Source organism: Nilaparvata lugens, chromosome 13 (genome assembly GCF_014356525.2).
Source record: "Nilaparvata lugens isolate BPH chromosome 13, ASM1435652v1, whole genome shotgun sequence".
Lineage (NCBI taxonomy): Eukaryota > Metazoa > Arthropoda > Insecta > Hemiptera > Delphacidae > Nilaparvata > Nilaparvata lugens.
In genome coordinates, this window is record NC_052516.1 from 22,320,581 (window position 1) to 22,464,759 (window position 144,179).

General features: G+C 33.5%; 4 protein-coding genes across 5 annotated transcripts; 2 read left to right on the plus strand and 2 right to left on the minus strand.

The window, feature by feature from the left end:
• Positions 1–5,538: 5,538 nt before the first annotated feature.
• Positions 5,539–77,222, minus strand: LOC111051976 (probable multidrug resistance-associated protein lethal(2)03659). Its single transcript, XM_039440090.1, has 29 exons — positions 77,060–77,222; positions 69,234–69,275; positions 57,876–57,984; positions 56,658–56,768; positions 52,749–52,883; positions 49,577–49,823; positions 47,973–48,195; positions 46,965–47,121; positions 45,813–45,951; positions 43,659–43,769; positions 42,353–42,679; positions 40,604–40,893; positions 39,875–39,972; positions 38,750–38,835; positions 37,346–37,483; positions 35,842–36,047; positions 32,786–32,987; positions 31,211–31,349; positions 30,389–30,468; positions 29,115–29,265; positions 27,989–28,095; positions 27,012–27,135; positions 22,790–22,960; positions 21,523–21,650; positions 15,632–15,877; positions 14,019–14,191; positions 11,683–11,812; positions 10,768–10,878; positions 5,539–9,924 (listed from the first exon to the last, which is right to left on the minus strand). The coding sequence occupies exons 3-29, from the start codon at positions 57,956–57,958 to the stop codon at positions 9,847–9,849; spliced, it is 4,191 nt and encodes a 1,396-aa protein (XP_039296024.1). The 5' UTR covers positions 57,959–57,984; positions 69,234–69,275; positions 77,060–77,222; the 3' UTR covers positions 5,539–9,846.
• An 11,333-nt stretch (positions 77,223–88,555) lies between these two features.
• Positions 88,556–95,796, minus strand: LOC111051980 (60S ribosomal protein L35a). 2 transcript variants are annotated; one of them, XM_022338573.2, is made up of 4 exons: positions 95,529–95,796; positions 94,011–94,365; positions 90,244–90,402; positions 88,556–88,634 (listed from the first exon to the last, which is right to left on the minus strand). In XM_022338573.2, exons 2-4 carry the CDS (start codon positions 94,356–94,358, stop codon positions 88,611–88,613), a joined length of 531 nt encoding a protein of 176 aa, XP_022194265.2. In that variant the 5' UTR covers positions 94,359–94,365; positions 95,529–95,796; the 3' UTR covers positions 88,556–88,610. The 2 variants fall into 2 exon arrangements, with proteins under 2 accessions (XP_022194265.2, XP_039296025.1); XM_039440091.1 differs by having other exon boundaries at positions 95,297–95,540.
• Positions 95,797–95,840: 44 nt separating this feature from the next.
• Positions 95,841–111,309, plus strand: LOC111051981 (SPRY domain-containing protein 7). The gene is made up of 5 exons (XM_022338574.2): positions 95,841–96,022; positions 96,189–96,305; positions 105,618–105,778; positions 107,604–107,706; positions 108,872–111,309. Exons 1-5 carry the CDS (start codon positions 95,908–95,910, stop codon positions 108,967–108,969), a joined length of 594 nt encoding a protein of 197 aa, XP_022194266.1. The 5' UTR covers positions 95,841–95,907; the 3' UTR covers positions 108,970–111,309.
• Positions 111,310–121,882: 10,573 nt separating this feature from the next.
• On the plus strand, positions 121,883–138,848 carry LOC111051982. The gene is made up of 3 exons (XM_022338575.2): positions 121,883–122,215; positions 133,329–133,551; positions 136,908–138,848. The coding sequence occupies exons 1-3, from the start codon at positions 122,018–122,020 to the stop codon at positions 137,207–137,209; spliced, it is 723 nt and encodes a 240-aa protein (XP_022194267.2). The 5' UTR covers positions 121,883–122,017; the 3' UTR covers positions 137,210–138,848.
• The last annotated feature ends 5,331 nt before the right edge of the window (positions 138,849–144,179 follow it).

Sequence of the window (144,179 nt, forward strand, 5' to 3'; positions counted from 1 at the left end):
GAGCCTTATAATGGCTTCTAGTGGAACAAATCTCAAGAGCAAGGTATCAAATAATAAATGTGCTCGTTATGCATTTTCAGAATATGATGTTTTTAAAAAATGTGCTCATGCCCATTACATTGAAATTGGACGAGTTTCTCAAGTCATATCGCAGGGGGAGTGGTGTTGAACATTCCAAGCCTTTTATCATGGCTTCTAGTGGAAAAAATCTTAAGAACAAGGTATCAAATGAATGTGTTCCTTATGCATTTTTAGAATATGCAGTTTTTAAAAAATGTGCTCATCTCCATTACATTGAAATTGGACTAGACGAGCACATTGGAAATGAGCATATTTTTTAAAAACTGCATATTCTTGAAAGGCATAACGAGCACATCAATTTGATATCTTGATCTCAAGATTTTATTAACTAGTAGCCATGATATAAGGCTTGGAATATTCATCACCACTCCCTCCGCGCGTTAACTTGAGAATCTCGTCTAATTTCAATGTAATGGAGATGAGCACATTTTTTAAAACTGCATATTCTTGAAAGGCATAACGTGCACATTCATTTGATACCTTGATCTCGAGATTTTATTTACTAGTAGCCATGATATAAGGCTTGGAATGTTCACCACCACTCCCACAGCGCTATAACTTGAGAAACTCGACCAATTTCAGTGTAATGGATATGAGCACATTTTTTAAAAACTGCATATTCTTGAGAGAAATAACGTTCACATTTATTTGATACCTTGATCTCAAGATTTTATTAACTAGAAGCCATTATATAAGGCTTGAAAGTTCACCACCACTCCCCCCGCGCTATAATTTGAGAAACTGGTCCAATTTCATTGTAATGGAGATAAGCACATTTTTTATAATCTGCATATTCTTGAGAGGAATAACGAGCACATCCATTTGATACCTTGATCTCAAGATTTTATTATCATGAAGCCATGATATAAAGCTCAAAATGTTTACCACCACTCCCCCAGTGCTGTGAGAAAACTGGTCTTGAGAAAACTTGAGAAAACTTGAGATACTCGTCCAATTTCAATGTAATGGAGATGAGCACATTTTTTAAAAAACTGTATATACTTGTAAGGCATAACGATCACAATTATATGATACCTTGATCTCAAGACTTTATTAACTAGAAGCCATGATAATATAAGGCTTGGAAAGTTCACCACCACTCCCCCCGCTCTGTGACTTGAGAAACTCGTCCAATTTCAATGTAATGTATATGAGCACATTTTTTAAAAATTGCATATTCTTGAAAAGCATAACGAGGACATTTATATGATACCTTGATCTCAAGATTTTATTAACTAGAAGCCATGATATAAGGCTTGGAAAGTTCACCACCACTCCCCCCGCTCTATGACTTGAGAAACTCGTCCAATTTCAATGTAATGGAGATGAGCACATCTTTTAAAAAATGCATATTCTGAAAATTTGTTTCTGAAAGTGCTTATTCTAAAAACACATTTTTAGCTCATTTTTTCTATACCACTCTCAAATTATTTGCTTCAGTGGGTGGGGCTGGCGTGAATCTGGCCCCACACACTAAATGTGTTTTTTTAGGACAAGGGAATGAGCACATTTTTTCAAAGTGAGTATTCTGGGAGCACATTTCTAGCACATTTACTTGGTACCATTCTCAAATCATTCCCTTGAGTGGGTGGGGCTGGCGTGAAGCTGGCCCCACCCACTAAATGGTATTTTTCAAGGACAAGGGAATGAGCACATTTTTTTCAAAGTGGATATTCTAAGAGCACATTTTCAGCACATTTTTCTGGTATCATTTTGGAAGAATTCGGTTGAGTGCTTTTTTTAATGTGCTTTTTTTAGGACAATGAAATGAGCACATTTTTTTCTAAAAACATATCCTAAGAACACATTTTTTCTGTGCCACTTTCAAAAAAATTGCTTGTGTGGGTGGGGCTGAGCGTGAAGCTGGCCACACCCACTAAATGTGCTTTTTCTAGAACAATGGTAAGAGCACATTTTTTTGAAAGTGTATATTCTTAGAGCATATTTTCAGCACATTTGTTTGGTCCTATTAACAAAAAATGTGCTCAACTGGGTGGGGCCAGCTTCACGGAGCTTTAAAGTAGTAGTGAATTAATACCTAGTAAAATTGAGAAGCAGAATTGCATACATGATTCAACAACTCTCTGCAGTGTCTGGCCACCGTACATCATAAATCATCAGAGGTCAAGTGGTTTATTCATATTTCTCTATTCCTTAATTCTTTCCTTTACCTTTTACCACCCAAACCTAAAGCTAAAAATCACTCTGACTTACAGCATAGATCATCAGCCGGGGTAAGTTTCAATAATAGAGTTTTTCATTGCATCATGAATGGGTTCATTAGTACTTTTCTGTCAGAATATATTGAATATTAAATCGATTAAAATCACAGTCCACTTAATCAGAAATTTGTATAACTACTCATTATTAATTACTTCTGCTGACTAGTGCCTATTATATCAAAATTATTATCCTTTTGAAGACTTTCTTGATTTACAATAAATTTCAGTACCATTATTTTTACCAGCATTCGACTTGATTATTTTACAATCCTTGAATTGTCTTGCTATAGTTGTGATCTTACAGCTAATATTCAATTGCCCATGCGCTCAACTACTGATCGCATGAGCTGGTCCTCCATCTGCCATTGGAATGATTACGGTATGTGGTGCTGTTTAACTAATGTTAATCATCCACTGCTCTTATCTTGAAACACACCATCCGATATTGAATTCGATTTGATTTAGGCTAATTCAGTGCTAATTAATTGTTTGTAACTATTGTTTGCTCTATCTAATAATAGATAACTTCTGCCTAGATGCCTCTAACTATCCGCAGTAGCGGTCGAATAAAAAGGAGATTTGAATTTGGCGCGCAGAGATATTTTGATTTGTTAGGTTGGCTAGGCCACGCCTCAGTACACGTGAGCCGGCAACTTCAGAGAAGGTCACGTGCATTTAAATGTGTTACTTTTGCGGCTCCCCCGTCACTGCACACTGCTATAACGCACACCGACTCCACACCACCTCACTATGCATCAAACAATAATGTTTACGTACAAGGAAAGTGGAGGAGAAGAGAAGGGGTAGAAGGGAGAGGAAGATGAAAAAAATGCGAAGTAAGAGGAGGAGGGGGAGGACGAGGAGGAGGATGTGAAAGAGAATGAGAAGTAAATGGAGGATGAGTAGGGTGAGTAAATGGATGAGGAGGAAGAAAAAGAAGAGAAGGAGGAGGAGGGAAAAGAGAATGAGGAGTAAATGTAGGATGAGTAGGGGAAGGAAGAGTAAGTGGATGTGGAGGAGGGAAAAGTGAATGAGGATTAAATGGTGGATGAGTAAGGTAAGTGGATGAGGAGGAAGAGGGGGAGGAAAATGAGAATGATGAGTAAATGGAGGAGGATGAGAAGAGAATGAAGGATGAGGAGGGGAAAGAGAATGAGGAGCAGGAGGACGAAAAGAAAGAGAATGAGGATTGAATAGAGGAGGAGGTAGCGAATAAAGAGGAGAGAAATGAGAAGAGAGGAAATGAGGATTAAATGGAGAAGATGAAGGAGGAGCTTGTTTGTTAATGAACATGTTTGCTTCAACAGTGTCTAAAAAGAGGCTCTGGTCCTGGATATATTTAAACCATATTAGATAAAAAAATAAAATAAAACTTATATTATAAGAACAACAGTTTGTATTGTCTTTGCTAACTGGTGCGTTTCGCTAGTCTGTACATCTAATTTCAGATTATACAGTTCTTGAAACCTCCTAATTAAAATGATTAATTTTTAGTACTTTAAGTACTAAGAATGATCAGTGAGACACAAAATAATAAATAAGACTCAATAAAAAATAATCTGGTGTGGCGCACTCACACAACTTTCCTTGCCGTTATGGAAATTGATTACCTGACGCTAGTGTTCACGCGCATCTCAAGTCTACTATTCAAAGATCTGAGCCAGCTGGTGACAGGACAATAACGCTGGAGACACACGAGGTCTGCTATCTCTTCATAGTGAATGATTTAATAGAATCAACAGTTTGCAATTGAATAATCACATATTCTCAAATTTCAAGCTAATTTTCAATTTTAGGTGAAAATGTTACTGGACATTAATTGTAGAGATTTTCATGCTCAATCTTTTCCACTTGAAATTTTTCGTTTACATTATACCTGATATCTGATCATTGGAAATCTAAAATCAAAATTTGCATAGATGGGGCGGAGGTCCCGAATTTTTTTACAGATATGGCACTTGTGGAAGTTGATATAGCTTATCAATGACTATTTTAGTTATAAATTTGATCAAAATCGTTGGAGCCATTTTCGAGGAAATCGCAAAAAAAACCTGTTTTAAACAACATTTTCGCCATTCTAGCAGCCATCTTGAATTGCATTTGATCGAAGTTCGTGTCGGATCCTTATAGCATAAGGACCTTATGTTCCAAATTTCAAGTCATTCCGTTAATTGGGAAATGAGATATCGTGTACACAGACGCACATACAATCATACAGACCAATACCCAAAAAACAACTTTTTTAGACTCAGGGGACCTTGAAACGTATAGAAATTGGGGTACCTTAATTATTTTCGGAAAGCAATAGTTTCCTTACCTATGGTAATTGGGCAAGGAAAGTAAAAAATCAACGAAAATAGTTTTTATTACTTAAAAGGGTTGGTACTTGATAGCTTTTAATTTTAATAGTTTTAATTTTATTAGCCCTATAAAGCAAATTGAGTATCTATATTAGTAAAAAAACAATAACCCAATTACTGAAACATCAATGATTATAACCCACAACTACTGAAACCTACCCAGATTGAATTGTATCATTATCAATAAATTAGAAAGTTTAATAATTGCATAGGTACTGACGATAAAATAGGTAACAAATTTAATTTTCTCCATAATTTACTTCAGCATTGTATAACATGCATGATCTGCGTATGAAGGGTAATTTTTTATTCAATAGCAGATAAATATGGTGAAATAAAATATGCCTGAATACAGTAATCTGGAACCAATACTATAATAATGAAACCAATTATCTATTGCTTAATATTGCACCAAAAACGTTCAATGATTTACCAGATACTTGTGCTGATTTTTTTTAATATGCGCTTACTGAAAAGAAATTTCGAATTTTGGTTGAATAATTACTCTTAAGGAGCATAATGAAATTCATTACTAATGTATTGTATTGCTGTAAGCCATTTTGTTCAAATTTTTTGTATGTAAGTTCAGGTTGTCTATACATTATAACACTTTTGAGATTTTGAGACCTGAGCCAACAATTAATTAGTTAATATCATGATGATATTAACTGTTAAGTAAATTCTTGTAAAAATAACGCCCACTGATATTTATATTATTGAATTTATCTGTTCTTGTAGATGGTACCTTGTCAAGCAGCCTCTTTGAGGTTTCGCTCAAGGTAGCTTATTTATTCAATAAACGTTTTTTCTATTCTATTATTCATGAGAAATGAGGCAAATACATTTAAAAATGTAATGAGTCGAACGAGCGAAAATTTTAACAATAAATTTTTATTTGAAAACCATTTTATCAATTTTGAACATTTAAATTACTTTGAACACATTTTTGAAGCATATCTTTGTCTGGTACAGTTGACATCATACTTCTAAAAAGATATCAAGTTTTTTCTGTATAAATAAATATATTGTACACACTGAGAAAAATAATTTTTATCAGAAAAATCAAATGGAAAGGAGTTTAGCTGATTCACAAGGAGCAATGAGAAAAATGAATAATTAGTTCAAGAGAATGTCTTCTAATTTTAAAACACGATAACTAGTTATTTAAATGTTTTTCAAAATACAGAGACTGTATTTGAAATGATTTTGTTAGAAGAATTCCCCAAAAATTTTTTGGAACAATGAATATTGAAATCTTACTGTGAAATTATTGCGTGTTACATTTTATTTTGATTCTTTTAATCAGACTCTTTCAGAACAGAACCTCTTTTAAAAGCCTCTCTTTTGAACCTCTTTACTTGAACCTCTTTTACAATTGATGATAATACAAAATTTTGAAAATATAATTTAATTGGTGTTGAAGAACACGGAAACGGTAATTAATGATCTGGTGAAACTTGCCTTCTAAAGGATGTTTAAGTCTACTTAACATTGAAAATAAAAACACTAGTGGAATACACCAACTGAATTTAAAACAAATTCTGAATGAAAAAGGCCAACGTTCCTACTGGAATAGAAATTAAGTACCACAATAAATTTCAAATTGATCGTGTAAAAACTAGAACTAACACTAGAAAGAATCACTTGTGACAATAGAAGAGCTTCAAGTTACAGAGTAACTACTACAAAAATAAAAAAGTAAGATTCCATCAATAAGTTACTGGAAAAATATATATTGGATGTAACTTACGTACAAAACTGGATTGAAAATCACTGTAAATGATAATTTTGTATCTTGCACAATTTTACTTCTTTTCGCATCTTGTAAAATGTTTTCTTCCATAATGAAAGTATCACGCTTTCCTAAGACAATTTCTTGAATAAAATTATTTACAATACGGTATTTCGCTTTCCAAAGACATTCTCTTGAATCAAATTATTTACAATAATAAAAAAAAAAACATTTTTTGAGGAGAGCTAGAACAAAATTTGCATCTTTTTCTTATTATCACAAATAGTTTAAGAATATAATAAATGTTATGTGATGTTGAATGAATGATAGATTTTGACACATAAAATACAAATTTCGATAAGGTACAATATTTTAGATAAAAATTGGTATTACAATTACGAACATACAAATACAGTAGCTTAATAATAAACAAATAACTCATTCAATTACACTTGAACGATCTGTACCAATTTATCAATAATTATTTTCAATAACAATATTATTACAATAGATCTACATCAACTGCATTATCTATAACACGCGAGGCACATTAATCATTTGAAAAGGCATGGTTTATACATAAGGCACATATTTATAGTTTAATAGATTTAACACCAACATCTTCCTCTAATACTAAGGTATCTTCTCATAACAGACATTCGCATCATCAAGTAGCCTGCTAAGTTATTTCTTAACAATCTAGCACTTCGTTTTATATCGTAAACAGCACCAGATATATAATAGATATTAAATGTAAGACAAAAAACAAATAAAAATCGAGTATTTTAAAACAGCACCGGGACAATATTAAAAAAAAACGATTTTGGATGAAACATGAACGTTATTGAACATACAATATTGTTGGAGAATTGGATATGAAGCTTATTTGAGAACTTGCAACATTCTGCAAACTTGTCATGATAGATTCAAAAAAATTATTTCAATAGATTTGAAATTATGTTTTTTAGTAAACACAAAAGGGTATGAATTTATTTTCGAAATCAGATTGAGGTGAATTCAAATTCTTTGAAAGAATTCACATTAGGAAATCACATAATAGCTTAAGTTGGATTCAGATTTGATAATCTTGTACAGTATTTTCAACTAAAAATAATTTGTTGTTTTATCAGAGAAAAAAGTAACTTACTCAACATGGATACATAAAGTACTGGCCAGATTTTCATAATTCAATCTCATAAAAGTATTTTGGATTATAAAGGTATTAAGTACTGTGAAATTGGATTTTGCCAGTAAATTAAGTAGTTAAATTATCCAGACCACGTTATTAAGTAACATCAGACTTCGAACCTGTAGCTAATAATTAAGTACGGTACTGAAAATTTCAGAACAATTATGAAAAAAATATTGAACACGAAATTACTGTATTTATCAACATCATGACATAATAATGCATATAATCTCTATATTTACAAAAATATTCAATTAACACTCACTATTTCATATGTTCCTGCGTTACAGTTCCAAACTGAATTAATATTACATTTAAATTAAACAAACGAAATTCTGGAAGATTTTTATAAATTATTTGATGTTGATTATAAAGGAGGATTTCGATCAACAGAGAATATGAAGCATACTTACGAGATATTTGATCAAGATTTTTTCAAACAATGTAATAATACATTAGCATGAATCAAAAACACTATTATAATTGGGTATAACAAAGGAATACAACAACGTAATAATGAAAGGTATAGAAATTTAAGAATAAATCTACACTTCCTAGAACAGATAAAAATTAAGTAAGAGTTGTACTGTTGGATAAATAATATATATATATATATATATATATATATATATATAATATATAGATTACAATATTGGCTTGTGTAAGTTACTGAGAATTAAGATCAGATTACTAACAATAATGAAACACAGTAAACGCCAATTGAAGATGTCTAATAATATCACACCTAAAATCTTCAATTATAAATCATTAATAATTTAATTATAAATTATTTATAGTTCATCAATAATTTTGAAACAGTACTGTATATCGCAAGAATTCTGTTCTATCAATTTCAACTATGCATGAGTCATGATTAAACTTGCTTACAATATAAAATATCATTAAACTTCTTTTAAATATTGAATTCATTTCACAACATATATTTTCTACATAATTTTACTACCGAAAATGACAAAAAATACAAATTGTTTCTCTTTGAACATTATAAAGCTGAGATTATCTAAGAAATGTCTACTATCGAAGAACACAAAAGATCTACAAATTATACTACGAGAAGAATTAAACCAAACTTACAATTAAATGAGAGCAATAAATTTAGTTTTCAAGGGTATTATCATTTGGTCTAGTGAGTTCAAGATTTAATATATCTTGTGAAAATACAAAAATATTGAATAAAACAATATTGGTAGTGATAATTTTCTGAAAAAATATATTTCAATTCAACAGTGCAACAAAATCGTTGAATTTTATAATGTCAATTTCATTTATCTATTTCCTTTATTCGTCTATACAAAACACATATTTGTGTACATATAGTTTTAAATTTCATTAAGAAACAGAATAGACTAAGGCAATCACAGTATGAACTGTATTTAGTTGAAGACTGCATACAGATCTAATATGGGGTCATTTTGAAGCCAGGGAACTGTTCCTTCAACATCTGGACAATCTATATATATAAATGCAGAAGCACTCATAGGCCAACAAAAAAATTAGAAACATTTGAAGATAGTCAATAACTGTTTTGGCCAACCTATAGGATAATACATGAAAACCCTGTTCTAACACTAGATCTAGATCTATTGCATGAATGCAATTTAAATCGAATAATAAATAGTGGCATAAGGTAGCCACTTTTTAGGTACCTAGTAACTCAAAGTAATATAAAATATAAAGGAAAATTTAGCCATCGCCATTCAATTCGAACTCTAAGCAAATTTCGTTCATCTTTGAGAATACATTCAAAATACACTTATAGTCTAAACTATAAAATCAAGTTTATTAAAGTTTTTTTTACATAAGAAATAAACAATTTCTTCATTTTTTCTAGGATATAATTCATAAAATGAGAATCGACTAAAGAAACTAAACACTTATTGAAAAAATAAGGAGGAACATAAAAGATAAGCGTTTACTAATAATCATGAATTAGCAAAATTATTGGTAATATAGTGAGATTCATTCCAAACTGTCACCATCTCAAATAATAGAATCAATGTTTTCTATTCAGACAGTTTGTAGTGAACCTTACTGTATCCCTATAGTTTATAAGAACCGAACCAAGAGATCTAACTAACTCTTCTTAAACAATATTCTTTAGTTTCCTTATCACATTGTACAAATACAATCACAAAACATCACGTGTTTTTATTTTTGTATTTTTCAAGTTTTGGTACATTTTCTAGTGAAAATAGGGGTTGTTTATTTAATTATCAGTAATACGAGAAAAACTCGTACAAATTAAAGATCTGTTACACTGCTGGCTCGTCTGTTATAGATATCGTCTTCGTCATCCTCATCTATGTATTTTTTGTAACACTGAAATACAAAAAGAAAATAAATTGAAATTACATTTATCAATAATTTGAACACAATTCATAAGAATGATTGGGAGAGGAACTATTTATTTTTCACAAAAAAGCTAATTTATACAAAGAAAGATATAATAATGTGTTATTTTTTGAAATTAGGTACCAACTCTCGAATATACCCAACACGTCTTATCTCACAAAATGCATTATATTGTAAGAGAAAAAATAAATGAAATATATATGTGAAAATTTATAAATAATATGTGAATCAAACTTGGAAATTGGGATCATGACCTGATTGCTTGTTTCTATTGTTGGTCAATACATTTAATGTAAATTTAATTGAATGATTGTAAAATTCAAGTAATATAACATTTGTTTTGTACTTCACACTTCCTACAGTAGTGAATTGCAGTAGTAAAATTGAAACAAGAAAAATAAGTTTCATATTGGATTTATTCAAGTAGCTTATTTAATAAATTCTAGCCTATTCACTAATTCTGGTTGGTCGCTATGGCTTCGTATAAAATGGACGATAAGGACAAGCATATCTGACTGGCAATTTGAAGGTACTGGGTTCGATTCCCGGGCTGGCAAATAATTTTAGGAAAGTGGCTCTCATCGAATTTTCATCTAGCTGTCATCCCTGTTCTCAATATTTGTCTTCGGGTGATTTAATTTGGATTTTCCTTTAATATGAATTATTTACTAATCCATAAAACTAACTTAATTTAGTTTGTCCACCAATCAACCAATCAACTCTTCAAGTAACTTACTATAGCTAACCAACTAACTAATTAACTGAGTTTAAGATTTTATTAACTAATACTAAGTCTAAGAGATTACTCACGTCAGCAGCAATTTTGTGCAGAGCTTCGGCAGTTGATTTTCCAGTCTGTTCAACCATTTTGAAGAAAATTCCGTCAGAATTTTTCAAAAGAAGGTAAGGATGATTGTACTCCTGGAAAAGGAACAATTACATCAAATGAAGCATTACTAACATAATATAAAGTGTTACAGCGATTAAAAATTGATTGGAAGATACAGATAGATATTTTGAAGATACATTTTTTTAAATACTGTACGTCCAAACTGAACTGCAATTCATAATTGAATTCATAACCATTCATCAGATGAATAATTAGACTGATGAATGACACTGTGTAGTACATGCTGATATTGTCGAACTTTTATATAATTGTAACAATATTTCTTCTTAATTATATATGTAACAAACGACACTGATGTAAAACATTGGTAGATAAAATACCAAGGCAATCCTTGTGTTATTTTTTCTTCCAAATTTAGGCCCTGACACAGTTCAAAAAGTAGGTTGTGCTTCATTCACTTGTCCAATTTTCTATGTAAACACATATAAATTCATTTTTTGTTAAATTTAGGTGGTTCAGAACCCACCTAACTCAGTAGGTTCTCTCATCTCTCATCATCATAATCAATTTATTGCCCATACACTGAATAAAGATTTTTTCAATTCAATTCAGCACAAACCTACAAGATCATGTGGGCATCATCCTCAGCAAACATTCTTTTTATTGAGCCTTTTACGATTTTATTTGATCTAAATTGCAGCACTCACAACTGATTAAACTAAATTGCAGTGAAAACAAATAAACTGATCAACTGATGAAGGAATGCTTGAATAAAATTGATGGATATACTTACATAGATAAGATATACTCACAACCTAATATACTACAGATATACTTACATACAAGATATACTTACAACATAGATATATACTCACAACAAGAGATCCAGCACTCATAACTAGAACCATATCGGAGTCCATAATAGTGTTAAGTCGGTGAGCGATGGTCAGAACTGTGCAATTCGTAAATTTCCTTCTAATTGTCTTTTGAATAAGAGCGTCCGTTCTGAAAATATAACAAAAAAACTTTGAAAAACATCATTTAAAATATAATTAGCTTGATAGATGCATTTCACCATAGAGAAGAGACAGCGTAAGTATCAGTTGTCTCTAATTTCACTTTGGAAAAACCATTCATCTTGGGTGAAATACAAATAAATTATGAGCTTTAAGGATGATTCCCACAAATCAGTGTTAGCACAAAGTAGAAGGAATATTCCTTCTTCTTAGTATTATCTTCCTTTTCTCTGTGGTGTTAGTGAACGTGACCAGTACAGCGAGAATATTATTCCTACAAGTTCTAATGGGAATATTCATATTAGCTCGGCCGGGCTGAGTATGAATAGTCCCATTAGAACTCATGAGAATTATATTTCACTGTACCAGACAAGTTCACTATTACTGATAAGTGGAGATCCAGCTCATACTCACATTTGCGTGACTCAAATCGCGAAGCGACTCGAAACACGAGCGCTCCAGGTGAGCGTTTTGCAACTACACTGACAAAATACCTAATTCGAAAATAAAAAATGATTGAATAATTCTGAATATTGTCATTTCAACACTCAACACCTAACTTTTCCCTAACCCTAACCTCTTGTAATAATACATGTAATGTATTAGTGCCGGTTGCACAACAGCCGGTTAAGTTGTAATCGTGATTAGTTCCACGAGAACCAATCGGAGAAGCCGTCTTTTCAGAAAAGCCTTCTCTGATTGGTTCTCGTGAAATTAATCACGATTAAAATTTAACCGGCTTTTATGCAAACGGGCTTCAGACTTTGAGCGTAAGAAGTCACTCAAATAGCAAACCAATATTTACAATGTTATTTTGTAATTAAATGGAGAGAAATTAGAATAATTTTGAATGAAAAAACAACTTAATATATGATTATTAATGAAATATGGATGGTACAAATAATCATGAATACTACAAATGAGAAATCATTCCTGCTTTTGTAGTAATTGTACTACTGTTGTAATATGATAGCAGTTCGATGGATTGCTGGACCAACTACCGTTTTCTTTCACTTTCTGCACAGTTTAAGCATACGCTTGGAGTCACAAAAGATGGAGCTATATCTGTAATACCTGTTTCAGTTTGAGTTTGGTTGGAAATTAATATGCAACTACTATTTTATATTATCCTCCACTAAAAATTGTAGTGTACAAAGCCTAGTCTTCTTTGTTCTCCAAATAAATAATCGATATATTATAATAGATTAATTAAATTGATTTATAAATAAGCAAAAAAATTGTAGTGTACAAAGCCTAGTCTTCTTTGTTCTCCAAATAAATAATCGATATATTATAATAGATTAATTAAATTGATTTATAAATAAGCAAATTAATACTGAAACACTAGAATATTGTATAATAATATCAGGAATTTATTGAAAAGTTACATACATGTTTCAACACCTGTGTGACTCACACCGAAGATGACAACAAATAAAAATAAAAATTGAATATAAATAAAAATATAAAACTGACTACCCTCTTTTAAATTACAGTAGAGCTCCAATTATCCGAACTCTGACTATCCGAATCGTCGATTATTCGAATCACTTTCAGAAAAAAAATTTTCCAAAAAAGTCTAAGTGCGCTATTATTCTTCCCCCGCGAAGCCGGTGTTTGCGCGTTCGCTCACTATTGTCCTTCTCTCGGCGAAGTCAGTGTAGGCACAAGACGTTGCTGCCCGAAAACGGATGAAGGCCGCAAAACATCTTACATTGACGGAGATGTTTAAAAACAATTATTTTTATTTCTAAACTTGTACATAAGTACATTTTATTTATATTTAAAACATGTAAAAAATACAATGTTTCTTTCATGTAATTCAATAAAAAAATAGTGCAATATCAAAACGTTTTTTTTTCTCTCTAATGGCAACTTAAAAAAAAACTCCGATTATCCGAATGGGTCCCGGTCCTCATTAATTCGGATAATTGGAGTTCTACTGTATTTAGTCACGTATAATGGCACTGACAATGGCATTATATAGCCGAAACATGTCGTGACTAAATAATTTTAAAAAGGGTAGGCTACTCAGTGTTGAAACATTTATGTAATTTTTCAATAAATTCCTGATATTATCAGACAATAAACTAGTGTTTCATAATCGATAAATTTCACAAAAACAGTATCAAAACAAATAAATAAATAATTGAATAAATTATAAATAATTTTCGAGAAAAATTAGAATAGCTTACTGTGGGTCAACGTTGGCAGTAGCTTCATCCATGATTAGTATCTTGTTGTTGCCAACTATGGCTCTGGCCAGGCATACCAACTGTCTCTGTCCGACACTGAAATTAGTTCCACCTTCCGACATTTTCGCGTGCAATCCACCAGCCAATTCGGACACTGCATCCTTCAAGTCAACCTGCAATCAAAACAAAATACTAAATTAAATCAATTTATTTCCCAGAATGTTATATACAAAATGAGAGTTACATTTACAAATATATATACATATATTATATATAAGGGAATCACGTTGACACGGCTGCAGCTCTGTCTTTAAGAGGTAAGTATATAGGGATACTATTTTTTTAAAATACGATAAACCAATAAAAACAACTGCAAAATATCTGTCTAGATAGTATGTGGAGCTGTGGAATGATACTGCAATAGTTTCAAGTAAAAACGAAAAGTGATTATTTAATTAATTTATTTATTCAGCGTATGATAGATGCACAGCACATATAAAACTCATAGTTTTAAATGCCTTCATACACACTGTATATTTCTAATTTGTTAGAGATGTTGGTCAGGAGAACATGAGTGTGTCTGACCGCCATTTTTGCTAGTCCATTTAGCGCTGAGCAATGATCACCATTTGGAGGTGAACTAAATTGGAAAAAAGTTAGTAAATATATAAAAGATCTTAGCTGGAAATTCACTTAGTGAATCTTACTTTTCCAAGCGTGAATTCCAGAATGATTCTCAATATTATTGATTTCTGATTCTGTTTTCAACTGCTCATTGCATTTCTTTTCTCAATGTTTGTCGTTGAAAATGAGAAAAATGGTATTCTCTTTCAAATAAATTCTATCATTTATTAATTTATACTATTACTTAAAATAAGATTCAATTTTCACATTTCAACACAATGACAATGAACCATTGAACAATTTCCTTCATCATCTTTTCCTATCATCCTGTTTTTATCCTTTTCCACCTTCACCTTCTTCTTGCACCTTCTGTTTCTCCTTCTTATTCTTCTCCTGTCTTCTTTTCTTTCTATTTCTTGTTCTCCTTTTTTTCTTGATGTTCTTCTTTTTTCCCTGTTATCCTATTTTTCACCTTCTACTTCTTGCTCTTTTCTTCTTTCACCTTCTCCTGCCATCTTGTTTTTTTTCTCCATTTACAAGGCCTCCAACTTCTCCTGACTATTTATTTTTCTTCTAGCCCTTTTTCTTCATCATCTCCTGTCTTCTTCTATCTATCCGTTTCGCATGTTTGTCACCATACATTTCTTTTATATAATATGTAGGTTCTTCTATGAGTACATGTGTTTTGAATAATTCTATGTTTCTGAATGCATTTTATGACAATTGTTCATATGGTATTCGCATTACTGTTTATGTCAAATAAAAACAAACTGAAAGTTTAATATCAAAGCACTTTTTCAACATATATTTTTATTTTCACAATATGTTTCAATTTTTGTATGTGAATAAAAGTAGCCCTAACAAGAAAGTGATCACTGAAGATGGCCTATCAACCAAAAATGAATATGATTATAACAATATTACACATATTATCAACTTAGATTTTTTAGTTACTCAACTCTTAGATAAAAATCAACTTCGTCACTGACCTCTTCGAGAGCATTCCACAGCACACTGTCAGGATACTCGCCGAATGGATCCAGATTCTTGCGCATGGTGCCCGAGAACAGGACCGGCTCCTGCGGGATGATGGATATTTTCGAACGCACCTCGTGCAGACCGAGCTGAGCCGTGCTGACGTCATCAATGAGGATGTCGCCGCTGGTTGGAGTCAGTCGGAACAGTGCCGCAATTAGCGACGACTTGCCAGCGCCGGTACGACCTACTATTCCCACCTGGCAAATTGAAAAAGACACAAGTTTTGAATTCCTTCAGAAAAATGTAAGTTTTTTAACATTTTTTTGCTTTTCATATTACTTCTTTGAATGCCACGATATGATATTTATCAATATAGATAAAATAAGATAAATATTATATGCTTATATTATTACTTACTACCTAGTTAAAGAGTGACAAGAAGATGAATACAAAATTAAGGCTAAAGTAATCATTATAATAGTTTACAGATAGAAGTTCATGAGAAATTGCATTTATTCAAATGCTAATGAGTTAATAATTATTATTAAACAAAAATCCAAATTAAATGCTGTAAATCACCCCGGAGACTTCTGCTACTGCAAATATTGACAACAGGGTTGGAAATTCAATGAAAGATACTATCCAAAAATTATTTGCCAGCCCGGGAATCGAACCCGGTACCTCCTAATTTTTGGATAGTAGCTTTCATCGAATTTCCAGCCGTGTTGTCAATATTTGCAGTTCGTTTAATATTAATGATTAATTCTAAGTAGTCTTTCTGTGTTGTTGTGAAGTTGATGTAAAAATTTCTAACATTATGAATAATGATACTTCTAATTTAAATAATAACATTATGAAAGATATCCATATTGATAAGAACTTCTTGATATTAGATGTGGAATATAATCATTTAGCTTCACACAACTTCCAGAACGGTACCATAGGCTTAAGCCTAAAACAATATTCCAAACCCGTTTTTACAAAACAACAAAACCGTTTTTACAATAATTTGCAAAAACTTCGGGTTTTCCGAAAAATCTTTGTTTTGCTTAAATAACGTTTTGCATAACTATTTCAACTATACGATCTTAATTAGATCCAGTTTCAAAATAAAACAAATAAAGTATACGAGAAAAAAATACAAAATTCAATTTTTAACTTTTTTATAAACATTGAATTGGTAACTGAAGATTTCAAATTACAATAATTGAATTTGCCCGAAAATTCAATTCTTTCTCAATTATTTCTTCTCAACAATATTTCATCACTTCTTGGTCCACACTAAACATCTACAATATAACACAAATCGAGCATATATAAATATTTCGATAACAATTTTCAACTCTTCCACCTAAATTAAACCAGAGTCATGCATATAAATATTTCGGAAACGCTTTGTAATTCTTCCACCTATCACCTCCACAATCATTTGCACCTTTCTTCGACATATCCGAGAAATTTATCGATTTCGACTCATTGACATTCACTAAAATCACAGGCGAAACAATATTTATTTGCAGAGAGGGCTCAGAAGTATCATTGGATTCTTTTTCAGACTCTTCCATTGTTTCACACATTTTTCCAACGTTTTCTTGAATATTTTGATGATTTTTAGATCTCCCAGAAACTTGTAAGCGACGAGATTTTGGAGGAAATAATTGCGATATTGAACGATGTATCCCACCTAATCCTTCCTTATCAAACAAATAGTAATACTTTGAAGCATTCTGAATTGGTATCTCTAAATTTTTCCTCAAAATAACTTCTACACCGTTGTCAATGTTATATTTAATCAGGTCACTATTATTTTTGAAACTTTTGTTGTTTTCAAATATCTCACTGTTATTTCTAGAGTTTTCATAATTATTTTCAATCCTTTCAATGTTATCTCCGATATTTTTTAAATTTCCTCTATCACTTTCAAAGTTGTTATCAAACTTATCACTGTTATTTTTGTAAGTGTTGCTGTTATTTTCAATTATTTTATCACCGTTATTTTTCTTACTTTCACTTTTATTTTCAACCCATTCTCTGTTATTATTTTCACCACCCAATTTCCCAGCAATAAAAGTTTGGTTAGGAGTACTTTTTTCAAAACCTTGACCACTAACTTCCTTAAAGCTCAAAAAGTTGCGAAATATATTTTTGGATTTTGATGGGTTTCCAAAAGAGTAAGTTGTGCCTAGTGATAAAAATGTCAAGAACACTAGTAAAACTTGTACAAAGAAATACAAAGTAGTATTCATTGCTCAAAAATAAAATTATTTTAAATTTGACATTACATTTTGTTTACTTTCATACAGTTTATTGAGAGGTTACTGAATAAACTTACGAGGCTACCAACATCAAAACTTAATTTTCATCATAATGAATAATATAGTTCTAAGTATATATAAAAAATATCAAACAATTCACTGCCAATCAATTTTAAGATTATCTTTAAAATGAATACTATACAGCTGTTTGAATTGGTGCGTATTTTTCTTTCAAAGATTTATGCTTACATGAGCCTCAGGATTTGTGTACATAATTGAGAGGATAATACATAATTAATATCGGGGCACCGAGCTTCGCTACGGAGTATATAAGCATAGAAGCATAGTTTATATTTATTTATTGATAAACAGAATATAAGTCTTTAGAATGATTGAGGAAGGACTAACAACAGGCACAGCCTAAAACTGTTTCTTTCCCGAATTTTTATTTATAAACTACTAGTAGTTCTGTGAACAGTAGACCTCGCGCTCAGTGAGTTACATTGACCTGTTGTTGTTTTTTCAAAAATTAGTAAATAATTTTATTAATTTAAATGTCTAGAAAAATCCTAAATAACCATAGAGCTTTCTGTCCTATCGTACCGGAATGTGAGTGTAAGCGCTGTTATCAGGACTGGCTGCAACACTGTCTACAACGTTGATGGAAAGATACATTTTCAAGATGTTCGATGTTTTTGAACGGGTAGTATTAAATTCCACTAGACAGCTGATTTATGATGAATAATTCTATAGTCTGATTTTTACTCTAATATTGGCGTATGAAGGCGGCTCCTTTTCCTTTTATATTATCCTTGAAATGCAAAATTTCAAAAAACCTTGTTTATACGTCGACGCGCAATTTAAAAAGGAACATACCTGTCAAATTTCATGAAAATCTATTACCGCGATTCGCCGTAATTGCACAACATAAAAACATTTAAACATTAAGAAAAATGCCAAACCGTCGACTTGAATCTTAGACCTCACTTTGCTCGGTCAAAAAATAGTCCAACCAAAAAGTAGGTTATGTTCCATGCACTTAAATTCAGGTCCAATTTTTAGTCCAAACATAAAAATGAAAACCGAAAGTTTGAATTTAGATTGTTTACAAACCAAATTGAATAACAAAATAACACTCACTAAACACTTAAAACTGTAAAATAATGATTAACTTTGAAATGTTATATATACTTTAATTTAGAATGATTTACTACGTTTGCTACAATATTTGTTAATATAAATGAAAAAAAATGGATCTTGAATAAAATAGTTGACCGAAGCGAAGCTGAGGTCTTAGTTTCGACTCGATCGGCTTTTGTCTGTTAGTTTGTTTGTTTGTACCGCAGTTACAGTCGCAGTTATTGTCCGATTTGGATGAAATTTGGTATGCAAGTTCTTTGAAATAAGGCGCAGAAACGTATGTGTAACGATTTTTGGTAAGACCTCCGGTTTTTTTGTAATATTTAAAAAACCGTAGTTTAACCTCAAAAGTTACTTTTTCGTATCTTTGAAGATACAGCAATTCATGTTCCTACTTTTTCGCATCCGCTGTAACCAGGGTATGGTGTCCAAGGCGGTTAGAGCGTAATTAATCACACTGTGGGACCCAGGTTCAAATCTCGTTCCGACCAGTTTTTTTGCAGAAGATACTAATTGTTTTATCTTATTCTAATAATATATCATTATAAAATTATCATTATGACTATATAGAATAATTAAATTGAATCATCTTATTATTATTAAATTGATTTATCAAATTGATTGGATAAATTATTTGAAAAAAATCTTTAATATCAATACATAAATAACTATTATTATCTATATTACAGATAACTCAACTATTTTATTTGTGGACAATATTTAACATTTCTTCAATCTCCAACTTCTTTTATTCATAACTATCAGTTATTATTTTAGTTATTTTTTAACTGAATTTTCAGTTTATCAGGTACAATAATTATTGTATTGTATGCATTTTTTTGTGCATTTTTGTGTCGCTCTACAGTGTCAAGTCTTTTGTTTTCCTTTTGGTATGAGATCGGAAACCGATTTGTGAGCATTCTGCATAGGCTTAACAAGCCATAACATTGAATCCACTTTTCATGATAAACATCATTAGCAGCCTCCTGTCATTGTCACCAACAAACCCATCTTATTTAGAATCATTTTCCATCTCACCATCGTCTGTGAGACGATTCATCATCTAAATTGCCTACTGCATATTCAATTTTTCCGTCAGTTGACCGATTTCTTATAATTAATTATTAGAAAAGTTGTAATATATGTTTGTTTATATTGAGAATATGGATACGATATAAAGGTACCTCCTTGATAAGTCCGGTGTCCCTGCAAACAGTGTCTCTAGCACTTTCAATGGGGAAAATAATAGATGACATGGCTAAATCTTCACAATATACTGTACTTACTGGCCCTTCTCATTAGATTGAAAGTTGTATTCATGAGCAAGATCTACTGTTCGCAGAACTACTATTATCGTTGGTCATGTCAACAAATTAGATATTTTGATCACGTCGATTAGAATTTTTAGATAATATTTCTCGTGAGATAAGCTGATAAGATAATTGATTGCAATAGTTCAACAGCAGAACATAATTCTATCTCTCTCCCACACAGGCTCTTGTATCTTCCGTTATCAACAGACGACGAAATTATCATGTGTTTTTCCAAGGATGAATAATTATTATCCTTTCCATGTCCTTCAGCGAGTTTTTCCAGGAATGAGACCTGGTGCAATCCAAAATGTTCCAAATTTCGTGAACATCGTTAGAGCCGTTTTCGAGGTCCGTTGGTCCATAAATATATAACCAAATAGCCATATCCTGGAAATTAATATGCAGAAAACTAAAGTGATGGTTATGTCCAGGAGGCCAGTGAATGATGGAACACAGATACAGTTATCAGGTAGAACCTTTGAGAAAGTGAAATCATTCAAGTATTTGGGCACCCTAATAACGGAAGAGAATAATGTAGCAGAAGAAGTGGATGCTAGGATAATGTCCGGAAATAGGGTGTATTTCGCCCTGCAGAATATCCTGAAGTCCAAAAATGTGTCAAAAAAAGGCAAAATAAAAATTTACACAACAGTTTTAAGACCAATAGTGACATATGGGGCCGAAGCTTGGACATTGACTACACGAGAAGAAGGTCTGCTTCAGAGATGGGAAAGAAAGATTTTAAGAAGAATTTTTGGAGCAATCAAGGAAAATGAAATATGGAGGATGAGAACAAACGAGGAACTAGGAAGATTGTTCGAAGAGACCAGTATTTTATCTGTTGTGAAAAGTATGAGGCTGAGATGGGCTGGTCATGTGTGCAGAATGCCGGAAGGGAGGGTGCCAAGAATGGTGCTGGAAGGCAAACCCGGAGGAAGAAGATTACAAGGAAGACCAAGAAAGCGGTGGGTTGACGATGTGGAAGAGGATTTGCGAAGACTGGGTGTAAGAAGATGGAGAAGAACAGCAGAATGTCGAGAGGGGTGGAAGGATGTGGTTGTGAAGGCTAAGGCTCTACATGGGCTGTAGTGCCAATAATAATAATAATAAATAGCCATATAAATGACCAAACATATAAATATATACAGAAATTGCTCGCTTAATATAATAGGATACTAGATATTTTATACTTGCCTTATCTCCAGCTTTGATGACAAAGTTGAGGTTTTTGAGCACCGGTGGCTCTTCATCCACATAACTCAGATAAACTTTCGAAAACTCGATTTTTCCTTCGCTTGGCCACGTTGGAGGTGGCTTCTTTTCTGTTAACAAAAATTGATAGCTTCAGTCAAACTATGAACTAAACAATGAACACTTGATAAAAACTTGTTAAATCTTTCATAATTCTTTTGGATTAGGTTGGAGACAACTATGAATCAAACTGGAGTTAACTATGAAATATTGAAATTTATTCATAACACTGACACTTTACAAACAAAATGAATGAACTATTCTTAAAACAAATCATTACAATAATTTTGAACAAAATAATTAACTAAAATACATTATAAAATATTAGCTTCTAACTCAAGTTATATAAATGAAAATAATTCAAAAACATTATCTAACGTCAGAGTTATGATTAAGGTAGGCTATTTCATTAGTTTAAGGTTGTGCAAAGGCTGAAAAAAAACTTTTTACTGGTGACATTTTAAAAAGTTTTTCGATTTTTATACTATCAAGCTATCAAAAATAAATAAGTTTTCTCAGGAAAAAAATTTTCTCTGATCATTACTTTTTGAGACATGAGCGCATACAATTTAAATTTTTGGGACAGGTAATTTCAAATTTGGTAAAACATAAATCCATGAAATTTTGAGGATAAATTATTCATGGTAATGTTGATTGAATTAAATAAACATTTTCTGGAAATATACATATTCGAGAAAGTTATTCAATTTACCAAAAATAACAATTAGTTGATTATTATTATCAGACGAAGATCCAAATTAAATGCTGTAATTCACCCCGAAGACTTTTGCTACTGCAAATATTGACAACAGTAAACTTTTAGTTGAGTTATTTTTGGTCATTTTTGGTAAATTGAATAACTTTCTCAAAAATTGATATTCTCAGAAAATTTTTGTTTTATTTGATCAACAACACAATGGAAATTCTATCCTAAAAATTTCATGGATTTATTTCTTACCGAATTTGAAATGACCTGTCCCGAAAATTTTAACTTTATGCGCTCATATCTCAAAAATTAATGATCGGAGAAAAAAAATTCTTGAGAAAACTTTTCCATTTTGATAGCTTGATTGTATACAAATCGAAAAACTTTAAAAAATGTCACTAGAAAAAAGTTTTTTCAGCCTTTGCACAGTCTTTATAAACTGTGAAATAAACCATGAAAATATGCTGGAAGTGGACATTTTTTTTCGAAAATCAATCAACAAACCTGGAGGAGACTCGAGAGGAGGCTCGCTGTCCAGGTTGGTATACTCGAGCACTCTCTCGACAGAAGTCATCTGGTTTTCCAATTCGGCCGATTGTCGCATTCCCCATTGGAACATTCCAGTTAGGGCCACTGATTGTGTAATAGCCAGACCCACGTTTCCACCAAAAGTCTCTGAAAAAACGAAACGATTTCAATATAAATAACCTCATTAAAAACCTAATTCTGATGGATAGTCCAGTAGGGGGATTCCAAAATATGTTGTTGTATATTGAATGAAATAATCGATCTATTAATATCTTTCTGACAGTTCTGTCACAATAAATAAAAATTGAAGCACTTTGGATGAGAAGACAATAAAGCAATATGAAATATACACAATTTTCAATAATCAGTACATCTTAGATGAACAAACCTAACGAACTTCATGTTCACATAATGGAAACCTACGCTTTCATTTACGCTGATTTTTACTAAGCAGCAAACCAATAATTACTGTTGGAGATAAGTTAAATGGAACTCAAAAGCGCTCTAATGACTTCATGTTGGTAAAAAAGTGAAAGATCAAATGTGCATACAGTTTTACAAAGTGAGTTTGCAAATTATAAAGAAATTCTTAACATAAACAAAAATAGACCTACTTCTTAAATCTCCATAAGAAGGGTTTTCAGAGTTTAATACATCTTCAAGAAAGTTGAAGATTTTGCTTCGAAGATGAAACAAGAAACATGGAGTATTAATTTTGAGTTGCTTATTATAATCGTATACTACTCGTGACATGAGAAATCCATGATTGCAATACAAATCTATAGATGTAAATTGATTAGAGATTGCATTTATTCAAATGCTAATCGATAAATAATTATAGTTTTTGATGAAATCCTTGAAAGTGGAATGCAACCTATATCTTTTGGAAATGTTACTGTTTACAAAATTTGGAAGAGGAGATCCTCTCTCTCTCTCACTCTCTCTCTCTCTCTCTCTCTCTCTCTCCTCTCTCTCTCTCTCTCTCTCTCTCTGTGTATGACAAACATGCACCCTATGTGACAAGGAGGATTAATAGAAAACGACGAGTACCGTGGATGACTGAAGACATACTTAAGATGATGGGACGTAGAGACAAAGCAAATAGAAAATTTAAAAAGACATTTGACTAGGACAGTTTGATAGAGTATAGGAGCCTTAGAAATAGGGTTAAACAGGAATTACGGAACTCAAAGATTAGGTACTTGAATTCGTTTATGACAAACAATAGACAAGACTCTAAATCACTTTGGCAAGGAATAAAAGAATTCGGGCTTGGCAAACAGAAATCGAATCCACAAATTGACTTACCATTGAATAATATAAATGACCATTTCGTTTCACACTCTAACCAACGCGACGAAGTTGTCATTGCTAATCATATAGATGATCTTGAAGAGCAGGTTACAAACTTAGATTTACCAATCACTGATCAATTTCATTTCCATCCAATCTCAGAAGAAGACACTTTCAGAGCAATTCAACGTATTCATAGTAATGCTACGGGTGTAGACAAAATTCCTATTAAATTTATCAAGAAGATGTTATTTGCTGTTTTACCAACCATTACATACATTTTCAACAAGTCACTTGAAGAAGGCATTTTCCCTGAAAACTGGAAGTTTGCTCTGGTTCGCCCTCTAAATAAAGTTCCATCACCCAATAAAGTTGAGGATTTTAGACCAATCAGTATTTTACCTGCATTGTCCAAAGTGCTAGAAAGACTCATTCATGCTCAAGTTGTAAAATTTCTAGACAACAATAGTTAGCTTCATAACTTTCAATCAGGCTTTAGAAAATTCCATTCAACTGAGACAGCTCTGCTTCGTGTCACTGATGATATAAGGTTAGCTATGGACCAAAGAAAATGCACCATCCTCACCCTATTTGATTTTTCCAAAGCATTCGATACTGTTGATCATACAGTCCTTCTGAATAAGTTGGCTATTCTTGGTTTCAGTCACAACTCGTTAGTTTGGTTTGAATCCTATCTATTAGGTAGGAAACAATGTGTATCTGTCGGTGACAAAAAGTCAACTTGGAAAAACGTTATGCATGGAGTACCACAAGGTTCAATTTTAGGCCCTCTCCTCTTCACTTTGTATGCTAATGACCTTTCTTCCATTATCAAATTCTCCAGTTTCCATACTTATGCAGACGACCTTCAAATCTATTTAAGTTGTCCCATAACAAAAATTAATGAAACAGTTGGAATAATGAATCAGGATATCAATTCGATAGTGGAATGGACAAAGAAAAATGGCCTTAAGCTTAATCCCATCAAAACACAACCCATTATAATTGGATATTCTCGTCTTATAAACAATATTGACCTTGAATCGATTCACAAAATTAGTGTAGACGGTAATGACATTCCTTACTGTAGCTCAGTTGAAAATTTAGGCATTATTATGAATAATACTCTTGACTGGTCAGAACAAGTGAACAAAACTTGTAAAAAGGTATTCTCTGCCATGCATGCATTGAAGAAAATGCACGATATCCTCCCTAGAAACATTAAATTATTATTGGTTCAATCTCTCATCTTCCCACATTTAATGTATTGTAATTCTGTTCTTAATGATATGCAAGTCACTCTGAATGATAAACTACAGCGTTGCCAAAATTATTGTCTACGTTTCGTCTACTCTCTCCAACGCCATGATCATATCACCCCAGCCCACATTGCTAGTTCAACATTGAAGCTTCCCGATCAGAGGCTTTTTCGAATAGTCAAGCTTGTTAGAGATATCTTGAAATACGGTAATCCGAACTATTTTAAAGATGATTTCAAATTTGTCTCTGAAGGTAGGAGGATAGATGCTTCACATACTAGAACCGGAGAAAGTACTTTAAGGATACCCAATCATCGAACTACTATTTTCACAAAATCCTTCTTAGTCAGTGCCTGTCGTGCATGGAACACACTTCCTGTTTCTATCAGGTCTATCGAGAGCCGAGCGAGCTTCAACCTGACTTTAAAAAAACATATTTTGGAACAAATGACTGAAACTGTCCGGCCCTAGAACGATCACATGACAACCATCCCTCACCCATTCCACCAATATAAACCTTTAAACCATGTTATAGAACGAATTATATATATATATATATATATATATATATATATATATATTATATAAACTCATGTTATTTCAATATTATCCACTGCATACTGCTGTATATTACTGAAATTTGATAACCCTGATCTACTTTCAGCCTACTTCATTTTATTAATCAATTATTTGATCTTATCTACCTATATAATTATTTTACTTTATCAATTTTCTGTTTTTTTTTCTCTTCAATATTCATATTGATTAAAACTTTTACAATATTTCCATTAATAAATAAATCCTTAGTTTAAATAACGAAATTAACGTTTTGGTAGAGAGTTAGTGGGGAGGATATTTTTAATATTCTTCCCAAAGAATGGACATTGATATGTCCAAAGCTCCGCCAATTTATGTAGATGCATAACAATATGATTATTATCTATAGTTATTATATTACAAATTGCTTTTTATTATATACAGTTCAATAGTTATTTTCTTAGTCTATATTATGCAAATTCATCTATAACTTTGCTGTATTGTAAGCTATTGTATATAAGTGTATAAGCCAGTATATATTGTAATCTACATAAATAAAGTACTCAATCAATCAATCAATCTCTCTCTCAGTCATTGATAAATGATTTGTAATTGTTGTAATTGTATTATTAAGTGAATTATCAAGTATTATTAAGTAATTGTATTATTAAATGAATTATTGAACGAAAATCCAAAGTTGAATGCAGTAAACCACCCCGAAGACGTCTACTACTGCAAACATTGAAAACAGGGAAAATAGCAGCTATCTAACAGCTAGATGGAAATTCGATGAGAGCTACTATCCAAAAACTATTTGCCAGCCTGGGAATCGAACCCGGTACCTCCTAAATACAATTTCTATCTGTAGACTGGCTGGCCGCTGTGGCCTAGTATAAAAATGAGAGCTGCTATTCAAATGATTGTAGTCATTATTTTCAAAGTGAATGAAAGTTATTTTTATTATTATCCAGCACCAACACAATAGTTATAAAGTTATAAAATGTAATTCAAAACAAATCAAAATAGACAACTATTATAATATTATTCGACACCACTAAAACAATAATAATTATCAAGTTATAAAATTGAAAATGACATATCAAACTTACCAGTTCCCAGTAGGAGAAAGCTCAAAGTCACCAAACTAATGTAGATAACACAGAAAAGGTCCAAACAGAATCCAAAGGCGCGACTTGTTGCTACGAACATGTACCAAGCTGACGAATGCAAATCCTGAAACATTTCAAAATAATTACTGAAACCATAAAATAATTTATTCGAAACAGTGAAATTGTTGTGAAAGTTATTCTGAGTAAGACATGATGTTCTAAGAATTAATAACAATTATAACTAATTAAATAAAATATTTAATTACAATATTCAATTAAATGTTTTATTTAATTATGTAAATTTATAAACTAATAAAACAATATAATAAAATCTTAAAGCAACCTTTATTTTTAAATACTTTAAGTTGTTAAACTATTTTAAAGTTGAACTACTTGTAGTTTAACTACAATTTTAAGTTGTTAACTATTTTAAAGTTTTTTTAAAATAAAGGGTGCTTCAAGATTTTTTTATATTGTTTTATCAATTTGAAGTGTTTTTATTATAAACTAATTATAACAATGTGAAACATTGTGTTTTTTCATTTTATTTATTGATACATATTGAATTCTAGAATATTGATGAAATAGTAATTATCAAATTAGTATAAAAATTGAATGATTAATTTTATTCACTGAACAGCTAATTTGAAATTGTTTCAAAAAGGAGAAGAATATGTAGGTAAATTTAGTAGACCCGAAAAAAAATAAAAATAGTGTTTTAATTGTCAATTCGTTTTATTTGAAGAACAATTATTAAGAAGGTGGAAAATTTTAAAAATTATCTACATAATATTTAATTTTGCGATGGATCAGAGATAACTACTTGAAATAGAATCAGAAAATTTATAGAACTATCATTAAATTGAAAAAAAGAAATTAATTGAATAATTAAAAATTGAATTGTTAGAATTGAAGAAATGAAATGAATTGAATAATAAAATCTAGAACTCATACATTCTATTGCTGCAATCACTTACCTGATGATTATCGAACTCCTCTCTTAGTTTATCCTGAGCATTGAACGCTCTTATAGTAGACAGTCCTTGCAGGGAAGCAGTCAAATGCGAAAATACAGGACTACGAGCTGAAAAATATTACAAATTCCATAAAATAATATCTTAATAGAGAAGGCAGAAAATATCAAGCAAATAAAATGGAAAGTGGTAACTGAGACGTCAAAATAAGAACAGAATGAATTTCGATATTTTCAAATTTACTCTTAGTCTCAATTTTACTCTTTAGTGAGATACAAATTAGATTGTTAGCATTTCTTGTAAATAGCTTCAATGCTTCTTCCCATTCAACCAATAGGAGGTACCTAGCTGAATATTGAATGCATCATTTAGTAGGTAGAGTAGGTTAGTAGGGAATAGAGAATGTTACACCTCCTCTAGTAAAAGAGTTGCCATATTTGAATGGTTAAATTTCTGCAAACTCTTATTAGCTCTATATCTGTGTACTTCTGATTTTTTATTTAATATCTTATGCCTGTATTTTCCTGGTTACTTTTGGTTTGAAGGAAGTCAATAACTTAGTTATTAATGAACCTACAAACATTTTAAATTAGACTAAATTCATGAACAAGTTTGAACGTATAGTTTTCTAGTTTGAAAATTTCCCATAAAACCAAATAATTTCAAGTTTTCAGTCATAATTGAGAGAGAAATTTAAATATTATTCGGTTTTCAATCCATCTGATTTAGTAATTTTTTTGATTATTCATTTTCCAAATAAAAATCATATCAAATTAACAAAGTGAAGGAACATAGCCTACTTTTTGAAACTATTTCTTATCAAAATTTGGGGAAGGAACTGTTTTAGGCTGATGAGCCTGTTGTATCTTTCCCAATCATTTATATGATTTGTGCATGATTAATGAATAAATAATCAACTTTTGTTCAATTTAATGTTACTTTCAAATTTAATTTTAAATGAGCTTGTATACCAACCACTATCAGATGGGTTCAAAATCTCTGTGAATGTATTTTATGTATTTCAATAAATAAATTTGAATATGAATAAACGAATGAATAAATGAATGGATGAATTGATAAATGAATAAATAAATCATTTAAATTAATGAATGAATGAATATATGCTTACTGACTCCCTCAAGCCTCTTGATACTACGGGACGTTGCCAGATAGAAACGTCTTAAATAGTAGAATATGATGGCAATCACAAACGTGGGTATCAACAGCAAATAGTTGACAAGCGCCACCACTGTTATAATACCCACTATCGTCAAGCCAATCTGAAATAGACAAAAGAGTCAATACATCACTGGAAATATGGAAGTTCAAAACGTCTAGCGTCAAAACTATTGGAAATAGACAACACATTGAAACTTCGGTTTAACACAACCCGTTATACCGAGTTGTGCAGAGGAAACACATGTTTTTCGAACAGCCAGTACTCGTCAACGGGAGAGGGTATTGCCCTGGAACGAATGTAGGCAGACGACCCATACTATGCCATTTCAGTTGCTATGAGCGTTGGAACGTACAACATCGTGTGTTCACTGTTGAGCAGTTTTTTTTAGAAACAATGAATCTGTAGTCACAGTGCAACGCTTTTTCGTCAATATTTTAGAGTTGGGCGTCGAGGTGCAATGCCCGATCGAAATACTGTACTCCGATGGGTTGCAGCGTTTAGGAGTACTAGTTCTGTGATGAAAAAGAAACCACCTGGTCTTTCCCGTTCAGTTCGTACTCCTGAAAATGTAGACCGAGTCAGTGTCGTCGAGTCGATCGTCTAGGACTAGTAACAACTGCCGTTCTGACTCGGTCTACACTTTCCGGGGAACGGAGAAGACAAGTTGGTTTCTTTTTCATCACAGAACTAGTACTCCTAATCGCTGCAACCCATCGGAGTACAGTATTTAGATCGGACATTGCACCTCGACCCTCAACACTAAAATATTGACGAAAAAGCGTTGCCCTGTTTCAGATTCATTGTTTCTAAAAAAAACAGCTTAACAGCGAACACACGATGTTGTACGTTCCAACGCTCATAGCAACTGAAATGGCATAGTATGGGTCGTCTGCCAACATTCGTTCCAGGGCAATACCCTCTCCCGTTGACGAGTACTGGCTGTTCGAAAAACATGCGTTTACTCTGCACAACTCTGTAGTACATTTTTTCTGCAAAATTCAAACATTTTCAAACCAATATAAAGTAGATAACATATTGGAAGATTAATTCATAGTCAATCACTGCAGATATGATTATTGAAATTAACTATTGAAATCCAACAATTCCAGTACATAAGTATTGGAATGAAAATTGGAATCATTGACTTTTGAGTTTTAAGTAGACTTTGAAGTAGATTTTTTAAATGTTATTGTAATGAAAAATGCTTTAATGTTATAACATACCTGGAGACAATCAATCATAGCACCTGGTAACATGTCATCAATCGAGCCCATATCTTTTGAGAATCTGTTCAGAATACGTCCTGAAATTTAACAACAAATTTCATTTCAATCAGATAAATTTCCAAGAGATAATTACAAGAAAGGCTAGTTTTATAACTTGGGAATAATCTAAGTTTCAGTTTTTGCTCATTTTAAAGACACACTAATTTGGGTTTAAGAATAAGTATCTATCTATATACTATAAGGGTGCTTGCATAGTGAAGAGTTAGAGGTCGAGGTCGAGATAGAGGTACCGCAATGTAACACTAATACATGTTGTGTTACGGGGCGTCCTCATGGTGTGGAGGTCGAGGAAAAGGTTTACGGCGCGACTTGCCACGATCTCCCTCACTATGCGAGCACTCTAATACTTTCGGAAAGAATACCTATATTATTGCTTTTGGAGGGCATGATTTTTCTGAATGATTGACTCAAGAAAAATTATTTACAACCCATAAAAATCTCTCAAACTACAGGTACCGTATCTATAAATACTGATCCCTTCAGCAGTAAAACGTAAACTTGTATACTACACAATTTATACATACATACTACACTACTTACTACAATTTTTTGAGGATTAACAGGTACCCGTGCTCCGCAAGGGTTTTATTAAAATCTTGACAAACTGGACCTACTGAGATCTTGGAGAATTGAAAATAGGCCCTAACCATCCTCGGTAAATTAGGAATTTAATTTAATAATTCGTGAATTTCCTATCCCCTCCATGTATAAGCCCATTCTTCCCTTCATAATACTATATAGATGAGTAGATATACATACCTGATGAATTAGTATTGAAGAATTTCATAGTAGCGCGAGTTACCGAGTTGAACATGTTGTCATGCAAAGTCATGGAAGCTCTTACGCACATGCGCACAAACGTGAACGAACGGATCAGAGTCACCAAAACAACACCTGCCTGTAATTGACAAAAAAAGCACAAACAATAATTCTAATATCTTCGAAAATAAACTATAGTGATATTCACGTTACAAATTCAGCTCCTGATTAGCATTGGTTTATTATCCTTTTCTGTCATTAGAGAACAGGTTTCACCTAAATTATATGAATCGTATATCAATTAATTAATGAATAAAGCAGATAGCTCTATCCTTTTCTACTAGTAGCTACGCACCGTTGTCATATTCTTTGTTGACTATGAAGAAATATAATGAACCATCAAAATATTTAATCTGTTTCCAATATGAAAATTTATCATCAAATCATGAGAAAATACACTTTCATGTTGAATAAAATTTAATAGATCCTTGTTAACAAGAATCAACAATAAATAATTATATCAAGCATACCGAATAATTTGAATCACAACCATCTACTATAGAAGTGGTGGTCACAGAAAATTAGCAACTGTGGAATCATATCATTTCCACTGTCTTTTCAACGTGAATCTCACTATAGATCTAAAACTGTCTTATAAATACAAATAAGAACTGACAGTTAAAACTTACTCAGGAGCTCAAGATTAATGCAATATCGAGATGTGAAATACTTGATCTTTTCTGAGCATTACTATTCGGTTTGTTGGTGTTGCACTGCTTACATACAGAGGGAAACAGGTAATAACAATGCAACAGAAACTGGAGCGAATCCAGGCCCGCCGCAAAGTAGACCCACGCTAATCCACGAGAAGCAATCCACGCCGTGGGATGTTTTGTAAACCATTGCTCCAGAAATCTGTGTAATGACAATAATACATGCAATGAATAATCCACTTGTCAGCTGATTGATTATGAATAATTCTATAGCACTGGTTTATAAAACATCCTACGGCATGGGTTGCTGTTCGTTGATTAGCGTGGTCTACTTTGCGGCGGGCCTATGCACTACCTCCGTAAACAAAGCCATAGTGCATGACAGGTGGTTGATGGTAACGTCAACTCAGGTAGGGCTCCTACACCAATAAAAATACTAGCTGTTATAGATCAGCTGAAATCAACAAATTTTTATTGGTGTAGGAGCCCTACCTGTGCTGACGTCACCAGAATGCACTATGGCCTTGTTTACGGAGGTAGTGGCCTATGTCCCATGTCTCCGTGGTTGAAGGCCAAGGCAGAAGCAAAAGCAGACCTAGGTACTAAGAAAAATCAAACGTTTGCATGCAGACATTTGCAGACAGACATCTCACACGTCTGTGTGCGTTGCAACACCTGGGAAGGGATTTTTTCTTTGACTTGTGCAAGTCTCATTTTTTTCAAGCCTTATATTTTCATTATTCACTTGCAGCTTTAAAGCCATTTTCAAGTAAACAAAATAAAAGGTACTTTGATTTCAAATTTTGATGTGAATATAAGTAGCCCTGAAAAAGAGAGTGAACATAAACAAAAATCTACTCACGATAAAAAACGTGAAGATATACATGCAGGTCCGCTGAGTCAAGTCGAACCATGGAGTGGTCCTCAGTAGGTAATCTCCATCAGCATAAATGTACGTCCCGTTATTCGATTTGGTCACTTCTGATGTTGAATTTGTTGTCAGATTCAAATGAATATCGACGCCCTGCTGCTCACGAAGTAGTTTCTGTTCTTCAAGATTGACCCTGCAAATAAAACCAAAACAGTGAATGATTTTTTTTAAATTGTTTATTTGTAAATCAGTTCTTCAATATTTAAATTAAATAAGTTCGTCAATTGATTTTTATAAATTGAAGTGGAGTTTACATAAGTAAAGTTTCCTTGAATTCAAGGAAACTTGGAACTACAATTGAAACTTGAATGCACTAAACCAATGTAAACCCTTCTTTAAGATTTCTTGAATTCAAGTTTTGCCGATTCAAAACTTGAATCTTCAAGTTTTCTCGACTCATGTAATGTTGAACATATTTGACTTTTGCATTCAACTTGATGGTACAATCTAACCTACAAATCGGAAAAATGAGATAAAAACAGTTGACAGACAATCTAGAATCTATAAAAACAACTTAATAAAAAAGTATTTTGCAGATGGAGAAGAAAACTCTAAAGTTCAAATTATTCTTTTATTTCATAATTCTTCACATCATAACCTCATTATTTTTTCAAAACTTTTATTGCTGTTCAGAGAAACAAGGTCCTCAATTTGAAAGAAGAAGATCTGTTGACCTTCATTGGAATAAACTTTTTGATGGGATACCATGTTCTTCCTAGTTGGAAGGACTATTGGAGTGGGAGTGATGATTTGGGAGTGGAGATAGTGAAAAAAACAATGCCTAGAAACCGATTCGAATTGATCCTTGGTAATTTACATATTGTTGACAACACAACCATCGATAAAGAGTGTAGAGATCGGCTAGCTAAAGTTCGGCCCTTCTTGGATACAATTGAGAGCAATTTTGATGACTTTTATCATGGAACGAGAGAATTGGCTGTGGATGAATCAATGATACGCTTCAAAGGGAGATCCAGTATGAAGCAGTACAACCCAATGAAGCCGATAAAACGTGGATACAAATTATGGTGTTTGGCAGATCAAAGAGGGTACATCAAAAGATTCACTGTTTATCAAGGGCGAGACGAAGTGGTGGAAGAAGAATTTGAAGGGTTTGGGTTAGGAGAACGAGTGGTCTTGTCACTGACAAAAAAAGAATGGGGTAAGAGCAGAGTAGTTTATTTTGACAATTTTTTCACCTCAGTGAAACTACTAGAAAAATTGAAAAGTGAGAAGACTCTTGCTTGTGGGACAGTCAGAATCACAAGACAAGGAACCCCAAAAAACTTCATGTCAGACAAAGAAATGAAAAGAGGAGATTTTGATCATCGGAGCACCTGCACTGGAATCAGTTTCTTCAAATGGATGGATAAGAAGGCTGTTTTCTTTTCATCAAATTTCCACGGAAGCGAGTCAACGACTGTGAGGAGGAAAGATGGAAGAGGGGAAGTACACGACGTGAATTGTCCAGTTGTAGTGAAGGACTATAATAAGTACATGGGGGTGTGGACCATGCGGATCAGCTAAGAAGTTCCTATACATTGGACAGGAAGTCAAAAAATGGTGGCACCGCATTTTTTGGGGGGTGCTGGAAATTGCTTTTGTGAATTCTTATGTGGTACACAACCAGTTTGAAGAAAAAATCAGTCTTCTGCAATATAGGAGAAATGTAGCATGTGGTCTCATGAACTACAGGAAAGAGAAGCAGACAAAGACTCTGAAACGGAAGTCCCAAGAAGCAGCATATTCAACTTCTTCAAAGAGGCGAGGGAAAAATCCATCCGTTCCTGATGATGTTCGCCTGGGAAATGTCGGTGTACATTTCCCAGTATATGGTGCGGCCAGGGAAAGGTGTGAGAACTGCAGCTTGAAAGGAGTTCAATCACGACCGCACTCGAAATGCAGCAGATGTGGAGTACCTCTATGTTCCAATGAGAATAAAAACTGTTTTGTGGAATACCACGGAATGAAATTGTAAATAAAAGTCCCTTGAAAGTAAACTACAATTCTTATAGTTTATCTATGGTGAAATCATATAGTTTTTAGAGTATTCATAGTGAAATTAATTAAAAATATTATTTAGTGGAACAATACAATGTTAATAATTAAAGCATATCAGTGAAAAGAATAGAATAGGATGGATTATAGAGAATAATGGCAAGCTGAAAACCATGCTCCAACTTTTTCCTGAGTTTTCCAAGAGAGAAACTTCCGATCCCATGGCCCAACGGTACTCCAGAGTACCACCCAGGTATCTGGAAAATGGTGAGTGAAAAAAAATTTTAAAAGTTTTTCTTATATAATAGAAGTACCCTGAACAAGATTTTATCATAATTTCATCTACTTTTTCGAAGTTTCAAGTGTTGGGCTACAAAGGGTTAATACTGTACAACTAAATTTGTCTTTATATTGTCGTCCACATCAAGAAGTGAATCTCTCTGTGATAAATAATCAACAGATCAATTAGGATAACTGTAAATTATGCAAGAATATTAATTAAAACTAACCGGTAAGTAATTCAATAATCCCCTCCGGAACCTAACGGATAATTGCTGACTCGGTTAGTAATTGTTAAAAAGTAAAAGTAAATTCGTAAGGCTTTCGTTGGCAGGGAGTCACTTGCGGGATACCCGGTACCACATCCCCTGAATACATCATTTAAGCCGTCAATGGGCCTCAAGACTGTCCATACTTCAGCCGGGACCGACAGTTTAAACTTTCAGTAACACTTATATTTAGATGAGAAAGTCAGCAGTATTAGTTGAATGGGTAGCTGGTTATTATTATAATTTATCAATATTTAACATGAAGAACCGAATACAACTTGAGTATTGATGGGGAATGACATTGGGTAATACGGCAAGGCAGAACATCCGAAAGGATCTCTCTGCCGATAAAAGCCATAAGAATAAATAAATAAATAATATTTATGTATATGCTGACATTTTTACTATAGAATGATAGAAAAAACAATCAACAAAACTGACCAGTAAGTAATCCAGAAATCGCCTCCAGATCCGAACAGCTGTGTGAGAATGCAGAGCAGCAGGCAATAGATTACCATGAAGAAGTTTCCGGTGGCAGAGATGTAGCTCTTGTACACCCTTCCACCCACTGTACCGACGCTGCGTGTCTCCTTTGTTTCGGGCGGCTCTTCTTGCATTTTCGAGTCATCCAGCGAGGATGCGATACTCTGCAAAAATTCAGTCAAAAGTCGGTAAAAATTTCAGTAGAATTAAAACAAAGGATTACATCCGAGTAACTTATGTTTTATACACTTTTCACTTTTCAACTTATACAATATTGGTAAGTTATTATTATTAATCACTGATCCTCCAATGGCAGATGGCAAATGATAATGACTTGGTAAAAGTTATTATTAATCATCCTCATCCTCCAATGTTTCTATTAAATTGAAAAGTAAAATGACTCAACTTTGATTTACAAGTTCGTACACCCCTTTAATAGAAGGATAGATGAACAATATAAATTATGTATGAGTTTTGCGCTTTACTTTATTAGAAAACTATTGTAGCCTAATAACTTTGAATGTATTTTTATTTTAAAATCCCTCAAATAGCTAATAGCTAGATGGATTTCAAAATATATCATGTATACGGTTTTTATTGCAATTTTGCTGTAGATAAATAATTCAAAATAGAAGGTCATTGGATGCTTCAAATATCAAAAAATATTAAATTATGTATGTGTTTTGCGTTTTACTTTATTAGGTAATATTGTAGCCTAATAACTTTGAATGTAGTTTTCTTTTAATATCCCTCAAATATCTAACAGCTAGATGGATTTCAAAATAATATATCATGTATACTGTTTTTATTGAAATTTTACTACAGATAAACATATACTAAATAGAAAATTATTGGAATGAAATAGAAATAACCAAGTACCCTTATTATATTCTATTAATTCATTTTGTTTGCACTTAAAAAGGCTCTAATGAATCAAAACATGTTGTGAACTAATAAATATAATACTAATAAACCTTATTCAGAATTCCATTGTATAGAAAGTATTACAACACAATGAAAACCAAAAGTTAAGTTCAAACCAATTTCTGACGCACTGAACTTTGTTTAGACACAGAAGAATGTTACTATCTTCTTTTATTTCTTCAATGATTATAATTATCCAAATTATTTTTTTTAATAAAATATTCTTAATTGGACATCAATTTATTCAGTTACAAAACGTAACCTATATTCTTGGACTATTTATATGAAATTTTGGGAAAGGGAAAGATTTGGCTGAGGGTATTGACCCTTTCACAATCTAGGCTGAGCTACCCAGATGGTAGAGTTTGTATTGAGTGAGATTTCAACCCAATTTATTATTGTAATGTTTCTTTAAAATATTCTGACATTATCTAATGCAATTTTGTAATTGTTCTTTGGCATAAATAAATCATTATTATTCTTTTATATTATGCTTTGAATGTTATTCAATTTAGAAAAAATAAATAATTTGACAAACCTGGACTGAGGACTGTCTCTGAACGTGACTACTAGTTGGATCAGAGTCATCACTCTCCGTATGTTTTGCCATCAGATTGGCCAAATCTTTTCCTGATGACTGGATGTGTTTGTAGTTGCCTTGCGCTAATATGTTTCCCTGTAAATTAATTAATTCAATTAGTATTAAATGAGATCCCTTTATTTATTCAGATTACAATATATGCTGGATTATACAATAATTCATACTTACTAACAATATAGCTTAAAAATTAAAACAAATATATATATAATACATGAATACAATGAATACGTTACATTGTTTTGACACTGAAATGACGACTTGCAGACTATATTAATTGAGAAAAATATAGAATATTTACCCATTAAATTATATTTCCACATTTAATATAGTCTGCAAATCATCGTTTCAGTGTCAAGACTTGATGAAACGTATAGTAGTTCGTAATGGATAGAGAATTCAAGACGTGATTACATTGAATTCAGATCACAATATATGCTGGCTTCTACACTAGTTCATTCATAGTTACTGAAAATAAAGCTTACTATTCAATTTAATATTCAAAGTAGGAACTGAGGAATTTTTGGTCGATGAGAAGGAGAAATTCATTTTCAATATCAATAATAATTATAATTCATATTTCAAATGAATAATACAAAATATCAACTGAATAATCTTATTGAACAATATGAAGATAAAATTCAATTTGATATTTATGTAACATAATATCGTGTACTATCCACATAAATCTACGGAGTTTGAAAATATAACCTTCCCCCTGTAAAAGGATATCTAAGAATATCCTAGCCATTAAGGCTCAACTCACACTTACGCGACTCAGGTCGAAAAGAGACTCGACTCTAGTCGAGAGGATGTGTTTTCAAATGGTGACCTCGCGGAGTCTAGAATCGACTGGTCTGAGTGACACCATTTGGAAACACATGTTCACGACTAGAGTCGAGTCTCTTCTCGACCTGAGTCGCGTGAGTGTGAGTTGAGACTAACACTACCAAAACTAGGATATGATTATATGATATCTGATAAATTTTACATTGCCAAGTATGTTAAGACCTATAACAAACACTAGATCATGACAAGCAGGAAAATAACAACACTTCAATGCTAATAATAAATTATATACATTTAAAAATAAATTATATTCAAGTGAGGGACCGATATTCAAGTAATAAAGCATGTCGAATAAAGTGATTGGAATGGACAGAGGGGAGCGGGAAGTGTGAAATATGAAAGGAGTACGGGAGATAGCAGAATTGGAAGATGGAGGTGAGATGAGAGAAATTACAAGCATAATATTACATCACACATATACTATTAATTATGAAGATTCAGTTATGAACAAATGAATAAATTTTGCTTGCATATGATTTTTCATAGAATACTTACATTATCCAACATAATAATGTGCTCAAGATTGTTCAAGTACTGAAGCTGATGCGTCACCAAAATCCGTGTTTTGTTTTTCAAGTAACCTGAAATATAAAATAAGTTTCATCTTCAGCCAAATTTCAATTTTGTATTTTCTATTCACCTCTATTTCAAAATTTCATCTGACTTGAACAAATAAATTGAGCTAGACATTTTAATGATTCGCAATAGATTATTGTTGAATTATTATACAAAATTACTAGAACCCTCTTTATAGGTTTTTATAAATACACGCATATTAATCTATTGTTGTTTAATAATTAATTGATCAATTATTATTCATGTCATAATTCATTTTGACATTTTGAAAAGGCATAAGAGCTTTCACTATAGTGAAGTCCACGTTATAATGGCAGTGGAGAAAGATAGGAGAACTACGTTGCCGATCGTCACTGTCTAGTCGATGCCTTCTTGACGGTAGCTGATACAGGTTTATTAATGTAATATTAATTGTTTAAAATAATCAATTATGTTAAAACGAAGATGAGATATTTTGTGAATCAATTATTAATTATTCTACATTATTAAAAGCCGATCTGGCAACAGAGCAAAGCGAGAGAGAGATAGCGCTATCCGCTTTGTTGAATGACAGACAAGGATAGCAATACCATTGCTAATCAAACACTGCAATTATAACGTGGACCTCATTATAATTGTGTTTATATAAAAACTATAAAAAGTTTACAAGTAATTTTCTAAAATAATTACCGTAAACATTCAAGTAACCCTAAAAAATACTCAATTAAAGTATTTTTGATATTGTTGACAGATTGTTTATATTATTTCAAGTTAGGGATGAAATAGTTCTCGACGAAAACCTGTTGGTTCATCCCGAATTTTGTAATTAATTATAGTCAATAAATAAATTGTAAGCATGCGATTGAGAAGCAATCAGCGAACATTCAACTTTTTCATAGTATTGTTACTTAGTTGAAAATCAGAGAAGGCCTCTTTACATAAAATACTCCTCTGATTAGTTCTCGTAGAATTTAATAGAAATTAAACAGGCTTTTGTGCAACCAGGCCTTAGATGTACAACGAAAATAGAAATTGATACATGAATTTATAGAAAAATATATTTACCCAATATACAATCTTCAAATAAATGCTTTCCGACGTGAGTATCGACTGCTGATAAAGGGTCATCCAGAAGGTAGATGTCAGCTTTCTTATATACTGCTCTGTGAAACAAAAATACAAATGTTTAAAAACTTTTTTACAGTTAATATTTTGTTTAGTTCATTGACTAATAGTGAATTGTATTCCAATTTAACAATTTATGACATTGCCACTAAATAAAAAATTAATAATCATGAATGAGATTAATGCTAAAATGCTGTTCGCTGTTGTGTTGATCCCGAATTTCTCTATCATTCTGCACAGGAAAGTCGGTAGGTAAAGGTAAGTTTGTGAAGCAGCCTTTGTTCATTTAAGCAGCTAGTAAACGACACACATTGGTAAAAACAATTTCAAAAGTGCGCGCCAAAAGCTTGATCCAATGACTTTGAAGTGGCGTTCCATGGGAACAAGTAGTTTTGCATCAGTCACGTGATGGAACAATTTACCACTTAGAACAATTGACCGTGTTCCCAGAACGTACACATATGGAAAGAAGAATAAAAGAAAAAAGTGGTAATGATTGAGGCGGATGAAGAGAAATGATAAAAAACGTATATTAAAAATTATAGAAAGTAATAGGAGATGGTGTTCCTATCTATCTCCTCATTTCTGTCACTATTTCTCTTCTTTGTCTCGTAACAAATTTCATGGAGCAATTGACCGTGTTCCCAGAACATACCACATTGTACTGACCTGGCCAAATTGATCCTGGCGCGCTGGCCGCCACTGAGCGACACACCCCTGTCACCCACCACCGTCCTGTCGCCGTAGGGCATCATTTCCAGGTCGGGTCGCAGTGCGCAGACGCGCGTCACCTCCCGGTAGCGTTCGCGATCGTACGGCTCGCCGAACAGAATGTTCTGGCGAACACTGCCCGCGAACAGCCACGGCTCCTGTGACGCGTACGACAGTCGGCCGCCGTTTAAAGTCAGCGAACCGGACGACAGCGGCAGTTCGCGCAGGATCGCATACAGCAGCGACGACTGCAACACACACAACAAAAGTTTTAGATCGTTTTTTGCTGTCAAAACAATCAAATTCAAATAAAATAGTAAAATACGTTATTAGCCTGGACAGAACATTAAAATGTGTTTTTTTTTTAGTCCCAACTTTCATAGTAAATAAGCAATGAATTTATTGATTTATTCTTTATTCATTTATACAATAAGTACATCATCGAAATGATAGGGAGAGGAAAAATAAGGTAACCTTGTGCTATTCCTCTCCCAAATTTAGATAACACATAGTCCGAAATAGGTTAAGTTTTGTAGTTCTTCAATTCACAAAATTTTCAGTCCAAGTATTTTCACAAGTGGATTTTCGAATTTAGATGCTTCAAAACTGAACATAGAAGAAATATTTCACATTATTATAACTAAAATAGGAAATATTCACATATTAAAAATATAATTTTGAAGAATTACCGAAAAACAAATTTAATTCTAAAAGCTCGATTGGGATGATTATTTTTTAAAATTACATTGAGGTACTTGAATTAGGCTATATCAATTTTTTCTCAACATAATTCCAAGTCTCTGTAAGAGATAACAAGGAAATAAATAAGTTACAAGATTCGAACAATAGGCTACAATAGAAATAGAAAACCCAAAATTGTTTAGGAAACTGATAGAAAACATCTCTCAGTCTGTATTATTAGCCTGGAAAGACAATAGATGGCACAAATTTTTTTTCAACTGCTGCTTTTTATCACGCACTCACGCAAACCCAATTTTACAGTTTGTGTGGAATTTTCAAGATTTGGAGGTTTTTCAAACTTCCGAAGTCAAATTTTATTCTCAATTGCCATTAAACTATATAAATCATACAATCAATTTTCAATAGAATAAATAGGCTAGCTTTTATTCAATACACACTCACTTACGCATATCCTCAAATCAAAACAAACAAAACTTTCCAACGTGGTTCGTCCTCTCGTCGTCTGTAGTGTGATTATATCGACTATCGATACGAAGGCATTCTTCATATGTCGATATTGTTGGTATCGTATTGTTATTTTCTATACAATGACTGGGTTGTAGGAACGCTGAAACCATGCGTTCCTCAAAATGCCTTCCGTTGTCATAGCAACCAACTGGTTTGCCAGCACTTTAGGCTTCCCATGTTATTCTCCCATATAAGCGACACGTCATAGGGGGTTGCAAATGCGTTCCTTCTTCGGACCGCGCAAATTCAAAATGTTAGACTATCTGTTCTGGCTCTCTGCTGTATGAATTTTGTCGAAATTGAGTAGATAATTTCTAATTATATGACCATCGAATCGTGGTGCTATTAAGACATTTTAAAAGTATCTTTCTATTGCCTAATTTGTTGGGGGTTGTAAAACCTTGCAACCTTAAGAGGAGCCGCCCCTGACAGACAAGTGAAGAAACAGTACAATAAATTATTTTGAGTCTAAGAATGAAATTTGACTAAATTTCTTACCTTGCCAGCTCCGACCAATCCAATAACAGCCATCAAACTGCCATGCGGCAGTTCGAGATTGATATTATTCAAGGTGTTCTCGGTCAGATCCGGTGTCCATTTTGCAGTGAGTTTGTCCATTACAATGGCGGCTTCCCCCGATTCCTTGGGATTAATGGTCACACTAACCCCCATTGGTCCGTTCTCCTTACTGGTCCCATTCTCCTTAGTGTTGTCGCTCTTTGTCTTGTCCACACCGTTCATCCGTTTGCCATTATCCTCGGAATTGTTGTTGGTCGCTGCAGAAGTGTACGAAGTATTCTGGATTTCTTCGTACATCATGAATTTCTACAAAGAAACGAAAATAACATTATACAAAGGTAAGAAGATTAAAAGTAGAAAGTAAGGAGGTTAAGGTTCAAAGGTAACAAAACTCTATGGAAAATAAGATTAGAATAATTTCAGCAAGAGAAAAAAACAGGATTTGGAACAGAAACGAGAAGAAATAAACAGAGAATTTTAGGAATTAAAAAAATTGACTGATGTCAAAAAATCCACTTCATTTTAATAAAAATTAATATTTTACAGGAGCACGCTTTTGTGTGTTAATATTTTAATTTTTATTAAAATAAAGTGGATTTATTGACATTTCAAGTCTCTTCAATTATGAAAAAGTTCCACAACATCAGTATTCATGCTACAAACTTAATTAATTGAAGAATTAGGTTGAAAGAGAATTCTGAATTCAAGTTGAAAGTGAAAAAGAATATTTTTTTGCTGAGGATGATGCCCACATGAGCTCTAGGCTTGTGCACTGGTAATGAGAAGGATTATGATGATAAGAGATAAGTGGACCTACAGGTTAAGGTGGGTTCCGAAGCAACAGGAAGCTATTTTCAAACTCAGAATTGATGGATTGGGAGGAAATTAAGGTGAGAATAGTAACAAAGGAGAATTATGAGTTTTAAAGAGAATGAGAAGAGTAGATGAGAATGAAAAAAAAGAAGAGAATTGATGATTTGATGATCTGATAAAAAAATAATGTAAGAATGAGTTATGCAAAGAAAAGGATAAATTTTAATAATGATCAAGACAAAAAAATATTCACACAAAAACCGAAAAATAGAGTTCTCAATATGAAAAATCATCCTCAAATTAGACCATCAAGATTATCAGTGAGTTTAGAACTTGAAAGATTAACAACTTCTATGAATTTATAACCATAATATTGAAGATACATCTGTCTGTATTTCATTACTAATAACAATGATATGATCTCATTACTAGTAGCAATAATTATTATAAAATATGAATAATTATTATTTACCTGTAATCGTTTGGTTGAAACCATAGCTTCGGCAATCTGTCCAATACCTTGCGGGAAAAATATTGTCATGGTTTGTCGCAAGATATTGAAGAACGAAGTCACAGTAAACACCTGAAACCAAATTAAAACAATATGCAATTCATATTTTTATTGTAATCTTAATGCTAGGCAATTGAAAAATAAATTGAGAACTTCCACAAGAATGAATATTCGCTTGAAAAATATGAAAATTCAAGTCTACTGGAAATTCGGCTCAGAGAATAAATTCGAATAGGCTATAGGATTAAATATAGAATCTTAGATTTATAGATTAAATATATAATATATTTATAGAATCCCTAAATGGGATTCAATAAACACTTTTTTCAGAATATCTCATCGTTTCATCAATATTTCATTTTCGATTCTAATTTCTGACTAAGCAAAATGCAGATGGAAATAAATTTTATTGTTATTTTTCAATTTTTAATAACTATTCTCCTTTATATGTCCTTATAAGTGTATACTAGAAACTGAAAATAAAAATAGCTTGGTCCTATGGCTTTTCCCATCCAATCATCCCTTCCTTCATCCCATCCCATCATACAAACAATTTGCTTCACATTTCCTGATTCCTTCTATAATCTCTCAAGGATTGGAGGATTTCGTAGTACATGGTAGATCACAGTTGAAAATCCTAGCAATTCTCCCCTATTTTAGCACACCCCACCATGTAGCCTGTTACTTTTCATATGAATTTGATATTTGTACTTTGTATTTTGATATTTGAAATATTTTTTTTTCTAATATTTGAATTATACTTACCCTTACTACTGTGAAAATTATTAACATATCACAAATTTCTCGCATATTCAAAGTTGTGTATCTTGTGAAACACTTCAGATAAAAAATCCAAGAAGTAGTCAAGGTTGTAAAGAATTTTCTCCTCTTTTTGCACCCATGAATCGTTTTTTCTGATTTCAATACCGTTCAAAAGTTACAGCCAATTGTAAAAATGTTTATTTTTATTTTCTAATTTTTTCTGCGATTTTACTGTTATTCAAGAGTCTCTAAAACGAATAAGATACATGATAGAAACATGCGATTGGTCTCAAATAGAAGAGAATTACATACTCTATAAGCTCCTTAAATTCAGCTTACATGACTGTTTATTATCGAAAAACTGTCGAGACTGTGAAAATGAGGAAAATATCGCAAATTTCTTGATTTTTTTGAAACAAACGTATCTTCCTTCACGATTATTATTTAAAAAAATTCATTTACCTCACATAAGAGAAATTCAACATTTTATCTGATACTAGAGAAATATCCAAGTTGTATAGGGTAGAAGTGGTAGGTTTGCATCATTTTTAAACCCCCTTAAAAAATACTCCTTTTTTGGAAAATTCGTAGCTCCGAAACCAAAAATGGTAGAATCCTGCGCGAACACTCAATTTATTGGAAATTCTATTATCTTCAATTTTGTAAAGAATGATTTTTATCCAAAAACTCGAAGTTTTCGAGATTGAATGGGAAAGTTTAAAAAAATCCGAAAATGTATATGTTTTTGGGGGGTTTTGGGGGTGAAGCCGCCCTCTGGCGTGTCAGCAAATTTCAGATTCGAATTCAGCGCCCCAAAATACATATAGAACCGTCGAGAAAAATTCTTTTGAGGCTGTTTCCTGAAAAACGACCATTTGACTGGACTATTCCTATCATATCTTCCCTCAGCCATATCCCTGCCTATCATACCTTCTTTAACTTCCCTGTCACATCTTTTCCCTTTCTGTTATACCTTACCTGCCTATTATATGACAAGCCATAGTTGGCAAGGAATTTCCCCCCTCTTGCTTTCATCATTTTAGCAATATTGCCTTATATTCATTGTTACTGTTATTGTAATTGTTTTATTGTATATATTGCTCTTCTCATTGTATTTTTGTGAGTTGGGAAGAAATTTAATTGAAAATAATTTGGACAAACCGTTTGCCAGTTGTCATCGCCATGAGAGCAAACATTGTTTGTTCAATTTTTTCAAAATGTTTGTCCTTTGTGAATGTCGAAGAAACATTTCCACAGTGTTGACCCAGCTTCAGATTTTTGACATTGTGTGTTACTTTCTAATATAAAAATTAGAAAAAAAATATAATAACGCTCAATAATGATAATAATTACCTTTTCAGCATTAATACTCGACCCAGTGATAACATAGGCGAGTATACTCATGAACACAGCCAGTCTTGAATGGAAAATTATGAATGATAACAACAGGGCTCTCACGTAAGATGTTTTGCGTATTTCGTTCAGTTCTTTCCTGAAACAACAGAATGATAATTCACATAAATTGAGTTTTTGAAGTAGATTTTTCACTTTTTCCTAACGCCTCTATTTTCATTTGAATATAATAAGACAGGTTTAAAAAACAATACTTTCGTTCTATTTTTTGCATATACGGGCATACAATAAAAAAATAAAAATCATAGATCATAGTACCTTTTGTGTGTATGGCATTGTAAGTTGGAATGTGTAATTGAAAAATATTGAAGTGACACATAATCTAGCTACATTTGGACTGAATTCTACAAATTAGAATTGGAACAGTTTTGTGCGTAAGCCTATTTTACTATTCTCGAAGTTTTGTGATGCTGAATGATTAAATAAATAAATATTAATTTCAACTAATATTAAAAGGATACCATTTTTAATTATTTCTGTACATATAAGTAGTTTTAAGTCACAAAGTGAACAACGAATATTATACAATTTTAAAGCGTTTAAATGACGTTATTTAAAGAAATCGATGCCATGAGAGCCAATTGACGAATCAGACTACAATGCGATGACATCATTTGAACGCGGTCAAGATTTAATACATTTTTGTACAACTGGAAGTTGATGTTATAACTTAATTTATTCAAATTGCTTACTATGTTCTACATACTTACACCCAGAGCTATTTATATACAAATCTAAATTTCGAACAAAAGGGATCCAGAACCATGTGGATCTATCAATCTCTAATGCAACTTTTAACTTAATTAATTTATAAAAGTTTTTTGTATGAAAATTTTTGTTTTGGCAAATAAATTCATTCATTCAAGTAGGTATTTAATTGGAATTAATTTAAGAATTTGATTCAAGTTTATTTTAGTTTTACTCAACTTAATTTATTCAACCAAATTTATCTATTCAATCATTTAACATAACACAGCTTCCAAAAAAGAAGTGAAACTGTAGAATGAATGAAAAACGAAATTTACAACAGAAATAAATTGTTCATTTATTTTATTTAAAGTAACTGAACTGATAGTCAATTTGATGAATTACCTGCGAGCATTAGAAACCATGTTGGCAAAAGATTTTTCCCAAGCGTACATTTTGATGACCTGAATGCCAGAAATGATTTCGTTCATCAGTCGTACTCTTTCGTCGGTTCTGATGGCTGTTCGCAAACGGTATACGGAACTCTTCCTTCCAAGCCAGGCTAAAATAGAAAATACAAGAAATGATGAAATTGAGAAAGGAAAATTCCATTGAGATTTCATAGTAAATAAAAAATTTGCCAATCATTGATAGCAACCATTTTAGCAACTTCTGACCAGCCTTGCAACTGAATCGTAGCATGTTAGCAACTATTTGACAACAATTCTTGCAACGGAATTGCAATATTTTAGAATTTTATTGGACTAAAATTAGGAGCAGAAGAAGTTTTGGGCTAGCGCCTATTTATTCATTCCGATATTGTAATTGTTATTCAATAAATGAATAGATGAAATTAAATGAATTAAATGAACTTTATGACAACCATAATGTTGCCACGGAATCGTAACATGTGGCCAACTTTGTGGCAACTAACCTTGCAACAGAATCACAACATGTTAGCAACTCTCTGGTAATCTACCTTGCAATGGTATCGCAACCATCAGGGTAGCCATATCAACAAGAAACGCGATCCCTTTCTAATTTTACTTTCCAGAAACAATTCTACAACAAGGACGTTGTGGAAACCTGAAGAACAAATCATCAAAACTCAAAATTTAGGCTTTTTGGATGATTGTTTTCAATTTTGTAAACTGTGTTGATAAATAATACTATTTAAATGGACTTTGTTTTTAATTTAAATTATTGTTATTTTTATTAGTGATAGTGACCATTTTAAGCATCACCTGGTTGTGATATCGGAAGATATAATCAACATTGTAGCAAACAACTTTGCAAAATGTAAGCAGCTTTGCGGCAACAAACCTTGCAAAAGAATCGCAACAAGTTGGCAATTTTTTAGCAATCAACCTTGCAACGGAATCGCAAAATGTAAGCAACTTTGTGGAAACCAACCTTGTAACGGGATAGCAACCAGTAGCGCAGCCACTCCGACTAGCGACGCAACGCCGATCTCCTGCCAGAGGAAGTAGGTGACAATGACAGTTTCGAGTGGCCCGATCCACAGGTAGTGCGCGAATATGCACGCAATGTCGTACCGGTTCACGTCGTTCGATAACAGGTTCACAATCTGACCCACTGTTGTCTCACCCAGTGCCGTTTTCGACAATCGCAGTGCCTGCAAACACATCAATTGAATTAATCGGTTAGTCAACATTAATAAGATTAGGATGTACACGTTAAAGCGTCGGTACCGGCTGCCTGAAAATCAGTCGTTAGGTCATGTCAGAGGCCCTGAAATTGATCAGTTGTAACCTGAAAACTCTGACACCAGATCTGAGCCAGGCAGGTCACTCGATATTATTATTATATTGATCAGTTAATCGTTGAAAACTATTTGTGACGTTGATGTACAACCCGGACCCCGTTAACTTAGGACATTTGCACAGTGCCACTCCAAACGGAATCTCAGCTTGAACTGGATTAAATAAAAATGTTAAGTATCGTTTGGTATAATGTGATTCACTTTGGGATTGAACCACCAACTGATTCAATTCATTTTAAGCTTTCACTATGCAAACGATCCTTAGAAAGTGAAACATTTTTAGTTTAGTTTTAAGTGTGTATTGTAAAGCTGAAAAGCGATCTCTATGTAATATTGTAAAAGTACAGTGTTCAAAATAAAAAAAAAAACACTGTTTTTAGTAAGTACGTTCATTTCTTGGATGCTCTTAACCCACTCTCCGGTTATAACCAAGCAACCCGTATTTTCGTTAACTAGGACCGGCTCCGGTTCCAGTTGGGATATGGAGGTTCTACTGTAATAAGAATATGAAGAGGTGTACCAAAAATCAAGACAGGAGGAGATGAGGAGGAAGATAGAGGAGGAGAAGAAAACAGAAAAGATTAAGAAGAAAGGGAAGAAGAATAAGAAAAAGATATGAGGAGGATAAGACTGCAGAAGAAGACGACATGAGAAAAGAAAGATGATGTTGATGATGATGAAGAAGAAGAAGAAGACAACAGGAGAAAACAAATTGAAGAAGAAGAAGATAAGAAGGAAAAATGAGAAGATGATGTAAGAAAAGAAGGCAGGAGAAGACCATTCATGTTCGAGGAACATGACCGTTTGAGCAAATTAGGAATAAAATATTCTATTCTACTTTATTCTATTAGAAATAAGAGCATGAAAAAGAAGGTGGGGGGAAGACACAAGATGAAAACAGGACGAGATTACGAAGAAGAAAAATAAGTTGGCTAGTTTGCAGCACGAGACTGTATGGGCAATGATATTTCAATAGAACAATAGGAGCACACTATTACCGTTTTTATGCTGGTTCTATCACAACTACGCTTTCTTTTTGCTCTTAGATCACAGGCTTCTGGCTTCTGTGAAATCTGGCAGCACTGTATTCCATAAAAGCAATACTGCAATCCAAGGTTTGAACAGACTATGGTAGCAGATATTGAAGAAAAATACCACTAGTAGAAAGTTTATTTTTAGCCTTTGCACATCCTTGAGATCTAAACATCAAATGTAATCTAAGATTGAGTGATACCTTTCTGTAGATGAGCGAGCAGAGCCCGACCCGCATCTTCATGCCGATATGCATGGCTCCCATCATGTAGGGATGGATCATGACGACGGAAAGTGCAGACGATGCAATCAGCCCCACTGCATACAGATAGGCGTCCCGCTCCGTCACCAGTTCGTGTGCTTCGGCCATCTGCCCAGCTTCCTCCGCAGACATCTGCTTCTGTGTGAAGTATCTGATCAGTCTGCCTAGTAACAGCGGTTGGGCTACCCTGCAATCAATCAACCAACAAATCTATCAATCATTGATATCTAATTTTATTTATCATTATAATTATTACAATGATATATAATACTAGATATTATTATCTGAAAAAGAAAAACTGAGCTTAGATTGTACAGAGTCCGGCATAAAAAACCTGATGATTTTTGAAGGATAATAATTGAAGTGTGTTTCGTACAATTGAAACATGTAATATATCAAATTTTTCAATTTACAGTGAATTACATAGATTACTCACAAAGTTTTTTTATTTGAAGATTATGACATCTAAATGTTTTCTGTAACTCTCCAAAAAAATACGGGCCAAGTCATACTTTGAAACCGCACACCACACTGTAACATATCAACTGTGATGTCGTTTTTCAGAAATTTCCCGTCGATTATTAGCTGCCTAATAACAGTATTTTTGTTTATTCACAAATCCCGACAAATGAAAATGTGCCTCATCACTTGAAAGAATAACGGCATCCTGGTGGTCATTTGCAAAGTGATCTCGCAAGCGGCTTTGCGATGTGCCCAATCATTTGCATCAAGTTGTTGCACTAACATTATCTTATACGGATGGAATTTCAGGTCGGAATGGAGAATTTATCGTACACTTTTATCAGAAATGACTAGCGCAACAGCATGTTTTTTTTCAATTCAATTCAATTTATTTCACCAAAACACAGAAACAGTACAAAGATGTGACAATCAGAAAAAAACAATAATTATTATTCTAAATATCTATATCATCTATCTGTAAAATACGGCTGGAGGTGAAGAACTACTGGCATAAGTGAAACACTTGTTCGCCAGTAGGAGTAGAGACTTAACTGTTTCTAAATCTTAAGCTAATAATTTAAAATGGAATCTTTTTATTCAAACAATGGTAAGTATATTTAAAATAAATGCTATTAATTGTGAATTAATCCTTACAATAATGAATAGTTTTAAAAGCTGAAAAAATTCTTGAACTCATAAAATATTAAGATGGAAATAATAGTTGTGAAGTATCCAGTTTTTAATATTTATTGGTACAAACTTAATAGGTACACCGATGAGCTCGTTCGGGATGCAGTTTACAATCATTGGAGCGATGTATACCAGCTGCTTACAAATACGTTTCGCTGCTGATTGTCGTCAAGACCGTGTCACAGCTACTCTTACCACGTTAATGTTTTCAAGCGTTCGCACAGTCCGGTTTCGTCTGTTTTTAAAGCAGACGACGTGCTCCTAAAATTCTTTACCCACAACAAGATCGTATTTCTACTGGGAACAGACGCGTGTCGATTTAAATTGGAATGTCTGCGAAATAAACGCTGTGTTAAAATAACTGAGTCATTATTTTTAAAATAGGCTTTAATCACAAACGCTCGATGTTTACTTAACCATGACATACTGGCAACTGAAATGGCAAGAATAGAGCTGTCCATGTACAAAATTCCCGCCTTTTCAATGACAGTGGTGTCAACACAACAATTACTACAAAATCGTCAGATTAATATGCCGGACCCTGTACTATTATTACAATAATCTATAATAACAAAATATATAATTATCTGAAGGAGAATAACTAAGATTAGCTTGTACTATTCCTCTCTCAAATTTTAATGGTAATGAAGTCCAAGAGGTTATGTGTAGGTCAGGTACTTCACATTTCTGGTCCGAGAATACTCCTTGTGAACAATTTTGTGATTAAATGTAAGAAAAAATTGTGTGAACAATTTTCAAGTGATAACAATTTTGAATTAAGTAATGTTGTTGAAAAGCCGAAACACTTGAAAGCTAAATAATTTCAAAAATATTAAATTAAAAAGATTTATTATTTGATCAAATACTCATATGTAGTATGTTGTATTGTTTGTTGTTATGGATGACAATATTTTCAATTCAGTTTTGTTACTATGACTAATGAATGTATTGAAATCAATATTAGTCAGTCACTCAATATTAATCAATAATTAGAATAAATCTAATTTTATAGTCGTTCAACATTACAGTAGTTGGAGTGTCAAAACAGAGTGGAATGACGAAGGTAGAATGTAATGGAGAAGGTAGCTGAGAGTGTTCAAATGATACATTTATATAAATGTTTCAGCTACTATTCACTTTCTACTCTACCTTCGCCGCTCCACTATGTTCTGACACATTTAAATAAATGTGTTTCTTTTCAACACTCACAGCTACCTCATTTGGCCTTCAAATTATTATGCATTGAGGGAAATATTAAAATTCCATCAACTTTCTCTACCATACAAATTGTCTAATATATCCGTAAATACAAACGCTACAAATACGTAGCGAATATATTAAATTTTTGACTGAGAATAATTGGACTAAAATTAAACGAGGTGAAAAATATAATCCTCATGCTACTGATCAGAATCCGTGAGGAACAGTATTAGGCTATGCCAGTTGTCTCTCCCAATTATTTCAAGTCAACAATCTCAAGGTTATTTCAAGTTTTTTAAAAGCCTCACAGATGTACCCTGCACATATTTTTTCCATCTGGCAGAGCCAATATTTGTTCGGCAGATAGCTCAAGTCTCAAATTATTTGAATTAGAGTATTAAATAAAAATTAATATTCTATTTGAAATTAACAATATAGTTAAAGATAGTGTAGTTTTTGTGTCAGACCGTTCTGACTAGTAATTTAGTAACAAGTAACATGGTACATAAAATATTGTTATGTAGTAAATAGTAGCATAGGTACTTGAAATCTTTGTATTTTCCATTTTTGAACTAGGTACTATTTTTGTTATCTGTATTATTTTTTCTCCGTAAGTTTGTGTGAATTTTTAATATTTTTTTCATTTGAATTTGTACAATTTGTATTGTAAAGAAGACATATTTGGGTAAACCCGTTGTCTCCATTGTGAATAAATAAATAATTACATAGATAGAACAATAAAATGGTAAGTTAAACTCACCTTACAACCACTTCAATGAAAAGTAAGAAGAATCCAAAGAAAGCGATGTCTCCTCCAAATACAGAGAACACCACTTTCGTCAAACTGGGCTCCTTTTTTCTCTTGGTTGCCTTTGAATATTCCTCGTTCCATTTCCTAAACAAATCAAAACTAAAGTTTAGGACATTATAGAATCCAAAACTATGGAAAAGTTCATGAAACTTTGATCCAGAACAAGAAAACTTGAATTTGTAACAAGCTCTTACTTATTACAACAATAAAAAACTTGTTCAATTGTTGAATATAAAATATCTAGTAAATGATTTCAGTTGGAATTAGTTCTTGAATTCAATCTACTTGACATTGTTAAATTCATTTATCACAGCATAATGTAGAGGTAGAAATCTCGACACCATTCAGTGGTGGCGCTAAGTATTTCCCCCCCCCCCCGCGAGAATTCTTGTGGGGCCCCTTTATACTGCATTTTTTACACTTTTTTTACATTTCTGCCTATCGTACACCTATATGAAAACCAACATATGGAGTATGGTTTTTTATTGAAAAAGTGTAGTGTAGTTTACGGCATCACGTTACTGTAAAAATTCCTAGTTTGTATGCTATATTTTGTTTTGTTTGCATTTTTTTTATCTTCTCTCGGCCGTTGAATGACTCATTTCACCGGAAACAATAACAATAGGAAAGGAGCCAACTACTGACAATTTGTATTTCATTACCTATTGTTAGATGGAGACTGATCTATTCATATAATATATAGTGATAGTAGCTATGTAAATAGATATAATATTATTTAGAATTTAGTTAATAATTTTACTTTTGCTACACTCTATGGTTCTTGATTTACATGAAAAAATATATATTAAAACTCTTCATTATTTTTCCTCACTCGTTAAGGCCCCCATCGACCGGGGGCTCCCCTGCGCCGCGGGGTCCGCGGGGCCCTTATCGCCGCCACTGACACCATTGCATATTATTGAAAATGAACTAATGCATTCTAGGATTCTGCGATTATTGGGATACTTTGCAACTTAGGTTTAGCACTTGACGATTTCTCAGTCAAGTGCTGTGACTGTCACAGTTTTGTGACTGTGGTGAAGACACAAAAACCCGAACTAAATTATTTTTATTATTAGGTACTAAGAAAGCCTAATTCTCAAAAATCTGCCTTTGAAAAGAAGAAGTATAAAAATATGTAACTAAATCAAGGTAATGTAGCAAAATCAAAATTATAATTATCTTCAAGTGAAAACGAATAATGCTGCATATTTTTCCTATTATATTGTAGAGAAACAAGAAGATTTATAATATGAATTTATCACTTACAGAAAAATGTATAGAATAGTTTCATTTTCCATCAAAATAATGACATTTATCTACAACCATATATTGTGAATTGTTCTTATGTACGATAAAATTATATTAACTAATGATATAGTTAGGCATGAATCAACAAGGAAATGGTGCAGTTACTAAATAAAATTACTGAAATAAAAATTGGAAAACTCGAGTTTTAAGTTTGTAGGAGGATAACGCTATCTAGATTCTACATGACATATTTCCTGTTGGTGTAACAGAGAGTTACAAATTATAACTAGATTCATAACAGATTAACATCATGGCCCTTGAACTCAACACTATCAATCACCCATAAATATTAAATGAAAATATTGAAGTAATTCATTTTACGAGGAATAATTTTGATTTTGATTGTGTTCAGTTCGATCAATCAATCTAATTGATATAATAATTCAAATTAAATTAAAATAATAAGCAATAAAAATTAATTGACCAACTGATGAATAGGAATAGCTTATCATACTAGCTTGTAGTATCTTCAGCTCAACTTTTTGTAGAAAATACAGAGCAGTTAGCTAATGATGAAGGATTTTTCATGAATGGTTGTTTAGATAATTACTATTTTAATTGAAGAACTTAAGTAAGAACATTCTGAAGAGAGTTCAAATTCATTCGGAAGATGAATTTGAAAATGTTATAAATTCATTGATAATCAATTTGAATGTAAATTTCTAATCTTGCAACTACACGATTTTGGGAAGAATAATAATTTCACTCTCCCAATTAGCTGGGAGAAATTTGATGAGTTTTAGAATTTCATGAATTTTGGAGAATTTGGTAGGATTCGTGACAGGCTTTAAATTACAAAATAAGCAGAACTATTGGGAATGAGAAGCAAGTGAATAAGAGTGAGTGAAGTTTAGAAATGAAAGTAACATTGTGAGGAAGTATTTGATGAGTTTTTGAATTTGAAAGAATTTGATAGGATTCGTGACAGGCTTTAAATTAAAAATAAGCAGATTTATTGGGAATGAAAAGTTATTGAATGAAAGTGAGTGAAGTTTGAGAATGCAAGTTATAATATGAGGAAGTATAACTTGTGGCTTGAACACAGTGAAAATTGATAGTTTTCGTTTTGAAACCTGTTATTTCTCAACTATAGCAGCAGTTCATGTCTCAACTTCTATTTCTTTAATATTGAAGAATGGATTGGGAAATACGAATACCCTAATCAAGAATAAAAGAGAATAAAAGCGATAAACTCCAAATGCATTTGACACGTATATAAAAACATTCAAGAATTTACGACAAAATCACAAAAGTGACCTACATGTGTGAGAAAAGATACTATAGTGAGATTCACTTTAACACTGTCATCATTAATTATAAATCTCATGAATGCTTCCTTTATAACCAGTGCTGACAGTTCGAAGTGAAAATCATGACCTCTAACTGCAACATTCTATAGTTTCTATGAATGATTCAATAATTTTCGTCTTTCTTTTGTCGGTTTCAAAACTGATAAAATTATGTTCCTCTCATGTTGATGGATCAAACAAATTTTAAATGGAATTATCAAAGAATATTGAGTTACTTTCTTATATTTCTCATACAGTAGGTAATATTACTTCATCATTTTCTACAGATAAAGGAGTAATAATTATTTAAGTCTCATTGAAAGCTTGAATAAGCTTAAAAAGCGTATATTCATGCGAGGTAGGACCTTCCCGCAAGGGACTTTCCACCAACAAATAGCCATACAAATTTACTTTATTATTGTACATCTATTACTACTATTATAATTCAATTCAATTCAATTTATTTCCATCAAAAAATACATCAATAAAACATTTACATCTCAATTCAATAACAAATATTTTCAGGAAATAAATATTCCCCCACATAGACTATTGGTCCGTGTGTGGGGGAAGAATTCCTATCTATAATAACTGTAAAATAAAAAATTCTGCAGAATTCTACCTTAATATTATTCTCACTTAACTATTACAATATTGGAAATATGTTACATAAAGAAAGATTACAATAAAATCATTTATTAATTATATACTTTTCCAGTTACTTTCTATTCCCATAAAAACTTTACACTTAGGCTCAACTCACACTTACGCTACTAAGGTCGATTCTCTTCTCGTACTAGTAATAAGATTACAATAAAATCATTTATTAATTATATACTTTTCCAGTTACTTTCTATTCCCATAAAAACTTTACACTTAGGCTCAACTCACACTTACGCGACTAAGGTCGAGTCTCTTCTCGATCTGAGTCGCGTAAGTGTGAGTCGAGCCTTAGTTTACAATACTCCAATAACTAGAATACATCAAATTTAAAATTGAAATTCAAATTCATTTTCTAGAAAAAACATGATAAACGATTATAAAATACAATATGCAACGTATTTTGGAATCCCCAACTGGACTATCCATTTGTGTAGGGGAAACTGATAATAACAACTCAATCAGCAAATTAGCAAATTGCTAATCCAAGTAGGTAGTTGTAAGAAAATCTCTCTACGCAGTTCCCAGTCATCAATTGAATAATCTAATACGTATTTTTCTATCAATAGAAATATGATCTATGAATAGTTTCTTTCACCTTTCAAATTTGTCTCCCAGATTATTCGATGAGTGTTCTTTGAGTGTTGCATACAAATCAGTCACCTCCAGGTCTCTTTTATATCCCAAACGAAACATAGGGAAGGTCCAGCTAAAAACATATAAAATAGAAATTAAATATTATATCTAAGTGAATATATAAATGAGAAATTAAAATATAAATATTTTATAATAGTTTGTGGGTTTTTTTTAAACAATACCAACTCGCTTGAAAGTGACAATTGGTTTCGTTGTTGCGCTGATAAGCTGATAAGATAAGTAAAGCTAGCCTATATGCGCCTGCTACTCCCGTTGTAAGAGTGACTACCTTGCTTCAAGATCCGAAATCCTTTAAATACCATCTATGAGTTTAAAATTTGCGGTGGTTCGCAAACCATCTAAAAATATAGGTTCACTTATCTCTCATTTATTACCAACGCACAAGCCTAGAGCTTGTGTGGGCATCATCTTCTGCAAAAATAAATAAAAAACACCTTCTTGAAAAATTGATTATTAATCATAATAATTTATTCTGTGAGGCTTGCAGGCTTGTCGGTCTACTAGTAAAATCATTCATTATCAATGCAACTTTTGAAAAGTAAACAATGCAGTTCTATTTTCCCTTTTTCCAAGACTTTCTTGATTTTCACAAGACTTTTATAGTTTTAAACAGTTTTATATGGTGAAAAACTGGGATGTTGTCTAAAAATATAACGAATTCGAATTTAAATTCATGATATTTCTAGACAACATCCCAGTGTTTAATTTTGGATAAATATAATTACATCTTACCAACAATAGTATCTGAAGTTTAACATGGATTTTAATAAGCAGAATAGTGCAGCAATCATGTGAATCATTGCTCAGGGAATACAATATTTCAACATTTTATGAAAAGTGGTTAAACAATGCAGCTCTACAAATACCTCTTGATTTGAACTATTCTGATGCACTATTCTGCTTATTGAAATCTATGTTATATACAATCTAGTAATCCTTACTGAGGAAATATGATAAATATTATTTGTGACATGAGTATTATTTATAACAATTTTAAATTTATATAGATTAATGATAAAACTTCTGTAAAAACATAAAACAAACTTCAAATTCACAAAATAATTCTACAAAAACACATAAATTTTGAGCTCAAAAATATCACGTTCACCAAGACAATATTTCAAATTTTATTAATAATTTATGAATTGGATAAAAGTACCTGAAAGTAGCAGCGGACAGAAAGTTGGCTTTCGCCCTCGGATGTGGAAGCCTCTCATCTCTCTCATTCTTATCCTTCTCCATTATTCCATGCAGGCATTAATGATTGTCTGAAAAATACACAGAAACCAATTTAATAAAATTGAAAAAGAAACTGTCAGGAATTCATTCAATCATGATTGAATAACCTTATTTTCTTCAATAAAAACGCTTTTTCGTCGTAGGAAATTAATACTATTGCTTATGACATACGATTGTGGGGAATTAATTTATTATTGTAGAAAGAAGTTACAATAAATCTGATTTAGAACTATTTTGATATACTAGTTCGGTTGTTACACCATAATCAATCTCACTAGTAAACTAAGCTAATTCATTGATAATGATATACAAACTGATACTAAAATTTTTAAATTGTTTCAATAAATCAGGCGTTTTGATATTGTTTCAATATCAAGTCATTTCCATTCAATGGATGGATATCATAGTTAATTCATTTTCCTTTCCATGTATTGTTTTTCAAATTGTATGCTCAATGTGCGTTATGAGACTTATGAGTGCAATAATGTGATTTAGTCCTGATGCCCTCAAATATGTATATTTTCAAATAAATAGATAATCATCTAGCACAACAATACAGAAAGTCAAAAACTTATTAAATTTATAAGTACAGGAATCGATCTTGTTTTATTATTGTTTCAGCAAATTATTCGTTTCAAAGACATGGAAAATAATTAATGACTAAATTATTATCAATATTAATACTAGTGAATCCCATTTTTCATTCATTTGCTAGAGGCTAGCTAATTTATATTTGTTTATAGAATAACCCTAATATCTAAGATTAACAGAAATAAACAGAGGGTATTTCTGAAGTTATTCAACTGTATAAAAGTAGATAATGACACTGAAATGAAATAAAAAATAGTAATAGAGAAAAAAATACTATGAGTAACACTATCAAGTATTAATATAGTAAATTAATAAGTATATAAGTATTAATATAATAATATCTTTATTAAAAATTATTATATTTAATAGTATCGATACTATTAAACTGTATCTTCACTCTATGATATAGGACATTGAAAAATAGCATTTCATGCCAGCTACCGTTCTCCATCAGTTATTTGAAAGATTCTCAAGTATGTCCATTATTCACCAAGTAAAAGTAGATCTCCTTTCTAAGGTAATGCAATGTAGATGCGTCATGCCAATTATATGGGCCTTCGGCAAAATGGATCACTCGTCAATTTCATCCAGTTTTTCAAGGATTTCTTGTGTCAACTCCACTACGTGACTGTGTCACGCCTTTCCCCTATAGTCATTCAACTATTCACTGTAGGCCAATCACTGATAAACTAGTAATCAATTGCAACTCTTTCACACGTACTATCCTGTTTGTATAAATTCTACTTCAATTACTTGCAATGATTCACGAAATGTAGTATTCATCAATCTTTTTACTTCTTTCATTGACAATAATTTATTGACCGAGCGAAGTGAGGTCTAAGATTCAAGCCGACGGTTTTGCATTTCTCTTTATGTTTAAATGTTTATATGTTGCACATTTACAGCAAAACGCAGCAATAGATTTTCATGAAATTTGACATGTATGTTCCTTTTAGAATTTCGCATCGACGTATTCATAAGGTTTTTAAAATTTTGCATTTTAAGGATAATACAAAAAGAAAAGGAGTTTCCTTCGAACACCAATATTACCGTAAGAATCAGACTATAGAATTATTCATCATAAATCAGCTGTCTAGTGGACTATAATACTACCCGTTCAAAAACATCGAACATCTTGAAAATGTATCTTTCCTTCAACGTTAGTAGACAGTTGTCTACTAACTTTGTCTTTCATAAGCTGAGGCCATGATTCTAGTTTGGAGTTTGGAGTTATTGATAGAAAACATTTTTTTACATTTTTCTTTTTTAATCTGATGATTAAAATTGCAACAAATATTATTGAAAATAAATTTATTTCTAAAATCATGAAAAGTGAGAAATTAAGTTTGTAGGAAATCAGCATTATGGTAATTTATTTTGTTAATTTCAACACACCGATTTTTCGCCAAAACGACAACACAGAATATTCTCTGATGAGTTGATTGGATTGGCGTATCGACGGCAGCCAGGCCTGATAACAGCGTTCACACTCACATTCCGTGACGACACGTCACGGTACGATAGGACAGGAAACTCTATGTTTATTTAGGATTTTTTCTAGACATTTTAAATTGATAAATTATTTATTAATTTTTGAGAAAACATAACAACAGGTCAATATAACTTACTGAGCGCGAGGTCTACTGTTCACAGTACTACTAGTATCATAGGGAAAAGATAAAATTTTTTCTATAAGTTCTCAAAAATACAATATTTTTCAATCTGTATTGTATCTTGAGTGTGATTGAATAAATCATTTTACTCTCAATGTCAATTATATAGATAAAAATAGCATAAGTAATAGGCATACCATAATTGGAGTAATGATAGCTTAGCAACTTATGTTATAAGTTTTTCTATGATTATTATCTTGTCCTGTTCAATTAGTCTTAATTCTTTTTCCAGTGTTCTTCAATTTATTTTTATTTCTTATATGCGTCTGTAGTTTGTACGAACAACGAACTTAGGATACTCAATTTACTGGCAAGATTTTCAACTGTAACTACAAACATATTCAATAAAGTCTACTTGAATGAACAGAAATTAAGTATTTTTCCACTCTCGTAATTTTTAATAAACAGTATGCGTTTGAAAAATCGTATCAATTTATTAACATTATATTTGTGTTTCAACGATCCTGATTAATTTATATGATTTTTCACCTGTAACTGAACAACCATTATCGATATAGTTTACTTTCATAATACTACTAAAATTTAGTAGGCTATTTTACAATAATTTTTAATTGTAGTTTTTATATGAATTAATTTCCAACAGTAACAAATTGTATAAAACTTTTTGGTAGATTCCACTTGAATTTATCAGCAATCACTCACATGAAAATTTAGTGTTCTTCCATCTTTCAATTTTCTAATTATATCTTATTTTTCTCAATTTATCTGAATTCTTCTTCACCTATACAATCCTGATCGATAAAGTAAACTTCAAATGAAAATGACTCGAGAAATCGTAGAGTTGATTTTTCACATTAATTGAAACCTACAGCACAATCCTAGATCTGATGAGGGCATCATCCTAAGAAAATAAATAAATATTTTCTACTTTTATCTGTACAGTCTTTTCGATAAACTCTACTTGAATTGGCAATCACAACTCTTTCATTTGATTTTACTTTTTATACGCTTATCCTATATTTAATGAATTCTACTTGCATTGATATTCATTCCAAAACAAAGTAGAATTTATTAATTTACTGTGTTTATCTTTGAAATATAATAAGAACTGGATTACCTAGAATATCACGAGCGTCGAGCAAATAAATGATGCATGTAAAAGTAAGCAAATCTGAGTTGTATAAGATACAGCTATACAATAGTGAACAATATCAATATCCCTTGTATCCCAAGATACCCAATATCCCAAGAGACCTTGATACAATATAGTTAAGAATCTCATTATGTAGATCAATACCAACAAAGTTGTAATGTTATGTTGGCAGAGTAAAAATAAACTAATTTGCTGTTTTGCATTTTTTGCACGTTCGTACCTTTTCTTTGGTTCTGGTTTGATTGGCAGTTTATAAACATTCGTTATCAGATAAATGGAGTATTTGCTGATAAATAATGTATCATATTATTCAAGGCACAATACTACTTATTGAATAGTCTACTCTCCAGTTGGAAAAAGTTTCAAGGAAAAGTGGGCAATTTTATCGAATAGCAACGAAATAAAGGTACATTAGTTCCAATGGGAGAACTGATTTTTAATTCAGTCATAACTTCTCAAGTTAGTTTTCCTCTTTGTCTTCTACTCCCTTCTTTTCTTCTTCTTTTCCTTTCTCTGCTAAGGATTAAGGTTTGGTTTGTTGCTATTCACAATCAGCTTTATATTATTTATATTCAAAGTTTTTTTCTGACAGTAAAATGAAATCTTGTACAACTTTTAAAACATTTATTACAATCACCTTACAATATTTCCTCATTCTAAAAATAGGCAAATCTCGCCTTCCAAGACTTGGCAACATAACATGTTTTGAATTAATATAAATCTCTCTCGACTCTCTCTTTTTATGACAAAATGATTGCAGAAGCCTGATCTTTATGTACCATAACTTCACAATATCATCAAGGAAAATTCAAAAATTTAAATTTTATTCATAATCCTTTCAATTTATTGAAATTAATAATTTACTATCGATAAGTGGAATGACAGGAATGGGTGGGTGTGGGTACAATAAAAGATCAAGCTTACTGTACTTTACAATCGAAATATTTGGACGTTTCATACTGAGCATCTATCGACTTTTCAGATTTTCATTCGAAGATGAAAGATTTTCGATTTTTTCTAATCTATTATCGCTATCTTTTCTCTCTGTTATAAAGAGTCCTTACTCCGCCCTTGATAAAGGCAATTAATTCAATTCAATTCTCTCCAATCAATACATCTTATATACATCACTTGTATATAAGTGTATAAGCCAGTATATATTGTAATCTACATAAATAAAGTACTCAATCAATCAATCAATCAATCTCTCCCTTTCTCTCTCTCTTGAGAGTTGAGAGAGGGCCGACTGCGCCCTAACTTCGCTCTCTAAGAAAAATAAAGGCAGTCATTCTATTATATTTCTCTCTCTCTCTCTCTCTCTCTCTCTCTCTCTCTCTCTCTCTCTCCCTGACACACCAACATGCAAGTCCAAATTTGTCGCCCGTTTTACATACAATACAGCACTAAAAAGCACACAGACACTAAACTCATTTGAGTTGCCTCCCATCATTCAAATTAGAACAGCTGTGTCTAACAACTCACTAACAACAATTCACTGTAGCCTACAGAGGTTCACTTACAACTGTCACCATTCCTTATCAATAAAATCAATGCCGCCCATTCAACAAATGCTGCCAATTTTCAAAATGAATATCTAAAGTGAAATTCACTTCAAACAGTCGGCATACCTTTAAGATTACAGCAATGCTTCTCACCCAAATTATGCTGACAGTTTCTAGTAACAATACATATGATGTAATGTGGTGATGATAATGGATGACCTTGAATGAAACAGTTCAAGGTCATTCGTCTCCAACAAACTGAGATGTCATTAAACAAAAATATAGTCAGTTTGACTTTCAACTGTCAGCATTGTTTGAATGGGCGGCAACGATGTTACAATATAAGGAATGCTGACAGTTTAAAGTGAATCTCACTGTAGATGTAATCGTGAAATTGGGCGGGAAATTCAATGACAATGATCATAATTGAACACAAAAACCTGCAATCGAATTAATGCCCTCATGCACACAGTAACTACTGACAAGGAAATTGTATGTACTACTGGAATAAGAACGTGGTGTAATACAGTTGAAATAAGCATAATAGAGATTCATAAAATCACTTCACTTATATGGGCTACTTCATTCAAATTAATAAAAACTTGTAGTACCCTTTTTATAAAAATTTTAAAATGTATTTTAATGACTAGTTTCGACCTAGTCGACTAGGTCCAGGAACCTAGTCGAAACTAGTCATTAAAATATTTTAAAGTTTTTAATGAAAGGGTACAAGTTTTTATATTGTTTTTATAAATTAGAGAGATCCATTTTAAATTGTCGGCATTTGTTGAATGGAAAGCATTGGCTAAAGTGCATAAAATTATTTACTTTTTACTAGCGTTTTTCAACCAAATTTAGGTGTAAAGGTGGATAAAAGTTCAGTATTTGGTATTCCTTCCACATAAATTGGTATTAGTGGCTGGGAAGTAATTAGTTACATTCTAAACTCTCTGGTATGAAATTTACCTGATCAGCATATCCTATACTATTAAACGAGCAATTTCTGTTCATATGTTACATGTTTATATTCATGTTTGTATATCACCGGATCTCGAAGCCGGTTCTAACGATTCTCCCAAAATTTGAAACATAGAAGGTTTATAATATAAAAATTCGATTGCATTAGGTGTCATCCCTGGGAAAACTCGCTAAAGGACATTAAAATGATAATAATTATTCATCCTTGGAAAATCAGCTGATAATTTCGTCGTCTGTCGATAATGGAAGTGAGTGAGTGAGTGCATGTGTGTGGCACTGACACAAAATATGACTTAGCTGTTGAAATATTGCAATCATTCAATCAGGTACTTAGTGCCGGTTGCACAAAAGCCGGCTGAATTTTAATCCTGATAAATTCCAGGAAAACCAATCAGAGAAGCCTTCTTTTTAAAATGGTCTTCTCTGATTTGGACTTCACGTGACTTGGACTTGGTTCACGTGAAATTCATCAGGATTAAAATTTAACCGGCTTTTGTGCAACCGGGTCTTTGTGAGAGAGATTCTTGCATTCCATTGGGAATTAATCTTAATACACTGTGATTTATTGCCAATTTAGAATATTCAAGACTTATTACAAACTCTTTTATGATATGATATATTAAATATAACTAAATAAACACAATTACTCATACATATACTTGAATAAAATGAAATATAAAATCTAGACATCACCAGCAAAAAGAAAGTCTTTGATTAGATAGAACCTTTCTGTATAAACTATGAATATAATTATTATAATTTCCTCTTTCGTAATAAATTTGCTATGCTTTTCTACTTCAGAGCGAAGCTCGGTCCCCCGATATTACGCAATTTAGACAGTGATGTTATTTATAAGGAATGTCAACAGTATAAAGTAAATCTTTCAAGAAATAACTTTCATCAAAGGTAGCCTATACAAAACTAAATAGGCTTATTTTATATAATGCTACTTTCTGCTCTGCTAGAAAGAAAAAGATTACCGTTGTTTCTTATAGAAGTGTTCACACATTAGCAGACTATAAAGAAACACTCCTATAAGAAACAATCTGTACTATCTTTTCAATGCATCCCGACCTATAGACTCTATAGTGAGATATTGTACATGTTTAATGTACCTCTAACATAAGTTACATGTCAGAGAAAAAAATTGTCACAACCACTTATATATTGAACAGATTTTTGCTGGGGGTGATGTCCACATGAGCACCAGGCTTGTACGTACGAATAGATGATGATTATGAGAAAACCCATTTCCAGAAACTAGTTTAGGTTGTTACATCATTATTTATATCTAGTGACTAAAACTAGTTTCTCAAAAATGTTCCAATAACTAAGAGGTAGTGGACAATAACTTCGAGTCGTTTTATTCAATTTGGATATCTAACTCAACATCATCTTCACTACATCACAGGAAAGCATGTAATGTCTTCATTGGAATCAGTTGCAACCAGAAAACTCTGACACCAGACCTGAGCCAGCCAGGTCACTCGATATTATTATTATTATTGGTTTACTTTATGATAAACATTAGTTTACATTATTAACGTTGTAATTTAACGACAATTTTGAACGTGACCTCTAAATTCTTTCAATAGAGCTCAATACTGTACTTTCTTATCTACCTTTGGGATGAGTGGGGTAAAGTGATCGAAAGCCCCTACCCTATCCACCGTAAATCAATACAGTAGGAAAACAACAGTAAGAAAATTAATTAAACCTGACGTTTTGCATGGGCATAGAGACCTGACCAACAGTTATGTCAATAAAATTGTCGTAAATACAAGACAAACCCAGGCAGTATGGAGACGCACCCTCATGATAATAATTTTCTTAATAGCTTCTGCTTTCTACCTCTTTCGACGTGTCCTTGTTCAATTCCATATTGTCACATTCACTGACATTAAGCCCTTATGAATAACATCAATGCCTCACATATAGCCAATGCAGACAATTTCAAGTGAATCTCTCAACAGCTATCGATTGTTTGTTGAAAAGCCTGCTACCGTATTAAGTTACCTCAAACAAGTGGATCAAGTAACTGAATATGTTTTAGTAATTGTTTGTTGACCAGAGGATATGAATTTATTGCAGTGTATGTATCAAGTTAGTATCATTTTCAGTAATTTGTTTGTTGGACGTTATCAATTTATTGTAGTGTATGTATCAAGTTAGTTTCATTTTCAGTAATTGTTTGTTGGACAGACGTTATCAATTTATTGAAGTGTATGTATCAAGTTAGCATCAGTATCACAATTGTGTATCCGGTATCATGTTACTGGATATTTCTCAGTTATTATCTGTCGCCCTATCAATTTATCATAGATATCATGATCAAGTTATTAGATATTTCTCAGTAATTGCTTGTTGATCAGACATTATCGAATTACTGAACTTTGTGGCAGTTAATTAGTTATTTGCTGTATAATCACTTATCTTTACTACCCTTTACTACCTGAAAGTTGTCTCTCAAACTGAATTTAATTTTATATGTTATCATGTACTGTATTCAAATTCCTGATATATCAAAATGAATGTCTATCAAATTATATTTTGTTTACGTTATGTTTATGCTATGCACTACTCTATTATCACGTTTTTTTTTTTTTTGAAAGTGTATGCTAAATTTTTGTTTTATTCAATTACTTTTTTTATTTTTCTCTAATTGGAGTGCTTACTGAATGCTCGTTAATAGCTCACAAACTTTGTTTTGCTGGCAACGCCAGTATTATATTTATATTACATTATTTTAGCTTCAACGAAAGTTTTTGTAATTTTGTTAGTAAATTTCCAATTTATGAAACAGAATTTTTTTTTCATGTATTTGTGAATTTGGCAATAAATTTGACTTGGATCTAGTTGTCAAAGCACATCTAAAATATGCACTAAAGTAGGTAAGGGTTCCATTACCTTACATAGACATAGATATTTGATCAATAATAGATTTGATTGTATGAGACAAGAGTTATGGAACTATTTGTTTTATTCATTAGTTAATGAATAAAACTGAAATATTTTATAGAAGAAAATCATCTAGGATGGTTGATCAAAGATTTGAACAGATTTATAAGATCAAATAATAAAACTGTGGAGCTCTAAACAACGTTCTCATAAAATATCTTGGAAGTGTTATATAGTGGTTAATTTTATATTTTGCAGAGAAAGAATTTTAAATAATTTGTATTGAATATGCCACATAAGGCCTGAATACATGAATGTTGCTGTAGTGAGATTCACTTTGAACTGTCATAATTACTTTCAAATACCGTTAATACTTCCCATTCAACCAATGTTGACAGGTGTATCTCACAATAATAAATCCACTTTGACTACTGAAACAATAATGATTTAAATAAGATTTCAAATCAGAAAATGTCTGGTTTAATTATCTTAGGGTCATAGGCACCATCTCAGTTGAAACACGACCAGACATTGAAATCATTCAATGTAAAGGTAGATTAGCTTCAAACGTGGATGATTATCATCTTAGGGCCGTATGCACCCTCTCAATTCAAACGGAGTTTAATCAGCTATTATATCAAACTCGGAATGTAATGCATTATAATAAATAATGTGAATAATTCTTTATGTAATCCTAGATCAGCAATGAATATACATTGTGCATATGGTCCTTAGTTTTGTTAGTTGGGTACTTTAGTTGGAAAAAATTGAGATGTGCCACATAAAATTTAGGTTTCAGTAACCTTGAGGCCAGTCAAGTAATGAGTTTACAATAAGTTGTATTCACGGTGAGGTAATTCGACACTATGACATGAGAGAGTGTAGAACTAATCTACTGAGTTACTAAGTCATTGACAAAAAATGACACATTTTACAAAGTAAGTTACAGAACAATACCGATAAATTAGGACCTTTTTGCCAGTGACGGTTCCCTGTTAAAGGCAAACGCACACAGCAACAGGCAGACGGAGAAAAAATCAAACGTCTGCTTGTAGTCGTGAACAGAAAACATTCAAACACCTGGTGAGGAATTTTTCCTCCGCCTAATGCTAGCTGTTTGCTTTAAATCGTGTATTAGCCTAGGTAGTGATATTCACTTCAGACAGTTAGTGCCGGTTGCACAAAATCCGGTTGAATTTTAATCGTGATTAATTCCCCGAGAACCAAATTTATTTCCCAAGAACCAATCAGAGAAGCCTGTGTAACCGGGCCTTAGCATTCCTCATAAGTAACATGAATGCTTCCGATTCATCTAATGCCCACAGTTTAAACTTATTTGACTATAGACAAATTAAAGCGCTATTGAAATATGAATAGCTCATTGAGAGGTGTAATGAATGAAAATCTGGAGAGTGAAAGAGAACTTACTCCAAAATTAAAAGCAGAGCCAAGTTAGCCAAGTTCTAGACTGGGGTCTAGAGTCAGAAAATTGGCTTTCCGAAACGGGGCGTAGAGGTAGTCCACGTTTAAATTAAATTTCAAAAAGCTAGAAAATTGAACACAAAATAAAATAGTGTTTTAGCTATTTTAGCTGATAAAAGCTTTAGCTATTTTGAATTATTTAGGAATGTTTCATTTCGTCAAGGAAAACATTTCAAATCATAGACATGAGAAAATAAAAATTACGACTACCCCGTTTCGGAAAGCCAATTTTCTGACTCCAGCTGTTTAAAGTCTAGAGCTTAACTAAATCCCGAGCTCGGAAACGGCCCGGAGTATCGTTTTCACAGTGAAGGCTTCAAATAAATTGAATCAGCAGGTGGTTCAATCTCAAAATGAACTACATTATAACAAACAAGACTTGATATGGATTTAATATTTTAAAACTGAAATTCCGTTCAAACTGGCACTTGTTACAAACAACACTTAGAAAGAGAGATTAAAGGTTTGGAATATCCAATTCATAATTGTTATAAGAGAGGGAAACAATGATTAAAAATTAACCTAATAGAAACATTGCACAACATTTCCAAATAGAATGATCTATGCTTTATTGAATAACTCCCGATCTGTGCTTTATTGTAAAAAAGAATAAAAAATATGAATAATGATAGTAGCACTTCATTACCATCTAATTGTTTATGTAAGTGAAAACTTGAAAGGTTATTACAACAATAAAAAGCTCGAAATTAATAAACAATAATTCACTTTCATTCATTAAGATAACAGAGCTGTATTATTGAGATAATGTGATGAGATTCACTTTAAACTGTCAGCATGCATTGAATGGGAAGAGTTAATGCTATTTATGAGGAATGCTGACAGTTTAAAAGTGAACCGCAATAAAGGAAGTCTAATTCCGACTTCTAAGTAAATAAGAAAGTCATTCAAAAGGGTAACAAAGATACAACTACTTGAAATACTCAGTCTTATATAACCAATTAGGCTAATGTGAACTATTTCTCAATCTGGTGGGAAAGTTGAATGGAAAGCTCAAAAAAGCACTTGAAAACGGTACTTACTTTAGTTTAAAGAAGGACGGTCCCAAAAGCACACTGGGAGACCTGGAAAAAATTGGAATTTAGTAAAAATTACCAAAATTTCTTGTTTTCAAGTGTTTGCACTAGAAATTGGACTCAAATTCAACAGTAAATGGAACATAACCAAATTTTTTTGACTAGTTTATGAATCGAAATTTATCTATTTTTATATACAATTCGGGGAAGGGACAGTTTGGGCTGTGACTGTTGGTCTTTCCCCAATCGTTTTAATGATTTGTGTTTTCTGTATCATTGAATAAATAAATTAATAGAAAATTAAATTTAAAATTTTGAATTGTGTTTTGTGTATCATTGAATAAATAAGAAAAAATAATTATTTAATTAAAAAATATTGCTGTCACTGGTGACAAATACATCACTAAATTGGTGACCGTATTACTCTCACTAAACCCCTGATTCGTGATTAATTTCTACTCTGATAGACATGAAAATAATATCATTAGATCTTATGGGAGAGTTCACACATTGGCAGACTACCAATATTGTGTAATAATTATGTTCTCTTACAATGTGTTAATCACATAGAGCAAAAAGTATAGAAAAGACCAGAAATTACAATACTCTTTTATTATAAATTACTTACTCTTAAGGCCATTTCACACCGCCGTAGCGTAGCTTCAAATACGTCTTCTGAGCGACGTAGCCGACGTATCTCCTAATTTTAATCAATCTTTCCATTTCAAACCAGCGTAGCTTAATTAACATTAGGAGATATGAAGCCTATGTCTTTCAAAATACTATTTTATGTTACGTCACGGCGGTATGAAATAGCCTTTACGGGACATATGGGTATCAAAAAATGAATATGATCACCAACGAATGTATAGTTACTGAATTTGATCCTCAGCATTTATCTAGGTAGAGTTATCAAGTGACTAAATACAATAATTCACAAGTATTAATATGTTGGATAACTTAAATTAAAATTCAAACTTATTTCCACTAAGTACAAACATTTCAACTATACATAACAAAATGCAATGAATTTAATCCATTCAAATGAAAATATTATTCCAAAACCATGATATATTATACAGCACGGAATAGCAGTAATATAGACGTACTCTAGACTTGTCATTTAATACGGTATTGAAAAACATATAGACAAAAATCTAGAAAAGCTTCAAAACTCAACCTGCAACAATAAATGCATGAAATTCTATATACTAAATGAAAAACAAAATGAATCATTTTCATGCTAAACATCTGGAAAAATGATTAACATTGGCTAAATACGATCAGAGACAAATACATATTCAACAGTATCTTTACTCTATGATAGAGTAATTCTTTACAATGAAGAAATAATAAGAATAAAAATATTTTATTGAATAAGTTAATAGTTGAATTAGTTAGATTTAATATACTGTACATCTGAAAAAATAATCAACATTGACCAGAGACAAATACATATTCAACAGCATCTTTACTCTGATACAATGTAGATGTCATGGTATGTAGCTACATGCAATGTAGCTCACAAATATATGAGTTGAATAAGTTGGATGTTAACAAATTTATGTTCAACTGACCGTAATAGACATCTAGAAAAGCATCACAACAATCAGTCCCAACTCCCGCTGTGGAATTCCTTTCACAATCTCAATTAATGGTAGTAAACTGTCTCTACCATTCAGCGTCGGTCAGCCAATAAAATAATAATTGTAATTTAAGTGCGGCACTACGCTAGATAATAGTTGGCAGTCAATGAGTCTATTAAACCGTTTCACTTCTTGTCAGAACAGTTCAACTTCTACAGGACATCATAATACTCAATTCGAAACTGAACGAAGCAAAGTTATTCCACAGCTAAACTTACGTAACCCACAGGAGAACCGACTGACTGTTAGGAAGATTCACCTTAGATTGTCAGCATTAGTTGAATGGGAAGGATTTGTTGCTTTCACAGGGTATGATGACAGTCCAAAGTAAATCTCAGTATATTCAGAACAAACTCAAAATGTCAGCATTATTTGAATGGGAAGAATTGACGATTTTTTAAGATTATGCTGACAGTTGAAAGTGCATCTCAGTTTGGTTAGGTTTTCTTCAAACTGACTGCATCCCTTATAAATAACACATATGCTTCGCCATTCAATCGATGCTGACAGTTTAGAATGAATCTCACAATAAAATATGAAAGAAACGAGAGAGTGTAGCTGGTTTTTTCCACGGGATTTTTTTCTATTTTCCTTGATTTTGACGTCATATGGTGCTACAGTTTTTTGAAATAAAATGGAAGAAAGATTTGCTTAGAATGAGAGAATGGTTTGAGAGAGTTGGAGACTTTTTCAATTTCAATCACCCTAAATAAAAGTACATAAATATATTAATGAATTGAAATTCTTGTGATGATAAACTTATAAGAAGTAAAATAAAAAACACACATATATTGTCAAATTCTATCGTTTTATTTGGTACAGGACCACGGTCACACAGGTCACATTTTCAAGCTTAGAAGAAGTGTTCACATAGCCTTACTCACACAATTTAACCATTAAAATTAGGGAAACAGTTTTGGGTTTATCCTGTTGATTCTCTCTCAATCATTTATTTGATGTAGTGATTGTATAAATAAATGGATACATTTTCAGTGGTTTTCAAGCCACCGGATTATAAATAAAATAATTCACTTACTCCACAGTAGTTTTGAACTATACGCAGTCTAGAAATCACTTATTATCATACAATGAATCATGCGAACTCACTCGATAAAAATGAATGATTGAATGACAATACAGAAAAAATCGAGGTTGAGCGGTGAAGAGGACTAAAATGTCGTAGCTCTGACTAATAAAGAGTATTTCAAATTAATTTTCGAAAAATTACCAAACCTGCATTGTAATAGAGGTTAAGGAATTCTAATATTTGATATTGGGTGCAACTTACTGCTCCATTACACAGACAAATATATTATTATGATCAAATGAAGCATAATTAGTGACAGTGGAAGTGACCAGCAAAGAGAAAATATAATTTCCGTGATTTCTGATTGGACTGTTCCCACTCAGCACGACCGAGCAAGTATGAATAGTCCCATTAAAACTTATAGGAATAATACGGTATTCTCACTGTACCGGTCACTTTCATGTCATGTCACTGACATGAGGGAATCCAGCTTAATTATTGGATAAATCTTTGATTAAGGATTTTTGATGGTATACTAGCTTCGATGATATAATTTTTTATGACAAATTTTCAATCAAAATTCGGGAATTGAAGAGTAAGGGCTATAAGCCTGTTTTTTCATTTCCAATAATTTTATGATTATGTGTTATTGTCTCTGTTGAATCAATAAATAAACTAGTAGTTCGGTGAACAGTAGACCTCACGCAGTATTCTCATCCACGAGTACCTAATTGAAACTATTGACCTTATGGAAATACAGCAATAGACTGGCTTCTCCACACATCTGTGTAATCACTTGTCAGCTGATTTATGATTAATAATTCTATAGTCTGATTTTTACTCCAATATTGGCGTATGAAGGAGGCTCCTTTTTCCTTTTATAATATTATCCTTGAAATGCAAAATTTCCAAAAACCTTGTATATACATCGACGCGCAATTAAAAAAGGAACATACCTGTCAAATTTCATGAAAATCTATTACCGCGTTTCGCCATAAATGCGCAACATATGAACATTCAAACATTGAGAGAAATGCCAAACCGTCGACTTGAATCTTAGACCTCACTTCGCTCGGTCAATAACCAGATGTATAATCATAATGCAAACATGATCACGGAGTTGGATGGACTTACAAAAAGTAACGTTAATGTATTCAAAAGTTATACATTTTTCAATACAAGAATAGGTGAATAAAGTCCATATTCCCAGTGCACTTCTATTTATAAGACATCTAATACTGTTTATTGAATAATAATAACTAGGTTGCAGTGAAAATCAATGAACAATTACTTCCAAGAAGTCTTGATTAGTGTCAGAACTGTCAGAATCGATTAGTGATTACAAAGTCAAATTCACAGTAAAATATTGGACGTCGCTTTTCCTTGTGTATTTGGAGAAGAAACCGGTATTTTTTATACTGTATTTCTGTGTAAAATTTTTACTTTCCTCAATGTCGAAACGAGCATACATTTTCAAAATTTAAATAATTTCATGGATGAAGATTCTGTTGATCACTGTATTTATTTATTGGATGGAGCAAACAATACAATGGCCGAAGAAGAAAAAACAGGTTATTGCCCAAAACTTCTATTTCCTAATTTTGTCTCAAATCGTATTCATTATTCCACAGCATAAAAAATAATTTAAGTTATGATATTCAGAATAAAATAAGGTAGGCTATATGGATAATAAATACACCTAAAAGAAAGTAAAGATTTTTAGCTGCTTGAAAGGAAAATCATAGAATTATGTTGATTAGGCTATCATTCCCAAAGCCTTGCTTCCCAATGAATTTCTGCTCTGCTGAGCGAAAAAGAATACTATTGTGTCTTATGGGAGTGTTCACATATTTGCAATCTGCCAATGCATGAACACTCCCATTAGAACCAATGGTATCTTATTTCTACCCAGCAGAGCATTGAAGAGCAGGATATACTGTATGTATTAAACCCAAGTTTGAAAAATACTCCGGGCAAAGAGCGAAATTCGATACAAATTGTGAATTTACTACAGTTAAAATAAGGTACTATTGTAATTGAGCTAATAAAAATATAATTATTATCACAATAATTTGACATACGTTTTCAATACTAAACTACAATAAAGTAAGTTAACTTACATTGTGTACTACACTACAATAATACAGTAGGTGTTTAAAACATTAATTTTTGTTGAATTTGAAATTTAATGTTGATTGAATAATATATCATCTCGTTCTTTTCATCCTAGAAGATATTGCATTAGATTGATTCATAGAATAAAACAATATTGTTTTATACAATGTACGTGTTACGCGCTAAATGCCCATTCAAGTAAAATATCGAATGACCGAGCTTCGCTCTGAAATGTAACAGCATAGGAAATTTGTAACGAAAGATTGAATTTATAGTCTATATTTATTAAAAACCGCAGACAACTTAAGAATGAACTGAAAATCCTAGGTTTTTTGGGCATCCTTTAAAAAGCTTTAGGGCTAGAAGGTCAACTTCTTGTATTTTAGCTGTCCAATTCTTCTAAATAATTGGCACAAAATTTTTTTTGAAAATTAGTTTGGACTTTTTTCCAGCAAAAAATACTTGGTGACTGTAGGCTACTAAAAGTGCTTTGAAGTTGAATAATGTCTGATTCATATTATTTCTAAATCGTTGAGACTAGGTGAGATTGTATTTGTAACTGAAGTTTAGCAACATTATAATATTATTTATTGTTAATTCATTAATAAATAACAACATTAGTCATCACTAGATTGCAAGGTCTAACTCCTAGAACACGTGCAACGAAATGACACGTACATTTTTGAAATGTTATGAAAAAATATTCCCGATAAAAAAACTTGAATAATCTAAATAGGTTTTAAGTCTGATGACACTTGAACTGGGTAACTGAATTAACCAGTAAATACTTCCATTATTTACTTACGTACAGTAAATACTATTATTTACTTAGTACGGGAGGCATATAAACCGTATGTTTTAAATTCAACTCTGAAAAGTCTTCATGCAATTGTTTATATATGAAAGCATTGGACTACCTATTCTTCTAAAATTGCAAATATGAATTATTTCTCCAGTTTTAAAGAAAATTCTTATAAGTTTTGAACTTATTACACTACTATACAAAATAAGCTTATAAAAGCTATATAAAATAAAGATAATAGAATGCCATCTTCCAATTCATGGGGAATCACTTATTGCTATCAGTTACAGATAGAACGAAAAGCATTATCAGTTTAGTCTTTATGACACATTTGAGTCAATATTATATTCAAAACAATTATCTTATCTATACTATGTTCAGGAAACTGCACTAAAAATGAGATACGGTACTTAAACGTTCAACGGAAATGCAAATGTAATTTTCAGTGTTCGTTGAAATACTTTTAGCCACTTGATATTGCACTGATTGGAGTGCTCTCTCCACTTAAAAAAATTAGATTAGCAGGCGAGTTTTGAAAAATGGAAGCACATCAACAACGGAGATTACCTAACTATTCAACTTCATTGACATTTGCATTTATAAAGGGAGGCTATTAACTAGAGCAATGGAATAAATATCATAAAAGTATAGCAAAAACAGGCAAATAACTTGAAAAGCCGAAAGACTTTTACAAGAATGTTACGGAGGTCAAAAAACATGATAGCCTAAATATTTATTTTTATATAGGAATTATTTTAGAAGAACTCAATAAAAACTTGTAGAATAAAATATTATACTTACCACGAGTGCTTACTCTCTAAAGTACCGCATCAAAAGGGATAAGATAAATTTAACTTGCTCTTACAATTCAAGTTATCATAGTAGAGCTCGTAACCAGGCAGAATATTCACCCATATGATATGATAATAGAGGGAGACAAAGGCTGGACGAACCCTACCAGAGACTGAGCAGGACTTGATCAGGCTTTGCCCTCCTATCTGTCAGGCTCTACAACAAGCTGCCGGTAATAACTAGGAATCTGCCTGCAAGCAAATTTCGGAGGGTCTTGAAAGGTTTATTATTGGATGAACCTTTGTACTCACTACGTGAGTTATTCATGTTGGACAGCAGCTTGGAAGCGCATATTTTTGTTTACTTTTCTTCTATGTTTGTTGGTTTTTATTTGTTTCTTTTAGACAAGTAGGTCAGCTGGCCTACTTGTTTTTGTGTTTTCCTTACGTGTCCCTGGAGGTCTTATGCCCACCTTATGAACTTGACATGAAATAGCTGAATAATAACTAGGGCCTAAGTAAGATGAAATAGTAAAGGTTGGTAAGAGCTCTAATCTAAAAGATTGAGTAATAGATTATATATTTGATCATGTGCTTGAAAACGAAGTAAACAATCAATTTATAAATTTTCAAAAGAAATAAGTTACTTGGAATAGCAGAGCTATAAGTAAGTTTTACGTTATAATGGCGGTGAAATGTGGAAAGCGTTAGAAGAACAGAGTTGCCGATTCTATAAGCTAGTGGATAGCTGATACCGGTATATTTGATGTAATATTAACTGTTTAAAATAATCAATTATATTTTATCCGTTACGTGAATCTATTTTTGGTATAGATTTATTCAATTGAAATGAAATTTTTTGTTAATTATATTTTGTACATTAGTTAAAAACGTTCTGGCAACGTTGCGGAGCTAGAAAATGATAAATATTTCAGCTTTGTCAAATAATAGACAAGGGCAGTAACATCAATGTCAATAAAATAGTCATTATAAGTTTATAATGTGGACCTCAATAGAATAATTATCCTACCGCTGCAGGCTAAAACACGTGAAATAAGAAAATTGAATAGCCTAAGTTAGATTAGGATTGACTTACTTCTGTCTAAAATATTCCGCAATTTATTTCTGAATCATTGAGTTTATTAGAAATTCGTTATTATAGCAGTAGAAATAATGGATAGTAATTAGGAATTATATCAGTAAAAAAGGCAATAAGCCGCCAGCTTAAAACTAAAAATTTAGAGGTTTGTGCGTTGAAATCAGTTTTGTGACAAGAAGACAACATAATATTAATAGTTGAATCATGTTTAATTTAAAACGTGAATAAATTTTCTTGATTTTATTAGAAAACAAAATAGCTAAAGCTATCAAAAATTGGAAAAAGTTCAGGAACCGTGCCGTAATAATCTTAGTAAAAAGATAGATTAACACAAGTCAATACAATCTCTTACCTGATTTCAATCCGATTTGATCTTGTCTGTTGAATTAATACTATCAAGCAGTTTTTGATGAAATTAAAACTGTTCTAAATCTAGATTCACTGAAACGAATTGCACAACTTAACCTCAACATTTGCCAAATTTGATCCTGACGAGACGAGAGAAAAACCGAACTGAACAAGAGCAACTGCTGAGCTGAGCCGATTCCTATGCTTGCTGTATCAAATGTGAAAGTGTCACACTGGGTCAACGACAAACTGGAACACACAATATTTGATAGTGAGGTACACGTTATACTGGTAGTGTTTGATTAGCAACGAATGGTATTGCTATCCTTGTAAATCATTCAACAAAGCGGATAACGCTATCTCTTTCTCGCTCTGCTCTGTTGCCAGATCGTCTTTTAACAATGTAGAATTAATAAACAAAGTATTTCATCTTACAGTGTTTATAAAAACACATTATGCAATTATTGAAAAAAAATTTCTTGATCAATAAAATATAATTAATTATATTGATATCTTTCTCCACTGTCATTATAATGTGGACCTCACTATAATATTTGATATTGTGATCAAACATCGAGGCCAGGTATTCCTGGAAAGATCATGACAAATAATTTAAAAGCATAGTTCATAAACTGTGGGCGGTGTCGTCCCATGAGCAATTTCTGCTGAGCCATTCAGCAAAAAATAGTCCACTGAGCTATCCATTCTTCAGAATAACAATAAGGATAGGCAGACGCTAAGAATGTAAGGATTTGGGTGTCATCAATAATTAGGAATTGTGACAGAGGAAGGCTAAATGAGTAGTGTCATGTAAATACTCGCAATATGTTATATTGATGATAATGATTGAATCAGAACTTCAGAACCCACCACTTTCCATAAAAACGAATCATTTGTTGTTAAATAATAATTTCATCCAATGAGCTGTTATCAATTTATTCTACAAACTGTTCTCAACAGTCTGTGCAACTGAATATAATTTTACTGGTGACATTAGAAAAAATCGATTTGAGTACTATTAGGCCAAGCGCACACAGAGCAACTATACTGCAACTAGAGTCGGCAACCAGTTGCATCTGCAACTAGTTTGTAACTGAAACAAAACTTCTGTCCGCACACGTCAACGGGTCAGTTGTGAATGAGTTGCGTCTAATGTGCAATAGTGGAGTATTTTGTAGGCCTAGTTCGCTGTGTTTTGAGGCATCGCCTTGACCATTTGTGCTTATCATGTCATCAGACTCAGACGAAGAAGATGTCATTAACTACTATCTTTACCGAAAGCGGCAAAGAACACAAAGAGAGCATTGGGTCCACCCTTATTTAAGAAATAATGTAAACTCTAGGCTATTTGTAGCAGCTAGAGAGTTGTCTCAGTCAGATAGGAAGTTTAAATCTTTTTACCGAATGACAAAAGATACGTTTTTGGAACTAACAAGACTGGTTGGCCCTTCCTTGGAGAAGATGGACACTCACCTGAGGGAATGTATTCCAGCACAGGAAAGATTAATGATCACTCTGAGGTAAGTTTAATAAGTCAACTTTATTTTAAATTTACATAAGAATAAAACATATCCACATAAAAAATTACCATTGAGTACTTTTAGCTGCCACTTCTTTCCATGCTTTCTCCGTTACATCTTTCCGTGAATAATCTGGGAGTTTGTACAGTGCTTCATGTTTCTCCACTGCTCCAACTAGTTTAATGTTCATTTCTTGGTCACTCATATTAATTTAATAATATGCGCCGTCAAAAAACCAACAGAACAACAACACAACACCCCGTGATCACGTGTGACTGAAGTCTGCAACGCAACTGCAACCGCGGGCCCCACGATTGGAAGCGACTGGTTTCAGACAGGTTTGAGATCGTCACAAACCGGTCGCACAGTGTGCGTCTCCCTACTCCAATACATTGCCGAAGTCACCAAAAGATTGCGCGCCAAACTGGTTTGCAACTGTAGTTGCAAAGCAGTTGCTCTGTGTGCGCTGGGCCTTAAGGTGTGTACAGCATTGATATAGAGAATAAGATTAAGAAGAGCGAAGTCCGCTATGATGCCACTGCGCTAGTGTAGCTACCAGAAATTTCGGGCAAGAAGTCGGGTATTTGTATTCGCTGTGTAGAAAAAGAGCCTTTTTCAAATGATAATATTTTTTTATTGAAGCAATAAAAAATATTCAGAGTATGGTAGTTTCATGCAGTGCTTATGGATGAACGAATCTGCATGCGCCAGATAAAAATATTTTCTTTTCATACATAAGTATTTTTATATTTTCATAGGTCATGTTTCAAGCAGGCTAAGCCTAGTGCCAAATGATCGTTTCAAGGAATATTGTGCTTAGGTTGATTCATTATCATTATTTGCCAAGTAATAAAATATAAGTTTCGGTAATATTATAATAAATATTTTATTTCCATAGATCCAATATAGGTATCCATATTCCATTCCATTAATTTGTCTTATATTGTAATATTTTGTGAACTATGAAAATATTGTATTATAAAAATTAAATTTGTATTATAAAAAATATTATTTGCTAAAATTGTCTATAAATTCTTCATTATCACTATTGTTTTATTTTTCCCGTTCTTATAATATGTAGTTATTTATTATCTTATATTAAATATAGGAGTATAGAGTATAGTGTTAGGTACCGTTCTTATAATATGTAGTTATTTATTATCTTATATTAAATATAGGAGTACAGTATGGAGTATAGTTAGGTACCTATACTTGAGTTACAAAACGAATGAGAAACAGTTTCACGAAATATTGTGATAATGGTTAATTTATTATTATTTGTCATCTAATAAAATATACGGTAATATTAGCGATCTATAATTTTTGTTTTTTTTTCGTTCTTATAATATGTAGTTATTTATTATCTTATATTAATATAGGAGTATAGTATAGTTAGGTACCTATACTTAAGTTGCAAAACGAATGGAAACAGTTTCACGAAATATTGTGATAACAGTTAATTTATTATTTATTATTCTAATAAAATATACGGTAATATTAGCGATCTATAATGAATTAATGTTTTATTTTCCATATCCTAAATACATGGTAATAGGGAAATATTGTAAAAATAAGATTCATTTGCTAATAGAATGGATCAAAATCTGTAGTGAGGTAGGTTCACTAAATTAGATGTTTGGTCGAGTTAAAAATAATGTTCAATGAACAAATCATTGTATCATATGGTAATGGAAATGACGAAAAGTTGAAAAAAAATTATATTGAAATCCATCAAGTATGTCGAAAGATATAACGCAATGAAATTCCATGTTTTCCCATATAAGTCTGTCTGGGCGCCTGACTTCTTGCCCGATATTCAATGGCGACGAGAAATGAAGGAGGCATCATGCTTCCAAACGCTTGAAGGTATAGCTTAGTCATCTAACTATATAGGAGTGGCCGTAGTCGAGTGGATCAGATGCTGGCTTTATGATTCAGAGGCCCGGGTTCAAATCCCGGCCCGGGCAAGATATTTATCTCGGGCCACTCCCGTGTTTCGGATGGACACGTTAAGCCGTCGGTCCCGGCTGCCTAAAAAGCAGTCGTTAGGTCATGTCAGAGGCCCTGAAATTGATCAGTTGCGACCTGAAAACTCTGACACCAGACCTGAGCCAGCCAGGTCACTCGATATTATTATTATTATATCTAACTATATATATCAATGGTGTACAGACTTTCGCTCTGCTCCGCAATCAAACGTCACTTGAGCAGAGCGATTGATGATCGACTGGGGAGCTGGGGAGCAAGAGTGAAACGCGAGAAGAGCGTGTAACAGAGGTCGAGCTTGGCAAGCTCCTATAGTGAGGTCCACGTTATAATGACAGTATTTGATCAACTTTGGTTTTGCTATCCTTGTCTATCATTCAACAAAGCCGGTGGTACTATCCTTTTCTAGGTCCGCAGCGATGCCAATTATGTTTTTGACAGTGTAGAAATATAATTAATTAATGAAGAGAATCGGCATCGCAATTTTTCTATCTTTATCAACTGCCATTATAACATGGACCTCACTATAGGTCGAACTAACCAATAATTGCGCATGCGTGGTCTACGTGTTTGTTTGTAATGTATGTTAATAGTTACGATCTGTGTCAGCAAATAAAATTATCAAAATTGATAATTAATTATTAAATTAAATAATATAAAGTTATAAAAACATTTATAATAATAGGTACGGTACCGCCATATTAGCATTTAGAAGAAAGAAGCCGAACTCCCAATCAAGCTTTTCACCTTTTGAAACATTGACAGACATTACCTTTTATAATTAAACATAAAAATAAATGAAAAAATCATAATATTCATTATAAATTCATTATATGAACATAATGTATTATTAGGTTACCCAGCAATCCCCTGGTCAGAATATTTTATTCAGTTTTGTCAGCCAAGCAGCTGGATTGAACGTTCCACATTTGTGAGGTTAGGTTAGGAAGTCAACAATAAGAAAAGAGCGGATCGATCATCCTTTGAAGTTTGAACCTCAATCGAACCCTTGTGTAACATTTCGCGTAAAGTTCATGATCGGAGCAATTGTGGTGCGAGTGCAGAGTGTGCGGGGAGCGTGTTGGAGGCGCATATATCTGTACACACCTTGAAGGTGATATAGTGAGGTTCACGTTATAATGGCAAAAGAAAAACGTTGCCAAGTCTCTCATTTTGCCACTGAGTGTACACAGCTGTTACTCAATTCATCCCATTATATTTGATCTGATAATAATTATCATTTCCTTGATAAAATAATAAATTTAATGTCAAAGTAATCAAGAATATATATTATTTATACATAATTTTATTCGAAAATTTGCTTCCATAACTGAGATCAGATTCTATTTCTATACAAACATGAAATGACGGCTAATTTAAAAAGCTGTGATACACCAATCTGAATCTCAAAACAATAGAAATTAAGTTATTTGGTATTCCATTTATTTAAATAATAGAAAAATATAAATCCTATTTAAAATAAGTAATTTCAATGGAGATAATTCTGAAATAACCTTTTAATATTATTTATACTGGTACGAGTAGGTCTAACCTGTACCTGTAGGCTAACTAAAGCATGGATGAAATCTAGGATGGTTAGTTATCAACTTTTTAAAATAATGTCAATTCAGGTATTTTTATTTGTGTTTCTTATATGGTAATGTCCAAAAAATATTTAATTGTTTCAAAAATATATTTTAAATCAATTATATGACTTGTGCACTACAGTATTTTGATAGAATGGTGAAATAAATGGCGGCTGAGAACTGTTTGTCTACTTTTGTACAGTCACTGTCAAAAGAAAAATAAAATATTCTGGCAAACAGACAACATTGCAAAGCTAGAGAGAAATAATGCTATCTGTTTTGTTGTATGATAGAAAAGGACAGCACCGGTATTGTCAATCCTACACTGCCATTATAACGTGGACCTCACTATAGTAAAAAAAATCCTTAAGGCTGTGCAAAGGCTAAAAGTAAACTTTCTACTGGTGATATTTTTTTTGATTTGTATATCATCAAGCTATCAAACAAATGAAAAATTTTTCTTATGAGAACATTTTTTTGACTGAAAAACTAAATTCCAGTTATTTATTGACGATTGTAGATTGGCATAAAATTGAAATTTGTGATTGCTTGTGAATGTATATTGCTTTAAGGTGCCTACGGATTTACGCCCCGCGAACATGAGAAATTCACTTCTAGTCAGCTGATGCCAAGCTTTTTATATCTGTATCTTACCGTTTCTGTAAAAATACAGATATAGTCAGCTGATTAAAAGTGAATTGCTCATGTTCGCGGCGCGTATATGTGTACGCACCTTCAGATGTGAAGTTGATCTTTGATCTTCTTGATATCTGTGAGATACTTTATACCTTATACCTATTTGTAATAGTGTTACTCATTAACTTGAAGAAATGCAGATGAACTTGTTAGAATTGTAAATTTTAACATATAAATATATTATAGGCTATAATGAAGATGAATTTGAACTGTTCAAAGCAGAAAGCTATTCGATCTTTGCTTAACAATTATTACTGATTCCTTTTTATGTAAGGTGGTAGGTACTGATTCAATCATCATCAATATCATATCATATTGCGAGTATACATATACACTTGTGGCCTTCCTCTGTCACTGTCCTTGATGATTAATGACACCCAAGACTTCCCATTCATAGCATCTGCCTATCCTCATTGTTGTTATTCTGAAAAATGGATCGCTCAGTGGACTGCTAACCCCCAAAATTGCTTATCGGATGTAACCCTGTGGGCAGCATCACAGTACAACAAAGTTATCATAAAAATGCTGTAACTGATAAATGCCCCTTCCAATAAGCGCCTTTGATAATGAGTTTTTTCAACACATTGACTCAACGCACCCCAAGTTCGGCAGGCAGTTGAACAGGAAAACAGTCCTTCATTCTTCACAGCATGACACATCCAAGTTAACCCCTGACCCGCCCCCTGTGGGTTGGGGGAGCTTTGAGTCGAACATTGGACTCAAGAATCTGTTGAAAATCAGAATACACCCACAGTATTCCTGCTTGTCATAGGAGGCAACTAATAGGGACCCTATTCCAAAGCCTCTTATCCCTCTTAATAATAATGCTTTAGAACTTTCAATTTCGAGAATAGCACTTTTACTATTGACTTAGCTGTGTGCCATTCTCCTTTCTTTTCGTATCTGTCAGCCTTCTTTGGTCATATTCTTACTTCTTCTTAGGTGAACCCAAGGTGTGATGTGGACCATGCTGATGGGTGTTTTTATATAGTGTCTTTAACGGTGCCTTCAGGATACCTGGCGCCCTTCTTTAGTTTAAAACCTTGTCTGGACATGCAGAGGGCTCTGTCTGGGTTGGCTCTACTTCCCTAGCTGTTTGTGGGAACCATATCAACAAACATATTGAAACCAAACCCCAAGGCAACTCTAGAAGTTGCCTTCCCTTCAAATGCATTGGGATCTGCCTCATCACGGCAGGTTCCTTAATCTGAAATGGGTGTTTCAGGAACACAGGAGGCTCTGTCTCACTCTTATGTAGAGGCTATCAACATTGAGAAGGCATGGATGACATAAGCCAATCACACCAACCCAACTGGAGAGGGAGGATGAGCTTTTCAGAAGTCCAGAAAAGCAAGAATCCACAGGATAATGTCTGAGGATGCAATAGAGCAACCAAGTAGTTTGTGGGTGGAGAGACCAAACCTCACAACTGTTTAAAAAGAAGGGTGTTCATTCAGGCAAAACTTCTTGGGAGAGGTCAGGCTTTTGAGCCTGCAAAGTATCTGAGGGGAAAAACAAAGATATCAGAGTTGGGTGAAGTTCCAGCCACAAATGTGGGTCAAGAGGCTGAGTCAAGTGTAGCCAGTCGCTAGGCGCCCTACAGGCAATTTGGCGACCCCTCCCTCAGTGGAAGGACCTACAAAAAAAAAAACCAAAAGTGGAATTCACATAGGTCACAAGGACCGATCATTCTGAAGAGACTGTCTAGCATATAATAATAAATTGTGAGAGACTAGTGTCAAGGAGAAGGGCTCTGTTTGGCTGCAAGTAACCAGGTGATAAATAGGACGTTAGTATGGGAAAAACTCCTGGATCTTGTAAGGAACATGGGTATTGATTTGCTCAACTAAGGAACTTGTGGCACACAGCTCCGGTTGATATGTGAGGTTCTTTAGATCCTTGAATCTTTCCCTTCAAACATAACATAACCTACCACCATCATGTAAATGCACTTCCTTCTAGTAAATGTGCACATGTTTTTCCTGAAATGTGAGAGGGATAGCGATGCCATCGTGCACAGGCCATAAACTGTATGGATGACATGCTGGAATATGGGCTGGCATTGTGCATCATAGACTCACCATATGTCATTACTAACAATGACTTTTCCTGGAGCAGGAGTATCTTCTTTACATGAGTGGAATAGTTTTCGTCAAGAACTATTTCATCCCTAACTTGAAATAATATAAACAATCTGTCAACAATATCAAAAATACTTTAATTGAGTATTTTATAGGGTTACTTGAATGTTTAAGGTAATTATTTTAGAAAATTACTTGTAAACTTTTTATAGTTTTTATATAAACACAACTATAGTGAGGTCCACGTTATAATTGCAGTGTTTGATTAGCAATGGTATTGCTATCCTTGTCTATCATTCAACAAAGCAGTTAGTGCTATCTCTTTCTCGCTTTGCTGTTGCCAGATCATCTTTTAACAATGTAGAATCAATAATTAATGAATTAACAAAATATTTCATCTCAATCATGTAAATTCATTGTGAAATTATTAAAAAATGTAATTTATTGCTTGATAAAATAAAGTTGATTATTTTCAATGAGAATGAACAGTTAATAAACCTAAATCTGCTACCCTCTATAGAAGGCATTGACAAGACAGATGTTTGACAACGGTTTTCTCCTCTGCCATTATAATTTGGACCACACTATAGACATGCCTCCTCATTGGAGATAGCAATATACCTTGCAGACTAAAGTCTGTGAGGCATTACTTTTAACATGAAACCTATTTCTCCTTCCCACAGTTTGTAGCATAGACACAGACGGAAATCCTGCGCACAATTGGATGTACCATGTCATTTTGCTTCAGGTTCTTGTGATGAACACATCTCCATAACATACACACATATGACTTTGGAACATTGCCAGTGGAGGGGTGTGGGCGCGACACGTTACAAAGCTCTCTCACACAGACACAAAAGAAAGAGAATGCTGCTAGGTAGTGAGAGAAATTAGTTGAGGATAGAGCATCAAACCCCTCCATCATCGAGAAGGAGCCGTGTTAAAAGTAATTTCTCACGAACTTTAGTTTCAAAGCTGTTCCATAAAGAGAGCTTCCTCTGATTCCTCTCTGTGGAACTATAGTTAGGTCCACGTTATAATGGCAGTGGATAAAGTTAGAAGAATACCGATTCCGATTCTCTGCTTCAATTAATTATATTTCTACACTGTAAAAAACATAATTGGCATCGTTGTGGACCTATAAAAGGATAGTACCACCGGCTTTGTCGAATTATAGACAAGGATAGCAAAACCAAAGTTGATCAAATACTGTCATTAAAACATGGACCTCACTATACAGAGAAAATGTGATCCAGTCTGTCGTCTCTGTGAAATGAGAAAAGTCCCAGTTTGTCGTCATTGCACTTTGACTTTTCTATATACTCAAGGTGGCGCATTCTAGCGGAAATCTTCCACAAACGAGTCTTGGGTGCATTATTTCAAATTGTCTAATATCACAACTTATCAAAAGATTCTACAAAATGTCAAATTGAACAATCTTAATGAAAACGTAATTGAAAATCAGTTTTAGAGATTAGATAGGCCTATTCTACTGTCACCTCACGACCACATATATGAAAATAAAATTCCTTAATCGAATTAAAATAGGCACATTTCTTAAGAATATTGTAGATAAATCATCTTAAGTAAATTTGAATACTATTTAGAGAAAAAAATCAGATCTTCTTCATTCCTCACAATATAGCATATAGCTTTTCCTTTATTATATTTACACTTTTCACAGTCACGATGTGAGAATCCAGCACTGATTCAAAATTCAATGGAGCCTGCAAATTATTCTAGGATCACACATTACGGTATTTTTATAGCATGGCTAAAAAATTTTCTCATAGCATGGCAGCTTAACATGAGTTTCCACTGCAATTCTCTTAACCTTCCGGTAGTCGCGCCCTAATCGATCACATGAGTAGTCGCGTGTTGCATTTTTTACATCAAATTTTACAAGCGTATCTACTCTTTTTATTATCAAAACATATTAATTAGTTGTATTTCCATCTTCTTGGATTATTTTACACCTATGAACATTAGGATGATTACCATTTCATTGCCCAATAAGGTACATCAAGCAAAGCCATCAATTCTGTTATTGGTCCGTTTACAGTCCCCGTAGTCTTTCCCTATCTTATGCACAGTGCGACTAAATGGCACCTAAAGACTGAACCATTGCTCGACTGATACTGCAACTCAGTGAAGTGATGGGGGAAAGTTTTGGAATGCATAGGTGACTCATTCACTGATACCACCCCATTCAATAGTTTTGTGCAGAAAAAATGACACTGTTGTACTTTTTACAACAGCGCGACTGCCGGAAGGTTAAAAGTTTCTTAGATCCGATTTTCAGACTTGTATTACCTACCTTTAGTATTACATTAGGCGGTTGAGGCCATGGAGCATTAGTTCTTATTGCGTTTATTACACGAGGTTCGCCGAATACCCATTCTGGCGTCTAAATGTCCAATTCCCAAGCGACGACAACGATTCTATCCGTTAGAGCGGGTGTAGACATCAAAGGTACAATTGTAGTGACGGCTGCAGCCGCTAGAGACTGAGCGGCTAAAATAGTATAGTAATCGCTTATAAATTATTGGATCTTCAAGTTCACTGGTGCGGCTGGAACGATGATCATTGCAGTGGTCATTGTCACTGATGCGATTATTATAGGGTCCATTCGTTCAGTTGAAATCTGACTGTTGTCAAGTGAAGAAATGATGATGAGATTAAAGAAACAGCTATTGAGTTATTTGAAGATGAAGACATTTTGGAAATGTCGTGTACCACAAATTCAACACACATATAGTTTACCTTTCCCTTTAAAACCTAATTGAACAGAACCTTTTAGACAAATTGAAAATCGTAGATTTGAGGCAATCCCTTGAAGACAATGCACAACAGACGCTCCACGATTATCGTTCAAGCCGCACCAATAAGAAAGTACCTTCATAGTTACCCCTATAGGCCTATCGATGTTCCAGTTTGCTCTCCAAACCGCTACTAATGTGCCAATGGTTGCTCTCTCGTAACCCAATGTATGTGACTAAAATACAGGATTTGTAACCTCAATTTATTTGCAATAACATAAACAATCATTCAACAATTTTATAATGTTGTTTAGAAAATGCACCACTCAATACAGTTAACTACAGTCAACTGATGATTGACCGAACAAAGTCGGTGAGCAATTTTGTAAAAGTTCGACTGGTCACTTGATTTTGAACGGGTGTGGTGAAATTCGATTTTGAATTTTTTTGTTGGTTCAACCGACTATTATACTGTTTGATTTTCTGGTGAAATTGGCGCTTAGATTTGAGTGTTAACTGTGGTTAAATAGACGTACGTGTAATCGGGAGTGAATAATAATAAATCAAAAATAACTCACTTTAAAGCTCAATATGATAGTGAAATCAGTTATTCCTGTACTGAACTTGAGTCATGCCGCTTCCATACTCTTGCCAAGTGCTTACAATTACGACGAGCGTGGCAGTATGGATGGCAGCAACTATAGCCCACTCGCCTTCACTCCACTCATACAGCGAGCCCCTCTGCCAGAGACTTTGCAAGCGAGTTGACGAGAGTGTGGCGCTGGCATTACAAGGACAACCTTGGTTCAAAACTGTTTAGTACAATTAAGCATCAAATTCAAGGAAACTAATCTATAATGAGAAGATTTAGATATTTTACAAAGTTTTTATTGTAAATAACCGTTATAAATCTAAGCGCAGTCAGGATTACACCCTTGAGGGGTACAACATCTGAAAAAAAATAAAAAAAATCTGTTAAAAACATAACTTATAAACATGTGTGGTTTAGAAAAGAAGAAAAATCATTCAACAATATTCAGTCTGTATTGTTTATGAACGAATCTAATAAGTTGAACAAATCAGAACGATTGCAGTAGCTGGTAGCAATTATGAGATTCATGTTTCAAAGAGAACACCTGATTGACATTATTTGTTTACTATCTTTGCCTATCATTAGTCAAAGCACATAGCTGTCAATTTCCAAATGCGCGTCTTTTCCAAATTGTTTGTAGGCTCTGTAGAAATATAATTGAACTATCATAATATTCAATCCCAAATATGTAAATTTATGATAAAAAAATAATAAAAAATGCTCATTATATTAGCCAGTTTCCTGGTTAATAGATTTTTTAAATTGCGGATGATGCCCACAAGAGCCTTTTGCTTGTGCGTAGGTAATGAAAAGTGATTTGGTCAATTGATGAGATAATCATTCTCGCCATCGACGGGATTCGAACCCACGAACCAGGCGGTGCTAGCAGACCGGAGTTTGTAACGCTCCTTATTACTAGACCGGCAAATGAGATAGAATTAATCATTCACAAGAATCAGCTATTAATATTATATCAGATATACTGAGATAGCTTGAATCACATCTATAATAGGAGGTTTAAAAGGAAACATGGCAAGTGGCAAAGATGAAAAGAGCTTGGGTAAAATAAACGGCATTAGATTGATGAAGAAAATAACAAGTTAGGTCAGTTTCTAACATTCCTAGTAGGACATACTAGTGTCCCTGCGTGCAGGCTGTTCTACAGAAGACTGTTCACCTGTTATTCGAAAATGTTCGGTAAAACAATATGTTAGTGGCTGATCTTACTTGTACACCAAATTCCAATTCTTATCATACTATATTTATAGAAAAGTTACTAAAAACAAAATTTAGTACGGGAAAGATAAGGATATGATATTTGAAACAATCACATTATGAACTACCAAACTGATTGGAAATTTTGTATCAAAATTCTGAATCAACCGTGGTTTTAAGCCCATTCTTTTTATTAAATTAATCCTCGAGTTCTCGTTACCCAGCACGGGTTACATCTCTACTCGTACCAATATATAGATTCCCACATATCAGTGACAGTGGAAATATAATTCACACGAGTTCTCATGGAACGTTTCCCATTTATCCCGACTGAGCGGGTATGAATAATCCCATTACAACTTGAGGGAATTGTATAATCAATGTTGACTGTCAGTGCTGTGTGGGCATCCAGCTTAAAAAATATATTATTTTCCTTGATATTTAAATTAGAAAATTTCGAATAAGATGGAAGAAACATATTCATAGAATGGCAACCAATGGAATCCTTCTGAAAGCTCTCCATTAGAGACTAGCGGGCAAGAGAGCTGTTGGGTGACCAAGGAAAATGTGGTCTCAAAATTAAATGAGGAAATGATTTTTCAGTTTTAAAAGGCTATATTAAAGACCGAACAGGCAGGCCTATACCGTGGAAGTCAGATAAAGATATTTCCGAAATATTTTTCCTTAATATTTTCTTGGTACTGTAGATTCTTTGAAATTATTGAACAAGGGAGAAATAGATTGGTGACTCACAATCCTGATGCGGCGGCCCATAGCGGTGGCGGGGAGGTTGGATGTGAACTTGGCGCGCACTGCCCCGGAGCAGCCATGCGGCCGTGTTACCTTGCCCCAGATAGCGCGTACTTTCGTCTTCTTGCCGGGCTTGCCGGGAACTGGCGTCCTGTTCTTCGCCTATAACAGAAAGCAACAAAACATCAACATAGGGACAAACACGACAAATGTAATATAAAATCAAATATTAAATAGACAAATTTAGTAAATAAAATAAGAGCTGGGAATACGCACAACTCAGTACTCAATTAGTGAATCAAATTAGAGAAGGTTAAACTAATCAATAATCTTGATAAAACAGAATCTCACCCAATTACAAATCAAATATACGGTTACTATGGTGAAGTCCACTTTATAATGGCAGCGAAGAAAGATAGAAGAACAGCGTTTCCGATTCTCTGCCATGCTAGTGTCTTCTATAGAACTGTTTATACTTGGTAAAAGTAGGAAATAAATTTTCATAATTGAGATAAAATACATTTCAATTAATTATATTTCTACATTGTCGAAAAACGATCTAGCAACGTTGCGGACCTAGGGAAGGTTAGCGCTATTTGCTTTGTAGAAACCTCACTATAGATTTTTGTCGAATGAAATTGTTGCGATACATTCAAGTAATTTCAATAAACATGCATCTAGTTAATTAAACGAAAGCATATTATTATTCAGGCGATTACAATAATTAAATTGCCTTCTTGAACACACTTAGTGGGCCCAATTGAAGCAAAAGCATACATTTTTTATTTTACGGATGATGGCCAATAAAAAAAAAAATGATCTAAAAAGTGTTTCAAAGTGATATTAACTCCTAAAATTGTATGCTGTTATCTTTGTGTAAATTCAGTTGATATTGTCGTCACCTCCAATGTCTTGTTTTACGCAAACTAATAAGTAGGGTGGACACCTACTCTGAGTAGCAGGTCAATTCCCTATGATTTCATATGTGCCAAGATAGATATTGGATAGATATTATGCATATTATCTTAGTGAGGGCTTAGCCTGTCATTTCATTATCAATCAATAATGATCATGTGCTGACAACATTGATAAGACGAATAAATAATATTATAAGACAAAAAGGCAACTCTCATGACAGCTTTCACTGTTGAACCTTTAAAGCAATCGTAATCTTTATTCATATTCAGTGTTATTAACCCTAAAGAGACACACTGGGGTGTTTCACACCCCGGGGATTACTTTTCCCGTTCTACAGTTGACAATATCAAACAGATGGGAATTTTTGCCCAGTCTAAATTAGGTTTGAAGCATTGTCAACTGCTCTCCACCACTTCCAGTCAGTAATAGCATTCTACAAGGTCACCAGCTCATCTTGTTTTTCGTTTGGGGTGTCTAACACCCCTGAGTGTCTTTAACGTAGGACTTTTATCAAATACTTTTTTACAAAGATTTACTTGTATTGACCACTACAAATGTGGTATGGGATGATGGATCAGATTGGAATAAATGCTATGATTCTCTTCAACTAGAGGGTCAAAACAATAAAATGAAGAGACGTGAGTTTTTGATGAAGTTGTCATTGGCAATGATCAAGCTATTCCTTCATCCAGATTAGGAGATCCAACACTCACGAGGAACATACGTACTTTTCAAATTAGTATAAATATTGATAAGCAGTGCTTTACTTTTGATTTCTGTATGCACTTGGAACGAAAATTATTGAGAAATGATGAAGTATGGGCTGAGTACCTTTTTTCTCTATATTTTTCATAGAAACATGCAAAATTAAATTGGGGTGTTCAACACCCCAGTGTGTCTGTGTTAGCATAAAGTAAGTTTGTCTCTGAAGGGTTAATATGCGAGTTGAGTTGATTGGAGAAAATGAGTAATATTTTAAATGTGGATCTTCTTCTTCTCTAAGTACCGTCTCCATTTCGGAGGTTGGCAATCATCATGGCGATTTTTACCTTGTTCACAGCCGCTCTAAATAGGTCATTGGTTGTGCAATTAAACGCTTCCCTCAGGTTTCTCAACCAAGACATTCTCCTGCGTCCCACCGAGCGCTTACCAACTATTTTACCTTGGATTATGAGGTGCAGAATCATGTATTTGGGTCCTCTCATAATGTGTCCAAGGTAAGTCAACTTTCGTATTTTAATGTCACGCACAATATCTAGTTGCTTACCCATTCTTCTGAGAACTTCTACGTTCGTGACTCTTTATCTGTCCATGATATACGGAGTATCCGCCGGTAGCTCCACATTTCAAATGCTTGAAGTCTGGTCTCACATTCCCTATTTAGTGTCCATGCTTCCAACCCATACAAGAGAACAGGGAACACATAGCACCTCAAGAGACGGGTCCTAACCTCAATAGACAAGTCACGAGCCGACAGAAATGTGGATAAAAACCTCAAATCCTTAAATTTGTATATTTCCTATTAGAAACATTTGATAGGGAAGCTAGCCAGAAGATAAGTGTGATCGCATATCAAGAGCTAACCTGAAATCCGAGCGCAAATGTCATTCCGTGGTAATTTTTGGGTAAAAACCGTGAAAGATGTCTCAATTTCTTCGTTTGGGGTAGCATAAGGATTGTGATGATGATAAATCGAAATCACAAGCAAACACCTCGGAACCAAGATGGACGCCAAAATTTTTAGAATTTTGCTAAATATCCCTTGTATTTCAATAACCGTTCAAGATATTCAACAGTTTTTTGAACGAAATTATTTCTAAAGTCTTCCTCCACAAATTTTTTTTCTATAAAATTTTCCTCTAAAACCCATATTTTATTAGTTATGACCTTCAAAAGCCCAAAAAACTTTTTTACTATCTTTTTAATTTCTTCCCATTATAACTTTTTTTGAGCAAGGAATACAGATAAATTTCAAATCTATGAAATTTAGATTTTTTTCTTCAGCTTTAAAACAATATCTTCATGTGCTGTACGTCAACAAATGTGTTCTCCAGCGCCCTCCAAAGAAAACTGCATGATTTCTGGTGGGTTTTTCCCTACGTGTGAGGTACCAAGCTAGAACTATAAAACCGATTTTTCAAACTACTTGATAGAGACTTGCAAATGGCTTCAATCTCTTAGTTACAACTAGCCGAATAAGAATAACCTATTGTTGATGGAAACAACAAAAATATTCGACCTCATAAAAAAAATCAAGATGACGGTCATTATTGACAGAAATTTTATATCGCTTGCTTTTCAGTTATTTTGAGAGATATCAGATTGGTTTAACCACCAAATTGTTTAGAATTAACCAATCTATAATTATAATATTCGATAGAATCGACTCATTTGGACTACTTTTTTCGTGATAAACTTTAAACATACATTTTTCGGGGACAATATTTCACTTTCCACCCTGTATATGTATTTGCAGTAGACATACACTAGTATTGTAGAATATTTCCAAGGCTTCAAAATGACATCCGATTGAAGGCTGTAAGTCCATATTTTACGGCTGGAGCGTCATCAGAAAAAGAGTAAAAAGTACTGTTTGCAGTGGAAAACACACTTTTTCGACTTGATTTCATCTCATCATCACAATCCTTATTATGCTACACCTAACGAATAAATTGAGACATCTTTCACGGCTGTTACCCAAAAATGATCACAGAGTGCCTTATTCATGACATTTGCGCTCAAACTAATGCCATTGGCAATCTTATCAAATAATCGCAGATCGCTCCCTGTGTGGCCCTTGATCAACCTACAGAACTTGTTACAAAAGTGAAATACTTGGAAATTGGACTGACCTTGTAGACAAAGACACACTTCTTGCCGACGTAGTACCAGCTGGATGGTTTGTCTTCGCAGCCTTGCACCTTGAGCAGGGCTGTGTTTTCGTGCTGATTCCTCAGACCTCGCTTGTATCCGGTGAACACGGCCTTGGCATAGAGACGGCCATGCCTCTTCTTGATCATGTGCTTGACCTTGGGCGTCGCTGGTGCGGGCGCCTTCTTCTTATCACCCGATGCAGCTTTGGGTGCCTTTTCGGCGGCCCCCTCCTTGGGGCCCTTCTTGGCGGGCGCTGCTGCCTTCTTCTCCTTCACCGGTTTGGCTGCCGCCGCTGGTTTCGGCGATTTTGATTCTGTATCGGCCATTGTGTTTCTGGAAGACATATAACAAATTGATCAAACTACCAATGCCAAAGTTGCTATCAAAAATATTGAAATTAACACAATTTTATACGATAACCGTACACTGTATTTCGAGTAATAAATATTAACATTTAAAAAGAGAAACCTAACATCCCTTACCTACCCTTTAACCTTTAAAACATTTTCAAACTGATTATTTTAGGTACTAAACCAATGTGTAATTTAATACAATCTATTCTTTCAATATCGATACACCAGTTACGAGTAAGGGTATAAGTGTACACCAGATACGGAACTGTACCATTTTATTGTTATTTTAGTTGGTATAGGCCAAATCCGTAAATTAAGCTCATGAAAAATTGGAAGTAAGTTACTAACACATCAAGTTTGATCTACAGGAACAAAAAACTGTATGAAATTCATAGTTTTGAAAAATAAATTTAATAACACGTTCCTAAACAATAATGAGAATTTTTTAAACTACGAGATAGGCTACTAGATTTCCTCTATTAAAAATCTTGGTTACCGTAAATATTCTTGATTCAAACATTACAAATTATAAAAATAAGGAAATTATTCAGACTTAGCTATTAATTTCTAAAAAGCTGATTAAACATTGAAAATTCAATAAAAAATTGAGCAAAGCTAAGGATTAAGAATAGCCTAGATCATTAATCAAGTAACATAGCCTATTTTTTAAAATATTAAAGTTGATATTTTGTGTAATTGAATAATAATTTAATTAGGATTAAATAAAATAGCCAAAAACAACAAAAATTTGAAGTTTCCACAGAAAATCTAAATTTTTGTTGTAACATAGCACAAACATAACCTAAATGATAATTATGATTGTTGAAATAATTATATTGATCAAAAGATTTTTACAATGAAAACCAATATTATTAACGAGAAAGTATTAGATAAGTTGAGAATAATAATACCGAATGTTGATAATGAATTAAATAGATATGAACAAATTGAGATTTGAAGCGACGTATACAACCCACATGTAATACTATATCCACAAACATCGGATTGTGTATTTATTTAGTTGCACAGGTAGTTATTGTAATGAAAAGGAAAAATTTGATATATTTTATGAATTTAAGTATCGAAATTTGTAATTACTAAAATATTTAGATAAAATTGATTGAAATTTGAGTAAAAACGTACCTGACAACCACCAACTACACGGAGGAAAGAAAATCCGACGGATGTTGTAAAAACTTGATTGTGAAGTCGTCGTCGCTGTACATCAAACTGGCATTGTCAAAATTATAATTTGCAGGACAATAAAATAATAATTTGTTATGATATTTTCTCTAGCAATATATTATTTGAAATATATTTATTGTGAATTTCATTCAATCTAGAATAAATTTTCTTTACAATATTATTGATGAATTCCACCAATCGACTATCAGGAAAATATCGACATCGTATCACCTATCGAACAGTGAAACATCGATCATTGGAGAATGGAGACATCGAGCATTGATTTACAATTATTTTACATTTAATTCGATACTTTCGATTATTTTATTTTGACAATATGTCACTTACAATGTTGTGTTGTTTTAAAAATTGTTTTGAAGGAACTCTTTTCAGCGCTACTAGTGTTAGAAGAGAGCCAATCAATCCTATAATTTTAGATACAAGTAATGTAGGTGAGTGCTTGTCAGAACTAAATAAAAATTCATTGAATTCCAAAACTAACCTATATTCAGTCACACCACCTTTTTAAATTGACATGTTTTTATATAATTTTATTTATTTTAAGCTCTTTTAGCACTCTTTATAATATATACAACTCTTGTTGTAACAATGTTTCAGGTCATGAAGTAGTAATCATCAAAAATGGTCTACGAATTTGTGGATCAGGAGGTGCTCTTTGTACAGCCCCACTTGTGCAAAGCAAATCTTACTTTGAAGTCAAACTACAACAAACAGGTAGCTAAATTTTCAAACATTAAATTTTTCTTGATAAAATTTTGGATAAGTTATATTTATGTTACTTGTTACTTGAAGCTTTAATTTTATTAAATCAATCTTTGACCAGTCTTATGATGAATGGATTCCGTCCATAATAAAACTATTAAATTTGATTTCAAACACAACATTCAACAAGATAGTACTAGAAGATGTGACGATAAAAATAACCCAGAGACACTGGTCATATATCACCAATAGGCTACCATAAGACTGCACACTAACAAGTTTCTCATGTAACAATTGAAACCACTCAACTAGTGTTTACGGACGTTTTATGGTAGTCTATTGTAAATTTTCAGGGCTTGAATGGAGTATATGCCAGTGGCGGCTCGTGTTAATGTTGCACAACCCCCTTCATTTTGATGATAATAAATGAATTATTTTTTAGGAGTAAATAAAGTGACTGAATTTATAAGTGAGCTCTATTATCTCAATTACTGATATTAGCTTCATAATTTCATCATAATCCTATAATAAAAGCAGCAAACTGTAGAACGTGAACACAGTTAACGCTAAATCAGACGCTGTGGTAGAACTGAATATTGAATATAGCATTGGAGGTTGCAATCCTCCTGCAACCAAACTCATGTACGCGCACTATTACTATGTATATTATTAGTGTGATATGTTTTTCTACTCGAGCCCATAAGACCAATGTGGTGGCAATTTTTCTGCAACCATCCGCTTGAGGCGCTAGCAGTCCATACCACACTAGATGTGAAATTATCCAGTACCAGATTATTGTACCTTATACCTTCTTCTTCATCCATTACCCACTCTTGTGGGATCGATGGCGTCATTTCACAATAAAAGTCAAAAACAACAAAACACTAATTTATCAAGATGGCAGCGATCAAGATAAAGCACACTTAGTTAACATCTAAGGCCTTGCCCTTTAACTTACTGGCAAGTTAGCCAGATAGTATTTGAGACAGGTCATCGTTTAAAAATTCCTGTACATCATAATAAGCCCTGGTTCTCAAAAAACCGGTCACAACCTTCTCGAACTTGCTCGTATCCAACTGCTTCACTCCTGCAGGTAGCCTGTTGAAGTAGCGGAGAGCTGCACTCCTGTAGCATACCCGCGATCTCTGGAGGCGCACCCTGGGTAGGTCAAACAGCACTCGATGCCTGGTGTTATGGTGATGTACATCAGTCCGAGTCAACATATTTTGTTGATTCTTCTTGATATACATGAAGCAGAGAAGAAGGAAGTGGCTGACTACTGTTAGGATACCCAGCCTAACAAAAATGGACTTGCAATGTGCATGAAGTTCACTTGCAGCCCGTTTTTGCAGCTCAAGTATGTCCACAACCTTGGCTGAATGACCCCACATGAGTAGACCATAGGAGATTTATGGCAGTGGAAAAGTGCATGATACACCATAACCAGATATGCCTCTGTCACCTGTCCTCTCAGCTTGAGCAACAGAAAACAGATTCGGGACAATCTCCTAGTCACCTGTTGAATGTGGCTTGCCCAGCTGAGTTTCGAATCCAATACAAAGCTCAGCAGCTTCACAGGTTCCTGATCTTGAGGCAGACTTCGCGACAAGCTGCAGATGATGTTTTGCATCTTGCTCTCCTTCGATTGGGAGCGATTGACCTGGAACCATGAAGTTAAATACCACAGATGACATCTCCAACACCCGCTGAAGGTCAATGCCAGATGACAGCAATGATGTATCATCAGCGAAGAGAAGAGTTGAGCCATTGTCGTCCAGGTCATTTATCATTATGATAAACAGGATTGGCCCCAGTATTGAACCCTGAGGCACCCCAAAACTCACAGTGAGTGGACAGGAAGCAGCTCCTCCCAATGACACCACCTGTGTTCTCCCAGTCAGATATGACTCCAAGATGTTCAGAGCAGAGTCCACAACACCATAATAACGAAGCTTTTTGATAAGTATATGGTGGTCAACACAGTCAAAAGCTCTGCTCAAGTCACACAAGGTCAGTGCAAGGGACTCACCATCCTCGAACACTGAACCAATTCGCTCAGCCACTCGATTTACTGCATCAACAGTTGACCTCTCTCTGGGAAAACCGTACTGCATACTTGAGAAAAGGTTATTTATCTCAAAGAACTTCTCAAGTTGAGGCTTGATGACTGCTTCAACCACCTTTTCAAAGATTGGAGTTATGGTTATTGGCCTGAAGCTGTTCAAGCTCTGGTGATCACCCTTCTTGTACACAGGAATGGTTCTTGAGGTCTTCAGAAAGTCAGGAAAGATGGCGGATCTCAGGCAGTTATTAACTGTTGCAGTAAGAGGCTCTGCAATAGCATCCACCACCTCACGTAGCATGAAAACGGACATTCCATACACGTCAGGGCTCCGGGATGGCTTGAAAGAGCGGACAATCTTAATCAGGGCAGGCGGAGTGATGAGGCGGAAGAAAGACAGACGAGCATGCACTGGTGGAACTCGTGCAGCCAGCAGCTCAACTGGATCACCATCAACTGTAGGCAGATCTCGCACAATGCTGTTTACCGACTCGATGAAAAAGACTCGATGTAGAATTCAGCAGGACTTGCAAAATCAAGCTGTCTCCTTGGCAAGGACCGATGTGAGTTTATGACCTCCCATGCCGCCTTACAGCGACTTGGTGCATTGTCAATCCTTGCTGCCGTTGCCAACTTTCTAGCCTATGACTTCTCATACGGCTCTGTCTCTTCTGTGGTTGCTGAGAGCGATACGGTTTCAGTTTTTCAGGAAAAAAGAATTTAAATCTCTCCTGAAAATAGTTGAAAAAAGTCTCAAACAAGCTGGATTCACCAGGGTTCTGAAGTACTACATCCCAGGGGGTGCTGGCCATATCATCTCCAAAAAGAATCAGTGTAGTCTCATTTACAGGCCTCGATCTGAAAGTATAGTTTATATGCCATGTAGATGTTTCATCACTCACAATGGATTAGCCAGTCTCTGATGAATGTGAAAGTCTGCTATCTGCTCTCCCATGAGTATATAATCTTTTGATGGGGCTACATTATAATATTATGACAGCCTCAATAGCATGATGTAATAATTTATCATCATGATAAAATAACATCATAATAAATATCATGTTCAATTGTTTTGATATTTTCGAAACAAAACAAGTAGGTCCAATAAAAAATGGACTGTCCTGAATTATTTTTGAGTCGTAATATGCAATCTCCATTTGTCCAGGAAACATGAAATATAGAATAATTATATTTATCATTTTGTAAAAAATTACATTGTTTATCTTTATCAGAGTTGAAAATTCTCAGCTGCCAATTATGCCATGGTTTCACTTGGAGAATGCTTTGTTTGGATGGACTTTTATTGCTGTGTAAAGATAGAATCAGAAATTGAATAAATATTTGTTTTAATCATTAAGTTAAACTCTTACCCCCTCACCACACATCCGACGCGTGCCAATTAAGGTACCAGCTATTTTCCAGTTATTGAAGATTATATTGTAAAAACAGCAACCCCCAGTATTTTCAATCACCAGCCGCCACTGTTATATGCTATACCAATGCAACTCTCTGGAGTATGTTAAGATAATATAATATTATTTTTTATTCAATACAGTAAGTTACACTTTACAATGTAAAGTTGAATAACGTCAGGTCTTAATAAGAAACAATAATCATCACTTATGGCTAGTTGATATCAGTGCGCCTCCTGGTATTGTACTGATGCAATTGGCCTTTCTCCCAAAACCTGTAGAGTTTCCCCTTCAGCTGCAGCGATGAGCTTTAATATGAAATATGAATGTGTTCGAAGCAAATATAGACAGCAACTTCAAAATTCAAATATGGTACCGAGTTTTATTATTTTTTGGTTGTTTGCTCCACATATAAATAATTAATGCCAACATTTTTTTGAGGGCGTGCTATTAATTATTTCTTCAGTACATTAAGTAGTAATTACACAATGCTTATAAGACTTTTGATCGCTCTTGAATTGATTTATTTAGTAAGCTATCATGTCTACCATATGTAATATAGCCTAATTGACATCCTCAGGGAGAGAGTAAAACAAAACTGACATAAATTATTGCACATTCAGTATATTTCTGTTAAATTAAAGGGGTGTCAAACTAGCGATCAAAGGATGTAACATAACTCAATTTATTTCAATTATAAAACATGTTTAATTAAATTACTTATTAATTATTCTGTGATATGCTTTATGTTGTCTATCATTCTATATCCTTGTGATAGAAGCTACAATGATCGGATTACAGTGTTTTGGGGTTTCGGACTGTCGATCGACCAGAGGCTGCTACATCAACAAATTTATTTTAGTACAATATAAACGCTTTCGTGTCCTGTGGTTTCTGATGAATTTCTAGTTCATTTTCTCGTGATTTAAGCTACATTTGTCGGATAACAGGGGTTTGGGGTGTCAGAATATCGACCAGATACTACAACATAATCCAACTTATTCTAGAAAAAGTAATATTTTCAAATAAACTTACTACTATATTCTACTGTATTGATTTCCGCTGAGGGTGGTGCCCACATGTGCTCTAAACTTGTATGTAGGCGGATAATAATAGTTTGGGGAGGTGTTTCATCTGCTTGCCTGGAGCCGCTGGCCGTCACTCAACGCACAATAATGAAAACTATCCTGAAAAAAGAATCCATTTGCTGATATTCTCGGACTTCCCTGTGCTCAATCTAAGACAGTTATTCATAAAAACAATTCTCACATATATAAGGAAAAATAAAATAAACCTATTTGCTAATATACAACATAACTATCAAACACGACTCAGGAACAACCATGGATATTCAACACCTAGATTAATGCATGGAATAATAATTTCTCTGGATGTTGGACGACACATCCAGAGGAGTTTATTCATAAATTCATACATTACATATTTTTTTCATATATTTTCAATAATATAACAATATTCAGTGTTTACAAAAATGATACCTCACTATATAATATATGTGTCGAGGTTATCATCAAATTAATACTAATTTATGCTACAACAGATAATACAAAAATTCCAAAAATCTAAAACTATATATCTATTACCCTAAGCATCACCTAGTACAAAGATACTAAACCGAGGTACTATTTTCTACATATAAATTACCTTATTTAAAAAGAATACTGCTTAAATCTAAATCCTACTTACTATTAGTTCCTCACTACTTTGTATCCCAATACTGAATAACCAATGTCTAATTTTTCTTTTGAACCTATTGAAATTTTCCTCTCCTTTGATTTCTAATGGTATTCTATTAGATATTGTAGGCCCTAAATATCCTAGTGATCTTTGCCCAAACGCTGTATTCATTCTTGGTACTTCTTGATTGTAACGTTCTCTTATTCTAGTATTATGGCTATGATTTATGATATGGTTCCTATTTTGATGTTTTTTCATATACCCTAATAACAACAATATATACAATTGCCTAACGCTGAGTACTCTATTTTCTATAAATAATTCTACAGTTGAAAACTGGATTTCCCTGTTTCCCATTATTTTCAAAATGCGTTTTTGAGTTTTAAATAATGGATCTATAAAACTGAAGTTAGCTGCACCCCAAACTAACAGACCGTACCTTAAAAGAGATTCAACTAATGTTAAGTATACAGTTTTTAACATTTCTTTGTCTATGATACGCCTTAATTGATAGAATTTGTATATAAGCTTCCTTATTTTGGCAGTTGTATATGTTATGTGTTTGTTCCATTTCAATGAATCATCTACTATTATTCCTAAATACTTTATATTGTCAGAGCGTTCTATTAGTGGGCAATTACAATTATTGTTACAATTTCTATCACAATTATGGAGCTTCATTGTTGTCATGTGTGGTTTTGTGCTATTTGTTAAAGAAAAAGCTAAAAATTTTGTTTTTTCTGAATTCAATGACAATAAGTTATTTCTTAACCAACTAGTGATTTTTGTGAGTTCTATCTCTGCTGTTTGGAACACTTCTTCCCAGTTTTTTCCTTGAAAAAGGAGTGCTGTATCGTCAGCAAAGGCTATAACTCTACCTTGAATTTGAATGGAGCACAACTCATTTGCAAAGATCGAATACAAAATTGGTCCTAAAACTGTTCCTTGAGGTATTCCAAACTTCATGGAACCCTCTGCACTCATATGGTTCTCAACCTTTGTTTTTTGCTGTCGATTGCTGAGGTAGGATCTGAACCATTCAAGTGGCACTCCTCTTATACCTATTGCCTCAAGCTTTTTTATTAATAAGTCATGGGAAACAGAGTCGAAGGCCTTTGCTAAATCTAAAAATACTGCTATACATTTATTCTTTTCCTCTAAATTGCTAGTTACAAATTATGATAATTCTAGTACAGCTAATTCTGTACTTATACCTTTGCGGAAGCCAAATTGGTTAGGAGAAAGAATATTATTAATTTCTAAAAAGCTTATTAATCTTGATTTAACTAGTTTTTCTAAAATTTTTGATACATTGCTAATCAGTGAAATAGGTCTATAATTACTAATAATTAGTTTATCGCCTGCTTTATGTATAGGTCTGACACAGATTTGCTTCATTGCTCTTGGAAAAGTACCATATAACAAGCTCAGATTAAAAATTTGAGTTAAAGGCTTAGAAATTAAATCTTTTATTCCTTTCAAGGTCCTGTTATCTAATCCATCTAGGCCTGGTGCACTATTGATGTGTAAAGAATCAATTGTGTTTATTATTTCCTTTTCATCTATGGGGAAAAGAAACATATTACTCTGTACATGCAATTCTGGTACATTATCTGCTATAATTTCGTTAATATTTTTATTCAGACTCTCAGATATTTTGTTAGCCATACTCTCTCCAATATTAACAAAGAAATTATTTACATGACTCAATAGTTCTCTAGGATTATCTTTCAGTGTGACTATGTCACCATTAATTTTCAAAGCATTCAGTTGTATATCCTTTTTCTGATCTGAATCTGTAGCATCCTTGATTATTTTCCACGTCTTCCTTACATCATTGTTTGCTTCATTTAGTTGCATCTTGAAATAATTTTCTTTTGTAGTTTGGATGAGTGACGTCAGTGTATTTCTGTATCTTCGATAGTAGTTAGCGAGTTCTCCGTTCTCTGGGTCCAGCTTCCTTCTTCTATTTAGAGAATCCCTTGTTCTTATAGATGAGATAAGTCCTCGTGTTATCCATGGTTTTATGCTCTTGATCCTCTTCTTTTGTCTGTAATGATGTGTATTGCTCTCCATATGTTTTTGTAGAATTTCTAGGAACTTTTCGTAAGCTGAGTCTGTGTTATTTGACTCAAAAACCTCCGTCCATTGTTCCACTCGCAGTCCTCTCCTCAAGCCGTTCAAGTTGACAGATTTACAGTTAGTTGAGAGTTGACAGTTAGTTGAGCTCTGTTCATCCCCATTTGTTCTGTCTAACTGATGTTCTTCCAGTCCAAGAATTGTAATGAAGTGGTCTGTGATACTCGAGTGATACACGATTGGATGGATTTTACTTTTACAGTTGGTCAACATATGATCCAAACAAGAAGACGTTCCCGCTGTTACTCTGGTAGCCTTTTTAATGCAGTTCTTCAAACCGTGTTCACTCAATAAGTCGTAATAATCATCAAGTTGATAATGCTGATGTGGCTGTAGCGTATTAATGTTGAAGTCTCCTGCGCAAATAATAAGTTGACCTCTCAGTCTACCAAGCACTGTTTCAAAGTCCTCTAAAAACTCTGTTATGCTGGCGTAGGAAGGTGATCTGTACACTGCTAATATACTATATCTCTCCTTTGATGTTTGAAGTCGTAGATGAAGAACGTTGGCCTGTCTGATATTTAGTTCTACCGATTGTACATTGAGATTTTCCTTTGCATATACAATTACTCCATCATTAATCTCTTTTGATCCAGCATTCTGTTAGTATTATTATATCGAAATCATGGGACATATCCTGTAGTTGAATCATCAGGTCATCGAAGTTCTTCCTAATACTTCTGATATTGAGAGAAAATACAGTTATATTAGAGTGTTGAAGAGCAACGTGGAGTTGTTGTTTATCCTCAATCACACTGTCCTCTATCACTCAATAGAACTCAAATAACCATACTACCTAGCTCAAATTATCTATAGGAATTTGCCGGACGTCATCAGGGAGGCTGAGGATTGCAGCGACGTGGTGTATAAAAGTAGGTTGGTCGGGTGGCTTTTTGGCATAGACTGGATTGGGGAACTGCTCCATTCACCATACATCTAGTATAACTTACCAGCTCAATTTAATTAAAATATAACTTTTTCGCTTCATTGCTGGTCCTAGGTTCCCTTGCTCTCCCACTTGTAAATTTGTAATCAACTTTGCTCTGCTATTGACAACGTATTTTTTTGAATAAACTATAAGCAGCAGTTACATTTATTTATATAGGTTGTATAAAACATAAAGTTAATAGTTCATAGCACAGATAAAGATACATGTTACTCTATTTTGATGCAAGAACTCTCCCCCATTCACAGACGTACAGTCTTCTTGGGGGAATTCCATGCCATCTATTACTAGCATTAATGTAATGATGTATCATTTTCTATTTCAATTGATGTATTTTATTTATAATTGAATTTATGAAATTTTACATTTTTTTGTAATACAATGTGGAAAATAAATTGATTTGATTTATTTGATGTGTTCTTGAAATGTGTGAATTCAGGACTACTTTCTTTAATTCATAAAATAGAATTATAGTACAATTTGAAATTAATAGAAAAATAGTTTTGTAAAATTTGTACTATTAGTAAACATTAGAAACTTATTTTTGTAACCTGAAGATGGTGTGATCACTGGAAACTAGTAGTTATATTGTGTATTCTTATTCCATTATTGTATTAATTTTAAAGAGTACTATAATTCTATTTTATAAATTATTAGATGTAGTTTCTGATAATCTTATCTTTGATTAAAGCAAAATGTGTCGGATTAGAGCGGTTTGGGGTGTCCGATTAGCGACCAGAGGGAGAGGCTGCAACATAAACCAACTAATTCTAGTAGAAATAACAATTTGAAATGAACATTTTGGTTCATGTGGTTTCTGATATTTCTATCATTTATATTTACGTTTTTTGTTTCTGAAGATTTTATTGTTGAATTTCTTGTTATTGAAGCAAAATGTTTTGGATTCCAGGAGTTTGAAACGTCAGATTATGAGACCGGAGGCTGCAATACAAATCAACGTATTCTAGTAGAAGTAACATTTTCAATGAACAATTTGGTTTATCAGATTTCTGATGATTCTATCGTTTAATTTTCTCGTGATTAAAGCTAGATGTGTCGGATTACAGGGGTTTGGGGTATCGGATTAGCGACCAGAGGATGTGACATCAACTCAGCGCCTGGCGGTGGTGACAGTGAGTCGTGGGTGTTGTGCCATGATGGCAGCATAAGACACAATGCTGCCGAACTAACACGATTAACTGAAACGCCCGCCGAGGGAGATGTGTTGGTGAGCATAATATTAATAATGAATGTTCAATTATTATTCTTTGTTGAAGTTCTGACACTGTGTTACTTGTAAATATTTGAAAAAAAACACTTACTTTTGTTGGCCTGATGAAGCTCCTCTTCAGGAGTGAAATGCATTCCTCAATACTCCAACAAAAGTAAGTGTTTTTTCAAATATTTACAAGTAACACAGTGTCAGAACTTCAACAAAGTTATTATATAGTGTTTCGTCATGGAACGCAACTTCAATTATTATTCATTTCATTTTAGTGTCATGCTGTCATTATTTCAATATTCATACACCAAGTATATTGAAGTTATAAACGAATATAGTTGAAACAAATGACTGCTGGATAAGCCAAGTTTATATTTCTTTTGAGTAACTGTATACAACTAACTTATAACTTTTAGGGCCATTTGCACAGTGACAGTTTAAACTAAATTTCATTTTAAACTGGATTAAATCCGTATCAATTCTAGTTTGTTATAATGTGTTTAATTTTGATTTTAAACCAACTGATTAAATTGAGTTTAAGCTTTGACTGTGCAAACGGCCACTACCTCCGTAAACAAGCCGTAGTGCATTCGTGTGACGTCAGCACAGGTAGGGCTCCTACACCAATAAAAATTTGTTGATTTCAGCTGATCTATATCAGCTAGTGTTTTTATTGGTGTAGGAGCTCTACCTGTGCTGACGTCACACGAATGCATTATGGCTATGTTTACGGAGGTAGTGAAACGGCCCTAACTGTTGGTCGTATGGTTAACTATCTCACTTTTACAATAGTACGTTACTCACTTGTTTAATTGAGTACGCTCATCTTCAGAGTACCTTGTACTTTTTATAGTAAATTTTAATTGTTTCAGAAGCCTTTGATAGCCTTCATACTGTTGGAAATAAGAATAATATATTTTGAATGCACTTCTCTCACTCTCAATCCCTGCTTTCCAATATATTTTTATTAAACTAAAAGTGAACACGATTGGTACTTGTAGTAGTGTTCACATTGGCAGACTGCCAGTGTGTGAACACTCCCATTAAGGTGAATGGTATTCTCTCTCTTCTCAGTAAAGCAGAATTTAGAATTTCAATGGAAAGCAGGGCTTGAGAGAAAGAAGTGCTTTCGAAACATATTGAACTTATTTCCAACAGTCTGAAAGTTTTTGTTAGACTTTCTTATGCTTCCTTAAACAGTCTTGGGTGTTACATTATAATCTTATTTCTAAGATTAACAACACTGTGGAAAATTGAGTCTAATTTGACTCTACTCTACAGTTAGATACTTGGTTATACTCACATCCTCCTCTTGTTAGCCTCTCTCCAGTGTGCCGTTGCAGCGTAGGGTGAACCTCAGACCATTTCTTGTATGATTCCCCATCCATTGCCATTCTCTTCATTTCAGGAACAGTCTTCCCTCTTCTCCGTTCTATCTCCTCAATCCGATCCTCATACCTTTGATGTCCCACTGTTCTTTTTCCTTATAAATAAATAAAATAAATAAATGTTTATTTCCCAAAAAACTAAAACTATAACATCAATTACACAAAATATTAAATAAATTACAATATTACATACAATAGTTAGTTACAAAAAATTCTTATAATGTATCCTCTACTTGTTTAGTTTTTTCTGTGTGGAAATTGACCTACTCCACTATGGCGTACCATGTTCTAGAGTAAGTTTTGTTAGTTTTACTTTCACATTTATAGTTATACTCCAAATATATTTTCCATTTATAGTTTTACATTAGAAGTTATCAATTCCAATTATAAAAAACAAAAGACTTGTTTCAATTTGAATCATAATGTAATGTTCTACATTACAGGGTGTAACCTATGACCATATCGAGCTTAACTTTTCCCTGAATGGAAAACCTCTGGAAAAGCCTGTCTCGGGGATTCGAGGGACTGTTTTCCCAGCTCTGTTTGGTGAGTTCAATTCGGTAATCTATTTCAACATAATTTTTCATTTCTATTTGTGCTCAGCAAGATCTTCTCTAGTCTTCTATTGTAAAAAATAAAATAATATCGAGTGACGTGGCTGGCTCTGGTCTGGTGTCATGTCTTCTATGGTGAGACTTGAGTTAAGAAGCCAGAGCCTGATTAACATCAGTTTGCTATCCTATAGTGAGGTTCACGTTATAAAGGCAGTGTTTGATTAGCAATGGTATTGCTATCATTGTCTATCATTCAACAAAGCGGATAGCGCTATCTCTTTCTCTCTCTACTCTGTTGCCAGATCGTCTTTTAACAATGTAAAATTAATAATCACTTAACAAAATATTTCATCTTGGTTATGGAAATTAATTATGAAATTATTGAAAAATATAATTTCTTGCTAAATAATATATAATTATTTCAAACGAAAATGAACCGTTAATATTACATCAATAGACCTGTATAAGCTACCGTCTATAAAAGGTATTGACAAGACAAAGGATCGGCAACGTTTCTCTCCTTTCTTTCTCCACTGCCATTAAAACGTGGACTCTACTATAGTTTGTCATTGGATAAATCAGGTAGCTCTATCCTCTTCTAACTCCGCACCCTTGAAACATTGTTTTACACCATGAAGAATTATAATAAACTAGCAAGATATTCAATCTCAATTATAAAAATGCCTAATTATGAAAATATGCGAGAGTTCATATACAAATCTACTTTCTGGTTAACCCTCGTATATTTCATTGATGAAGATAATACATTTGAGAGAATGGATCATTATTAACAACAATCAACAATTAATGTTGGAAGTTTTTTTAGTGAAATTTTACAATATCTTTGTTTTCTTATTATGGAGAGATTTCACAACATCACCATCAATTCTACTAATTTTATTAATTAATGTTAGATCAGGTATACCGGGAAAGTTTGAATCACAGATGTGTACTACAGAAGGCGGTGGAAATGCAAAGGTGGCAAAAATGTGTTCTTATCATTTCCACTGATTTTATAAAGTTAATCTTGCTATAGATATTTTCTGGCACATGATAGGTATTTCTGATTTTGTTCAGTCCACTTTATGCTTTTCATTTCAATAACAGAGTTCATCTTACTTAGTTGTTTTGTTTATCTAATTTTCTTATTTTTCCAGTTGACGACGGAGCTATATTGGACCTTATTGTTGACAACTTCATCCATCCTCCTCCCAGCGGATTTGAACGGATTATGCTGGAACAATCTCTGCTTTAACGTGCATTCAAAATAAGGCATGTTTCCTCATATAACGTTCGTTACGCCATTTCAACATTATTTTATTGTTACGTTATCTCCTAAGTGATTTTGTCTTCATGTACTCATGTTGTCTTGGGTGTTTTCATGTACAAGATATTTTATTTTAAAAGTACGCTATTTAGAAGGTATATTATAGTTATCTTCAAAATTATTTTAACTTCAAAAGCTATCTTACCGACATAATAGTATTTTCAAAATACGATATTAGATGTTGAAATGATTTAGCAATACTTTATAGCTTTTATCTGGTTTATTTGTATATGTTATAATGAATTTATGTTATGAAGGTATTGCTGTAGATATTCATATTTTATGAGACGATAATAATAATAATATTATTTTAATATTATTATTATTATTATATTATTATTATTATTATGAGACGATAAGAAATTATCACAATTTTATAAAAATTGAGGAATAGTTTTGGGTGCTAGAATATTATCAATCTCTAGTAAATTTGAGATTCCTCTAGTACCGTACCTCCAAAGTTTGAGAGATATTACTTTTTTACACGGCTCTCTCTCGAAGACAGCATGCTCCCTACTTTTGTGTCAGCATCCAATTGTGCGCAGCATGCTTACTCCTCTCCACTACTCTGTCCTTGCTACAAACTGTGGAAGGGGAAATCTGTTTCCACTTTTCATGTCAAAAGTAATATCTCTCGGTTTTAGGAACCTCCAGTAAATAACCTCAAGTGAACTCTTTATTATCTCTCTCTATCTCTATCTCTTGAGATAGTGATTGATTGATTGATTGATTAATTGCCTTTATTAGGATGGAGTTATGACGAGAGAGAGAGAGAGAGAGAGAGAGAGAAAAATAGACACAGACAGAGATTGAGAGAGATAAACAGTATATTATATATCAAGTTGATATCACAGAATTTTTTATTTTGTATAATTTAGTGTAATGTATTGTGGTAATATCCAAGAACTATTTCAAATTTCTACCAGTTATGATTTCAATATTGCGGTACTGTCAAAGAACTTTTGTATATTATTTCATATCAAATATTTTTATAACAAATAATGTTGAATAAGCGTAACTCTCTATTGAGGGAAACTTCAAAACCTGTGGTATAATGCCAAACTAACTTCTTAAGCGTAATACTTACAACAATAAGTCCAAAACATAATCAATAACTTGCAAATTGTACTAGTCCTAATGTTACATTCAGATGGAGACATTTATCGCGCTAAAGCATTATCATAGAGTGATCTAGGGTCTAGCTAGACTTGTGTGTAGAACGAGGTCATTAAAACTGGTCCAAATCTAATATGAACCTAGATGAATTGAATGTAGGGTGAATTTTAATCACCAAATGATAACACAATTTGTTATCTGGTTTAGATTACTCCAAGAAGACTAGAGCCATACCAGTCTAAACACTTTGGAACCAAATTTTCTGTCTAAATACTTGATCAGTGTATTCTTATTCAATGCAATACTAGAGCTAGATCAGTCTAGACTTTTCTATCAATGTCGTAAGTTAGTTATCTAGATCACTCTACAGTTTAACGCAATGAATGTATCCATCTTGGTGTCTCACTATTTATTTTTCAAAAATATTTTTTCTAAATATCACTGGATTAACTGAGATGCTAAGCATCAATTCATAATATTCATCAGTTTTTGTTATAGAAATAGCAAACATATGTGTCTACAATAATAATTATTTTAACTACTTAATTGTTTATCATTATGTTGAATTTTATCTGTCCGTAGGTATGCACAAGTAGATTATGGTTATTAATTCGTTATTTGTAGAATATCATTAAAACATTATTTATAAGTGTATAACATGATTGGGGAAAAAATTAATCATGCATTTATTAATTTATTTTAATTTACAAAAATGTATATGATATGATAATTTTATGATGCCATACAAAAATTGTTAGGAATTCAAATTTATGTAAATAATTCACGTACAATTTTATGTTAACCAGGTATTCTCGAACTAGAGTAGCGGGTACTATTAATATGAAAAAATTTACTCTGAAATGCCTTCTTATAATATGTATCAACTCTCTATATTTTTATCGAATTTCACCATTCATTTTCTGAAGTTATCAAGCATGATATTATTGAAAATACAGATTTATAGTGTAAAGAGACAATAGTGTTTTAGAATTTTACTCCATTTAGTCTCAATTTCCATAAGTTACTTAAGAATATTATTTATTCAAATTTTGTTCCTTTGTTGCCTGTACAACAAATAAATGAAAATGTAAATGTTCCACTTATTGTGTAAATGTTTTGTATGTATTTGATACAGTTTTATCTTTATTTCTTTTATTTCGGTCATGTTCTTCAATTTACGTACCTGGGTTAGTTATTATGTAGTTGGTTCTACTTATTATAAAGCATCCCTTGACTAATACTCATTATTTATATTTTTATTTGTATATATTATATTATCCTAATCGTCATTAATCATGTGTAATTATAAAACATTTTGTTATATTATAGAGATCATCACTTTGTATTTGAGTAAATATTGTTCAAATTGAATAAATGATATTTGTAATTACTTTACTAATTTGGTGATATAATAATAAATATTAATATTTTTTATGACATGGGTTTTTATTGAGTCATGAGATGAGTCTAGTCCTTGAATTCACTTTTTCTTTTTGTTTACCTTTTCCTTTCCTTTTACAAAATACAGTAGGCTATTAATTCCGTTATTCATTCTTGTTGTTTGCTGAGGGTGATGCCCACATGAGCTCTAGGCTTGTGCGTGGGTAATGAGGCGGATGATAATGAGAGATGAATGGACCTACAGTTTTAGGTGGGTTTTATACTTATTAAACATTTTTTCTTTCTTCTCGTCATTTTTTAATCAACTTTAATTTTCATTGTCGAATTTCTGTTTTGATTTTTCTTTTATCCTGGTGTAAATTATTATTATAAAACGAAAATCCAAATTAAATGCTGTATTCACCCCGAAGACTTCTGCTACTGCAAATATTGACAACAGGGTAAATAGCTAGATGGAAATTCGATAAGCGCTACTATTCAGAAATTATTTGTCAGCCCGGGAATTTCTCAGTAATTTCCATCTGTATCCTTGTTTAGATGATTTATCTTATTTTTACTTTCCTTGCCCTATTACCATAGGTAAGGAAAGTATTGCTTTCCAAAAAAAATTAAGGTACCCTAATTTCATGTTTTCTATACGTTTCAAGGTCCCCTGAGTCCAAACAAATGATTTTTGGGTGTTGGTCTGTGTGTGTGTGTGTATGTGTGTATGTCTGTGAACACGATAACTCCATTCCTAATTAACCGATTGACTTGAAATTTTAAACTCAAGGATCTTATACCATGAGGATCCGACAATAAGGAATTCAATAAAATCCAATTCAAGATGGCGGATAATTACTAAAAAACCATGTTTTTCACGTTTTTCTCGAAAACGGCTCTAACGATTTCCTTCAAATTTATATCATGGATAGCTATTTATAAGCCCTATCAACTGACATGAGTCTCATTTCTGAGAAAATTTCAGGAGCTCCGTAATATTCTTCTGAAAAATGGCGGATAATGACTAAAAATCCATGTTTTTCACAGTTTTCTCGAAAACGGCTCTAACGATTTTCTTCAAATTCATACCATGGATAGATATTCATAAGCACTATCAACTGGCATGAGTCTCATTTCTGGGAAAATTCCATGAGCTCCGTAATATTCTTGAGAAAAATGGCGGATAATGACTAAAAACCATGTTTTTCACGGTTTTCTCGAAAACGGCTTTAACGATTTTCTTCAAATTTAAACCATGGATAGCTATTCATAAGCCCTATCAAATGACATGAGTTTTTTTCCTGGGAAAATTGCAGGAGCTCCGTAATATTCTCGAGAAAAATGGCGGATAATTACTAAAAAACCATGTTTTTCACGTTTTTCTCAAAAATAACTTGACCGATTCTTTTCAAATTCATACCCTGTATAGTTATTTATCAGCTCTATCAACTGGCATGAGTCTCCTTCCTGGGAAAACAATGGGGGTCCACCCCATCCTTGGGAAATGGACTTAGTAACCTCCTTCTCGTGCATGAGGTAGGTAGGTAGCGCCAGTTCATAAAAAGAACACATAGTCGAGATATTTCATCTGTAGAACAGCTGTTTTGACGACTTTAAAAAAATGACGACTAAAAAAATCATCGAATTTCACAATTATTCACACAAAGAAAAAGTACTTTGAAAACAATGATATATTTATATACATATACAGAAGTCTGATCGTAGTTTCAAATATGAGCAAGGAAAGTTGTGTGAGTGTACCACACCAGATTTTGTGATTCTTGCGTTGAACCATCCATTCTTTTTTGCAATAAGTACTCTTAACAATTGAAAAGCATCACTTCTACTTGAACTAGCTCTTTAACTTTGATCAAAAAATCGATTGTGTTGTTTATCTCAGAGTAAAAATATCGCATAATACTATAGTAAAGTCTTGTCAGATTTGTTCTAATAGGAAGCGTTAATGTGTTATTCATAAGAAATGCTGACAGTTTTAAGTGAACCCCACTGAGTCTGATGAGCCAAGATCAAGGCAAAATAATAAAATCTCAATTCAAGCCTGAACTTCTTTGTTGATTGAAAGGATTATTCAAAAGTGTTTAGCTCAATTAGTTTATGGCAATTTTATTGGAAGGCTGAATGCGATTCACTTTAAACTGTCAGCATTGATTGAATGTGATGCGTTAGTGTAATTTATAAGGTATTCTGACAGTAGTTGGAAATGAATAACACTACTTTGATATGAATAGATTTTGTTAATAGTTTTTTAATTTTTATAGAGTGGTTGGTTAATTGTCGGATGGAATTGAAAGGATCAGCGAAAATATGCCAACTCATTGTAGTAAATTATATATACAGTACTGAATTTCATATTATATTTATGTTAATAAAAGCGAAATGGCACTCACTCGCTCGCAGAACTAAAAATCTACCGGACCAAAAACGTTCAAATTTAGTAGGTATGTACAGTTGGCCCTTTAGAGGCGCACTAAGAACGGATTTGGAAAAAATTCCAAATATATGCCCAAAAAATGTTCAAATTTGGTACAGAAGCTCAGCTAGGGTGTAATAATGTTGTGTTAGAAGGAATTTGCAATAACGTCAAAGATACGCCCAAAATCCGCGTTTTTCCAGCGTTTTTTTGCGCTTTCTCAGCTTTATCGAGAACAAAATGAACAGAAAATGTTCAAATTTAGTACAGAAGCTAAGCTAGGGTGTAATAATGTTGTGTTGAAAGGAATTTGAAATAACGCCAAAGATACGCCCAAAATTCGCGTTTTTCCAGCGTTTTTTTGCGCTTTCTCAGCTTTATCGAGAACAAAATGAACAGAAAATGTTCAAATTTACTACAGAAGCTCAGCTGGGGTGTGATAATGTTGTGTTAGAAGGAATTTGAAATAACGCCAAAGATACGCCCAAAATTAGCAGTTTTTTGCGTTTTCTCAGTTCTTTCATCAAGTGATAGACAGAAAATGTTCAAATTTGGTACAGAGGTTTAGCTAGGGTCTAAAAATTTTGTTATGAGGTGACTTTAATATTTCATCAAAGATACGCCCAAAATCAGCGTTTTTCCAACGTTTTTCTCAGTTTTTTTGCGTTTCCTCAGTACTTTGACTCTCTGATGAAATGAAGGGTGCTCAAATGAAAAATGCAGGCAAGGGAAGCGAGCCCGCTGATCTTATTTTTGGACCATCCAGTCGGGGGTCCAGGGGGCTCCGCCCCCTGGCAAGACGGATATGGCGAGCGAAGCGAGCCTCACGGCTAGTACTATAATAAAAGAAAGAACTGGCTTATATGGAAAGAACGGGATAGGAAAGTTATGTTTGATGCATCATTACGTCTGAACTACAGGACTGATTATCTTGAAATTTTGTATATAGATTCTTAATTAACAGAAAATGGTTATAGGACTATTTTCAATTCTCCAAGATTCCATTACGTCAAGTTTTTAGTTTGTCAATTTGTTTGTCGGTCCCGGCTGAAGTATGACAGTCGTAAGGCACATTGACGGCTTAAATTACTATTCAGGTGAGGTGGATCCTTTCCGCAAAGGGACTCCCCACAATCAAGAGGCATACGAATTCACTTTTTTCAATAATAAATAAGTAGAATACTTGGAAAACTATAGCACGGGGGACCAATGCTATTTCTTACGACAATCGGAGCTCACTGTTGCCATTTTTATGCTGATTCTATCAAAACTATCCATGCTCTCTTTTTTGCTCTCTATTCTCTCACACAATTAGCTCTCTGTCATCTGTGAAATCTGGCAGCCCTGTACTCCTCCATAAGAGCAATACTGCAATCAAAGATTTGCACAGACCATCAGTAGAATTAAAATTTTGTAGGTAGTATAAAATATACTTTGATAAAGTTTATCTCATTACTTTGGGAATCCGATCTCACTAGGCATCACACCTGCAAAACTGTAGAAATAGATCTGAAAAAAAAACAAAATCAAACATTTTTCATTGCCATTAACAAAGACATGTTGTATAGACAATGTAGCATAGAGCTAAGCTGAATCATTACACATTAAAATTTGTGTAGGCCTACAAAATAATATAAAATAATAAATTAGAAAAGTAGTACAGGTCTTCTTGCTCAAACCTAAAAGTTTACATTTGTATTTTCAAAGAACTCCTCAATACTAAAAAAATGATTTTCAACCAGCCAATTATAAAATCTTCTTAAAACTACTTTCCGATTGTAAGAGTATTTACAAAGGCTGTCAAATTTATACTGTATCAACGAAGTATAAAATTAAAATACCTACTCTTTTGTTATTTAAGCAAGGCATAATAAACGTCATTGAGATAAAATGTTATTATTTCAAGGTCAGAAAGGTGAAAAATGAGTGACAGTAATAGAAGAGACTATATAAAGTAATATATGAAACTATAATCAAATTTCTGTATTCGAGTGGATGCTCTCAAAGATATCTTGATAACAATAACTTGGACAAACTTTGAGTAGCCTAAAATTTAGGTGGGTCCTTTAATCACCGTCAGGTTTTTTCTACCAGGTAAGAAATAACAAAATAATAGAACTATAAAACTATTCTCGAATTGAAAGTACTGCATTTTAATGTTGAACTAGTTCAGTCTCAAATCACAGAGCCACTGTTTGGAACACAACAATCAGAACGCTCTATCATTGATAAATGATAATAGTCTGTCTATAATAGTAAAAAGGACCAACCCATCTTAAAACTACTTTCCGATTGTAAGAGTATTTACAAAGGCTGTCAAATTTATACTGTATCAACGAAGTATAAAATTAAAATACCTACTCTTTTGTTATTTACGCAAGGCATAATAAACGTCATTGAGATAAAATGTTATTATTTTAAGGTCAGAAAGGTGAAAAATGAGTGACAGTAATAGAAGAGACTATATAAAGTAATATATGAAACTATAATCAAATTTCTGTATTCGAGTGGATGCTCTCAAAGATATCTTGATAACAATAACTTGGACAAACTTTGAGTAGCCTAAAATTTAGGTGGGTCCTTTAATCACCGTCAGGTTTTTTCTACCAGGTAAGAAATAACAAAATAATAGAACTATAAAACTATTCTCGAATTGAAAGTACTGCATTTTAATGTTGAACTAGTTCAGTCTCAAATCACAGAGCCACTGTTTGGAACACAACAATCAGAACGCTCTATCATTGATAAATGATAATAGTCTGTCTATAATAGTAAAAAGGACCAACCCATCATTGTCGTGCTGGTCTACTACAGTGACATTTACTTTCAACTGTCAGCATTATTTGAATGAGGAGCAATGGCGTCATTTATAAGAATTGCTGACAGTTTGAAGTGCATTTCACTAGGCTTGACAAAGGAGCTATGTTCTGGTTCAATAGTTCACTATTACTAGTATATACAGTGAGATCCATTTAAATTGTCAGCATTGTTTAGATGGCAATCATTGATGTTATGCATGAGAATTGTTGACAGTTCAAAGTGGATCTCACCATACATATAGCCTAAATCTCATTATCATAGATATTGTAGCACACCGAAGTATAGTTACTACAGTTTGAATTTTTGATTAGTTAATAGAAGACCACGTGTAGGCTATTATAGTTTCATTATTGTTTCATCTAGATTTATAATAAAGGAAAGAATTGGCTTATATACGTACGTGATAGGAAATTCACGAATTTTACGCATCATCACGTCCTAACTACTCTACTGATAAACTTGAAATTTTGCATATAGGTTCTTAATTCACTGATGATGGTTATAGGCCTATTTTAAATTCTTTACGGTCTCAGTACGTCAAGTTTTCAATTAGACCCTTGCAGAGCATGGGTCACCTGCTACAGTAAGGTCCACGATATTAATGGCAGTGGAGAATTCAATTCATTTTTTCCTTCTGAATACAATTCAAAGCAGTTACATAGAATCTTAAGCAATAAAGTTTATACAATTCAATAAACGATATAATATACTTACTAAAATCAAACAACAAAATATAGAACTATACTAAACAATAAAACTCTTGAGCTATCACAATTTTATTCTTGTATAAAATTCTTATATCAGATAGGAAAGAGCTTATATAGGCAACAAAGGCCTGTGCGTAAGCTCGAGTTATCCTTACAATATGCGTTATATATATATAATTTATTGTAAAGAGAGATCTAAATTTTTATTAGAGATCTAAGCTACATGAGAAAGATAAGAGATCAACGTTGCCGATCCTCTGTCTTGTCAAAACCTTCTATAGGCGGTAGCTGATACAAGTTCATTGATGTAATATTAAATGTTCATTCTGTATCGATGTTCAATAGCATCGATCACATTGTGATGGTTATTTTTGTATTATGTGTTTTTCTTACAATAAAACAATTATTCTAATTTGAATTTGAACAGTTGTAGATTGTGATGAATGGAATTCAAGTGTATAAAGTGTAAAAGCTATTCTAATCGAAACAAAAACCTATTTCTTTGTTTGCTGAATTAGTTCTAAGGGCTCTTGATTAATAATTCCGTAGCTGAACTTTAATGAAGTTCAGTGAAACGGTACCTTGCATAGGTACCGTTTTACAGTAGTGTATAGTTATAGTACCCAAAGACTCCTTGAAGTTGAGGTTGGATTTTCCTACTGTTAAAAGAAATCATTCGTAGATAAAAAACGAAAAGTAAGAAGCTGCGTATCTCTGATTTATTTAGCCTATTATTTATTGATTTATCCATCGCTTAAATCCATATCATTTAAGAACTCCAAACATTATAAACGAAATCAATGGCTTATGAATATATTTTTATTATAAATATCTTACCGTATTTCTTTATAGCATCTATGTCTCTTTGGAAGTCTTTATGACTTCCATGATTTTATGACTCTGAATTGATGTTTCGGTAGTGAGATTCACTTTTAACTGTCAGCATTCCTCATGCATAGAATTAATGTTTCCCATTCAACCAACTCTGACAGTTTGAATCTCGCTGATAGATGACTGACTCATTTCTTGCAAGAAATTCAATTTTGAAATTGTGCAAGCTAGTTTTCACATTATTATTACGCAATATATTTTTATTGCTCTGTCTTCAATGGAATCATTATGGGCTAGGATTCAACTTCAGCAGTCAATTGAAACATTACTAAAAACACAGCAATTGCTAATTCAAACAGTTCATCAATCATCCGAACAATATTAATACTTAAACTTTAAATAATTTTAAATTTTCCTTGAAAGTCGTAATCGTGTGTAAAGTGTATCATTAGAAATTTATGATTGGTTTAGAGATTGCGTTGTAGCATAGATGGAAATTATATAGTTATAGCCTAGAAGAAGTTGAAGTAATGTTTTTTAACAGTAATAGTTATAATTAGTTATACAATATTTTAGATACCGAGTAAAATAAATGAAATGAAAAAAAATTATTAGCCGGAGTAGGATTAACACTGATTATAATGAAAATACACTGATTCAAACATGACATATCATAATATGTGGTGAATGCTCCAAAACTTCAAATTTTACTCTTGCTCTCCACGCATCTTTTAATCCTTTATCCTTTCCTATTTTATTTCTACTCATTCTCCCTATTCTCTATCTTCTATTCTTTATACCTATAACCCTTTCTTCTATATTCTTTCACCACTACTCCTTTTCTGTCCATTCCATCATTTTCTCCATACAATTAATTTCTTATACTTCCATAATATTTTCTCTAAATACTCTAAAATCCTATCGCTTTTATATCCCATTCTACAATCTCTCTCCTCCCTATTCTATATCTGTTTGAAATAAACATCCTCCCTTCTATGTTTTTTCACCTATCTATTCCTTTTTCATCTATTCTATCATGTCTTTCATTCTCATAACTTTTCTCTCCATTCTTTCCAATCCTATCGCTATTATTATTTATCCAATTCTCCGTCTCCTTTAAATATACCAATTAGCCTTCGCTCCATCACACTTTCTTCACTCTATTGTAAAACTATGTTTAATCTCTATCTCTCCCTTTTTTTAATACATTCCTTTAAATTTCTTTCATATTGTACCAATAAATTCTTTCTTCACCTTCTTCTCTATCTCGTCATCTTTAGTATTGTCTCCTAAAAACTCTATCCACACCCTCATTCTACATCGCTCTCTATTTATCTATAGGTATACTTCTCTTTTACTTATAACATCTTCCCCAATATCATTTATTTACAGTCTTATCTACAGGTTTCCCCTAATAAACACCCACCCTTCTATTCTACTTTTTTCTTTGTCTTTCTATTTACCTTGGTCTACTTCCTCCTCCTCCTCCTCCTCTCCTCCTCCTCCTCCTCCTCCTTCTCTTCATTCTCCTGCTCATCCTCCTCCTCCTCCTCAGCCTTCTCCTTCTGCTCCTCATCCTCCTCCTCATCCTCCTCCTCCACCTCCGCCTCCTACCACTTCTCCTTCTCCTCCTCCTTTTTCATCTCTCACTGCACCTCCTCCTCTTGCTCCTCGTCCTCCTCCTCCTCCTCCTACTCCTCCTCCTCCTCCTCCTCCTCCTCATCATTCCCATTCTTCTCCTACTCCTCATCATCCTTCACATTCATCATCCTTGTCTTACAATCTATAATTAACCTATATTAATCTATTATTAATTTATAATTATTATTTGTGGTGAAATAAATTTTTACTTTACTTTACACCACTCATACTCTCCCACATATTGTATTCCTCTTCTTAACGATTCCTTCTACTCATTTCTATAATTCTATCTTTACTTCTTCTATAATTCAATACCCACTTTTTACCTTATCTATATCTTCGACCTTACTTACTCTTTCTTCTTTCTATCAATCTATTCTTTCTCCTCATCCATACCCATCAGCCTTTCTCCCTCCTTTCTCTCTCACTCCCACTAATAATTCTAATCATATCTGCTCTTCTCTCCTCATCCTCCAACCTATCCTTATCTCCCTTCTATCACAATCACTCTCTCTCTCTTTCATTTCATCCCCCTCACTTATATTTGTTCTTCTCTTCCTTCTCTCCAACCATCCATTTTTATGCTCTTCCACCCTCCTCTTCACACACACCCTCACTCTCTCATTCTCTCTCTTCCATTCTATCCTTATCACTATATGTTTGTCCTTCTTTTCTTCCTATCCAACCATCCTGCTCCTTCACCCTCCGCTTCTCTCCCTCACACTTTTTCTCTCACACTCCCTTCTCCTCCATTTTATCCCCCTATCTATTTGTCCTTCTCTCCTATCCAACCATCCATGATCATCCTCTTCCACCCTTCTCTTCTCTGTCACACCTTATTTTTCTCATTCTCATTCTCTCTGTCTCACAATCTCTCTCTTTCTCTCACTTCTATTTTATCTCCCTTACTATGTATTTGTTCTTCTATTCCTTCTATCCAAACATCCATGATCATCCTCTTCCACCATTCTTTCTCTGTCACATTTTCTCTCTCTCATTATCGCTCTCTCACACACCCACACTCACTCACTCTCTCTCTCTTACATTTTATCCCTTTTACTATCTATTTGTCCTCTTTCTTCTACTCATCCATCATCCTTCTCTTCCACCCACCTCTTCTCTATCTGTCTCTCTCACACACTCCTCCACATCATGGAGGCTCTCTCGTCAATTGGCTAAATGCGTTGATATTCTTCCTAAATTAGTTAACTAACTTCAACTCCAAACCAGCAACAACTAACCAACCAACTGCAGTCGCTCTGTGCTAGCTGAGCATCAAGCATCACGAGTAAGCCCCATCATCTAAGCCCCAGTTGATAGGCAGACACGCGCTAAGCATGCTGTATTTTTAGCTGGCTTCGAAAGTACTTTCAACCAAGTGCAACGTACTAGTTCTGAAAAAAAGTTCAGAAGAACTTACGAATCGGGCAGTGTGGTTACAGATACGAAGCCGTTTGTATACAGTGTTAATCGTGTTAATTTGAAGGGTTTTAAAAACTAAATTTCAAGAGTTTTTCAGTCAAGAGTTGTTAGAGGGAATAATTTCTCTCTAGCACAATAGTATTGAATAGTCTACTGTTGAATAGTGTACTGGGCAAAGCATCTTGTGTGTTACTGGTACTCCGAGTTGAATAGTTTTCAGTTGTCATAAAAGTGAACTGGAAGGTTTGCAGACCTTTTTTGTAGGATTATCTACTCTTTCAGCAATTTCACTTGTCAAAACTGTAATCTGAATATACTTTGAGAACTTTTTGTGAAGCTATGCACAATTGAAATTCGATCAGGAAAGTGATCAAAATATTAAGAACTTTGTTCTGAGACAGTTCTCAAAATTGGTGGATAAGCTCTGAAAATAATAATTTCTTTCAAAAGTTGAATTCCTTGAAAACTGGTGCTGAAATCGTATATTTATGTAAATTTGAAAGTCGATACGAACAATAATCTTTGCAGTTGCAGTTAACAACATAAAATATTTCAAATGTGCTAATAGCGACTAAATTTACCTCAGATTGTGAAGAACTATTCGAAGCAGTAGCTATTTCTCAAAATGTTCACACAGGATATATTTTCTTCAAGGACAGTTTCGAAGAGTGCGACAATGGTTTTCGACAAAAAATTGTATATTTTGACTTTATTTGTAATAATGTTCGTCGGGTTAAGCCAAGGCGTACCAGCTGGCGGACACCATAATACAAATTTCTACTGCCCGGATTTTCAGCCCCAAAAAAGTCTCGACTTGGAGCAGGTAAGATGAAGTTTTGAATTTATATTTTTCGATGTTCTTGTAGTAAATCTTCCCATTTTCTTTTAATTGTTTTAAGAGATCGTACTTTCATTTATTATAACAGTTTTCAAATGGCATTAAATTTTAAATATCACTCAAGTAACTGATTATATCTCAAAAGATTAATCACAGAAAAGTTTTTCAAACTCGATAAAACTCGACTTCTCCATATTCTAATACAGTTGGTACTAACATTTCCTATTTGAATTGCTATCCATAAAAAATGTAGTATATATAATACAATATGAATTATTTTTTCATCTTGTTCCAATTAAGGCTGAGTTCGTGAGCTTTTTGAATGCATTTGGAGGAAACTTTAGGCACTTTTTCTAATGAACTGATATTACTAATATAAATAACAATCAATGATTAATTAAAAATATAGGTACATAGTGAGGCTCTTGCAGCGAAAAGTCAAGAGGGGTAGGAAACGGTGTAGAATGATTGAGAGAGCATCCAAAAAATGTCAAATCCAACTTCACCCAATATAGAAAACCCTGATATATGCATTTCAAAAAGAAATCCTGAATCTTCACGTATTCAACATTCTTGAATTGAAGAAAAGTTCATATTTTAAGTACCAGTAGGTAGCCTACGTCTTAAAAAATAAATTTCGACATTAGTGAACCATAGACCTACCCTACTTTATAGTATTTTTGAAAACGGCTAATGGGTGACGGCTGTACAATATTAGAGTTCTCCTCTAGTCAATCCATCATAGTTCTGCGTTATCTACATCCATTGGACAGGATGTGTATTATTGAGCCAGGTAAAGAAAGAGATAATAGACAAGTCTAGGGCGTGGATAGGATTAACTGCTCAGGTTTATCTTCTGTCAACAATGCTGTCTCTATTGACAGGAATAGTTTGTTTAGATGACTGCTAAAGGGCCTTAAAAAGCACCCAGTTATATCTCACTCAAGTTATATTATACTGTTTATAGTTTTGAGTACGGACTTTCATTTCTAAAACCGTTCAAATGAATTGTTATTGCATGCATTCATTAACCAGCATACCGTTACCGTACTTTAATGATGATGGTTTCTTGATCCATTCCAAACTGCGATATATTAACATCTACTATTTTGTTATTCTTAACAATGACATATAATTGATTGCATGTCGGTGTTAGAAATTATGCATCATACGTTTTATTTACTATCAGGTAATACCCAACTAATTTGATCGTGAACTTGATTTTATAATCAGCTTATAAGTTTTGATACTATTGTATACAGTTCAAATATCATTGGACTGAGAATTTGACTCAGATTGATCAATTCTCTACTCCATAAATGCTAGTAAAAATCATTAATACATGTTAAAATTTCTCACTTGAAGTCTATTCATGGCTATATTATTGAGTTACAAAATCAAAATGTAGACCAAGAACTGATACCCAATACAACGAATTGGTCGCTTGAGATACCGTACGTTACAATGGGTTTACACTGCATTTCAATTTATCCAGAATTGTAAGTTTCTAGGTTACTATTGGTGGAAAATCTGTTTTATCGATACTAGATTTATTCAATAGCACTGCATTCAAATACATTATGTGCTACCAATTCAACACCAGAAACACCCACAAGATTTTCAAGTACTGTACCTCCTTAGTTTTCAATGAGTGGCCTGCTACTTAAGTAACTAAGTTACCAAGTACACCATCAGAAGTTGAATGACACACATGGAGATAAATGGGGAAGTGAGTGTCAGCTGCTTTTTAACCTTTTAACCCATCAAGGTTCAATGGCATGCTGGAGTTGACAGTGAATCATTCTTGTAATAATTGATCTCAAGGATCTTTAATGGCAATCCTGTCTCATAATTTTAGTCCAACATTTTCAATTCTGATACTATTTTTAGTTCAATTTAAAGTGTTGTTCCCATTTGAAGCATTCGTTAGAGATGCATGAACACTATCAAGTGTCGAATAAATTTGGAACGTGAAAATTGAGCATGTATAGATGTTTAGTATTGTTGAAATCGTTCTTATACCTTCGATGACACCCTTTATTCTACTTAAATAGAGGGAATAATAAGTTATATTAGGACCAATAAAGTAAGAATTTGTGTATTCCATTGAAAATACTAGGGTGAGTTTACACTTTGCGCCAAGAACACGCGCATTTCACTTTCCATCAGCTGATGATATTCTTATCATAATATCTGTATTTTTTAGTTTTTACATAAACAGTTAGATACATTTATGCATATACAGTGGAAAGCGAGTGTTCGTGGCGCATTTCTTTCTTTCTTTTATTCAAATCTTTCTTTTTTCATTCAAGAAATAAATAAATAATCAAATCAAATACAATATAATTTCCTAATTTCTAATATGTGTTCCCTATAGGCTACCCTGTGTGTGGACACTTGAATATTTATGTAATAAAATATTAATATATAGATTTAAGTCTTTAGGTACGCACTTCTAAAATAATTTATGGAGTGAGTTAAAGTTCTGAAAATTCAGACTTTTCTACACCTTCCAACTGTATTTTAGAAAGTATCAATTGTAATTGAGAATAGTCATTTGTATTTGAGAATACGCCAGATGTAAATGAGAATATAGTCAATTGTATTTGAGAAGTCATCACTTGTAATATTGAGAACTACCTTATTTGAGAAAGTATCATTTCAATTTTAGAACATACTATTTGAAATCGAGAAGTTGTCAGTTGTAATTGGGGAATGATTTAGATCAATCTGGTGTGGTACACTCACACAACTTTCCTTGCTCATTGATCTATAAGCCTCATTAACGAGGATAATTTAGGGAATAACATTAATTATGCCGATTGGCGGCTAAATGATTAATTAAAACTACGATTATACTATTGTGATTGTGTTCAGAGTACATTTTCCTTTGTTTGAATGATGAAATTTGAGGATTTTTTAAAAGTTGTCAAAACAGCTGTTCTACGAATAAAATATCGACATGGTTGTGTTCTTTTGAATAAACTGCTCTACCTACCTACCTTACGCACGAGAAGGAGGTTACAAAGTAAATTTCTCAAGGATGGGGTGGACCCCCTGTTAATTTCTCAGGGAGGAGACTCATGCCAGTTAAAAGAGCTGATATATAACTATACAGGGTATTAATTTGAAAAAAATCTGTCAAGTCATTTTTGAGAAAATTGTGAAGTTTAAAATTTCAAGTCAATCCGTTTATTAGGAATGGAGTTATCGTGTTCACAGACACACACAGACCAACACCCAAAAATCATGTTTTTGGTCTCAGGGGACCTTGAAACGTATAGAAAATATGAAATTAGGGTACCTTAATTTTTTTGGAAAGCAATACTTTCCTTACCTATGGTGATGGCAAGGAAAGTAATGAAACGTATAGAAAACATGAAATTAGGGTACCTTAAATTTTTTTGGAAAGCAATACTTTCCTTACATGGTAATAGGGCAAGGAAAGTAAAACAATTAAAAGCCGTAAACATAGAGACTTTGATCTTCATCAAGTATTTCAGCAATATTTTACAAAATGATTGGAGACAAATGTCGCGTTGCCAATATATACATAGAAATGATACTCATTAATCATTCGTAAACAGTACAGGGGAAACATTTTCACCATTGAAAATATTAATTTGCCCCCATGCAAAGCCTATGGTAGTAATTGGAATACTGTGTACGTAGTACAGTATCCTTTCCTGTTCAAATCAATCTGTACTGTAGGCTACAGAAGAGTCACGACATATCAATTGAAAAATTTTCTCATTTTTAATTGATATCTCCTCATTTACATTTGTCGATTTCTCAAATACACTTCACTATTCTTAATTACATGTGATGACTTCCCTAAAACAATTGACTATTCTCATCTACATCTGACATTCTCTCAATTACAAGTGACTATTCTCAAAAATAGTTGATACTTTCTCAAATTAACTTGATACTTTCTCAAATACAATTGGAAAAGGTGTAGTATTAATTAATGGATATCACATTAATATAAATCTTCTTATTCCTAATAAAGTTTGTAGTCCAGTCACCAGGTACTTTCTGCTGGGAAAAACTCCGAACACACCAGGTGCTTTTTACAGGTGCCCCAAAAAACGGAATTTTGGTTCCTCTTCCAGTTTTCTGCGGTTATCGTCAAATTGAGTCATTGGACAGAAATAATCAATCCCGCCTTGCTTTTAGATATTAAAATTTCGGATAAAATGAAATTATCCAGAGCTCTCTGTTTTCATTGAGGGCTGAGTTACGATTTTTCAAAAACTGGCCAAATTTTCGGAAAAATCTAAATTTAGAGGAATTCTCGTTTTCAATCGACTACGAGTATATCTTCCGATTCTCACAGATTTTCCGATTCTCAGTTTTACTAAATTTTTGTATCCAAACTGTCTAATACTCCAGAATCATTGCACGAAAGACTCAGATTGTTGAGGATTAATTCCCCAAGCGGCCCTTTTTCTCTACCTGTAGTGACTTGACTTGACTACCGAATATTGTTTGAAAGTTGCGAAAACTAAATTTCCACCTCTTCTTCAAGTACTTAGTATATAACAAGCTTATTCCTCGAGTATAATAATTATACTTATATATATATATATATATATATATATATATATATATATATATATATATATATATATATATATATAGAATATAATGTTCAACTATTCTTTGTAGTTAATTTTATTATCATATCTGAAGAAAAATATTTTTACTAAATTTTGCCTAAGCACGGTGTTTCATAAAGCTGAGGGTGACTACCCCCTATCCAAAGAACAACAACGCACCATCAAAACTTGGAAAAGTTCAGCTCCTGCCACTCATAAATTGGGGACATTATCTGTTTCCAATGACGCAGTCTGCGTTGAAACCTTGTGGACATCTCTGTGTATACCAAATTTCAGGAGAGTGAGTAAAAATTTAGCTGAAAGTGAGATTAGTCTTGTTTTTACAGTTACAAACTTTTCTAAACTCCGTAAATAAAATTGGATGACTTGGATAGAAAATGAGATGTTCTACAAGAATGAAACTCATACTTATTTCACTTGAATTAATCGTTCATCAATATTATAAGCAAATAACTTGTCTCTGAAAATAGAATTCATCTGTTTTTTTAATAGATTTTCTCCTCTATTTTACTGATAGAAGTTTCTATATCTTAATATAAGAGAGTAAATTATATTTACTGGGGAAAAGTACTCCACACAAATTTGGCTGGAACGTTTTGAAGTTATAAACGAAAATCTGAGTGGACGGTTCTACAAATTTTCATTTATTTAGATTGAAGGTTGTGGAAGCCTGAATCTCAAGAAAGTATTGCGACTGGTGAACTGGAAGAAATTATTGTAAGCTTCTGCGATCTAGCGGCAGAGTTGGAACTAATCTTTTCAGAGACACGGCTTTAGTTTTCTTGATAATACAAACTTTGAGAACAAACAAGTAAGGAAACAATTTGAATATAATAAAATTATAAAAAAATCATCACCTAACACTTTTTTTCTAGAGGAAAATCAAGTCGCAATTTGTGGAGAAAGATTTATTTGTTTAATATTTTTTTGTGAGATCTCACCGTTCCGCCGTTTTTCATGAGATGTCAATATTATTTAATAATAATAAATTCTCATATTTGAGATTGAATCTTTTTTAAATTGATTATAGGCTATGCCCACATTGTTGAAAACGATCTGACGACGCTGCAAAGCAAGTATAAAAGAATAGCGCTATTTGCTTAGTGGAATGATAAACCAGTATAGCAACACCAATGTTAATCAAATACTGCCATTATATCGTGGACCTCACAATAGTTAATTCTTTCACCAGTAGATTGAGTGAGCGTCCATTTTTCCAATTTCTGTAGCTGTTCTGTTTAGATTACATTGTTTTAGCTTTTCATTTGATAATCAAGCACCAAGAGTTTTCGTTCTTTATAATTCAAATACTGTACTTCAAATTCTATGTCAATTTTTGTTTGAAACATTTTTTAGAAAACTAAATTTCCTATCTATTTCACTGACTACGGCCCCTGATAGATCAGACTGGCCTTTGGACTTTTATGGGATCAGGTCTCGCTCCGTCTCAGGAAGTACTGGATCCCCAGCCGCAGGGTTGCTGGCTCTCATGGTGAAGGGAAAAACGACAACCAGAGGGAGTAAGATAACTCCGTCCCTGGGAGTTGCTTGGCTTCTGGGAGTATGGTCAGGACCATGGGAGGTCTGGACTTTCCGTCTATGGGAGTAGCTGAGCACAGTAAAGCCTCTGGTGGAGTTTCGGGGTTTTCCAATGGGGGACCAGTTTATGGGAAACCCCAGGGTACCCCAGTCTCTGGAAGTAGCAGGAATGTGGAATATCCTAGGTTATGGGATCCATGGGTATAACCACTACCTCCGTTAACAAAGCCATAGTGCATGACATGTGGTTGATGGTAAAGTCATCACAGGTGAGAAGAAAGAGGGACGTATTCTCTAACTTGTCTACAAGCAAGAATAAAAACTTCTAGTCCTCAATTGCACACGTCTCCAAGGTGAACCTTTGCACTTCCACTGATCAGGCGCCCAAGAGGAGACGTGATCGTGATCATGGGGGGGGGGGGTGTTTCCACATACTATGATGCTGTAGACCTACTTCCAAGACGGAGGCGTTATACCACTACCTCCGGAAACAAAGCCATAGTGCATTCTGGTGACGTCAGCATAGGAAGGGCTCCTACACCATTAAACATTTGTTGATTTCAGCTGATCTATTTCAGCTAGTGTTTTTATTGGTGTAGGAGCCCTACCTGTGCTGACGTCATCAGAATGCACCTATGGCTTTGTTTACGGAGGTAGTGGTATAACGCCTCCTTCGCACTGAAGTAGGCCTACAGCATCATAGTATGTGGAAACACCCCCCCCCCATGGTCACGATCACGTCTCCTCTTGGGCGCCTGATCAGTGAACGTGCAAAGGTTCACCTTGGAGACGTGTACAATTGGGGACTAGAAGTTTTTATTCTTGCTTGTAGACAAGTTAGAGAATCTGTCCCTCTTTCTTCTCAATACCCTTTTATGAAAATTTCCTTTCTCTCAATTTATCCACTCTCATTGGCATTTGCAACTAATCATCTCAGCTCTTCAGGTCTTACTATCTCATCTCTCTATTTTCATTTTCCCCACTTTATCTTGTCCTTCTTTCTCTTCTCAAACCCCCCCCCCACCACCCTCATAATGATTCTTTCAAACAATTTTCTCAGTTAGTGGCTATGGAGAAGTAATAGTACAACATATTAATTCAGTTCCGATTAACATTTCAATTTCAACACATCGTATCTCAATATCGGCTAGCGCACAAGTTTATACTTAAGCTAGTCGAGTAACAATTGTCACCTGGTCATATGGGACATATATATGATTCATATATTTATCTCATATTGATCAGGATTTTAGAGTTTTATTTTACGAAAAGTTTAATGAACGGTGTTTCTGCCTTTGAACAGTTTTGTCATCGACAGAAAGATTGTTTATTTCACTTGTTATCAAAATTATTGTAGTTTCTCTTTTGTTTTTCATAAACAAACGTGCTCGGCTTGTGCGACTGATAAAAATATGTAGATAGCTACATGGTGCTATAGGTGCCCAAGCTATAGGTGCCCAAGGACACCAGTTAGCTATACCTCTATCGGATTTGCAGCGATATTTTGATCTTCCACTTACGACTTGTCTGGTGAAGGAGAACTCCATGGTGTTTAGCTTAAAAGTACCGTTGGTCAGCATCGGCGGACAGTTTCAATTGCACAAGTATGTGAGGACACCTATGTATTTCGACGGCCAGATTTGTCAGCTTCAGCAGCAGGATTTCGTTTTGGCGCGGAGACAGGAGGACGGTGAGATTCAGGTCATCTCGGGAGATCATCTCTCTTCTTGTCGGGCACAGGACGATTTCTTATGCTATCTTCCGCGGCTGGTGCATGGAGGACATATGTCATCGAGATGTATGCATCACTTGTTTGCGGCGACAGAGCTGAAGGACATCCAACAATATTGCAGTTTAAGCTGTCGTCCAGCTAAGCAGGAGTTGGAGATCGTCGAATTTTCGCCTTCGGAGTATATCGTCGCGAATATACAGGCCAACACTACAGTCACTTGCGAGGGAGGTTCGTTTCATCATCTTCAACCTATTCCGGGAGCAATTTATGTGGTTTTACCCTGTCATTGCGAGATTTCGGTCGGCGGGAGAATAATGGTGAGAAAGACTTTTCCGTGTGACGCAAATGTTGATAAACAACCTCAGGTTCTCCATTACTTACCTTTGCATTGGGTTAAGTTTAATTCGTTGAAAATTGATGTTTTGCAACCGCATTTCAATCCTAATTTTGTTAATTTTAGCGAAATTTTAAAAACTGATATAGATATAAAGGTTCCGGAATTTACAGTTCAAGACGTAATATCGTCAGATATATTTCACAAAGTAGATCTTCCAAATTCTTGGGGAGATGTTGTAAATTCCTCTAGTTTTGTTTTTTATATATTATTTGGCTGGTTAGGGTTTTTAACTTTATTCTGTGCATATTTAGGCATCAAGTTGTATGTGTGTAAATTATCTGCTGTAACGGTAGCACAACCCAAGATACATATAATCGATAGTTAGGAGTTATATAGTTACTTTTTGATGGATTAACTGTTTATTGTTTTTTTTCTTGACTATAATTATAGTTATGAGTCATAATGTACTTATAAAGTTTTTTTTTTTCTCGATTTTTATTGCAGCTTTTGAAGTAGTTCAATGTTGATTCACAAATAAATTATTGTCAATTGAGATTTTCTTTTCATAATAGTTGAATATTCATGTATATTAATGTGTATAATATTGAAAGTTAGTTTCATATATAATCAATGTTATTGTGCAGCATAGTTTCATTTTGATTTTGATTTGAATGTTTGTAATTTAGTTTGAGTAACCTACCTTTCTATGTGAATGTTTGATTTCAATGTATAGTAGCATTATCAAGTCAATCAGGCACACGTTTGTTTCCCGAGTATATTATTTTGTTTAATCATTATTTATTTTTTTTTGTTCCCCTCTTGACTACAGACTCAGGGACGAGTCTTTCAGCGGGATGGGTGATGTGTCACCTGGTCATATGGGACATATATATGATTCATATATTTATCTCATATTGATCAGGATTTTAGAGTTTTATTTTACGAAAAGTTTAATGAACGGTGTTTCTGCCTTTGAACAGTTTTGTCATCGACAGAAAGATTGTTTATTTCACTTGTTATCAAAATTATTGTAGTTTCTCTTTTGTTTTTCATAAACAAACGTGCTCGGCTTGTGCGACTGATAAAAATATGTATTTGAAATGGCTTCATGTTTGGCATTGACTGAGTTATATATTAATACCCAAAATTTTTACTAGTGGTGTGTGAGCTCGTTCGTTAGGACTGAGAGTAAAAGTCCGGCTGTTCTGGTGAAGGGGATAGATTTTATTCTTGTTTTATAATACAGTTTTCCTGTCACAGTTCGGGCAGTTTAAAGAGAATTGTATTATTGAAGAAGAAGGGATCTGAACCCACTTCATTAGATCAGTTTTTTATTTATTTTTCATTATTAATTAACGTCGCGATTAACCAGTGGATGCCAAATTGGGGGCCATTATCATAAAGGTAGGTGACTACTGAGTCATTGTTTAAAATTTCCATATTCACAACAAATTTAATCTTCACTAGCAGCCAAGCGAGTAGCCCTTGAAAATATTCATATTTTTATTGTTATTTCATAATTTATAATTATAATTCTAATTTTTGTACAAATAATTTATTGTTTTGTTTTAATTATCAAAACCAGTACGATCATTTCTTGTTTTCATTTTCCCCACCTTTACATACTCGGTGTAGGCACATATTGCTTACATATTTGATGGAGGTTTATCCTGCCGTCCAGATATTGTTTACACAATATGAAAAATTATTTGACTCTTGCAAACAATGTGAATAATATTATATAACTATAATAATTCCAATCTAAAATATACTTTTTTCAGGAACAATAATACATTTTTCTGTCATTTGCACAAAAATTGTGCAGTCTGTCTATTTGTATTGAAACTTTTGGTAGAAATTTGGTAAATTTGGTTTGATTCGAATATTAACCAAATTTCATTCTCTAACAATTTACCTCAGTTTTTCCTATTTTTCTCTATTCTATCCACATCTTATATCCCTGTGTGCTGGAGGGGAGGGGTATCCTCAATACCCTCTCTGAGAATGGACTTCTTAAGGTTCAAACTTCACCGTTTCCTGTGAAAACATTATAGTAGTACCTTAACTTTAGCATATATCCTCACTTTTCTTGCTCAATATTATAGTAACTCATTAGTTTAATATCAGAGCTTATTTTGTGCCGGAACGCACGCAACGGAACGGCGTTGAACGACCGGAACGTAGTGTAGTTGCAGCTAAAATATCACAACTCGCGTCCACACGCATGTGAATGAGTAAATATGACACAATCATGGGAGAGGATACTCCGTCTTTTGAGGATCAACTGTGGGTTGCCTGAAGCCTTTCAAACCTTTAAGGTTTATTCATCTTTTAGGTCGTGTTTATACTTTACAGTTTGCCTATACGTCACTGTATGATTTTCATATGATTACCATTCAATTTGATCAAATCTGTATTTGTTTCACATTAAACTTAATTCAAAACATACTTGAAACTGGGTTTTGAGGCTGAATTTGGAGAATTTTCCCGGGGGTGGGCCCCCGGACCCCTTTCCCCTGGGGGGTATTCCATACCCCCCGGTAGTCGGGCCAGCCAGAGTTCCGGCACCTGAAAATTTACAAATTAAGCACTGTTTAATATGATTCACCATGTTATTTTACCGCTACTGGTATAATTTATTTTCAACGCTGGATTTTAAATCTTGTTTTGTTAATCACATGAATAAAGGAATCTGAATCTGAATCCCTTATCTCATTTCTCAATGAAGGCAATATTATTCAATTCAATTCTCACCCTCGTTCTACCAGTGTTCGACTCAATTCTCATGATTTGTATATCATGGAATGGATAAATAAATACATTTTGAAGAGATTGAATTTTCTCACCTTTTTAAACATTTTTTTTCAGTTAATGGGCATGTGGTACGGCATAGAGATAGTGCAGCATCGGCACGACGGCCATAACGAAGGCAAGAAGGTGCTAGACACATGTCCAGTCCTGCACTTCACGCGCATGCGCAATGATCAATTGCGTCTGTTTTGGCATGAGGACGTGGGCACCCTCGAGTACTTCTTCAGCATTCCCGACCCCTACAACCCGGGATTCTGGATTAGCAGTGGACCGCAGAATGGTAGGTTTCAATGCAATATCTAGTTTGAACCAAGTTTAAATTAATCGTGGATTAAATTATATCATCAAGCTATTGTCGCATTCATTATAATGTTTTACAATAATAATAATAATAATAATAATAATAATAATAATAATAATAATAATAATAATAATAATAATAATAATATAATAATAATAATAATAATAAAATTATACAGCACTTAACCTGAGGAATCCTAATGGTCGAGAGCCCTTGACAGTGCATGACTACAAGGCAGAATGGCAACAGAGGGAACTGCATGGGCGCTACTGTAAGCATCTGAACTCCGATCATAATAATCATGACCTTTCAAGCAGGTGGCTGACAGATGGAAGTCTTTTCCCAGAAACAGAAGGCTTTATAATTGCTATGCAGGATCAGGTTGTCGCTACCAATGCCTATAGAAGACATATCATCAGAGATCTGAGCATAAGTGATAAATGCAGGCTTTGTAACGCTGCAGTAGAAAGTATTCAGCACATAGTTTCAGGCTGCTCAATATTGGCACCAAAAGAGTATTTGAGGCGACATAATAATGTTGCAAAAATAGTGCACCTGAAATTGCAGCAGGAATTTGACTTCTTTGAAGAAATGCCCCCATACTATTCTTACTCTCCTCCTGCATTTATTGAGAGAAACCAGATTAAGATCTATTGGGATGTTCAAATGATCACTGACAGGCAAGTCATTCATAACAAGCCTGACATCCTAATGTTGAACATGAATCAAAAAGAAGCCTTGATAATTGATGTAGCCATACCAGCAGATGAAAATTGTCAAAGAACAAGAGGTGAGAAATGAGGAAGTATCAAGAGCTAGCATTTGAGCTCAAAGATATGTATGGGCTCAATAATGTTAGAATAATCCCAATCGTAATATCTGTGAATGGTCTGGTTCTTAATTCAACAGTGGAGAGCTGTAAGGCTATTGATGTCTCAGAAACTCTGGTAGGGAAAATGCAGAAGTCTGTTCTGCTTGATACAGCTCGCATAGTACGCCAAACGCTCCAACATATTTGGTAAAATACTCCATCAATAATAGAAAATAATGCCAAGAGGTTGCAGAAATTTTGCCCCTCTTCGCATAAGCTATCCGCAACTGCGTGAAAAAGGAGGATAATAATAATAATAATAATAATAATAATAATAATAATAATAATAATAATAATAATAATAATATCGTGTGACCTGGCTGGCTCAGGTCTAGTGTCAGAGTTTTCAGGTCGCAACTGATCAATTTCAGGGCAACTGATCATGTTTTACAATGATTTGATAAGCTGATTGTTCAAACTCGAAAACCCACATAGCCCGGGCTTCTGGATTAGCAGTGGACCGTAGAGTGGAGGGTTTCGATGCAATAGCAAGTTTGAATCAAGCTCAATGCAAACGTGGATTGAATATCAAGCTATTTTCCCATACGTGTAACTATTGGATTAGCCAATGGTTTAAATGTTTAAGCTCGAAAACCCCTCTACAACCAGGGCTTCTGGGTTAACAGTGGACTGCAGAATAGTATGCCTTTCAATGAAATACTATTTTAATTTAAAAGGCTGTATGTTCAATACCTGGCAGTTTGAACGGAGGTTAATTCAATACAGGATTAATGTGTAACTAAGGTGTTTCTAGGATACAGATTGAACCATAAAATTTCTAGATGCAATATAGGTTTAATAGTTGATTAGAATCAATAGTGTCCTAGAAAACGTGCATCTAGAACAAATGTTTATTATGTTATTAGAAATGTTTGCTTGTGGCGAATCCAAAGTCACTCTCTGAGTCTGAATCTCAACTTGTAGATAGATGGAGAAATCTTCACAGATTTCTCTGAAAGAAAATCCAACGAACCGCCTCATAGCTCTGAGCCTCAAGGGAAATCTTCACAGAACTCTTCACAAGATGAGATTTTCCTTGAGGCTCATTAGCTTTGAGGCAGTTTGTCGAATTTTCCTTTGATGAAATCTGTGAAGATTTTTCTATCTACAATTCGAGATTCAAACTCAAAGAGTGTCTTGTGATCCGCCGTTGCTTGTGGTTGCTTCTTGCGAGTGCATTCAGAGTATGTTGCAGTGCATTGCTGCATACAGACTTATGCGCCATTAATACTCGCTGTCCATCAGCTGATGCTATGACATGTGTTGTATATGTACAGATTATAATTAAAACTTCAGCTGATGAAATGCGTAAGGAATTTTTTGTTCGTGATTCACGACTATCACTTGTTAAGAAAACTGTACGGTTGTTTTTTCAATTATTTCTTCTATTGAAAAGCTTTTTCAATTATTTCTTTGAGATGTTGTATAGTTTTCGATCAGGAGAGAATAAGTCCATTTCATCGTTTGCACAGTCGAAGCTTAAACTGAATTTAATCAGCTGGTGGCTTAAACTCGAAATGAATCACATAACAAACAATAATTGATATGGATTTAATCCAGCTCAAGATAAAATTTAGTTTTTTTAGTGTCAGTTTAAAATAAATGTTATCTTGAACTGGATTAAATCCATATCAAGTATCGTTTGTTATAATGTGATTCATTTCGAGTCTAAGCCACTAGCTGATTAAATTCAGTTTAAGCTTTGACTGTGCAAACGGTGAGTTATCAAGCAGCCCTATGAAAATCTTCACAAGTGATAGCCACGAAACAAATGTTGACGAGCTTGAGTTGTTTACTTTTTCAATATTTATGAGCTGAGGAGAAAAGTGAACCCCATAAATGTGAGATGCCTGTTTTGATCTCCTAAGCCTGATATTGAGCATAATAACAGTTCAACTTGATTGATAATTAATTTAAAAAATTGTCACATAATATTATAATGTGATATTTATTCATTCAGCGTATGGCAGATATACAACACATCATATAAAGCTCATGCTTTTTCAATTACTTCTTTGAGATGTTGTGTGGTTTTCGATCAGGAGAACATGAATTTGTGTGATCACCATCATTTGTTAGTCCATTTAACGTTACCCAATGTGCACCATGGATGCGAACTAGCGTTACCCATATTTAATTGAGTAAAAAATCTGATCGCTGGAACAATTTTGAGGTTGAAGAAGGATGAAACTCAATTTTCAATTTTCATAAAAAATAATCATTTTCAAAATTATCTTCACCATTATAAATGTTCAAAATAATATAAATAATATAATTTATATCCAGTATAATGTGATAGATACAGAGTTTAAACCTCTCCTGATCCTGTTCAGGATCTTTTGGAACAGGTCGGTTGATTTTGGATGGAGTTCACACTCCAAAAAAACTATTAGTACTCTTCAACCACAAATCGACCATTCTTATTATTTTATCGACTAAATTGCATTTTTTGCTGTTGTTGCAGGCACACTGATCCGCAAATCATATCGGCAGTTCGCGGGAACCGTGCAGGTGATGAAGGCAGTTGGCAGCCATGTTGTGGTGACGTTCTGCTCGCCCAACTCAGAGCTGTTCAGTGTCATCCTCTCGCGCCACAAGCAGCTAGATCTCATCGAGATCCGCGGCGTCAAGAATATGCTGACTAGGCGCGGTCTCGCCATCGTTGGAACACGGGAAGCCTGCCGGAACCACGCTTTTGCCTTAACTGCTAGCAACTTATTACTCATGTTAATGGGGGTTCTGGCTTTGAAGGGTGTTGTTTGGTAGTTTGAAGAGCACAGGGGTTTGTATTGAAAGAATTTGAAAGTGTTCTGATGAGGGGTTCAGGAAACCATTCTAATGGTTTAAAAGAACAGGCAGCTATTAGAAAGAGAAGTTGTTTTGATAGCGTTTGGAGTGATCTGGAGGTATAGGAGATTATTTTTGAGGGGTAGAGGGATTGGGTTTTGGTATGGTACTATTAAGCCGTGTCCACATTGAACAAATGTTCGACGAACATGATTGTTGAAAAAGTTTGAGAAAATTTTACTGTTTGACAAACAATGTACGTGTCACCAAACAAAATATTTGTAAGTGGGAAGAACAGGTATTATGTTTTACAGCTGTCAACACTGAAAATGTTTGGAAAAACAGAAATTATTTGTTTGACAAAGAATGATTGTCCAAACTTTGTAAAATGTTTTTCCCTGAGCTCCTCAACAAACATGTTCGCCGAACATGTATGTCGAACATTGTTCAGTGTGGACACGGCTTTAGTTTCGGGGTTTTATGGGTTCGAAGGTGTTTAAACGTGATCTTGAGGTTCGCGAGTCTGTTTTAATAGGTTTTGATGAGTAATGATTGTCTTTTAAGTGATCTGGGGGTCTAGTGGACCATTTTTGAGGGATGAAGGGGATAGGTTTTGATACTATTAGTTTTGGGTGTAATGGTTTAAAAGGTGGGTGGTTGTTTTAAGAGAACGAGGGGTTTGTTTTAAAAGTAATCTGAGGGTTTGGGAGTCTGTTTTAATGGTTTTGAAGGGGTTTAGGAGACTATTTTCATGGTTTTGACGAAACGGAGTCTTCAAAGGTGAAATAACAAGTTCATTAGTGTATTGTTTTTGATGATTATTGAGTATTACTGGTTTGACAGGGTAAAAAGGGTTTAAAAGATTATCAATATAAATTTCTATGATATGTATAATGCTCTAGAGAATATTTTCTTATGTTACCGTCTACTTCTATCTACCAGTAATCTACTACATAATTTGAATTCTATGTAAATCAATAACATTTATGTTTTGATAGAAGTCTCACCTAGAGCTTTCCATTTGAAGCATTGAGTGATTTAAGTAGAAGTAGAAATAGTAGGAAAATTGCAGGTAGAATACACTTTTATACTTGTATGACAAATTAATAATATTGTAGATAGATAGATAGGCTGCCTTTATTTTAACCTGGAGGGCGAAGTTAGGGCGCAGATAATGAGAAGGAAAGGGAAAATCTGTAGTTGGAAATTCACAAGATCTAAATCAAATTTTCTTCTTAGCATAATGCACTTTCAATATTATTTTTCAATAGTGGTTATTAGTTCTTGAATATGAATCAGCTCTTGCTTTATGCAACTGTACAATAATTTTGCAGCTTGGTATGAGAATAGACCCCTTGTAAAAATAGCAGGCAAAGAATCACTACAATGTATCATAAGAAGATTGAACATGAAAAGTATTGAGTTAAGAAATAATGTATATAATAAGTCATTGAGAATTGACGACAATTCTAATATAGTACTTCACAATAAATTGTACATTACTTACATAATAAGCACAAACTCTATTGTATTATAACGCTAATATTGAATCAGAAGATTTATTTATATAGAAAGCTGTGTTTCTATTTTTAATAATAAACGCAATACTGTTGTGAAATTATGGATTTTTTATTGGATTGACACGAAACCCTTCTCTCATTCAATCCCACTTTGATAGATTACATAGATCACCAAAGATAAGAAGATAAATAAATTTCATTATGAATTGGAGAGGGTTGTATGGTGTATAATGGAGGGCAAATAATATTTGCCTGTTTCAGTGTTCCATAAAAATTGAGAAGTCTTCTAATGAGACGGAAATGACTAACAATAGTATAAGCAACAATTTGAACAATCAAAATAAGTAATGGAAACAAGCATTGAAGAATAGTATAAGCATACACCAGGACCAGACACACTTATATTTATTACTAGGTACATCGCTCTATGATTTCTCAGGGTGTGCGTATTTTTTTAGTATAGCTCTTCTTTTACTAGACTTCCATGGAAGAACGTTAATTAATAGTTCAAGTACCATCGTGGTAAATGAGACAGCAAAATATAGAGATTTTTTGAAATTATAGAAATGGCATTTATAGAAATGCCATGCATTTATAGAAATGGCCATGCATTTGTAGAAATGGCAGTTTCAGTTAATAGACTGAAGTACAAAATAGAGTTCAAAAATCTGTTGTTAAGACAAAATTCAAGCCCTTCAAGCTATGAAAAAAATCCTTCAATTCCTTCAATTTATAACAAATCTATAGAAATACAAGTTGGTTGAACAATCATCGCAATATCACCTCAGTCACTTGAGTGGAAGAGAAACCTTCCCTGAAGAATACTCTGAGGTATTGCGTACTTCGAAGGAAAATACTATAATGTTATAGTTAAGTACTAGAATAAAATCACTTCACTCATATGGGCTACTTTATTGAAAATAATAAAAGCAATATAAAAACTCGTAGTACCCTTTTATTAAGAACTGTATAATATTTCAACGACTAGTTTCGACCATTAGCTATAAAACTAGTCGTTGCTATATTTTATAGTTTTTAATAAAAGGGTACTACGAGTTTTTATTATTTTAAATACTAGAATACACCAAGCTGGGTCAAGTCATTCGAACGCACGGTCGAATCAGGTACGTTTTATAACGAGTGCACTAGAGCATCTGGAACATGATTTCAATAGCGATAATTCCAGTGCAAACTTAGAAATTGTACCCGGCTTGAACATAGTGTCTTGACCGAGCTTGGTGAAACCAAACATAAAAGAGAGTAATACTTCTACGGAAAACACTATGCACATATCAAAGAGAATCAATTACATCGTAAGATCAATGAGATGAAATTATTCAATACATTACATGCCTCATTATTACAAGTTGGATTGAATGAGAATTGTTTCTGATTCATTAACCAGTTTCACCAAGTCCTCGAAATTTGAACATGGTCAAGCCAGGTACACTTTATTATGCCCGGTTCCTCAGAAGCCGGTTAAATTGTAATCGTGGTTAAATTCACGAGGACCAATCAGAGAAGGTTTATTCGAAGAAAGGCTGAAACCAACCGGCACTAAGTGTGTGCTGAAATTATATATAGCTACTATCGCCATAGGAATCATATATGTTCCAGTGCGATCGTTGTAAACCGTACCTAATTAAATTTAACCATACTCAAATGTCTTGACCGAGCAGACATAAATTGCTGTTATTCATATGAAGAGAAAAAAGATGAGAGTTGTATCATAACCCAGTAGCTACTGCTACCTTCTGGCAGAATTCAGAAGAACATTTCACACCTTTGCTCAACTAGTCAGGAAGGAGTAGGTGGGGCGTAGAATACTGTCTTGAAGAAGGAAGAGGTGAAACGTACTCACTTATTACTGCCATCTAACGACTGAGTTCAGGAACACATTCTCCACATTTGCTAGACCAAACAGGAGAAAGCAGGCGTGATTAGATACGTTTTATTGGTTCAAACAATATTCTGATTACATGGAATAGTCTCCAGTTCCCAGTATGGAAAATAGCTTTCCTGTTTTTGTTGTTGGTCTCCTCTCTCTACTTGTAGGATCGTTAAGGGTGCTGATCACATAATAAACATTTTTCTGATAACATTTTTCAAAGTTTTGGATATGGTACATACCATCGAATTATCAAAAATAAATAAATTTGAGTTGAAAAATAGTTTTTCTTTTATCAATTACTTTGTGAGACATCGCTTGGCAGAGCAAGAACTCATTAAGTCATTGCGTGGTGATTTTTTAGAACAGATCAATTCTTGCTGAACGGTGAAAAACAATATTCTACAAAATTTTGTCTCAATGTATTTTTTATCAATTGGAGTACTGAGCTACCAAAAATATCAATATTTGAAAATCATTTTCTATGGAACAATCCTTCAAGTTATGCCATGAAAAATAGTTGAATTTCTCTATCGTATGCATAAACTGAGAGACAATCCAACAAACTCCACTGAGACTATTGTGAGATTCACCTCAATCTGTCAGCATTGTTTGAATAGGAAGCATTAAAGCTATTCACAAGGAATTATGGCAGTATAAGTGAATCTTGCGATAGTAATTTAGTATAGTCTGGATGACTCATTGTGAAACTTGAGCCTGATTCTTGTACAGGAAAAAGTTGAGACACGTTTTACAAGGCGTAATTATTCAATTGGAGCTTGTTGTAGACATGGAAGTGGCATCTTCTCAGTTTCACAGTATCTGGGAATATATATAGTACGTGGTGTAAAACATGTGTGAACATTGCTCACAGAAAGGGTAGACTATATCGAGATTCACGTTATAACGCAGTGGAAATGATAGGACTACACAGTGTTGTCGAGTTTCTTTTTCCATCGCCTTCTATGGTAGTTAGCTGTGATTCAAGTCATCCCGATATATATAATATAATGTAGATTCTTGTTAATAATGATGAAATTCATTATTTGTCGAGGAAATCTATTTTTTCCATGGTTTGATAAAGGATTATCATAATTGCGATTGAAAGTTATTGGTATTGCATGCTGGCCAGGTTAGCCGAGACGAGATAGCTACACACACACATCGATTTTTGTTCATGCGATTTTTCGACGACCTTATAAATTCTATTAGATTGAACAGATGATTTCAAACAGTTGATGTTTGTCAAGTTCCATTCAATCTTGAAGATTTCATAAGGACAGTAAAATATCATACAAACAAAAATCGATGTGTGAGTAGCTGGCGTTGCACCTTTCATTCTGCTAGGGAAACGAAACGGACAGGCAACTGATAGGAACAAGATAGTAACTTACTACAGTAACCCACCACCAGGAGAAACAAAACCTTCTTTTAACACACAACACAATAGAGTAAAAATATCACCAATTCATTGTAACAACATTAAAAGTTTTAATGAATAAATTCGCAAAGTATACAACCAACATACGGTAATATTGATAATTGGATGAGTATTCCAATTATGGGAAATAATTAATAAGGGTAACTACAGTTACTGTATAAAGTAATATAGAAACTGTAAGCTAACTAACTAGTGAGCCCCCTGAGCTGGAGAACTCGCTCAAAAAGCCGCTGGTAACCTGTCAGCTGTTTTATTGGAGACAGTGGAAAGTTGAGAGAAATAGGTTGCATTGAGTTGTCAATGGAACATGACATATATTATTATACATGACATATTATTATTGCATGCATCATCAATGCATGAAATTAATAATCCAGCTGACAGCTAATTCGGCAATGATAAATTACTACAATGCACTTCCAATTTAATTCTTTTATATCCTCAAAAAAAAAAAACGAAAGAGCAGGTCAATTTCGTTTTCCAACTAATCTAGTGCAAAAAACGGCGAGATATTTTGATCGGTTATCAAAATACAAGTGATATAACAAAACCCTGACATTTTGGCGGCTATCTTGTTTTCAGAGTGTTAGCCTGTGAAGAATAACTGCAACTCGAGAAAATCTTCATCTTTCAAAAAACCATACATTTCTCGACAATCTCACTCATATCTTTTCTTTTTCCAACTCTTCTGTGTGATGTTATATAAAATGCTGATAATCTAAAGTGTAAATTCACTTTAGACTATTATCATTTTATATAATATAAATGTTTCCCATTCAATAAAATATTCTCACTGTTTCAAGTTCAAGTGAATTTCACTGTAGTTCTATTTGTTTTCTCCGCTTTACATGACTTATTTTTTCTTATCTTCTCCTTCAAATTTTCTTCCTTCTACACTTCCTCTAATCCTTGCTACCCCCTTCTATCCTTAATCCTGGTTCTATTCTCTTCTTATCCTCTATTATCACAATAAATACCAACTGAGTTTGCAAATGAGCTTTTCAGACTGCAAAAATCTGGTATGGCGCACACACACAACTTTCCTTACCGTTATGAAAGTACCCCAATTTCTAAATTTGTGTGTGTGTGTGTGTGTGTGTGTGTGTGTGTGTGTGTGTGTGTGTGTGTGTGTGTGTGCATCTGTGCGTCTGTGTACACGATATCTCATCTTCCAATCAACGGAATGACTTCAAATTTGGAACTTAAGGTCCTTACAACATAAGGATCCGACACGAACAATTTCGATCAAATGCAATCCAAGATGGCGGCTAAAATGGAGAAAATGTTGTCCAAAACATGGTTCTTCGCGATTTTCTCGAAAACGGCTCCAACGATTTTGAATAAATTTATACCTAGAATATTCATTAATGAGCTCTATCAACTGTCACCAGTCCCATATCTGTAAAAATTTCATGAGCTCCGCCCCATGTATGCAAAGTTTGATTTCAGATTCCCAATTATCAGGCTTGAGATACAATTTAAACAGAAACTTTTGAGTGGAAAAGATTCAGCATGAAAATCTCTTATTAATGTTCAGCAACATTTCCACCTAAAATTTAAAATAAGCTAGAAATTCGAAAAAATGTGTTTATCCAATTGCAAACTGTTGGCAACTGTTGAACTGTTGATTCTATTAAATGATTCACTATGAAGAGATAGCAAACCTCGTGTGTCTACAGAGTTATTACCCTGTCACCAGCTGGCTCAATTCTTTGAATAGTAGACTCTTGAGATGCGCGGGAGCACTAGCGTCAGGTGATCAATTTTCATAACGGCAAGGAAAGTTGTATGAGTGCGCCACACCAGACTTTTTTTGATTTTAGGTGAAAATGTTACAGGACATTGATTGCTCAATCTTTTCCATTTAAATTTTTTCGTTTTGAATTATTTCTGAAGCTTGATAATCTAAAATCAAACTTTGCATAGAGGGGGCGGAGCTCATGAAATTTTTACAGATATGGGACTTGTTGCAGTTGATAGAGCTTATCAATGACTATTTTAGGAATGAATTTGATCAAAATCGTTGGAGCCGTTTTCGAGAAAATGTCGGAAATCTCTGTTTTTGACATCTTTTTAGCCGCTATTTTTAATTTCATTTGA

Excerpts from the sequence above, each read along its gene's own strand:
- LOC111051981 (XM_022338574.2), top strand. The coding sequence starts at position 95,908 with ATGTCACTTACAATGTTGTGTTGTTTTAAAAATTGTTTTGAAGGAACT. Across the intron at positions 105,779-107,603 it reads CCGCCGAGGGAGATGTGTTG|GGTGTAACCTATGACCATAT; the intron begins GTGAGCATAATA and ends TCTACATTACAG. Across the intron at positions 107,707-108,871 it reads TGTTTTCCCAGCTCTGTTTG|TTGACGACGGAGCTATATTG; the intron begins GTGAGTTCAATT and ends TTATTTTTCCAG.
- LOC111051980 (XM_022338573.2), bottom strand. The coding sequence starts at position 94,358 with ATGGCCGATACAGAATCAAAATCGCCGAAACCAGCGGCGGCAGCCAAA. Across the intron at positions 90,403-94,010 it reads AGTGTGTCTTTGTCTACAAG|GCGAAGAACAGGACGCCAGT; the intron begins GTCAGTCCAATT and ends TTTCTGTTATAG. Across the intron at positions 88,635-90,243 it reads TGGGCCGCCGCATCAGGATT|ATGTTGTACCCCTCAAGGGT; the intron begins GTGAGTCACCAA and ends ATTTTTTTTCAG.
- LOC111051976 (XM_039440090.1), bottom strand. The coding sequence starts at position 57,958 with ATGGAGAAGGATAAGAATGAGAGAGATGAGAGGCTTCCACATCCGAGG. Across the intron at positions 11,813-14,018 it reads ACTGCCAACGTTGACCCACA|AACGGACGCTCTTATTCAAA; the intron begins GTAAGCTATTCT and ends TTATATTTTCAG. Across the intron at positions 10,879-11,682 it reads TGAGTGCTGGATCTCTTGTT|GAGTACAATCATCCTTACCT; the intron begins GTGAGTATATAT and ends TTCCTTTTCCAG.
- LOC111051982 (XM_022338575.2), top strand. The coding sequence starts at position 122,018 with ATGTTCACACAGGATATATTTTCTTCAAGGACAGTTTCGAAGAGTGCG. Across the intron at positions 122,216-133,328 it reads AAAGTCTCGACTTGGAGCAG|TTAATGGGCATGTGGTACGG; the intron begins GTAAGATGAAGT and ends ATTTTTTTTCAG. Across the intron at positions 133,552-136,907 it reads TAGCAGTGGACCGCAGAATG|GCACACTGATCCGCAAATCA; the intron begins GTAGGTTTCAAT and ends CTGTTGTTGCAG.